This window comes from Salmo salar, chromosome 21 (assembly GCF_965601325.2).
Source record: "Salmo salar chromosome 21, fSalSal1, whole genome shotgun sequence".
NCBI classification, from domain to species: Eukaryota; Metazoa; Chordata; class Actinopteri; order Salmoniformes; family Salmonidae; genus Salmo; species Salmo salar.
In genome coordinates, this window is record NC_138311.1 from 20410297 (window position 1) to 20532192 (window position 121896).

Consider the following 121896-nt stretch of genomic DNA (forward strand, 5'->3'; position numbering starts at 1 on the left):
GTTGTTGTTGACTTAGCTGATTAGCTGTTGTTGTCCATACCCCTGTCTGCACATTATGCCCTGAATATATTCTACCACGCCCAGAAATCTGCTCCTTTTATTATCTGTCCCCAATGCACCAGACATTCAGTTTTGCTAGCCTTTAGCCGCACCCTCATCCTATTCCTCCTCTGTTCCTCGGTGATGTGGAGGCTAACCCAGGCCCTGCGTGTCCCCAGGCACTCTCATTTCTTGACTTCTGTAATCGAAAAAGCCTTGGTTTCATGCATGTTAACATTAGAAGCCTCCTCCCTAAGTTTGTTTTAGTCACTGCTTTAGCACACTCCGCCAACCCCGATGTCCCTGCCGTGTCTGAATCCTGGTTTAGGAAGGCCACCAAAAATTCTGAGATTTCCATACCCAACTACAAAATTTTCCGTCAAGATAGAACTGCCAAAGGGGGAGGAGTTGCAATCTACTGCAGAGATAGCTTGCAAGGTTCTGTCATACTTTCCAGGTCTATGCCCAAACAGTTCGAGCTTCTAATTTTAAAAATGAATCTCTCCAGAAACGTCTGACTGTTGCCGCCTGTTATAGACCCCCCTCAGCTCCCAGCTGTGCCCTGGACACCATATGTGAATTCATTGCCCCCCATCTATCTTCAGAGTTTGTTCTGCTAGGTGACCTAAACTGGGATATGCTTAACACCCCAGCAGTCCTACAATCTAAGCTAGATGCCCTCAATCTCACACAAATTATCAAGGAAACCACCAGGTACAACCCTAAATCCGTAAACATGGGCACCCTCATAGATATTATCCTGACCAACTTGCCCTCCAAATACACCTCTGCTGTTTTCAATCAGGATCTCAGCGATCACTGCCTCATTGCCTGCATCCGCTATTGGTCCGCGGTCAAACGACCACCCCTCATCACTGTCAAACGCTCCCTAAAACACTTCTGCGAGCAGGCCTTTCTAATTGACCTGGCTTGAGTATCCTGGAAGGATATTGACCTCATCCCGTCAGTCAGGATGCCTGGTCGTTCTTTAAAAGTATTTTTCTCACCATCTTAAATAAGCGTGCCCCTTTCAAAAAATGTAGAACTAAGAACAGATATAACCCTTAGTTCACTCCAGACCTGACTGCCCTTGACCAGCACAAAAACATCCTGTGGCGGACTGCAATAGCATCGAATAGTCCCCGCGATATGCAGCTTTTCAGGGAAGTCAGGAACCAATACACACAGTAAGTCAGGAAAGCAAAGGCTAGCTTTTTCAAACAGAAATTTTCATCCTGTTGCTCTAACTCCAAAATGTTTTGGGACACTGTAAAGTCCATGGAGAACAAGAGCACCTCCTCCCAGCTGCCCACTTGACTGAGGCTAGGCGACACGGTCACCACCGATAAATCCATGATAATCAAACATTTCAATAAGCATTTCTCTATGGCTGGCCATGCTTTCCTCCTGGCTACCCCAACCCCGGTAGTATGGTGGTATGAAAGGATACACATTTAGTGTCCTCTTTCAAAGAATGAAGAGACAGATATGGAGAAGGAGAAGTAGTTGTATGGTATACCTATTGTGGGGCCACCTACCCTGTTGGCCTACAAACCAGAGTTGAAACAACCTCCTGTTCAGTTTGAAAAGGTAATCAACCTCTCTCAGCCTTTTTCCTCTATACCAACAGCGTGTCTTGCTTTCATGAAGACGTATTTCTCATTCACAAGTTACGTACATAATATAGTATTGTACAACATTTTTGCATAATTGAGCGGAGTGAATGAGTGATGATGATGGTGAAGATTCCCTTCTCTAGGTCCCAGTGGTGTCCAGCTCTTGATCCTCTGGGGATCAGTCCGAACAGGAAATAGCGCTTGTTCTATGTGACTACTGCCAGCAACCCAGTAAACCCTTCATATGCCGTGAACAATTGGAAAATAATCCTGACCTGGATTTGGTGAGTGTTGCTGAAGATTGTTTTTCTTCAGACTATCAATTGAAAGCAAATCAATGCAGGTAACAATGGGCCAGTCTAAGCCTTTTGGTACTCTTTTCAGAGAGAGACTGGAATGATTGCAGTCTTAGGTTCCTTTATGGCTCCTGGTGTGGATAACATGCTTCTAAGATTGTAGATATGGGTTTGAATTAAGATCTCTTCTACACCCATAGAAGAGCCTTGATTTGATGTTGTGTGTTTGCCATATTTTTCAACTCCAACAAATGCAATAGTTTCTCCTGGAATTGGAGTGGGCCTTAGCTGCCGTGGAAGGTGAACAGGAAGATTGATGTGGGTCCTCACCCACCCTTTATGAGCAAACAGTAGAAGAGAGCTGCAAAGGAGCGGGCAGAGCAGAGGTGAGAGAGAATTTAATTGATGTTATACCCTGTCCAATTGATGTTATACCCTGGTGCCAGCTACTTGAAACCCCTGCAGTCAGCTCCTCTAATGGAATGATGATGCGCCTCAATCACCTCTGACCGTACATGTGCAATTGGACCTTCTTAGACTTTAAAGCTAAATGTGGCCAAAGGAAACGCTTTTCTGTCAAAGTCTGAGTTTTGGAGATAGGAGGGTGGCTTGGGATTTCGATATTCAAAGGGATTTCCACTTAACCTCCCAGTGTCCATCACTCTAACATTTTCTGATGGTGCACTCTGAGGAAAGCCAACCTCTGTTTTAACCATATTTTAACTTCAGGTTGCTGGAATGGGGACTTCAGAGGGTCCAGAATACCAGCAATCAGAACATCTTTTTCTCACGCTGTCACAAAAAAACCCTTGATACATTAAATTGTAATTTCTTTTAATAATCGAACTGATTATTATTAGTATATTGACTTAGTACTCTCCAAGTCAATACTAGGTTATTTTCCTGTGTTTATAAAGGTGGTGGTCTGATCAAAACCATCTCCTACAGACTGTCCAATGAGGTTTGGACCATCCGAGAGAAGACTTACTTCCCTCAGATGGATATCAGAGACTCCTCAGACATCTTCACCTTACAGGAGGAGACAGAAAGGCAGAAGGTACACCAACCCTGTACTGTCATTGACACCAGCTTCTCTCATCACTCTACACCTATTCCATTACTGTTCAGGTCCATGGACTGTACCATTTTATTAATGACTTATTTGTTTATTTTTTTAGAGATCACATTTGCTTCTGAGGTTATATCCAACTGGCAAACACTTCATCACCCTATATCAAGATAGAACTGGTAATGTTTTGTATCCTTTTATTAAAGGCTGAGGCTGTGGATCCGTAGGTAACCGCCCCATTCCTGCCCCCATGGATCCCTTTTCTCCAGAGCTAAAAATTCTAATCACATTCTGCACGTGTTTCTTTACCTCTACTTTACTCACAAATGTTATTTTTCTTGCATGGGCTGTGTGTCAATCCCCCGCATCCGCCAATGGCGGCCTTCCGCATCTGCGGTGGAAGGTGGACGAGCTACAGCGGTGTTTGTCAGAATATGAGACGTCCCGAAAAAAACAGTGATTGAGATTTTGTGTATTGATATTTGAGAGAGAGGGGAGAGAAGGCTGCCTAGATAGATATTTCTCTGGTTGGACAGCCTTATATGCAGCCTTCTCAGGGTCCAGGCGAATCTTTTACATAAGAACATACAAACAAAACATAATTAAAATACGTTAGGATCACTCTGACCTGCACTCCTATAGTCCCAGTTGGTATTCGATAGATTGTGTAGTCACCTTGTTTACCCTATTGGCTTACAGCAAAAACTTGACATTTTTCAAACACAATTTTATTGTTGTCTGCTTGTTTTAGTCAATTACAAACTACATTTAAGAAGAGTACAACATGTCTAAAGATTACTTTTCAGCATTGCCTGCTCCCAAGCATTCCCAAAACGTAATATTGTAGAGCTCCCTAATGCCCCTTTTCGCCACATGAGTAAGTGTATTACTCTAGGTTAGCTGGGGCGGCACTAGTAACCGAAAGGTTGCAAGATCAAATCTCCAAGCTGACAAGGTAAAAATCTGTTGTTCTGCCCCTGAACAAGGCAGTTAACCCACTGTTCCTAAGCTGTCATTGAAAATAAGAATTTGTTTTTAACTGACTTGCCTAGTTAAATAAAGGTTTAAAAAAAGTGCAAGCTACCAATCAGAACATGAATCGAGCCAAGATAAACAAATGGACTATAATGCTAGTGAGTGGAATTACAAACAGACTATACTACATAAGTTAAATGTCTTACCTGTGACTAAATGTTTTCCACACGTGTAGCCTACCACAATTTTCCACTCTCACACGCCAAATAACCTGAAGCCACAGGGCTCTGCATTACGAACCATAGGTTGGGGTTTTTGACCTGGTACATTGAATAACACACCAGCTTTTCGGGATGTTTTGTTATTTCTGTATAACAAAAAATCGACGATGAAGTTAGCTCTTTTACACTGGGGGTCAATGGGAAAGAATGTTTGTTTTCCCCCATTTGTGGGCGTGGTCGAGGGGAATTCCTTATTATTACGTGAATATCGACTCGGAGTATTCCTGTTCATAAGAGTTTGGAATTTTGGAATGTTCAACAATCTTTAGTGAACTGACAGTTGATGCAAGACTCAAAACAACAGTCTGTCAAACCTGGAGGATTTATAAACTGTTTTTCAACTTGGTGTAAGCAAGCAACGCATTTTAATGTCTAATGTATGTTATTCCAGATTCATATTTTGTCAATATGAAGAAATATGTTATTGACATCTTGTTTTAGCACTACCAAAATGTTATATTGAAGACTCTGTTTAGCTAGCTATCTAAGAACTTGCATTAACTTAATTTAGCTAAATTAGCAAGTAGGCCTAGAGAATAAAACATATTTAAAAGCAGGTTGTTACATTGTTTCAGTTGCCTATGGAGTCAATGGGGGCTCAGAGACTGGGGAAGGGATCATGTCAAATGTTTCAACTTCAATGAAATCTCAGCCCCATCAACACCTTCATCTTAAGATGTCTCAAGACATCTTGAGACATAAAGTTGATCTTCTCTTGCTGAACAGGTGAGATTGCTATTCTGGGCTTTCCTTGGCAGTTTTATTAACCTTTTACTGCATTGGGCTAAATCAGGGTCACACAGAGTGATTCTTGTTGGTCTTAAAGAAATCTGCTTTGAAACAAAAGTATACACATCACACACGTGGTTATGGGCTTAAACAAAAGAAGTGACCTGTACCGTGTCGGATAGAGTTTAAATGTATTCCGTTCTGAGTTTGCATCCCAATATTACACTTTATATACATCACAGAAGACTGAAATATATCAAAACTGTTTGACATAGAAACACTGGATTTTGTTGTAAATGTTTTCAATATACTGTATATAATTATTATTTTTCAGAAATATTAATTACCTTCCACCCATGAAGCCAAAGAAGGTGCCTTTGGTCATTGAGTGCAGGAAAGTGCTACATAGAGGATACATCTACAGTACTTGTTATGTCAAATATATCCCAAACATAAATTATAGAGAAATGTCTGGTCCATGGATTGATTGTTTTGTTTTGTTTTATTAATCAGGGATGCCAAAATCACATGCTGCAGAGTAGATAGAATGTATTTGGGTTTACTGATGAAGTAAGTTACGACTGGGCATGTATCTGACATTTTTTAAACATGATAGTTCTTGTGTTTTGAACACAAGACTATTTCTATTTTGTCAGGATACAAGGATGGAAGACCGCATGTCAGAAACTCAACTCAAGGTAAGCTGTCACCTAGCAAATACATGTGAGAACACTCCATTGCAAAATATAACATAACACAGGCAATGTTCACTTCTTCCAATGAGAACAGAGTGCTTAACTGATTCATTCTATTTTCTGACTTGACAAACGATAAAGCTAGGGTCCTATCTGGTGTCAAACATTAAGCCCTTATGGACTTTCTGCTTAAGCCCTTAGGGCTTTCTGCTTAAGGTGAGCTATTTATAATTATAACAAAATTGCAGGATAGATGTGATGTTATTGATGTTACTGTATTTATGATATGATAGCTAATTACTTTTTTCTTTCCAGTTAGAATTTCATAAGGAAGCTATTCATGTTTGTTCTCTAGCATCATGATGAATAGACACAGTGATCTACTTTTGTAATTTGTCTTCAGATTTGACATGAAAACAACAAAGATGGGGTCCTGCCTCACCGCCAACATTGAGCCGTACCCCACAGCAAGACAGAAGGCTACCAAAATATGGGAATCTGCCTCAGGTGGTAGTGTACAGTGTTGTTAATCTCATGGACAAGCTCCATCCCATGTGGTCTGACTGTTTTCTGTTGTGTTTGTGTTTGTCTCTCCCAGCTCACCCATCCAGAAGGCCTTGTGATGCTGGGGCCAGACATCCTGCAGAAACATCTCCAAATGAAAAGCCTGGAGATATAATCTCTGCTGGACTGGATTCAGACCAGCATGGCCTACCAGCATTCGGCCAATCCCCACAACATTAAGCCCCCGTACAGCCTCATTGCCCAGATGCAGAGACTCAGAAGCAGATGGAAAAACAAACCTTGCCCAAAAAGACCAAAGCACCCATGGCCTCTAAATAAATATAGTATTGGTAACAACCCAAAGCCTGTGTTGTTTTTGTATAAATCTCGTTGCTATGGAACCAAGGCAATTAGCATTTTGCTAACTAGAAAGAACTACAGACCTGTGTAGTTGTGTTAAAATGTTACATAGAAAAGGCAGGTCATGCTTCTTGTCAGATGCATTTTGAATATATTTTTTTTAGAAATGGTTGGCCTACTGTAAATGAAATAATGAGCCAACAGTTCACCGAAAAAGATGAGGCAACTCACTCTACACAATCACAAGTAGGCCTAAAAGATGAAGCTGAGGTGCCAACCATCCTTGAACTCACAGTTGAAAACGTGCAGAGGTTGGAGCAGCAGTTTGAAGGCACAGAATGGCTGTACAGCAGCAGTCGCAACTTGGAGGGGTATGTGGAGCAATGCAGCCAAATGGACTGGGAGGCCGGGAGAATCGAGGAGATCTGCAAGCAGGATAATAATGGTAGGTCTACTAGTATTATGTACAGTGCCTTCAGAAAGTATTCCCACCCCTTGACTTTGTCCACATTTTGATTTGTTACAGCCTGAATTTAAAAAGGGTTACATTTAGATGTTTTTGTTATTGGCCTACACAATACCCCATAATGTCAAAGTTAATTTTCAAAATGAAAATCTGAAATGTTTTGAGTTATTAATAAGTATTCAACCCCTTTGTTATGGCAAGGCTAAATAAGTTCAGGAGTAAACATTTGCTTAACAAGTCACAATAAGTTACATGGACTCAATAATAGTGTTTAACATGATTTTTGAATGACTACCTCATTTCTGTACCCCACACATACAATTATCATTAAGATCCCTCCGTCGAGCAGTGAATTTCAAACACAGATTCAACCACAAAGACCAGGAAGGTTTTCCAGTGCCTCGCAAAGAAGCTGCACCTATTGGTAGATGGGTAAAAAAAAAAGCAGACATTGAATATCCCTTTGAGCATGGTGAAGTTATGAATTACACTTTGGATGGTGGATCAATAAACCCAGTCACAACAAAGATACAGGCCTCCTTCCTAACTCAGTTGCTGGAGAGGTAGGAAACCGCTCAGGGATTTCACCATGATGCCAATGGTGACTTTAAAACAGTTACAGAGTTTAATGACTAAGATAGGAGAAAACTGAGAATGGATCAACAAACATTTTAGTACTCCACAGTACTAACCTAATTGACAGAGTGAAAAGAAGAAAGCTTGTACAGAATAAAACTATTCCGAAACACGCATCCTGTTTGCAAGAAGGCGCTAAAGTAATGCTGTAAAAAATGTGGCAAAGCAATTTACTTTTTGTCCTTAATACAAAGTGTTATGTTTGGGGCAAATCCAATACAACACATTCCTGAGTACCACTCTCCATATTTTCAAGCATAGTGGTTGCTGCATCATGTTGCATGGGTATGCTTGTAATCACTAAGGACTGGGCAGTTTTTCAGGATAAAAAATAAACAGAATGGAGCTAAAGCACAGGCTAAATCCTAGAGGAAAACCTGGTTCAGTCTGCTTTCCAACAGACACTGAGGGATGAATTCACCTTTCAGCAGGACAATAACCTAAAACACAATGCCAAATCTACACTGGAATTGCTTACCAAGAAGATAGTGAATGTTCCTGAGTGGCCCAGTTACAGTTTTGACTTAAATCTACTTGAAAATCTATGGCAAGACCTTAAAATGGTTTTCTAGCAATGATCAACAACCAATTTGGCAAGACTCACAGCTGTAATCACTGCCAAAGATGCTTCTCCAAATATAGACTCAGGGGTGTGAATAATTATGTAAATGAGATGTTGCTGGATTTAATTTTCAATAAATTGGCTAATTAAAAAAAAGATATATGTTATTATGGGGTATTGTGTGTAGTAGAAGGTTGAGATGTTGTATTTATTTAATCCATTTTGAATTCAGGCTGTTAAACAACAAAATGTGGAATAAGTCAAGGGATATACATTTTTTCTGAAGGAATAGGTGCAGGTATATAGCCATGAGATAGCTAATAAGCTCAGAATCTTCAATGCAAATAGGCCATGGCAGGTAGATGGCCGTGGTAGACAGACACTTAATTACTCATATGTGCAGTAGCCTCCGGTTAAAATGATAGGCTAAGACATTTCTGAATAGTCTCTTCAGAGGAGCTGGACCTGCGAGACCACATGAGGACAGCTTCTCGGGATCTGTGCCCACGGTACTTACATAATTTATGTTAAAAGGAATCTTGTGACTTAATTTAAGAGTTGGCCTAATATAATTTTTTTTGCTGAATAATTAGAAGAAGTTGAAGGGAAAAAATACAGTGCAAGGAGTTTTCATGTTAGTGATATTATTTTGGTTGAACTGAATGCCCTGAACACCATCTACGGTAGGTTTGACTCTCCTGAATATGTGGAGGTCTATGCATTCGATGGCAGAGTTATATCCAGAATCAGCACGAGGACACAAACAGACTGGGATTGGGTGGACCAGAGGAGACATGAGGAGCGTAGCCAAGGTAAGAGGAAAGTGTAATTTTACTTTACAGTGGAGTAACGTTGTAATTACTAGGGGAGAGATGATTGGTGATTGTTATAGGTCAGACTCCAGAATTAGGATGATCTTCAAAGTGGAGCATGTTGCTTACTTTTAGTCTTCTACTTTATTTTCTCTTGACAAATTCTTCCTTTGCAGTCAACATTCAGTCAGAAGAAGTGACACCAAAACCTGCAGAGGAATCAGGGACCCCCTTGGAATGTGTGGATACAACGCTTGACTCCACAATGCTTGAGGTAGATGGGCAAAACAAGGATGTTTTAAAAGAAGGCACTCACTTTGACCAATGTAGTACATTTCACTTTAAAATAATTTGCAATTGCCTGTCTTGAGAAGTCCCTGAAGTGCTCCAAGAGTGCGCTTTGTGTTGAGGGGAAAAGTCTACACGCTTCATCTAGGGCCATTTTAATTGTTACCAATCTTAGCAGGCATCCACATCAAAGATTAGCATAACTGTAGATACAATATCCTGAAATCTGGAGTTTCTCCGTTTTCAATGATTCATGATGAGCAATGTGGGCACTTCTGTTGCGAGTTTAATAAATTATGAACTGCCTTTGTTGTCTCTCTTTAGAATCTTCCTAAAAACGAGGACCTGGAGATAGATATGTCCCTCGATAATGAAGTATTGGATACACTGAGCAAGAATCCCCAAACTCCCACAGCTTGTAGAGTAGAAACTAAACAGTCACCAACACCTTTTGAGATGGTAATGTTTTATATTATCACTGTTGGATTGTTTTATATAACTTTCTCAATACAGTTTTTTCTAAGTACGTTATGGCTTAGCCTATTCAACTTAACACTGTCGTGACACTGATAACTGCATTACACATATCATAACTTCTTGCAGCAAATTTGCATACATTTTTGGGGGGAAAATAGCGTACCCTTGGTACATAGGCCACTGTCTTGATGGACATGCCTAAAAGGCACAGGTTTAGTGCACTGTACTGGATGTTGTCAGTCGAGCTGAATGCCTGGTCTGCTTCTAGATCAGAAGGTCATCCAGCTCAGACTCATCAGGGGAGATGCTGGAGAGTGAGATGGCCTCTATTCCCTGTGAGTACTGCCTGCAGCCCAAGAAGCCCACTGTGACCAAAGACCAGATAGTCAACAATATGGACCAAGAGGAGGTGAGGCCTTCACCAACAACATAATGCTCTCACACAAATCTTATACAGCCAATGAGGACAAACCTTTTGTGTGAAACTGAAATTCACTGTAATATTTGTCACCATGGAAATAAGATCCATGGCTTGATACTTTTATATCTCTATTAGAGGCAGAGCCACGTCGTAGGTTTACCTATCACTTAGATTGATAAACTAATCACTTCGATAATTACATTATACATCAATCATGTTTTTTATATGACTTTGTGAATTTATTTTATACAGCTTTTATTCAAATGAAAAGGCATTTCAACAAATTGGATCTTCATTTCTGACAGAAGCATCTTTGGATATCTCTTCCTCTGATGGGTTTGACATGTTTTTTGTTGTTGTTGTTTTCTTTATTTAACTAGGCAAGTCAGTTAAGAACAAATTCTTATTTACAATGACGGCCTACCAAAAGGCAAAAGTCCTCCTGCGGGGACAGGGGCTGGGAAAAATAAAAAAAAATATATATATATAGGACAAAACACAAGAGAGAAAACAACAAGAGAGACAACACTACATAAAGGGAGACCTTAGACAACAACATAGCAAGGCAGCAACGCATGACAACACAGCATGATAGCAACACGACATGACAGCAACATGGTAGCAACACAACATGGTAGCAGCACAAAACATGGTATAAACATTATTGGGCACAGACAACAGCACAAAGGGCAAGAAGGTAGAGACAACAATACATCACGCAAAGCAGCCACAACTGTCAGTAAGAGTGTCCATGATGGACTCTTTGAATGAAGAGATTGAGATAAAACTGTCCAGTTTGAGTGATTGTTGCAGCTCGTTCCAGTAACTAGCTGCAGCGAACTGAAAAGACGAGCGACCCAGGGATGTGTGTGCTTTGGGGACCTTTAACAGAATAAGGGAGAAGCATCGGGGATAGTTGCATTAGAAGGGGTGGGAGATGAGGAAATGTTGGAGAGTCAAGGAGGCATGGCTGAGTCAAATAGGAATCCTGACTTAATTAAGTGGTGATTAAAAAACTCTTAAGGATCCGCCCCTTTTTTCAATTTTCGCCTAAAATGACACTCAAATCTAACTGCCTGTAGCTCAGGCCCTGAAGCAAGGATATGCATATTCTTGGTACCATTTGAAAGGAAACACTTCCAAGTTTGTGGAAATGTGAAAGGAATGTAGGAGAATAGGAGAATGCTGATGGAGGACGATAGCACCCAGCAACAGTCAACAAAGCTCTATTTGAAAGTTTAATGCTTAAAACCAGCAAATCAAATTGTTTGGGGACAGACTTGGTGGGGACAACCGATCACTGAAGGTGATCCTTGGTAAAGATTGCCACTCCCCCACCTTTGGAAGATCTGTCTGCTGAAAAAGGTTATAAACAGAAAAGTTAACATCAGTATTCAAAACACTCTTCCTTAACCACGTCTCAGTAATGACCAACACATCTGGATTGAAGCTGTGAACCCACACTTTCAATTGATCTAGTTTAGGTAATAAGCTTCAAGTGTTAACGTGCAGAAAACCCAAACTTTTACGAGAGCAGAAATCGGTGAAGCAGATATCAGAGAATTGGGGCTAGCAACAGTAGATGGGCCAGGGTGTACATGCACATTTCCACATTTCATCAACAGTAATACAATCAAGGCACGGCAGAGGACAGGGAGAGCTCTGCAGTGCTGATTTATGACATCTGAACGTGCATCAGATGGCAACAAGATCATAATGTACAGCAATTTCATCAGGTAACATGAATACAAAGCCGGCTCGGGTGGTTAGAAATGGTATGGGAGGCCAAAAGTCTGAGTAACCAATAGAGAGTCAGAGTCCCGAGTGTGGGAACAAACATAGTCTGTCCCACGGTTGGGTAAAGAAAGTTCGTAGTCAACAAAGTATGCAGGAGTCATTAGGCAAAATAGCAAAATGCACAAGAAAATAATTAAATATATAACGACTTGGGGCTAGCCATTGTAAGATCAGTGTCACTTGCCCCAGCAGTGTGGTGGGGGAGACAACTAGGGCAGACGGTGAACAGATCGCCAGGTGGAATCCATAGCAGCAGTGCAGCAGGCAACGGGAGTAGGTTGGGAGAAGCTTTTATTTCTGGAGGCAGAGTTCTTGTAGAAAATGGGGTGGTCTCTGTGGGTGGTCTCTGAACAGCAGGAGGGGGCTTCAAGGTCTCTGGATTTGGGTGGGGTAGCCTGCCATTTGTTGGGCTCAAAGGCTTCGACACCTCTGCCTTCACACATCAGTGCTAATTGAAGTTGTATCTTCCTGTCAGTTGTTCTGTTGTGAGTTGTCCTGGAAGATGACTACGTTTCTGATGGAGGAGAAGGAGGAGGCTGCATTCGCTGCGATCCAGGGGAGCAGGGAGATTGATGTAAGCCTTTACCCACCCTTCAAGAAGGCTGCGAAGGAACGGGTGGAGCAAAGGTCATAACCAGTCTCTCGTATGATTGATGGGGCACTAAAAAGATCCCAATATAATACACTCTAATTTACTGTAACTTTGATATGATACCCCACAGCACTACTTTAAAACATCACTGAAATCTTAATGGTACTATTCTCAAACATCAGGTTGAAAGAATGGGAGAACCAGAATGGCCTGTTTTCCACTAAACAAAGTAAGTCTACTCACCAGGTCACCACCCCTTTGTTACATGACATGTATTATATCATTCTTTAAGATACTGAAAGTTGTTTGGAATCCACTGATTAAAGTGAAAAACTTTTAATATAGTAGAGACAGACATCTTAGGCTGGTGGACTTTACTGACTCATTGTGTTGATGCTTTTAACATTGCAGGAACTAAAGTTAACTTGCGTAACACCATTTGCTATCGACTTTCAAATGAAGTCTGGACTGCAGAGAAGGAAGACTCATTCGCCGAAATGGAAATCATTGATTCTCCAGACACTCTCACACTTTATGGAGAAGAACAAGGACATAAGGTATACTAACTGAACTTTTAATGACAATTTTCAGCACAGGGGATGTTAACAAATAGATTAGCTCACTCAATATACTTCAGTGAAGGCCAAGGGCTATGCTTGTGCAGTACATTTCAATTCATGATTGCTGTTTGATTTTACAGATAAAGCACACACTAATCAAGCTCTATGAGAGTGGTCAATCATTTGTCACCATATTTCCAGATGGAACAGGACAGGTTTTGTATCCTTTTGGAGAGATTATTCCGAAAATGTATTCAAAATATACAATATATTTATTTTGAGTTATATGTTTTATAACGTTTTTAAAAGTATCATTGATCAGAGAATACGCAGGATGGTCAGATCGTTTACCTTAATGGAGTGAAAGCTATCCATCAGAAAGACTTGCCGTTCTCATATTTGCTGTCCACGGTGCTGATTACACCTATGTGATCCTAGAGGACAAAGATCTGGTACCCAACATCCAGGCCATCTTTACATCCAGGGGTCAGGCCACCTGCTATCATCCAAATGGTCTTATATGGTATGTATAATATAGTATTATGCAAATGAAGAACGAAAATGGTACCCTATAGATTTTCAGCTTCATTGGGGGCTGTGTAGGCCTATATTTGGTAACTTGACATATAGGGTGTTTCTCAAAATGCATGCTACCGTGCTCCGAGCATGCAAATTCGAGCGTGGGAGGGTCGGAGTATGAGTCCAAATCGAAGTATGCGAAATGGCGCACGGACGGCACTTTTGAAATGTGTACTCCGTTTGAACATATTTTGAAGCATGCATCAATGCAAGTTTGAACAGAAAGTACGCACAGAACATGACGCAACCACATAAAAAAAATATGCACAATTTCTTGAAATCAATTGCAGACATTATTAAATAGCTGAAGCGCAAGAAAATACACTCCGACTTCGGAATGAAATGTTGACTATTCACATCTCATGTTGCCTGACTACAATATTTTATCTTCATACGTACGTTAATAAATACACACTGTGTTAATTTTGGAATGTTTACCTGCCTGCAATACCCACTGTAGTAAGTAAGTCAATAGGGCTAACTGGCTAGCTACTACTGTTAGCTAGCCATATAGCCACAAAGAATTGTTTGCTAGCTATGCACCTACGAATAATTAATCTACCTTGCATAACATTAGTTTTAGGTCATTTTGCCTGTTAAACTATCTGGTTAGTGTCATGCCCTGACCTTAGAGAGACGTTTTATTTCCTCTATTTGTTAGGTCGGGGTGTGATGTGGGGTGGGCATTCTATGTTGTATATTTCTTTGTTGTGACTGAGTAGGGTTCCCAATCAGAAGCAGCTGTATATCGTTGTCTCTGATTGGGAATCATACTTAGGCAGCCTTTTCCCATCTGTGTTTTGTGGGTAGTTATTTTCTGTTTAGCATTCTGTGCCTGACGAAACTGTTCGCTTTCGTTTTGGTGTTTTTTTGGTTATTTCTTGTTTGAGTGTTTCTTGGTAATAAATATCATGAACACTTACCACGCTGCGTTTTGGTCCACTTCTTCTTCAACTACAAACGACGACCGTTACAGAACTACCCACCACCAAAGGACCAAGCAGTGTGGTCAGGATGAATGGACCTGGGAAGAAATCCTAGACGGGAAAGGACCCTGGAGGCAGGCCGAGGAGTATCACCGTCCGAAGGAGGAAATAGAAGCAGCGAGAGCAGAACGGCGACGCTACAAGGAACTAGCATGGCAACAACGGAAGCCCGAGAGGCAGCTCCAAAACATGTTTTGGGGGCGGGCACACGGGGAGATTGGTGGAGTCAGGGTTGAGACCTGAGCAAACTCCCCGTTCTTACCGTATTATTTATAATATAATACACACTTAACCAGCATGGCTACCACAGCATTCTGCAGCGATACGCCATCCCACCTGGTTTGCACTTCGTGGGACTATCATTTGTTTTTCAACAGGACAATGACCCAACACACCTTCAGGCTGTGTAAGGGCTATTTGCCCAAGAAGGAGAGTGATGGAGTGCTGCATCAGATGACCTGGCCTCCACAATCACCAGACCTCAACCCAATTGAGATGGTTTGGGATGAGTTGGACCGCAGAGTGAAGGAAAAGCAGCCAAGAAGTGCTCAGCATATGTGGGAACTCCTTCAAGACTGTTGGAAAAGCATTCTAGGTAAAGCTGGTTGAGACAATGCCAAGTGTGTGCAGAGCTGACATCAAGACAAAGGGTGGCTACCTTGAATAATCTCAAATATAAAATATATTTAGATTTTTGTAAAAAAAAAATGGTTACTACATGATTCAATGTGTGTTTTTTCATAGTTTTATGTCTAACACTATTATTCTACAATGTAGAAAATAGTAAAAAATAAAGAAAAACCCTTGAATGAGTATGTGTGTCCAAACATTTGACTGGCACTGTATATGTTCGGGTCAATGGAGGTTGGTTAAGAACTAGGTGTATGGAAAGTTACTGAGTCGGGCAATGGAGGGAGGCAGAAAGTTTACATTTGGTCAAACATGTTATTGTTTATTCTCATGGATCCTATGGAGGGAGGCAAAGTGCAACAGTCTGGTTTCAGTCAGTGATAAGGTAGGACAGCCGTGGAGGAGTGAGGAATTCGGCCCGTGGTCAGGTCAGATGAAGTGAGAAGGAACAGTCCTATTACACACATACTTACATGCCCACAAAGGATCTAGCAGGAGGCGGGGCCATGACTACACTAGTAAGGGGAACCAATTAAGTTCCTGACTAGCAACAAAGATTTATTGGCTGTCTAGATGTGTAAGGAGTTTACTTCTCCTAGTAGGAGGGTGTAAATATATGTGCTTGTGAAAACCTGTCTTTGTCTTCGTAGCTGTTTGACCCAGTGGGTGAATAAACTTGGTTTGAGCTTTTTCCAAGTCCTCCGTTTTAGTTTTTACTCTGTATGTTTAGAACCTAACAACACAGGAAACTGTTGAGCGTGAAAAACCCAACAGTGTTGCAGTTCTTGACTCACTCAAACCGGTGCGCCTAGCATGTACTACCATACCCCGTTCAAAGGCACTTTTACATCTTTTGTCTTGCCCATTCACCCTCTGAATGGCACACATACACAATCCATGCCTCAATTGTCTCATGACTTAAAAATCCTTATTTAACCTGTCTCTTCTCCTTTACACTGATTGAAGTGGATTTAACAAGTGACATCAATAAGGGATAATAGCTTTCACAAGTCAGGTGTTCCAAATGTTTTGTACACTCCCCACAAAATGTTTCAGAGGATTCATTTCAAGGCTATGGCCTACGAGATTCTGGTCCTGCCTTTCAGGCTCTCCCTATCGCCCGCACCTTTTCTATGGTGGTGGAGGCGGCTTTGACACCGGTGCGGTGCCAGGGGATCAGTGTATTGACCTATCTGGATGATTGGCTGGTCGTAGCAGAGTCGAGGGGACAGATGGATTGCCACACTGCCACACTGGTTTCCCATATTCAGTCTCTGGGGTTCATAGTGAATAACAAGAAATGTTGTTTGACTCCGGCTCAGCGCATTCAGTTTCTTGGTCTCGTTCTGGACTCAATTCTAAATCATGCGTTTTTGTTCCAACAGAGGACGGTCACATTACGGCTCTGTCTGGCACAGTTTCAGTTGGGGCACTCTGTGCCTTTTATCTTGTGCCTGCGGTTATTGGGTCTGATGATGCGTTTGTTTCAGTGCTGGGTGATTGCTACTCGTCTGGGTGCATCTCACCACTGCCATCAGTTTCTCAAGGTATCTTCGACGTGCCTAAGAGAGTTGATTCCTTGGAGTGACCCACTACTGCTGTTGCAGGGGGTTCTCATGGGCCAGGTAGTGTCCCGCAGGGGGATCATGACAGATGCATTCTTACTGAGATTGGAAGCGCTGTGTGTGGGCTACTCAGAAAGAGGGATTTGGTCAACAGTGCAAAGGGCTCTGCATATCAATTACCTAGAGCTACTGACTGTTTTGCTAGAGCCAAGGTATTTTCTTCCCGTGTTGGAGGGCCAGCATGTGTTGGTGAGGTGCGATGAAATACATCAACAGGCAGGGTGGGACACGGTCTCTCTCTCTGCTAAACTTGGCCTGTAATTTGCTCGTATGGACCAGCGCGCATTTGCTGTCGCTCAGGGCGACATATCTTCCCGGCTCTCAACGTGGGTGTGGATCTACATTCCAGGGGGGGTCCTAGCTCTACAGAGTGGAGACTGCCCCCCTCAGTGGTTGTCCAGATATGGGACTGGTTCGGCAGGGCTGACATAGATCTGTACACATCGCGAGTAAAACACGCATTGTCGTCTGTTCTTCTCAATGAGGGATCTGGGTGCTCCGTTGGGAACAGAGGCTTTGGCGTATCAGTGGCCTCGGATCCTGCTCTATGCGTTTCCTCCGTGGAGAGGGTCCGTCAGGAGGGTTTGTTGTTGATTCTGGTGGCTCTTCAGTGGCCCAGACAACCCTGGTTTCTGGAGATCATCCGCCTGTTGGGTGGGGACCTGTGGAGGGTTCCGTGTCATTTGGATCTATTGTCCCAGGTGCACGGGAGAGTTTGGCACCCACGACTACAGATATGCGATCTATGGGTTTGGCCACTGAAAAGTTGAAATTGAGGGCTAGTGGTTTACCTTCCAACGGGATTATGACTATACAGTTGTCACGTGCGCCCTCTACAAGAGGGTTGTATACATATAAGTGGCGCACGTTAGAGGGTTGGTGTCTGGTTAAAGGAGTTTCTTCTTTTCAGAGCTCTTTGGTAAAAATGTTTGTTCTTGCAAGAGTTTTTTGAGCTGGGCCTTTCTTTTTCCACATTGAAGGTTTATATGGCAGCTATCTCAGCGTGTCATGTAGGGATTGACAACTCTACCCCGGGGTCTCCTCCTCTGGTGATGCGGTTCCTTAAAAAGGCGTGCATCTGCTCAGACCAGTGCCTAAGCCAATGGCACCAACCTGTGACCTGGCTTTGGTCTTGTGTCAGCCAAGTGCATTTGGGATCTCCATCTTCATCAGTGCACCCTTCCTGTTTGAAGTTCGCGCCAGGCTACTGCAAAGTGATGTTACGTCCTAATGCAGCTTTTGCTCCCAAGGTTATGCTTATGTCTTACAGGTCCTTAGCTTTTGAGCTGTTCCATTTCTCGCTGCCTCTGTTTCCTTCCAGTGAACAACAGAGCTTGCATGGACTGTGAACGGTGTGCGTTTTACGCACGTATATGGATAGGATTGCGTTTGTGACCAGATTCACTAATCCACCTTGCGGCAGGGTGCTTTCTAAGCAGCGTCTTCTCATTGGATTTTGGAGGCTATCTCCCTGAAATATTACAGCAAAGGACAAAGGTTGGCTAGCGGTGTGTGCTCACTCCACTAGGGGTGTCGCGGCTTCTTGGGCACTGTTCAGGGGCATGTTGATTGGTGATGTCTGTGCTACAGCGAGTTTGGGTTCCCCACATACCTTTTTCCCAGTGCGGCTAATAGTGTTCTTATGGCTGGGTCAGGGAGTGGGTGTCAAGCAGTGCCCAGGTTGTGCATATTATCAGGGTTACCACAGTTTCCTGTGGGTTTGAGCCTGGGCAGCACGCGAGTACACAGTTTCCAGGTTACTGCATGTCTCCTGTGGGTTTGAGCCTCGGGCTGCCATGCTTCATCAACTCTGGTCCCTGCTATGCAGCATGTGCGCTATACCAAGTCACGACAGGTATTCTGTTGTTTTGGACTTGGGGTCCCTTGTACGAGTTCTGACATTTCAGGCTCGCAAGGTATTGTTCTTGGAATCATGGGATCTATGGACTTGGGCTGCAGTGGCAGCGTGTCAGTGCGCATAGCCAAGTTGCAGCAGGTCCTGGTTCCCTATATGGGTCTCTGACAGTTCAGGACTCATGAGGATTTGACAGTTCAGGCTTCTCAGGTAAGTGGATTTTGATTAAAGCAGCCCTCCGCACCTCTCTGATTGAGGGGTTGGGTTAAATGCAGAAGACACATTTCAGTTGAAGGCATTCAGTTGTACAAGTGACTAGGTATCCCCCTTTCCCTTTCCCTTCATTAGGGAAAGTGGTAGGGAAGGTAGGGAAAGAAGTAGGTAAGGTGGCTTGTGTAACCCCTTTTTGGAGACGATGGAACCTGTGTGTACATGGGCTGCCATGGGCCTCCAAGTTTGGTACCCTCTGGGCCGGCTTTGGATGTGATTGTATGTCCCCATTGTATGTTATACCAAGTGACCGACTGAAAGTGAACGTACAGTTATGAATATAACTACTGTTCCCTGAAGGAGGGAACGCGGTATAACATATTTTGGCCCCTTGCCGTCAGAGGGTTGATGAAATTCATATGAGCCCGGCATTATAGCCAGGAAGGCAGGGCTTCCGAGGGTGAGCTCCATTGGCCCGTTGGGCGTTTTCTTCAGGTGAATATGGTTGGTCGTTGACTCCCCACAGTATGATATCCCTCGTTCAGTCCTTCAGTGAACAGTAGTTATATTCATAACTGTATGTTTGTGTGTTGTTTTTGCTTGTTTGGCAGGGTGAACCTGACCCAGCTGGGAGGCTCCTGCTGTAGTGACACCGGGGCTATGAGGAGGCGCTGGAGTTGGCTGGACCACGAGCCCCATGTCCACGCCCCTCCCTTCCAGCCCATCTGTCTGACCCTCAGCCCCAACATCAGCCTGCGCATCCAGACCCAGGACTGCATCTACCTCACCTTCACCTCTCGCAAGAGAAGTGTGAGGTTCAACGTGGGGGCCAAACTCAAGGTGAGACACTGACATTGTCAATTACAGACTCAATAAAGACACCAGGTGAGTGGCGTATATTACTCTAATCATGCGAGAAGCACAGGAGAATACCATGCTTTATAACGAGCACTGAAGTTGAACACAGCTTTGTACTAACACCCACTCATATCAGAGCTGATCAGTTTGCGTTTCCCCAGCTGGAGCACTTGAAGAGCCTGATGTTGCCTGGGCCAGACCTGGACCAGAGACACCTCCACATGAAGAGTGCAGAGATCTACAACCTTCTGCAGAGGATCCAGGGCTATATCACCTACCAGCAGGCCCCAAGTCCACAGAAGGTCATGCCCCAATATAGCCTGGTCTCTCAAATGGAGAGACTGAAGACACCTCTGGACAAGCACCACTCAGTCAAGAAGAGAGTTCAGATAGCTACCAAAGCCAAATAATTAATTTTTCATTAAATTATATTGGATACAGCAACTTGTCTAGTCTCAAAAACAAAAAAAATGCACAATGAGACAATAGTGCTTATGTATAGTGTGAACAATGAGACAAGGACAGCAGATATACTAATGTCATCCTTTTTAATCAGATTGTTCATGGATAAATACAGTAGTTACACTATACACACACACTTCTATACAGAGAATGCCAAAGAAAAAGCTGCAGTTAAGTTTACATTAACTTTGTAATTGATTGAATGTGGGAGTAGCATTAGGCAAATATATCCATAATATATTACATTTCTGAGTAAGACCACTGACTTCCCCATTCCTTTACAGTGCAAAACTGCTCTAGACAAAAGGCCCATTAACACCAAGCCATAGAGAAGTTCAAGCATCCCAAATACAAAAGAAAAGGTAAAAAAAGACAAGTTCTCAGGGTATTTTTTTTTTTTTACATGTATGCAACAAGTTGGGAAAAAATAAACATTAACGGAGAGAGCAGGAGGAATAAGTATCATTTGGAAACCACTGACACACAGTAAAACAGAAGGGTTCCTTTATTAAAAACAGACCAAGGGAGCAGTGTTAAAACCTGAGAGCCCTGCAGCACAGGCTGTCACAGACCAGAGATCTCCATGTTCAAAGAGAAAGGTGTAGAGTTGTTACATATCGTGCAGCATGTTCTTTTCATTCCGTCTCTTAATCCATTAACAAATTAAGCATAAACGTGGCGGCTGCTCGTCGCTCATTAGCTACCTGACAAATGAATAAGGTTCTATCTCCTCTATTAGCCTGGTTAGAGTGTCCTTATTCCAGCCGCTCAACATTCACCCTTGTTTCCCCATTTGCTACGCTCACTGAATGTGCCAACTTATCTTGACTCAGAAATGTTTTATTATTATGGTAAGAGAAATACAGTTGATATAGCCAATAACCCTAGTCTGTGTGGATCTCTCCCACATAAAAAAAGTAAGCCCAACACCTTCCAATTTTAGTTGAACAAATTGATTCAAGATCAGTACCAAAAAGAAAATCTTCATTTCACCTGATCCGACCAACTGAGTGATTGAATGCCTAACTAGACCACGACATGCTCGGAAGCTGTTGGTTGTGTCAGTGTTTGGGGTATCTTTGGCCTTGTGTAGGATCTTTGCAGGTTGAGGGCCAAAGACTAACACAGTCCTTCTCCTAGACTTTTGCTCCACAAGCTCCAGGTCTGGCTAGGTCAGGGCTGGATTAACCCTCCTGTCCACCCTTCTGTCCAGACCAGACAGAGCTCTGCTGACCAGGCCTTCAGGTTACTTATTCACAGACAACAGCAGGTTAATCTGAAGAAGAGAGAGAGCATAAACACAGTGAGGACTCACTCCACTAAAAACATCCAGCATGACTTTGAATGTCACTCCAGACAACACTACACACAGCGAAAACCTGAATAAACCAAGGTTGAATAAATACACTTGAAAAAAGATATTGAGATCAAACAGCCATTTCCAGAAAGAGATTGGAATACCTTGCCCTTGGTTATGATTTTGTAAGTGTAGCCAGTACCAGCTTTACCTGTTCCATAGAAGGGCAAGCGATGATCTGAAGGTCCTCGCCACTGTATTCCTCCTGAAGCAAGGCGTGCAGTCTCTGGAACACCTGCTGGATGTTGTTCTGTGGGAGAAAACAGCAGGTTAGTCAGAGAGCTGCTGGAGAGAAATTATCCCCTCGCGGGTCCCCTTTGTATCCCAGTTGCCATGTCAACGGTGTTATTGTGCACTTAGATTCACTTACTGTAGATTAGCACCTAGCTGTGCACAAAGAGCCGTGATAACCACTGAAGAATTATTTATTTCTTAATAAGCAGGAACAAGGCTTAAAAAAAGTAGCTGCAAATTGCTCAGCCTGAGCACCTGCTGAAAATATCCTATTTGTTATGTAGGAGTGTGCTAAAACCCCTATGAGCTCCTGTTACTCTACAGGGTTAGCCTGGCCCAAGATCTGTTGATTTTTACTTGGGCAAGAGAGCAGAAACATATCTGGGACCAGGCTAGTACAGGGTTGGTGAAAGGAGGAGAGTTTAAACTCCACTGTCTAACAGACACCCACCCGGACAGGCTTGAAGAGGATAAACTCTGTGTCTCTGTTGGCCAGGTACAAGGACATGCTCTGTAACGTGCTTGGCAGCTTGCTCTTCATCACCCTGTAGGTAGCCATCACTATGTCGTTGATCTTGGCTAAAAAGGGGAGAGAGAGAGAGCTTGAGTCATTTTTCAGTTCCAAGCCTTCCTTCCACCACATGATTTAGAGGTTTCACTGAAATATGATGATACGGTTTCTTACCTGGCTGTGCCCAAGGTTGTTGGGAGAGGTTGTACGTGGGACCTCCTTGGATTGCCATGGTTTTCAGAGCAGACACCTGAAACAACACAAGACAAGTTCCCATCTTCCTCAGTGAAGGACAACGTGAGTTAGTCTTGACTATAAGTCCTATTCTAGATTGAGGAAGGCATTTGTTGAAAGTGCTATATACAGGTACCTGCCAAAATAAAAAGGAAACACTTGAGTAAATGAGGGACACAAAAGTATAGTAGGTGCTTCCACACAGGTGTGGCTCCTGAATTAATTAAGCAATTAACATTTCATCATGATTAGGGTCATGTATAAAAAAAAAAAAAAAAGCCCAAGTAGCACATTATTTTGGCTACCATGGCCCGAAGAAGAGATCTCAGTGAATTTTAAAGAGGGATCTCAAAAGAGCTCAAGGGGTTTAAAGGGAGTGTGTGTGTGTGTGTGTGTGTGTGTGTGCGTGCGCGTGTGTGTAAGTCACCAGATCTCAACCCAATTGAACAGGTATGGGAGATTCTGGACCAAATTCTGGAATTTCTTAGAGTTCCAGGCACTTTGTAGAATCTATGACAAGGCGCACTGAAGCCGTTCTGGCCCAACACCCTATTAAGACACTTTATGTTGGCATTTCCTTTAATTTGGCAGTTACCTGTAAGTCCAATTCATTATAACCACTTTAATACTGTATGACTTTTAATACTGTATGAGAAAGACCATGGATGATAGGCACTGAGTAGATTCAGAACAGAAGGTCACAATGTTTTAAAATGAAACCCATCACATTTGAAAAGGCCTAGATTCCAGTAGAATAAGATTCACCTTTATCTTTCAGTTTTACTGCACAAAATCATGACCCTCAGTCAGTAGTCAGTGAATAACCAGAAAAAGAAAAGAGATAGTCCAAGGTCATGTTTTTGAAGTCTGAGCCCCAGGCTATCTGTCTGCCTCTCCTCTCGGTCAGACTGAAACGTTACCTTGGTGAGAAACTCCTCCAGATTCCCAACAAAGAGGTGAGTCTGCTGCTGGATGAACTGCTCACAGCTAAACTTCAGATGGCGGTCCACGTCCTTCTTCGAATCTATGTAGTGCTCCTTTATCTCCGGTGATCCCTAAGGTCCAATGGAGAGAGAGAGGGGTTAGTAACTAGTAAGTGGTAGTATAGATGAAAAATGACATATACTGCCAGGTTTTCCTGACATAGAGATAGGACCAGGAGTTATTTTTTCCTGTGTGAAAGTATTCAGATGCCTTGAATTTCTTCACCATTTACTGCTTTACCAAATGGGATTAAAATTGATGTCATTTTTTGTCAACAATTTACACAAAATAACCTGAGGTCAAAGTGGAAGAATATTTATTTTGAATTCTTAAGATAAAAAAATTCATAACTAAAATACAGTCGTTGCATAAGTGTTCAGCCCTTTTCTTTCAGCAAGCCTAAATTATTTTACGAGTAACATTTGGCTCAACAAATCACAAAACATGGACTCACTCTGTGAAATAATAGGGGTTGATTTTTTTTATGACTAACCCTTCTTCTGTCCCCATACATATATCTTTAGGTCTCTCAGTCAAGTATTGAATTTCAAGCATAGATTCAACTACAACGACCAGGGAGCATTTCGAAAGCCTCCTAAAGGAGGTCAGTGGTTGGTAGATCGGTAGCAATAACAAATCATAAGCATGGTGAAGTTAATAATTATGCTGTGGATTATATATTAAACCACCCATTCTTCTGAACTGAGCTGCAGGACAGGAATGAAACTGCTCAAGGATGTTACCATGAGGCTATTGATGATTTAAAACTGCTTCAAAGTTCAATGTCAGTGATGGTAGAAAACTAAACCTGGATCAACAACATTGTAGTGACTCCACAATAATGGCCTCAATGACAGAGTGAAAAGAATACAAATATATAGAATAAAACTATTCCAAAACTAAAGTAAAACTGCAACAAACAAAACAGGAAATTAACACACTTTTTGGCCTAAACGCAAAGCCTTATGTTTGGAGCTATTCCAACACATCACTGTGTAACTGTTTCCTTATTTCAAGCATGGTGGTGGCTGCATCATGGTAAGGGTATGCTTGACATTGGCAAATACTGGGGAGTTTTTCAGGATAAAAAGAAACTGGATGGAGCTAAGCACAGGCAAAATCTTAGAGCAAAACTTGCTTCAGTCTGCTTTACACCAGAGACAGGGAGAGTAAATTACTTTTCAGCAGGGCAATAACCTATAACACAAGGCCAAATCTACACTGGAGTTGCTTACCAAGAAGACTGTTAATGTTCCTGAACGTCCACGTTACAGTTTTGACTTAAATCAGCTTGAAAATCTATGGCAAGACTCCAAAATTGCCATCTAGCCATGATCCAACATTTTGACAGAGCTTGAAGAATTTTGAAAGGAATAATGGGAAAATATTGCACAATCCAGGTGTGCAAAGCTCACAATAAGACTCCGCTGTAATTGATGCCAAAGGTGTTTCTAACATGTATCGCCTCAGGGTGCTGAATACTTATGCAAAGACTATATTTTAGTTATTTAATTTCTAGTAATCTTTTATTTTTTTTCTCTCCACTTTGACATTAGGATATTTTGTATAGATTTTTGAAAAAAAAGGACTAATACATTTTTAATCTCACTTTGTAACACAAAATGTGAAGAAATCCAAGGGGTCTGAACACCATTGCAAGGCACTGTATATGTATTCTATATTCAAACCCAATCAAAAACTTTACCTCTAATAGAAATTCTAGGATAGCGTTGTGGCTGTTGAGTCTGAAGAAACCAGGAACAGATTTTGGATTCATCATTTTGAAGGCAGCATCTGATTTGAGACAAAAAAAGAAGATTCATCTTGCTGAAGAAGGATTAGAGTGCCCTCTAGTGTTACAAGTGAAATACGGACTTGGCTGAGATAAGTGCTAAAACAGGAACACTTCTACCAAAAGCTACAAGTTATACAGTATCTCAAGTTATTACCACTACTATAATAGTCATATGTGCATTTGATGGACACAATGGGCATTCCCCACTGATAATGACAATATAATGACAGGTTTTATGGAGCCAGAACATACATTCGCTGGCCTAATCTTTCCCTCCTCACCTCTGGTTCTCTTCAGGTCCAGAGAGATCTCCTTGATGGCAAAGTCTGTGTGGAAGGGAGCGATCTGTTCCCTCATGATCAGCAGGTGTTTGATCAGAAACAGCTGACCGTCTACCTGCGTCTGGACAAGACGAAGCCATAGCTCTAAATATAACATCTGAATAATCCAAATGTAACCTTGTTCCAAAAACAAAACTAGTATTGAACCATTTATAGAGGAAAAAAATGAATAACAAGCTAATCGTAAAGCTACAGTTGTGTTTCTCAATTACACCATATACAGGCAGAAACATATAATACAACGCATCACATGCACTGCGCCAACCCCCAAAAATAATAATGAAAAAAATTAAATAGGCGCCAACCTTGTTCTTCAGGATGACATCGGACGCTTTGAGCAGGGAGTGGATGCAGGCAGACAATGCCTCTTGCGATAAGCCCTGGAAGACTGCTCTCTGGAGAGCCAAGAAATTCAATGCATCAACACAGGGACAACATGGTGGATGGTAGATTAAAGAGATCAAGAGGAATGGTCAAATAGTATCATGAAATGGACTAGGCTCATGATTCATTCATATGACTATCTCATATATCGAAGAGTAAACATGCAAAATGCCAGACAATCAAAGCACTCACATCTATGCACCTATAGAGCTTGGACAAGCAGACCAGCGTCCGCCTGACTGTGGGGTACCACATGCCATGCAGGTCAGCGGGAGAGATGGATGGCTGCAAGCGGGGCGAGTCTATACTACCTGTATGCAAGGAAAAGAGAGGAGGGCAGAAAGGTACAACAGTAAGACTTATGCTTCTACACCTGCATTGCTTGCTGTTTGGGGTTTTAGGCTGGGTTTCTGTACAGCACTTTGTGACATCAGCTGATGTAAGAAGGGCTTTATAAATACATTTGATTGATGAACAGAATGCACTATTCACAACATATAAAGATAAGATATCCCTTTACACTCATTTGTAAACACTAACTTGCGTTACTGGCTCTCCTGTCATTTGCATCTTCAAGCTGCACGTCTGAAAATGACGACTCCTGGGCCATTAGCTTCATCTGCTCTTCCTTCAGGCTCTGGGCAATTTTCTGTAACCCCATGAGAGAGAAAGAGAGAGATGGATTACAAACTGTCTTTATTTTGTATCGAGGACGGCTGCAGGTAGAACTTGCCCGTAGGCACAGATCTAGGATCAGCACACCTTCCCCAAATCTTAACCTTAACCATTGGGGGGGGGGTTGTAATAGGAATTACTAGGTGAAAATTGAAGAGCAGCCGCAGATAAAGTCAATCAATCTGGTTTATTACAAGTTGCAACAGCACAGAAGCTGAGAAAAATGTAATGTCTAGCTGGCCTCTTAGCGACAAGCCCTTTATATTTTAAATCAGACAGCACCAAGTGTTCTGTAAACACCAACCCCAGAGGCTTGTAGGAAGACAAAACTAAATGCAGTGACTGTCAGTTGCTACAGTATCACACAATACAATAATAATCAAGTGGCCCCTGTCCTTGTACCTCCAGTCTGGCGTCAATTACAATCAACAAAACATTGCACAAACAGAACACTGGAAATCATGTGTATTACAGAAAGGGAACACTTAACTGTTTAACTCTTAAACATTCCATTTACTGAGAGGTTAACAGAAAATGTACAGTGGCTTGCGAAAGTGTTCACCCCCTTGGCATTTTTCCTATTTTGTTGCCTTACCGCCTGGAATTAAAATTAATTTCAATGACGGCCCGTTCCTAGGCCGTCATTTAAAATAAGAATGTGTTCTTAATCTGACTTGCCTAGTTAAATAAAGTTGTAAAAAATGTTTTTAATTCAAATTATTATTTTTTTTTTTAAATACATTAAAAAAAAAAATACAAAAAAAAAAACGGCAAACCGATTACCGATTGTTGGTCGACCTCTAGTCTCTATAAACTTGACACATCTAACCACTGGGATTTTTGCCCATTCTTCAAGGCAAAACTGCTCCAGCTCCTTCAAGTTGGATGGGTTCCACTGGTATACAGCAATCTTTAAGTCATACCACAGATTCTCAATTGGATTGAGGTCTGGGCTTTGACTTGGCCATTCCAAGACATTTAAATGTTTCCCCTTAAACCACTCAAATGATGCTTTAACAGTATGCTTAGGGTCATTGTCCTGCTGGAAGGTGAATCTCCCTTCCCAGTCTCAAATCTCTGGAAGACTGAAACAGGTTTCCCCTCAAGAATTTCCCTGTATTTAGAGTCATCCATCATTCCTTCAATTCTGACCAGTTTCCTAGTTCCTGCCGATAAAAAAACATCCCCACAGCATGATGCTGACACCACCATCACTGTGGGGATGGTATTCTTGGGGTGATGCGAGGTGTTGGGTTTGTGCCAGACATAGCGTTTTCCTTGATGGCCAAAAAGCTCAATTTTAGTCTCATCTCACCAGAGTACCTTCTTCCATATGTTTGGGGATTCTCCCACATGCCTTTTGGCAAACACCAAACGTGTTTGCTTATTTTTTTTTCTTTAAGCAATGGATTTTTTCTGGCCACTCTTCCATAAAGCCCAGCTCTGTGGAGCGTATGGCTTAAAGTGGTCCTATGGACAGATACTCCAATCTCAGCTGTGGCGCTTTGCAGCTCCTTCAGGGTCATCTTTGGTCTCTTTGTTGCCTCTCTGATTAATGCCCTCCTTGCCTGATCTGTGAGTTTCGGTGGGCGGCCCTCTCTTGGCAGGTTTGTTGTGGTGCCATATTCTTTCCATTTTTAATAACGGATTTAATGGTGCTCTGTGGGATGTTCAAAGTCTCTGATAATTTGTTATGACCCAACCCTCATCTGTACTTCTCCACAACTTTGTCCCTGACCTGTTTAGAGAGCTCCTTTGTCTTCATGGTGCATCTTGCTTGGTGGTGCCCCTTGCTTAGTGGTGTTGCAGACTCTGGGGCCTTTCAGAACACGTGTATATATACACTGAGATCATGTGACAGATCATGTGACGCTTAAATAAAGTCCACCTGTGTGCAATCTAACTAATTATGTGACTTCTGAAGGTAATTGGTTACACCAGATCTTATTTAGGGCGTTCATAGCAAAAGGGGTGAATACATATGCACAAACCACTTTTCCGTTTTTTATTTTCACTTCACCAATTTGAATTATTCTGTGTATGTGCATTACATGAAATCCAAATAAAAATCAATTTAAATGACAGGTTGTAAAGTGGATGAATCATTTTGCAAGGCACTGTACCTTACGTTTGTATCTAGGGGTGACTCACTGAAAACAGCCACATCAGACAGACCCACCTCCATCATCTCCAGTTTCTCAGGATAGGCCAGGTCCCCGGGGGCGGGGTTGTATCCGATGATGTCAGTCTGGATGTAGATGTGTGTCCTGTAGACCAGCCTCTCCTGGACATCCTCCAGCATCTGTTTCACCACTGCATCAAAGGCCCCCAACTGACCAGCTACAAACATAGTCAGCGTATCATTTCAAATCCAAAGTGCTGGAGTACAGAGCCAAAACAACTACATTTGTCACTGTTCCAATACTTTGGAGCTAAACGTAACATACAAGTGCATATTTCCTACAAAGAGTTAACTGTACTTAATGGTTAGAGTAACCAGAGTAGGTCCTTTGTATTGTGAATAACAGTACCGTTGTTGTGGACGTGGTCCTCCAGCATCTCATTCTTGAGGATGCCACAGAGCTCTGACAGGGTCTCCAGGTGGATAACGTGGATGATGAGTGGCCGCAGGACGTCGTAAAGCGACAGACACAGCTTCTCCAGCAGCTCGCTAGAGGGGGTAAACCCGACGGCAAGCTCTATTATTCCCATTCACGTCAGACTAGCGAGCACAAGGCTCTAGTGAGTTAACTCACTGCAATGTAAAGGTCATATTTGAGTCGTCCTCTTGAAATAATATGTTGAAAGTGTATTCGTTGCTCCAAACGAAAAACATGAGCTAGTATATGAGAAAGCTAGATAATGATTTGCGTCTCAATTTTAAAGCTGCCATTTCAGTTAATGAATGCCTAAGTCAGCAATTACTACAGTAGAGACATCACCTGCTGTAGCAGATACTATTGAGAATACTGACCAGGAAATAGCCATTCATGTGAGCCTTGCCTTCAAGACAAACACCCTGTACATATACTGAAGTAGAACAGGCAGGGCTCTTTGCATCTCAGTTACAGACAGAGCTTCTTCTGCAGCCCACTGGAAGGTTAGATACATTTACATGACACTGTGTTGAATTGTATGGCTGCCCTCAGCAAATTCAGTTAAAACCTGAAGTCAGCAATACAACAATAGAGGTGTCATGAGCTTCAGCAGATACTATGGTGAATACTAACCAACCAGGAAATAGCCCCGCCTCCTTGACAAACATATGCAGAATGTGTTGTAGGACAAACAGTACATGCTTCTTACTCACTCCTATACCAGCACTAGGGGATGGTGCTACTTACTCTAGTCTGGGTGTGGGTTTGGAGAAGAACTCATTGTAGAGCTGGTGCTCATCCTGACAGACGTGAACCATGAAGGCACAGCCACTACGCACCTGGGAGGAGAACACAGGACAGACAGAATCGGCACTGGCAAACCATGTTGAAGGCTTCTCAGATAATCTCAATAATCAAAAGTGAATGGATTCTAGTAAAAAAACAAAACAAAAAAAAAACAATATGATGTGGTCTTACTAATGCACAGTGGTCCTTGTTGTTTTGACTGGTCAGGTCTGTGATGGTGGATGTGATGCTGGGGCTGAGGAGCTGCTCTCTCTGGTCCAGGTAGCACTGGTGGATCTCCTCTAACAGCTGGTGGTACCTGGGGATGCCAGAACGTGGGAAATAATTATACGTAGATGACAGAAAACATTACATAGGTGAGGTACTCCTGATAATGGCGTTTTAGCATACACGAGCCCCATACTTACTCAGGAATTCTCTCTGACCTCTGCTCTATTTGTTCAATCAGTGTCTGAAAGAACAATCACACAATTATGAATCTCTAGAAAGACAACACATAATTGCATACCAAAAGAAGGGTGGCATAGAATGTTGATGGCAATTCCAAAAGAAAAAATAAGTATTTATACTAACTCTGACTTTGGGTGCAGCTGCTCTGAACTTGACATAGTACAGTGTGAAGGCATTGTCTGCGTTAGCCAGACCCAATGGATCCTGAAAGAAAAGTATATTCTAATCAGACATACAACTCAAGAGCGAAGACAGTTGATTGTGTACCAGTACCAAGTCACAATCGATAATAAAAGTGGCCGAGGAGTTCTTCCTACCCTTTTTGTTAACTGGTTGGTGAGATTCTGCATAGTGTTCACAGTGTGAGTCTTCATGAAGTGCATAGCTTTAGACAGACATTGTTTGAACTTGGCCAGATACACTGGGTAGTCCTTAAAGTTTGGCTGTAGGTGAAAAATAACAGAAATAAGTAAGTCATAACACAATATAGTGACACAGCTCTACAGTAGAATACGGACACTTTCCATTGTGAGTTGAAAATATACTTACATGGGACGAAACATACTCTATACAGTCATCCAATTTTGAAAGCATTGGTATAAATCCTTCACTGTTTACAGACAGTGTGGGTGAGTTTAATTTCTGCAAAGACAGAGCGAGAGAGATGATGACCTTTTGCAATGCTCGGGTTAGGAACAAGACTCACCTTCAGAGACATTTGCTCGAGGATTTCAAATGTCACAGCAAAGGAGGATGGATAAAAGGTTTAATCAGAAAACCAGCATACCGTGTTGAGGTTCTCCAACTCATTGAAATAGGAAAGCTTCTGCTGTATGCTCTCAGCCAGATCCACCAGTTCCGACTGTTAAAGAGAAAAGTATATGTTGGCAGGGAACTATGATTTTGATAACATGCTGACATTTCATGTCCGATGTTGCATTCCATTACAAATGGAAACAGGTCCATACTACTATGATCTGTTGGTACCTTTTGTGCCGCTGACAGTCTCACAGCCTACATGTAAAATGGTTCTCTACCTGTTCTTTAAGGAGCTGTTCACAGGCCTCATGGAGGGTGCCTGTCTTGTTGGACACAAACAGGTACTGCTTCTGCAGTGAGTCCAGGTGCTTAAGGGCAGCATTCACGTCACTCAGAATAGCATCACATTGTTCCTGATAACAATTGAGATGGTCTCTGGTTTTCCTGCAGGAGTAACACACACGGAACATTCCAGTAAATTCCTCAGAGATAGAGATCTAATGCAGTTTAGGATGCACTGTATATAAATCTACTTTTAATTTGAGAGATCAGCAAGTGGAAAGACATGAACATCAAGTTCACCTGTGCTTAGCTCCTTCATCTTGATCCATTTGTGTCTGTAGCTTTGAAAACCAGGAGAAAAACTGCAACGCAAAGAACACTGAAATAGCTAACTACTACACAACAAACTAACACATGCAACAATCATATGATATGAAAAACAGTAGAGAGTAGAGGCATGTAATGTGTGTGTGCCTCAGAGGCTCCACAATTTGTGGAGAAAATATCAGAATTATTAGACTGCTTTTGTAATCACAGCCAGAGTAGTAGGATTGAAGTGTAATGAAAAGCAACACACCTGTTGTGCTGTCTCTATCCTCTCATTCTCCAGATCAAGCATCTGAAAGCCCTTGAGCAGGACATCTTCTGTGGAAGCTGGTACAGTTGTCGTAAATGGGGACCGTAAAGAGCGGGATGTCAGGCTGCACAAGTCCTCAATGGGCAACTGGATAGGGAACACAAATGCGGTTTAGACCAACACATAACACAATCAATACTGTCATAGATCTCAAAATGCTAAACAGTTAGAGCTATCTTTACCAGGTTTGATTGACAGGTTACTATGGTATGAGGTTATGATTCGATGACTAATGGTATGGTATGTTAGTGAGGGTTAGCTATGCCTCCTCACAGAAGTCATCAAACAAGCATATCAACTCTGGCAAGTTGTTAGCAAAGTAGCTCGTTAGCCTAGCTGGCTAGTGGCTACTAACTAAGACTCAACAAACGACGTGGCAGACGGTAGCTAGCTAACTATATATTTGAGCTGGCAGCTAGCTAGGTTGAGTTGTGACACTAACTAATGTTATGCTCCTTAGCAAGTCCCTCCTGACAATCCTACAATGTAATCAACCAATTTGCCTTCTGGAATGCTTCTTTGCACCTGTCAACTAGCTGCTAAATCGGTGGTAGCCTAGTTAGCTAGGTAATTAGCATTAGCAGCTAGCTTGTCAACTCACCTCTGCGGGAATAGGGAGGGTTTCAGCGGCAGCTCGGATGTCCAGAATAGAGTCCGTTTGTTTGTCTGTCAGGGGAGCCATGGCATCTGTCCGCCGGTCCCACTGTGACAGTTTTTCACGCGTTTCTTTATCTGTCAGGTCCAGAAAAGAATGGTCTGTAGACGCCATCATCATTCTCAGCAACATTAAACGTCAGCAACAGACTACTTCCTCTTCCGGAAAAATAGGGGGAGGACTCTGACTATAGCATCCAATGGTATCAGAACAATTTCTTACTCATTGGTGGTTGAAACGCTTAAAACGTTGCACACATAAATAAAGGTGATAAAGGAGTGGGTGTTCTCAGGAGACCTTTAGTGAACAGTGTATTTCCAGTGCAATTGGCAAGTCTGTAATCTGTAACATTGAGTACACTGTGACATTGTTTCACTAAACAGAGAAATTACACAACCCAAAGTGACAGCATGGAAGAACTCACTTGCGGTTGCCCATCAATCCTACCAGTTTTATTATGGTCTTGGTAGACTATCTCAAATCAAATATTATCTGTCACATGCACAGGATACAGCAGGTGTAAACAATACTACCGCTGCACCATCAAGAGTGTCTTGACCGACTGCATTGCGGCCTGGGACGGGAATTTCTCCGTCCATGACCGCAAGGTCCTCCAGAGGGTTTTGAAAAAGGCCCAGTACATCACTGGGACCGTGCTCCGACCCATTCAGGACACCTACTCAAAACTGTGCCTGTGGAAGGACCGCAGCATCATCAAGGACCCCATACACCCCAACCACGAGCTGTTCACTCCCTTACCGTCGGGTAGATGGTATCGGCGCATGAGTTCTGATACCAACAGGCTCAGAGACCATTTCTACACAGCAAATGTTCTAGTGTTAAATCAACACAGACTATAGTCTATATTGGTCCACACTTTTGAATGTTAAATTAACACTGTGCTTAGTGCTGACCCTGTTACCCTTTGTCAGTGTTAGACAATTAACACTTTCATTGTTATGCAATAAAACCCTGTGTAGTATTTTTAACACTATGAAGTGTATATAGTTTACACCAGTGGTGTTATGCAATAAAACCTCATATAGTATTTTTAACCATTACACAAGCATTTTCGCTACACCTGCAATAACATCTGCTAAACAAGTGTATGTGACCCAAAACATTTATTTTGATTTGAAGAGGTGCGTACCTCTTGAAAAGGTCACTCAGTGTTGGGTTAAGGACATTACAATAATAGTTTTCATTGCCACATGCAAGTGCTTATAAAGACTTTACAACTGGCAGGAGACGTACTCACACTTTAAATAAACATAACAATAGCCTACTAAAACTGGTACAACACTTCCACTCACGGGTCACCACTAAGCCATTCCTCATTATAATTACCCAGTGTGCCTTGCCTTTTCAAGTGAATTGTAGAGTTACCACCTGTTACTGTATTTGTTAGAGACATGGCTGTTGAATTCATACTGTACATGTTCAGTCCTGTGGACTTCAAGTGAGTTTATACTTTAGGCAAATGCCATCATTGAAATTAATCTCTTTATGACAATACATTACATACTGTATATCATACGGCCTTGCTTTGATGACCAAGTTTTACCCTAACACAGTGGTGTTAGGAACCTCCTGGTTTACAGGCCACATCAGGACTGCAAATCACATTATTCTGGCTTGCAAAGTGATGTGTAATTCCTATTAGAAACCAGTCAGAGTTAAGATATCCAACAGTTTTTATTCACCCACAACCTGCATTCAGAATGACTGTCAGGGTTAGGAACATTGACAAAGGAGTCTAACTAAACCATTTAAACTGGATCAATCATTTCAGTAACAGGCACAATACATAACTGATTGGATTAGATTAGAAGTTTAGATAAACATTTTATTTATCTTTGTGCTGCAAAAGATTAATTAATTAATCAATGTACATGCAAAAACACAGATATTAAATACAATCCTAAAAAATCTAGCTACAGTAGAGCATGCTGGGCAAAACGATGATGATGGACATGGTTTTGATGGGAATGTTTTACTCTCCAAAGAATAAAATGGACACAATCAACACTGATTATTAACACCAACACTGGGGTTATTTTACACCACTAAGTATTCATTTAATTTTGTTGTTAATTGAACTCCTGAATCAATACTAGAAGTGTTACACTGGAAAATCAACACTAGGTAACACTGGCATATTTGCTGTGTACAAATGACTAACAAAACTTGAGACTTCAAACAGTGAAATGCTTACTTGCAAGCTCTTCCTCAACAATGCAGTAATACTAAGCCAGATAAAAAATACACACGTGAATAAAGAAATATACAGTGCCTTCGGAAAGTATAAAACCCCTTAACTTTTTCCACATCTTGTTACGTTACAGCCTTATTCTAAAATTCATTAAATTCAATGTTTGTCCTCATCAATCTACACACAATGCCCTATAATGACAAAATGAAAACAGATTTGTTTTTAAATGTTAGCAAACAGAAATACCTTATTTATGTAAGTATTCAGACCTTTTGCTATGAGACTCGAAATTGAGTTCAGGTGTATCCTGTTTCCATTGATCATCCTTGAGATGTTTCTACAACTTGATTGGAGTCCACCTGTGGTCAATTCAATTGATTGAACATGATTTGTAAAGGCACACACCTGTCTATATAAGGTCCCACAGCTGACAGTGCATGTCAGAGCAAAAGCCATGAGGTTGAAAGAATTGTCTGTAGAGCTCCGAGACAGAATTGTGTCGAGGCACAGATAAGAGTACCAAAACAAGAGTACCAAAACATTTCTGCAGCACTGAAGGTCCCCAAGAACACAGTGGCCTCCATCATTCTTAAATGGAAGAAGTTTGGAACCACCAAGACACTTCCTAGAGCTGGCCGCCAGGCCAAACTGAGCAATTGGGGTAGAAGGGCCTTCGTCAGGGAGGTGACCAAGAACCCAATGGTCACTCTGGAAGAGCACAAGAGTTCCTCTGTGGAGATGGGAGAACCTTCCAGAAGGTCAACCATCTCTGCAGCACTCCAACAATCAGGCCTTTATGGTACAGTGGTCAGAGGAAGCCACTCCTCTGTAAAAAGCACATGATAACCTGCTTGGAGTTTGCCAAAAGGCACCTAAAGGACTCTCAGACCATGAGAAACAAGATTCGCTGGTTTGATGAAACCAAGATTGAACTCTTTGGCCTGAATGCCATGTCTGGAGGAAACCTGGCAACATCCCTAAGGTGAAGCATGGTGGTGACAGCATTATCCTGTGGGATGTTTTTCAGCGGCAGGGACTGGGAGACTAGTCAGGTTTAAGGCAAAGATGAACGGAGCAAAGTACAGAGAGATCCTTGATGAAAACCTGCTCTAGAGTGCTCAGGACCTCAGACTGGGGCTAAGATTCACCTTCCAACAGGGTAACGATCCTAAGCACACAGCGAAGACAATGCAGGAGTGGCTTCGGGACAAGTCTCTGAATGTCTTGAGTGGCCCAGCCAGAGCCTGGCCTTGAACCCGTTTGAACATCTCTGGAGAGACCTGAAAATAGCTGTGCAGTGACGCTCCCCATCCAACCTGACAGAGCTTGAGCGGATCTGCAGAGAATAATGGGAGAAACTCCCCAAATACAGGTGTGCCAAGCTTGTAGCGTCATACCCAAGAAGACTCAATTCTGTAATCGCTGCCAAAAGTGCTTCAACAAAGTACTGAGTAAAGGGTCTGAATACTTACATAAATGTGATATTTCAAGTTTTTTGTTATTGTGCAAAAACATATGTAAACCTGCTTTTGTTTTGTCATTATGTGGTATTGTGTATAGATTGATAAGGATTTTATTTACTTAATCCATTTTAGAATAAGGCTGTAACGTAACAAAATGTGGAAAAAGGAAATGGGTCTGAATACTCTCCGAATGCACTGTACATGCTACCGGGGTGGCAGAAAACATTACATGCAAAATACACCGGCCACGAGCATGCACCATCGCACGCGTGTTGATTTTGTCCATCCACACCCAACTCGATCAGTACACGCAGGTAAAATTTTTTAAAACCAGCTGTGAACCAACTATATTATAGCTGAAATGTGTTACTTTTGAGCAACCCAACCAAAATCACATGTGAGTCATAGATCTGTCATTTTCATTAAAAGCAAGTCTAAGAAGCAGTTGATCTGTTCTATGTGCACTATGGCTACGCTTACAGTCCTTAAGTTTAGTTTTTGTCTATACCAGCTTTAAACTACTGAATGTACAATATTTTTGGTTGTTGAAAATATTTCACAGTGGTTTAGAGGGTACAATGATTCTCTACATTATACATTGCTTGTTTTGTCACATAAACTGAAATTATTATTAGAATTTATAACTATTAGAATTTGGAAATGGCGGAGCGATTTTTGCATTTGCACCTTTAATTTGGGGGCATGTCGAAACACACATGAAACATTCGTGGACATTAAGGTAGCTTGCTACTGCTAGCCCATTTGTCTTGTGTGGGAAATTATTTATTAACATATGAAATGTCTATGGTCCTTTTTTTGTAGAATTTTGACCCTGAGATATACAGAATCGAAACCTAGTAAGTTATAGTTAGATTTAAGTTATCTTTAATTAATCTCTCCTCTTTTTTCTTTCAAGCAACCACTTGGGATGGGATCTTCCTGATTTCCAATAAGGAGGGGACTTGTCCATCTCAAATTCAGACGCTCATTCATGTGCACAAGCGGTGTGGGAAATGATTGAATTACAAGTATGTGTACATTTATTTTGCAGCCCTTGTGCACTCAAGGTGGCCGGTGAGGTTAATAGTGCACAGGTCAGCGGTTTCTTCACTTGCACCCACAATTGCTAATAACCCATCCGCAACCACCCAACTACACTACATGACCAAAAGTTTGTGGACACCTGCTCATCGAACATCTCATTCCAAAATAACGGGCATTAATATGGAGTTCGTCCCCCCTTTGCTGCTATAACAGCCTCCACTCTTCTGGGAAGTATTTCTAATAGATGTTAGAACATTGCGGCCACAAGAGCATTAGTGAGCTCGGACACTGATGTTGGGCAATTAGGCCTGGCTCGCAGTTGGCTTTCCAATTCATCGATTGAGGTCAGGGCTCTGAGCAGGCCAGTCAAGTTCTTCCAGACTGATCGCGACAAACCATTTCTGTATGGACCTCCCTTTGTGCACAGGGGCATTGTCATGCTAAAACAGTAAAGGGCCTTCCCCAAACTGTTGCCACAAACATGGAAGCACAGAATCGTCTAGAATGTAATTGTTTGCTCCTGAGTGGCGCAGAAGTCTAAGGCACTGCATCTCAGTGCAAGAGGTGTCACTACAGTTCCTGGTTTGATTCCAGGGCGTGATTGGGAGTCCCATAGGGCGGCGCACAATTGGTCCAGGTTTGGCCGGGGTAGGCTGTCATTGTAAATAAGAATTTGTTCTTAACTGACTTGCCTAGTTAAATAAAGGTTCAATAAAAAATAAAATAAAATAAAAATGTATTATTCCTCATCCACCAAACTTTACAGGTAGCACTATGCATTTGGGTAGGTAGCGTTCTCATGGCACCTGCCAAACCCAGATTCGTCCGTTGGACTGCCAGATGGTGAAGCGTGATTCATCACTCCAGAGAACACGTTTCAACTGCTCCAGAGTCCAATGGTGGTGAGATTTACACCACTCCAGCCAATGCTTGGCATTGTGCATGGTGATCTTAGGCTTGTGTGCAGCTGCTTGGCCATGGCAACCCATTTCATGAAGCTCCTGATGAACAGTTATTGTGCTGAAGTTGCTTCCAGAGGCAGTTTGGAACTTGGTAGTGAGTGTTGCAACCGAGGACAGATAATTTTTATGCGCTACGCGCTTCAACCATAGACGGTCCCGTTCTGTGAGCTTGTGTGGCTTACCACTTCTTGGCTGAGCCGTTGTTGCTCCTAGACTTTTCCAAATCACAATAACAGCAAAACAGTTGACATACTATATAAGCTTTTATAAAGCTTAATAAAGATCACACCTTAAGCGGTCCCTAACCGTGCATTGATTCTCTCAAGATGTTGAAAGAATAAAATCATATGTCTCTGCCCCAGTTCCATTTCTTTATTTTACTGCAAGAAATGCTTAATTCTGCACAAGTTCATATTATATTAGGCTATGTGAGATGTTATAGACCACATAGTCAGTGTCCAGATTTCTGTTAGGCTGCTATTCCATTGAAATAATCTGAACAGTATAATTCCCTTGACGTGCAATTTCCCGCCTTGTAGCCTCATGGAGAACCAAGCTGTGTAAATCAATGACACAAAATGTCAAACCCATCAAATGCCTTGCTTGTTAGTGCTCACTAGATTAGTGTCATAGCTGCAAAAGTGCGTGAGGATTGCCAGGAAATCACATATTAAAACCCCATCAAAATATGTTGATGTATGTCGATTTTGTGTATAAAGCACACTTCTGGCAAAGAATTATTATGTTTTTCCTCCAGGTTTTCTTCCATTTTCTGCAGTTACAAACTAGGATGTGGAACAATGCCACATTCTAAACAACTGGGAACTGGGAACTGGAAATCTCTGACTTCAGTGCGTACAAGACAACTAGGAACTCGGAAAAAAACATGCTCCGACTGGTAAAAATCATATTGAACAGTCATTCAGCTCAAAATTCCCATTCAGGAACTTGGGCCCCTTTCTAGATCTCCGACTATCCGTCCTGAAGATTACTGACGTCATGATTTGACCTCGTTTTTTTCCGACAACTCTCTGCAAAATGCGTCCTTCACGGTTTGAAAACAGTGATGAACATCACACGTAGCACCAACAGGTATGTGGAAGGAGGGTTCTTGAAATGTAACATCTCATCAAAATCTTGGAGTTGGGAGCCAGCGGACCATTCAAACCGTTTTTGGAATACAAAATTCTCCATATCTCCAAGGGAGGCGTGACAGCGACATGATTTCGGAGGAATGGCGACACGAGACCTCCAGTCCTGTGGCTGTTGAATATGTACAGCACCTCACAGTCATCTCACATACAGTATGTAACGTAGCAGGCACTTCAATCATCCTCTTTTACTACTTCACCAAATCTTTCCCAAACATTAAAATACTGTTCTGGCCTTCCCTTCTATTTCTGTTCAACTCTCCATTTCGCGTATTTCCTCTTATTGAAACTCTGACATTGTCCTTTTTGCCTCAGTGGATCAAGTTAACTTTTTCTTCCCAAGTTCCCAAAATAATTTGTCAATTGGTGTGTAGGCCTATTTGGTGGGCTAGTTAGGCTCTAAAGCTTAGGCTTAGGCTAGGCACTAACATGCTGTCCACACCGTGAGCGTTGCAAAAATAAATGTACATAAATGTTATTCAATCATTGCACACACACTGCTCGCGAGCGTGTGCGTGGCCAGACGTTAAAATGGAAGTTGGTTATATTTGTGATGCTCAACGCGCAGCAAGTCCTGTCCCTCAAATCTCCTCATTGGTTTTTAGGAGCCTATACCCATGTGGGTGATTGAAAGATTAACTGACCACACTCCAGTCGGTTGTAGTAATGCACCGTAAAGTTGGTTGCCAACCGCCATATCAAGTCCAAAGAAGAAAAAGAAGCCTGTTGGAAGGAGGAGAGATGATGAGAAACAAATTTGGTTTACCATTTTATCTGTGGATTAATTGTCAGAGTAGAGGACCTTGTGCATTTCAGGTAAAATAACAACCTAATGTTTATATCTCAGGACAAATTAGCTCGCAACAGCAAGCTAGCTAGCTAAATTGCCATAAATGTTTAGTGCTTTTTGACCTGTCCCCAAATTAAAATATTTATTTGGTTCAGAGTTTGTTTTGATATTTCAACCTACGTGTCCTGATTGCTTCTGGTGTGGGTGAACAAACCCTGTTCCTACAGCTACCCAGTACTTAATTTGGAAACCAAATGAAATCTGTTCGATAGTAACATCTTTTCACAACGAAACATATTTCATTAAACTTTTGACTGCCCCTGTCTCTGGGCGCTGGAGAAACAAATAAAGGAGGCTAGATCTGAATGTGTTCAATTTAGACTAATGTGTAAAATGCGGTTGGCTATGTATTTTATAATGGCACAATCATTATTTTAATTCAGTTTTTTTGGGGGGCTTGGGATCATATATAGGCCTATGCTTATGCATAAGCTCTAATACGCATGTTAGTGTTTTGAAATAATCATCACTTTAGAAAGCGCTGTCCATTTTGTTGTTAGGCTTTGAAACAACATCATCAATGACCATGTTTTCCACTCAGTTTCAACCTATTGTTGAACTTCTTTCTTCAAATTGATCATTCACAGTGAGGTGAGTTTTCAAAGCACATACTGTTTTGATGATAAGTCTTTGATGTGATTTTCGATTGCATTTGCATTTATGTCAGAGTGGTTAAAGAGACAATAGAGCCATGAGTACCAGGCCATTAGCCTGATGATCGTTGGCGAGTTGGGTAGGCTACTACTAATGCATGCATTATTTGCTCACATTGAGGACAATACAGTGCCACTCACATGGCCCGCTACCAAAATCTGCAGTCTCTCCTTCACGTGGCCAATGTAAGTAAAACATTTAAACGTGTTAACCCTCGCAAGACTGTCGGCCCAGACGGCATCCCTAGCCGTGTCCTCAGAGCATGCACAGATCAGCTGGCTGGTGTGTTTACGGATATATTCAATGAATCCCTATCCCAGTCTGCTGTTCCCACATGCTTCAAGAGGTCCACTATTGTTCCTTTTCCCAGGAAAGCTAAGGTAACTGAGCTAAACGACTATCGCCCCGTAGCACTCACTTCCGTCATCATGTCATGAAGTGCTTTGAGAGACTAGTCAAGAATCATATCCTGACATCCTAGACCCACTCCAATTTGCTTACCACCCCAATTTGCTTACCACCCCAATAGGTCCACAGACGATGCAATCACAATCACACTGCACACTGCCCTAACCCATCTGGACAAGATGAATAGCTATGTAAGAATGTTCATCGATTACAGCTCAGCATTTAACACCATAGCACCCTTCAAACTCATTATTAAGCTCGAGACCGTGGGTCTCGACCCCGCCCTGTGCAACTAAGTCCTGGACTATCTGACGGGCCGCCCCCAGGTGGTGAGGGTAGGTAACAACATCTCCACCCCGCTGATCCTCAACACTGGGGCCCCATAAGGGTGCATTCTCAGCCCTCTCCTGTACTCCCTGTTCACCCATGACTTTGTGGCCATGCACGCCTCCAACTCAATCATCAAGTTTGCAGACGACACTACAGTGGTAGGCTTTATTACCAACAACGACAAGACAGCCTACAGGGAGGAGTTGAGGGCCCTCGGAGTGTGGTGTCAGGAAAATAACCTCACACTCAACGTCAACAAAACAAAGGAGATGATTGTGGACTTCAGGAAACAGCAGAGGGAGCAGCCCCCTATCCACATCGACAGGACAGTAGTGGGGAAGGTGGAAAGTTTTAAGTTCCTCGGCGTACACATCACGGACAAACTGAAATGGTTCACCCACACAGACAGCGTGGTGAAGAAGGCGCAGCAGCGCCTCTTCAACCTCAGGAGGCTGAAGAAATTTGGCATGTCACCGAAAACACTCACAAACTTTTACAGATGCAGAATCGAGAGCATCCTGTCGGGCTGTATCACCGCCTGGTACGGAAACTGCTCCGCCCACAACCGTAAGGCTCTCCAGAGGGTAGTGGGTTCTGCACAACGCATCACCGGGGGCAAACTACCTGCCCTCCAGGACACCTACACCACCCGATGTCACAGGAAGGCCAAAAAGATCATCAAGGAGAACAACCACCCGAGCCACTGCCTGTTCACCCTGCTATCATCCAGAAGGCGAGGTCAGCACAGGTGCATCAAAGCTGGGGCCGAGAGACTGAAAAACAGCTTCTATCTCAAGGCCATCAGACGGTTAAACAGCCATCACTAACATTGAGTGGCTGCTGCCAACATACTGACTCAAATCTTTAGCCACTTTAATCATAAAAAATTGGATGTAATAAATGTATCACTAGTCACTTTAAACAATGCCACTTTATATAATGTTTACATACTCTACATTACTCATCTCATATGTATATACTGTACTCTATACCATCTACTGCATCTTGCCTATGCTGCACGGCCCTCGCTCATCCATATATGTATATGTACATATTCTTATTCATTCCTTTACACTTGTGTGTATAAGGTAGTTGTTGTGAAATTGTTAGATTCCTTGTTAGATATTACTGCACGGTCGGAACTAGAAGCACAAGCATTTCGCTACACTCACATTAACATCTGCTAACCGTGTGTATGTGACCAATACAATTTGATTTGATTTGATTTGTATGGGGAAGTTGGTTATGGCTCTATCACTTTCTAAGTGTCAAAGAAAATGAAACAAAATGAATGAAAGCATAAACAAAACAAAATATAGTTATCCCACCTTAGTCATCTAAGTGGACTGTATTCTATATACTGTATGTCCATGGTCTTGGCAAAATGACCATATGATGGCATTGTCTAATGTCATATCTTGGGCTTTCCTAATTTGCAGTGTGTTGCTTAGGGCACTATCCTAAGTTGATAACTACATGACAAGTCTACAGCTGTAAGGCACTTGTTTTGGGCAGTCTACAGGGATGACCTATGGACTTCTGGGAAGAAAACTGGAGAGTACTGTAGCTGTAGAGTCAAAGGCTTCAAAGTAAATGTTCAACTTTACTAAGGCTGGTATTTTGCTCAAACCCTTAAGTGATCCTGATCCTGCATTTATATTTACACAAGCGCGCATGTCAAGGGAAAAAACAAGTATCCTGGTAGACTACAATTTATTCAGAACAAGTCTGACGTAATCAGGTAATTTTCAGGTCAATGCCTGGAGGTCAGTCAGAATTCGAGGGAGTGAGTCTGTAGTGGCGGTAGGTATGAAGAAGTCTATTTCATAGCTATGTTATCCACGGAGGAGCTAACCTCACAACAAAAGTACTCCCTAAGCACTGAACCAGTCGTAAGAGGTGTGATCATGGTTCATGACTTCTAATAACTTTCCTCCTTAATGGAGGGTTCTATTTATTAGGGGCATGTGTGTTGACCATCAGAAGAGTGTTCTGGAGATTCCCTTCCACGTGTTGCAATCTGATTGACTACTAACTCCTCTGTCGCTATTATCAATAGCAGTTTGACTTGTGAGGTCTCTAATCCTCTTACTGATGGTTGCTGGACTGACTGTGGTATTGGTACTGGTACTCAAGGGGACCAGTTATCCTACCGATTTATTCTGAAATGTTATCCTACAGGAACACATGATTAGAGCATTTTACTAGTTGTCTTGTAGTGGCTACTACACATGGCAAAGAATGATTATTGTTGCCAATTGTTTTGGAGGTGGAAAAGTCCACCGGACTTCCTTTACGACCAGTGTGGTACACCTCAGTAATATCTTAGATATGTTCTAAGATAATCCCTGTCTAGGGGCCTGTCTGCTCCTCACTGTTATCATAGGGGAGTTAACAACTAAATTAGTTTTATGCTCTGGCGGCCTCGTATGGTGTTGGATGTAGTCTCGACCCCCCTACCGGCCTCGATGAGGCTCATCATGGGTCTGGGCTACTATTCTTCCCCTTTGTGTCTCGGGACCTCTCCACCAGCGATTGGTGTTGGTATCCGAGACGCAAACGAAAAGTTCGGACCCTATATACGAGTTGTCAGTGGCCGCGTTGTTATGAGAATGGCTGTAACCTTTCAACCGAACATCCTGGTGTTTGTGCTTCACAACGCTCAGTGGCTGTCGAGGCCTGTCAGTCACCACAGCGTCAAGAGAAGTTCATCTCAACTATCGTATTGCACAACTGCAAGGAGGAGGGAAGTTGCTCATTCCCAGAGGCAGCTGGCTCGAAATCATGAAAATAAGGGTCAATCAGGTTTGCTGATGGAATGTGTCGAAATATCGTAATATCTCCTTGGATCTGATTCTGTACCAAGAGGTTGCAAAACGTCTTTTTCCCAAGGGGTGCTTTCGACAGATACCCGTCGTGGGTGACTGCATTGCAGCTAGCGTTAGGGGAAGACAGTGTGGTCAGTTGAGAAGGCACTGTGACCTGTGACCATACATGGTTGGTTTTCCAATCCATCAGTGGGAGTAACCGAACCATCAAGTCTGCTCCAAGTAGCAGGGGTTCAGATTCGAGACTGGTAACATACACAGGGTGAACGAGCAATACGTCCTGGAAGGGTAGTTTCAGCATGACTCTCAATGTGAGAGGTGAGGTAGATTGAGTGAAACCTCGAAGTGTAGTGTCTCATTATTCCACTTTAAATCAACGTTTAGTTGGCTTCAAAGCCCTTTTGATATCATTGAACAATGTTTTTTTATTTTTTTTATTTCACCTTTATTTAACCAGGTAGGCAAGTTGAGGACAAGTTCTCATTTACAACTGCGACCTGGCCAAGATAAAGCAAAGCAGTTCAACACATACAACAACACAGAGTTATACATGGAGTAAAACAAACATACAGTCAATAATACAGTAGAAAAATAAGTCTATATACAATGTGAGCAAATGAGGTGAGATAAGGGAGGTAAAGGCAATAAATAGGCCATGGTAGCGAAGTAAATACAATATAGCAAGTAAAACACTGGAATGGTAGATTTGCAGTAGATGAATGTGCAAAGTAGAAATACTGCGGTGCAAAGGAGCAAAAATAAATAAATAAATACAGTAGGGGAAAAGGTAGTTGTTTGGGCTATTTATAGATGGACTATGTACAGGTGCAGTAATCTGTGAGCTGCTCTGACAGCTGGTGCTTAAAGCTAGTGAGGGAGATAAGTGTTTCCAGTTTCAGAGATTTTTGTAGTTCGTTCCAGTCATTGGCAGCAGAGAAATGGAAGGAGAGGCGGCCAAAGTAGGAATTGGCTTTGGGGGTGACCAGTGAGATATACCTGCTGGAGCGTGTGCTATGGGTGGGTGCTGCTATGGTGACCAGCGAGCTGAGATAAGGGGGGACTTTACCTTGCAGGGTCTTGTAGATGACCTGGAGCCAGTGGGTTTGGCGATGAGTATGAAGCGAGGGCCAGCCAACGAGAGCGTACAGGTCGCAGTGGTGGGTAGTATATGGGGCTTTGGTGACAAAACGGATGGCACTGTGATAGACTGCATCCATTTTCTGGTCACAACTTGCAGACTTGTTTACGTGCTGCTATGCAATTTTGTTGCCAACCTTACTTTGCTACCTGACAACTTTTTAATTACCGTTTATATTTTCTGTTATTCCCTCACTCAACTTTTTTTCATTCAACTTTTTCACTCCGGACGTTTCTGGACATGGTTCGTCAGGACTTCCAACAGCCGAAGCTAAGTAACATTAACATGATGCCTTCTAATTGCAGTCGCTGTACTCATAATATACAGGAGAACGATCGACTTACGGCGAGGATAGCTGTGCTGCAAGCCCAGCTTCAGACGCAATCGTTAGGCAAGGGTAATTTCAGTGTAGGAAAGGATGAAACAGCGTCTGTGCCACCAGTAAGTACAGATAGTAACGTTAGTATAAATCCCCCTCGCACGGTCCCCGCAGCCGGACAACTTTCTCATGGCTTCTGGAGGGAAATGCTGTAGGAATGCTCAACCGGTGTCGCTCATTCAGCTGACAGAAACTTTCAACCGGTTCTCCCCATTAAGCAGCGAGTCGGAGTCAGAGGCCGAGCCTTCTCTGGTCTCTACTCCTCCCGTTATGGGGTCTGAGACGCCGAAGCCTCCCACCGTTAGCTCTGACAAATTGAAAACCCTAGTCATTGGCGACTCCATTACCCGCAGTATTAGACTTAAAACGAATCATCCAGCGATCATACACTGTTTACCAGGGGGCAGGGCTACCGACGTTAAGGCTAATCTGAAGATGGTGCTGGCTAAAGCTAAAACTGGCGAGTGTAGAGAGTATAGAGATATTGTTATCCACGTCGGCACCAACGATGTTAGGATGAAACAGTCAGAGGTCACTAAGCGCAACATAGCTTCAGAGTGTAAATTAGCTAGAAAGATGTGTCGGCATCGAGTAATTGTCTCTGGCCCCCTCCCAGTTAGGGGGAGTGATGAGCTCTACAGCAGAGTCTCACAACTCAATCGCTGGTTGAAAACTGTTTTCTGCCCCTCCCAAAAGATAGAATTTGTAGATAATTGGCCCTCTTTCTGGGACTCACCCACAAACAGGACCAAGCCTGGCCTGTTGAGGAGTGACGGACTCCATCCTAGCTGGAGGGGTGCTCTCATCTTATCTACGAACATAGACAGGGCTCAATTATAAATTAATTCTCAATTATAGTGGATTTATCGGTGATGACAGAGTTTCCTATCCTCTTGAGAGGTGATAGATATTGTTGCACCCGAATCAATTAGCGCATGACAAGTTAAGCAGTCCTCCAGGATTGTTTCCAGGAAAGGCCGTTAAGAGTCGCGTTTAGTGGACATATTCCCCACAAAGTGGAGTGGTCGTTCACAACGACATGATGTGCCATTTCTGTTCAAGTAGAAAGCAGATCGACTTTTCGGATTTTGAGTGGGCTTGGCTTTAACGAAGCTTTTGACCTTTATCTTTGAAACCTTTGTATCAGTGTCTATAGAAAAAGCCTGTGGGCTTGTTTCTTGATCAAGCGGGCCCTGGATAGGGTCTTGAGTGAGAGCAGGAGAAATTAGATTTTTTAACGTCCTTGCTAAGTATGTTAAGTACTGCGGACCTGGCATCCGGCAGTTCCCTGTCTAGTCGTTGTGACTTATTTTTTTACTTTTTGTCCAATTTTTCTCGCTTCAGTTCTTCACGTAGTGGAACTTTTAGAGAACATTGGTCTACGTTTTGATCGCCCTTTAACCCTTTATTACCCTTGTGCTCTGACACTTTGTGTGGGTTGGGTGCAGGAACGTAGTGTACAGGTCGATTGTAGTGGTAGTAGTTTCGATGGTGACGTACTTTACAGTTATTTGGACAGCGGTGGTTATCGGATTTGTGGTTTCATGGTAGAAACCGTTGTTGTGCGTTATCTCTCAATGCTCCAATACCTGATAATGCACCCTCTAACTGGAGTGAGTGCTCCTGGTGAAACTTCAAAACTGAGTGGTCAGGGCTCTTAGCGTTGCAAACCTTTGATGCCTCAAAAGCTGTGCTTGCAAGCTCTCTGAGTTGTAAGATAGGCAAGCCAATGTGGGCTGCAGGGCCCAAGTAGGTATTGAAGGTGGGGTACATGTTCGACAGAAACATTTGTTTGAATGGTAGCAGCTCTTCCATTCCTGTTTCATTGAGTAGGCCAAAGTAAGCTGAATGAAGTGATAGTTAGCTTGTGTTCGTTCTGAGCTTGTTTACAGTGTTAGCCAGTGAGCTATCGTGTTTGCGAGTCGCAGAACCACTGAATTCTAACTTCGAAGCTGTGGCAAGTTGAGCATAGTCATTTAGCATGTGTTGCTGTTGTAGACAAATGAACCTCGTCATGCGTCTATTCGACGTTCGCTTCCTGTCAGAACCCGTAGCGTTTGGGTAGCCATCCAATGCGTCCTCTATGTCAGCTAGGAACATCTTAGTATTTTTTGGCTGACCTGGAACGGGGTCAAAGGTGGGGAAATTCTTGACGAGTTTGTCAAGGTGTTCCACGTCAAGCGGGCGGAGAGGGTTGGCTTCAACCTGTGGGGAAGTGTGGGCCGAAGGGCCAAGAGGAGAAGCCAAGCTTTGGCTTTGTTGGTGAAGAGGCATCATATTACTCATGGCCAAGAGGAGAAGACTGAGGGATACATGAGGGAGGCAACATCTGAAACCTATCGTCTTCACTCCTTTGAGTACCGGACTCCGGTTGCTTGGTTGGATAGTCATGATTTAGCGTGTGACTGTTCTGGAATTCCACCAGGTTGTACCTAAGGGTGGTATTCTGCTGCATTACAGAGTCCACTAGAGCTCTTAAAGTACTGATCTTGGACACGTGAGTGTCGCACTTGCTCCTTTTGGTCTTAGACTTATCTGTCATCATTTGCAGATAGAGGTCTGGAGTACGGAGTTGGAGATTCAGTGACGAGATTTCCTCCGCTTGCTTCGAAATCAATATTTCCATCTTCATCGCCTGAGTTCTCTCATCATTCATTTGGTCAGTGACTTCAATGAGTTATGCTGATTTGTCATCCAACTTAGTCATTGTGTTCATGAACTGATCGTCTTTGGTCTGCAGAATTTGGAATAGAGCATTGTTATTTTAAGTAACGTTCAACAAAACTGCCTGCATGTTATCAAATTGTGTGCTCCTGTTTGTAGATAACTCAACAGATTTATCTAGTTTGGAGTGGACTACATCGTATTTAGTTTTGGCTAAATCGAGTTGTTCCCGGCGACAACGATTTTGTTGAAGAGTTTGTGCTCATTCATTGTCATAAGTATTTGCAATTACTTTTAATTGTTCAAACGCAGTTCCTCCGCTAGCAGAATATTTTAATTCCCTGCTTTTGTCAATAGTTGCTCGGTTCTCTCCACCTGTCTCCTCATGTTAGCCATATCTTGCACGTGCTTCAGCTGTGCACTGTGGTATTGGACCGATGCCAATCGTTGATGGCGATACGTAAGGGCTAAAGTGGAGAGAACCGTCACAAAGCCTGTGTTCGATGGTTGATTTTGGAGAGCTTTCGGCTGTTTTTTCACTAATAGCATAATTAGGGTTGGTATCGCTGCTGAGGTCAGAGATCAATCCTTTTATGGGTGGAGGTTCACTAATTAGCGGAGGAGTGGTGACCACCCCCTCTGATAGCTTGCACATTATTTGAAAAATCTAGAGGAAAAATGCACTTATTTTTTTTTAAGTTTGGGTTTGGAATTTGTTCGAAGCTGCAAAGACAAGTTTTATCTTTTTACAGATGTTAACGAACCATCAGTACTGTACCAGTAATGTGGGAGTTGGACATGAATGAATTTGCAAAAGCAAATTGAATTAATTAATCAATGATAATGATTAATCATACCTTGATAGGCTATCTGGGAATTAAACTTTAATTAACCTGAGAAGTTGGTTCATCTAGGTTAATATGGGAAGTTTAGAAGTGTCTCATTTGATTGGAAGAAGGTATGTTCAACAATTTAACTTATTAAATTGAATTAGACGATGATATCCAGTCAATGGAGATTGTATAGATTATCATGTGTAAACAGCAGTTCAGATGTTAGGGTACATTCACCACTAGGTTCACTTCTCAGTAAGGCCGAAGCCACATGGGATTCCTGCTAGAGGCGGGACTTCCTTCAGTACTGGGTAGTTTGGACTGAGCTTTGCACAAGCAAATTTGACTGACTATTAATGATAAATCAAACCTGTATAGGCTGTTTGGGAATTAAACTTTAAATTAACCTGAAAACCTTGTTGATCTAGGTTAATGTGGAAAAAGTTTACATTGTCTCATTGTAGAAAAGTAATCAATTTGGATATTATTTAAAAGGTCCACTTGAGAAGGTAAATCTGGCAATTTTACTTCTTAGTTAAATTGAATGAGACATTGATATCCATCTGGATATCATAAGTAACCACTTGGGTATCACCTGAATAATTATTCTTGAAGGAATGTACTGGCAATTCTTCAGAGGTCACTGATAGCACACGTTGAAATCAAACGGAAGTACAAAGGGCGGGACTTCCGTCGCGCAATTCGGAGGAATTTCAACGTGACAGGAAAAACAAAATGGCTGTTTTCCCTTTGTTAGCTTAGCATCTTGTGCAAGCTAATCCTACTTTGTAAACTTTCAGGCATAACATGGATCCCCTTCAGCAAGGGAAAGGTTTTACTTCTAACGTATTATGTTCAAACCCTTTTCGGCGTTATTTTGACGATGTTTTAACCGGAACGCGCGGCAAACAACGAAATGCACCGTGGTCAACTCGCGTGGAAACGCGCGCGAGAGAGAGATAATTATCGCTGGTCAAGCTATATCTACTCAATTTCAATCGGCTGACTCTTTGTCCTCGCTCGAGAAATTAATAATGACCGAGCCTACCCGCTTTTGAAACGTGGGAGGTAGAAATAGCACTACGCTTGGCCAAACAATCTATTTCTCAAATTTCTATAAGTAGCTGGATCTTGTCCTAGTACTAGAAATGTATAGCTAACGCTACCCACTGGCTACGTCAGAGAACAACACAGAGGCAGCCTCCAGAACACACACACACGGCTCACCAACTCCTGTCTACAACTCCAATTATGTGTATAATAAACTGGGTGTGTTGCGTATAATAAACTGGGTGTGTTGTGTAATCTGCTTTTCAATTTAATATAGGCTGAATCAAAATGAAAGCGTCATCCTGTTCACACGGGGCACCATTATGTCGTGTCTTTACTATGGATTAAATGATATGACATCTGAATGTTGTACTGGTCATTTTGTCTCCACCTGTCCACTAAAAGACCAGGCTCACCGGTAAGAGCGAGCACTCTGGTGGGCCATATGAATAACTTCTCCTCTCCCATTACTCGCACCCCTTTTCATGCCATGCTTCTGTGGGGGAACCAGTCGAAATCTCTCCGGGGTACTCATTGACTCTGGGGCCGATGAGAGTTTTTTGTATGCTACCCTGGCATCCGAGCTGGGCATCCCCACTTAGCCCCTCTGTATTCCCATGGACGTTAGAGCGCTGGATGGGCGCTCTATAGGCCGGGTCACTGACAATACCACCCACATCAACCTACGTGTGTCAGGGAACCACAGCGAGACAATCCAGTTTCTGCTCATTAAGTCTCCTCGGGTTCCCGTGGTATTGGGATTCTCCTGACTCCAGCGACACAATCACCTCATTGACTGGTCTGCTGGTGCCATCATGAGCTGGAGCCCGTTCAGCCATGCCCGTTGCATGAAGTCAGTGCAGCCTGCCCTGGGACGTCTTCCTGGGGGCTCGGAAGTTGCCCCGGATCTCTTCGCCATTCCTGCGGAGTACCAGGACCTCCGGGAGGTGTTCAGTAAGGCCCGGGCCACTTCGCTGCTGCCGTACCGACCATATGACTGCAGGTTTGACCTTCTGCCAGGCACCACTCTGCCCTGGGGACGACTGTACTCTCAGTCGGGTCCGGAGACCAAGGCTATGGAGACCTACATTGAGGTCTCCCTAGCTGCAGGGTTCATCCGTCCTTCTGCCTCTTCTTTGTGGAGAGGAAGGACAAAACCCTGTGCCCGTGCATCGACTACCATGGTATCAACCACAATCTTGGTGAAGAACCGCTACCCGCTACGTCTCATCTCCTCGGCTTTCGAGCCGCTCCAGGGGGCCACCATGTTCTACAAGCTGGACCTATGGAACGCCTACCACCCTGTGCGGATACGGGAAGAGGACGAGTGGAAGACTGCCTTTAACATGGCCAGTGGTCACTATGACTATCTGGTTTATGCCATTTGGCCATACCAACGCCACTGCTCTGTTCCAGGCTCTGGTTAACGATGTTCTCTGAGACATGTTGAACCGGTTCGTCTTCGTCTACCTCGATGACATCCTTGTCTTCTCCCGCTCCACCCAAGAACATCTGCTCCATGTCCGACAGGTTCTCCAACGCCTCCTGGAGAACCAGCTTTTTGTAAAAGCAGAGAATAGCGAATTCCATCACTCCAACATCCCCTTTCTAGGTTACATCCTCGCTACAGGGAGTGTACAGATGGATCCTGGGAAGGTGAGAGTGGTGGTAGATTGGCCTCAGCATACGTCCAGAGTAGAGCTGCAACGTTTCCTGGGATTCGACAATTTTTATCGTCGCTTTATCCAGGGTTACAACACCCTAGCTTCCCCCCGTCTACACTCACCTCTCCCAAGGTTCTGTTCACGTGGTCCCCAGCTGCTGACCGGGCATTCCGGAATGTCAAACATCGCTTCACCACAGCTCCCATCTTGGTTCATCCTGACCCATCCCGCCGTGGTGGAAGCAGATGCTTTGGATGTTGGAGTGGGGGCTGTCCTGTCCCAGCAGTCTGCCCTTGGCCGTCAAGTTACATCCCTGTGCCTTCTTCTCCTACCGTCTCAATGCCACGGATGGGAACTATGATGTGGGATATCATGAGCTTCTCGCGATGAAGATGGCATTGGAAGAGTGAAGGCACTGGCTGGAGGGGGCTGAACATCCATTCATTGTGTGAACTGACCACAAGAACCTGGAATATCTCCGCACCGCCAAGTCCCTCAATTTCAAGCAAGCTAGGTGGGCCCTACTATTCACTCGGTACATCTTCTCCCTCTCATACCGGCTGGGATTCATGAATGTCAAGCAGGATGCGCTGTCACGCCGCTATAGCCCCATGGCTACTACCCCAGAACCTGAGACCATCCTTCCCACCTTGTGCCTGGCGATGACACTCAGCTGGGGAATAGGGAAGCAGGTTCGTGAGGCGCACATTTCCAGATGAACCCCACAGATAACCGGATGTTCGTTCCTGATGCGGTCCGCTCCTAGGTCCTGGAGTGGGCCCACTCCTCCAGGCTTGCATGCCACCCGGGCTCCCGTCGGATCCTAGCCTTTGTGCGACAATGCTTTTGGTGGCCTACCATGGTTCCTGACGTCTCCACATTCGTTGCCATTTGCACGGTCTGTGCACAGAACAAGAGTCCTCGGCAAGCTCCGGTTGGTCTCCTCCAACCTCTGCCTGTCCCTCAACGTCCCTGGTCTCACATCTCCCTGGACTTTGTCACGGGTCCCCCCCACCCGTCTGATGGCAACACTGCCATCCTGAGCATAGTGGATCCGTTTTCCAAAGCCGTACCCTGCCCGAGACTTCATTCCTCTCCCCAACCTACCGTTTGCCCAAGAGACAGGCCAGTTCATGGTGCAGCACGTCTTCCGGATCCATGGACTGCCAGTAGACATGGTCTCCCCGACCGGGGTCCTCAGTCCTCATCCCAGTTCTGGAAGGCGTTCTGCATACTCATTGGGTCATCGGCCAGCCTGTCCTCCGGGTTCCACCCTCAGTCCAACGTCCAGTTGGAGCGAGCCAACGAAGACCTAGAGACGACTCTGCGCTGCCTGGTCTCCAACAACCCCACCACCTGGAGCCAGAAACTCGCCCTTTGAGTGTTCCCTGGAGTATCAGCCCCCGCTCTTCCCTGAGCAAGAAGAAGAGGTCGGCATACCTTCGGCCCAGATGTTTGTCCATCACTGTCGACGTACCTGGACAAGAGCCCGGTCGGCCCTTCTCAAGACCACCTCCAGGTATCGACGACAAGCGGATCGTCACCGGACCCCGGCTCCCAGGTATCATCTCAGGCAGAAGGTATGGCTGTCCACCCAGGATCTGCCCCTCCGGGTGGAATCCCGCAAACTCTCCCTCCCGGTTTATCGGCCCTTTTCCCATCTACAAGGTCATTGGCCCCTCTGCTGTTCGTCTTCTGATGCCCCATACCTTCCGCATACATCCCACTTTTCATGTGTCCAGAGTTAACCTGTTATGGCTAGGGGGCAGTATTTTCACGGCCGGATAAAAAACGTACCCGATTTAATCTGATTATTACTCCTGCCCAGAAACTAGAATATGCATATAATTATTAGCTTTGGATAGAAAACACTCCAAAGTTTATAAAACTGTTTGAATTGTGTCTGTGAGTATAACAGAACTCATTTGGCAGGCCAAAACCTGAGAAGATTCTGTACAGAAAGTACCCTGTCTGACCATTTCTTGGCCTTCTTGATTATCTCTATCCAATACAGGGGATCTCTGCTGTTACGTGACACTTCCTACGGCTCCCATGGGCTCTCAGAAGGCGGCAAAAAGCTGAATCGTGGCTTTGCAGGCTCTGGCTGAAAAAAAGTAGCGCGTTTGGATAGTGGCCGGTCAGAGTACTATGAGACTGAGGCTCGTGCACGAGTCGACTCCATGTTTTTATTCTTTCGTCTTTGAACGAAAACCACCACTCCCGGTCGGAATATTATCGCTTTTTTACAAGAAAAATGGCATAAAAATGGATTTTAAACAGCGGTTGACATGCTTCGAAGTACGGTAATGGAATATTTAGAAATGTTTTGTCACGAAATGCGTCGTGCGCGTGACCCTTCGTCACCCTTGGATAGTGTCTTGAACGCACGAACAAAACGCCGCTATTTGGATATAACTATGGATTATTTTGAACCAAACCAACATTTGTTATTGAAGTAGAAGTCCTGGGAGTGCATTCTGACGAAGAACACCAAAGGTAATCAAACTTTTCTAATAGGAAATCGGAGTTTGGTCAGGGCTAAACTTGGTGGGTGTCAAAATAGCTAGCCGTGATGGCTGGGCTATCTACTCAGAATATTGCAAAATGTGCAGAGGTTAAACCCATGTCTCACAGCCCTTTGTCTCCTGTTTCCAGCGTTTGTCCCCCTGCTCCTGTCTGTTCTTGTTCCTGTTTTCTAGTCCTTCCCGGTTATGACTGTTCTGCCTGCCCGGACCCTGAGCCTGCCTGCCATTCTATACATTGCCACACCTCACTGGATTGTTGACCCCTACCTGCCCTGACCCTGAGACTGCCTGCCTTCTGGACCTTTTGCACCCTCTCTGGATTTCTGACCTCTGCCTACGTTTGATCTGTTGTTTGCCTGCCCGTGTACTATAAATAAACTTTTGTTTCTTCTACACTGTCTGCAGCTGGGTCATACCTGAAACCTGATAGTAAAGTACTTAACCTCTTACATCTAGACGTTCCGCTAGCAGAACACCTGCTCCAATATCCAATGATAGGCGTGGCGCGAATGACAAATTCCTCAAAAATACAAAAACTTCAATTTTTCAAACATATGACTATTTCACAGCATTTTAAAGACAAGACTCTCCTTTATCTAACCACACTGTCCGATTTCAAAAAGGCTTTACAGCGAAAGCAAAACATTAGATTATGTCAGCAGAGTACCAAGCCAGAAATAATCAGACACCCATTTTTCAAGCTAGCATATAATGTCACAAAAACCCAGAAGACAGCTAAATGCAGCACTAACCTTTGATGATCTTCATCAGATGACACACCTAGGACATTATGTTATACAATCCATGCATGTTTTGTTCAATCAAGTTCATATTTATATCAAAAAACAGCTTTTTACATTAGCATGTGACGTTCAGAACTAGCATACCCCCCGCAAACTTCCGGAGGAATTTGCTAACAATTTACTAAATTACTCACGATAAACGTTCACAAAAAGCATAACAATTATTTTAAGAATTATAGATACAGAACTCCTCTATGCACTCGATATGTCCGATTTTAAAATAGCTTTTTGGTGAAAGCACATTTTGCAATATTCTAAGTACATAGTCCAGGCATCACGGGCTAGCTATTTAGACACCCGGCAGGTTTAGCCTTCACCAAAATCAGATTTACTATTATAAAAGTTTGATTACCTTTTGTTGTCTTCGTCAGAATGCACTCCCAGGACTGCTACTTCAATAACAAATGTTGGTTTGGTCCAAAATAATCCATCGTTATATCCGAATAGCGGCGTTTTGTTCGTGCGTTCCAGACACTATCTGAAAGGGTAAATAAGGGTCGCACGCATGGCGCAATTCGTGACAAAAAAAATCTAAATATTCCATTACCGTACTTCGAAGCATGTCAACCGCTGTTTAAAATCAATTTTTATGCCATTTTTCTTGTAAAAAAGCGATAATATTCCGACCGGGAATGTCAATTTAGCTAAACAGAGGAAAGTAAACAAAGCTTTCGGTCGACGCGGGCACGAGCCTGAGTCTCACAGTACTGTAACCAGCCACTACCCAAACGCGCTACTTTTTTTCAGCCTGCAAAGCCACGATTCAGCTTTTTACCGCCTTCTGAGACCCTATGGCAGCCGTAGGAAGTGTCACGGGACAGCTAAGATCCTCACTCTTCAATAAACAGAGACAAGAAGAACGACACCTTGTCAGACAGGCCACTTCCTGAATGAAACCTTCTCAGATTTTGGCCTGCCATATGAGTTCTGTTATACTCACAGACACCATTCAAACGTTTTAGAAACTTTAGGGTGTTTTCTATCCATATGTAATAAGTATATGCATATTCTAGTTACTGGGTAGGAGTGGTAACCAGATTAAATCGGGTACGTTTTTTATCCAGCCGTGAAAATACTGCCCCCTAGCCATAACAGGTTAAGAGAGGATAAACACAAAACGGGTGAAAATCATGGCCCACCTTGCCTGGTGAGGGTTCAGTCTCCTCACCTCCCGGATGTACTCCAGATTGCGGTGGTCAGTCCAGATGAGAAAAGGGTGTTTAGCCCCCTCAAGCCAATGTCTCCACACCTTCAAAGCCTTGACGACAGCTAACAGCTCCCGGTCCCCAACATAGTTTCGCACCGCCGGGCTGAGCTTCTTAGAGAAGAAGGCACAGGGGCGGAGCTTAGGTGGCGTACCTGAACGCTGAGAGAGCACAGCTCCTATCCCAGCCTCCGACGCGTCCACCTCCACTATGAATTGCAAAGATGGATCCAGATGAGCCAACACAGGAACCGAGGTAAACAGAGCCTTCAGTTTCCTAAAAGCCCTGTCCGCCCCAGCCGACCACTGCAAGCGCACCGGACCCCCCTTCAGCAGTGAGGTAATGGGAGCAGCCACTTGACCAAAACCCCGGATAAATCTCCAGTAGTAATTGGCAAACCCTAAAAATCGCTGCACCTCCTTCACCGTGGTGGGAGTCGGCCAATTACGCACGGCTGCAATACGGTCAACCTCCATCTCCATTCCTGACGTGGATAGGTGATACCCTAAGAAGGAGACGGACTGTTGAAAGAACAGGCATTTCTCAGCCTTGACATACAGGTCATGCTCCAACAGGCGACCAAGCACTTTGCGCAACAGGGACACATGCTCGGCGCATGTAGCGGAGTATATCAGAATGCCATCGATATACACCACTACCCCCTGCCCGTGCCGTTCCCTGAAAATCTCGTCTACAAACGATTGGAAGACTGATGGAGCATTCTTTAACCCGTACGGCATGACGAGGTACTCATAATGCCCTGAGGTGGTACTAAATGCTGTCTTCCACTCGTCTCCATCACAGATACGCACCAGATTGTACACACTCTGGAGAGCCAGTTTAGTGAAGAAGCGCGCCCCGTGCATTAACTCAATCGCCAGGGCGATCAGGGGTAGCGAGTAACTGTACCCCACCGTGATTTTATTGAGACCTCGATAATCAATGCACGATAATCAATGCACGGGCGCAGACCTCCATCCTTCTTCTTCACAAAAAAGAAACTCGAGGAGATGGGTGAAATGGAGGGCCGAATGTACCCCTGACACAGGGATTCAGAGACATATGTCTCCATAGCCACCATCTCCGCTTGCGACAGGGGAGACACGTGACTCTTGGGAAGTGCAGCGTCTACCATGAGATTTATCGCACAATCCCCCTGTCGATGGGGTGGTAATTGAGTCGCCTTCCTTTTACAGAAGGCGAGAGCCAAATTGGCATATTCGGGGGGAATGCGCACGGTGGAAACCTGGTCTGGACTTTCCACCGTAGTAGCACCAACAGAAACCCCTACACACCTCCCTGAGCACTCTCGCGACCAGCCCGTGAGAGCCCTCTGTGGCCAAGAAAAAGTGGGGTTATGAATAGTTAACCAAGGTAGGCCCAGCACTACGGGATACGCAGGAGTGTCAATAAGGAAAATACACATTTTTTCCTTGTGACCCCCCGCGTCACCATACTCAAAGGAGCTGTGGCCTCCTTGATCAACCCTGACCCTAATGGCCGACTATCTAAGGTGTGCACGGGGAAAGGCACATCCACAGGTACAATAGGGATCCCTAAACTATTAGCAAAAGCTTGATCAATAAAATTCCCAGCCGCGCCTGAATCTACTAGCACCTTATGCTGGGAACGCTGGGAAAAATCAGGAAAAGTAACAGACACAAATATATGTGCAGAGGGCTCTGGATGAGAATGGTGCCTACTCACCTGGGGTGGCACCAGAGCGCCCTGCCTCCTACCTCGATTCCCAGAAAAACCTACCCGGCACCGACCAGCAGTGTGCCCTCTGCGGCCACCGATGGTGCACGAGCAGGAACCCCCTCCGGTCTCCCTGTGCACCCTCTCTCCCGGCTCCCTGGGTATAGGAGAGGGGGTGCGGGAGGATGGAACCACCAGACACCGATCTGGACGTCCGTGAGCAGCCAGCAAGTTGTCCAGCCGGATGGACAGATCCACCAGCTGGTCGAAGGTGAGGGTGGTGTTTCTGCAGGCCAGCTCCCGACGGACGTCCTAACGCAGACTGCAGTGATAATGGTCGATCAGGGCCCCGTGATTCCATCCCGCACCGGCTGCTAGGGTCCTGAACTCCAAAGCAAAATCCTGGACGCTCCTCGTCTCCTGCCTCAGATGGTAGAGGCGCTCACCCGCCGCTCTGCCCTCGGGTGGGTGGTTGAAGACTGCCCGGAAACGGCGGATGAACTCCTCATAACGGTCCAACGCAGCATCTCCTCCGTCACACACAGCGCTGGCCCATTCCAAGGCTCTCCCGGTGAGGCACGAGACGAGGGCGAAACTCTTCTCACGGTCTGATGGAACTGGTTGGACCGTTGCCAGATAAAAGTCTAATTGGAGGAGGAAACCCCAGCAGCCGGCAGTATTTCCGTCATACCCCTAAGGCATGGATATTCGGATTCCACCGGGTTCAGGTTGAGCAGGGGCGTGCAGTATAGACCCCAGTTGGGCTGGTGGAGGCGCTGGAAGAACTCCCTGTCTCTCCCATCGGTCCATCTTCTGGACAACGCGCTCCATGGCGGCGCACAGATGGTGAAGCTTCTTCGCTTGCTCCTGGACGCACTCCTCCACCTCCATGTCCGGGGCGTCCTCTCCTGCTGACTTCAATATGCGGGTCAGTGATTCTGTGATATTCGTGAATGTAGGTGGCAGGGAAGTCAGGCGCAGGAGAAACCAAGTTGGTTAAATATGGAGTATTTAATAAAAACCAAACTCCATAACCAAAGAACAAAATAAACTGGGTAAAGAATACCCGTCACACACCGAAACACAAAATCAACGTAACATAACATACAAACAATCACCGACAAGGACATGAGGGGAAACAGAGGGTTAAATACACAAGTAATTAATGGGATTGGAAACAGGTGTGATGGAAGACAAGACAAAACCAATGGATAATGAAAAACTGAACAATGATGGCTAGAAGACCGGTGACGTCGACCGCCGAGCATCACCTGTGCAAGGAGGGCCATCGACTTCGGCAGAAGTCGTGACATTAGGTAGCAGACAATTAAAAAGCATTATCATTACAATTGAGATGTTTTATTACAAATTCACTACTTGAGAAGTTTGTTGATGTCACTTTATTACATTTTTAACCTAGAATGTTTACCAGTGTGAAAATAATGATGCAGGCGTCAGAAAAAGTCAAATTGCTCAAATACCAAATGTATGTGAACATACAGAGCCAATATGTGAGAAGAAAACAGCAATATATTTACAAAGACTGCACATGGTGCATTTAATTACAATTAACCCCCTGTAGGTCTAAGCCCTTAGATCGCCATATCTACTAAGCTAACATATGTAATTGGTCATAAAATGTATAATTTAGCCATTTGATTTAGAATTTTAGGATGCGTGTGAACAGGCACAATGGTTTCCACTAGCTACCACATACACAAAGTCAAAATTAAAGTATATATCATCAAATAAATCATTTAAAAAACTTTGTGGCTGTGGTAACTAGTGACGACCAGGCACAACTCCAATATAAAATGTTTTTCTCGAAGGGGCCTGCATGTCACGTTTCCTACTTATATCAGTACACACGTAACAACTTAATCATTCTGAAAGTTATATTCAATCAAATAAGCCACATATAGCAAATAAGCACGTTTTTCAAAACCAAATTCGACACACTTTCTTTGACCAGACAAAAAACTCCTGCGCTTGGTGAGCAAAAAATAAATAAAATACCCAGTTATCCCTCTCGCTTCACCTCTTCCTCTCTGGTCTTTAGCAGAAACACACAAGGAGCTATTTAATATTCAAAATTCCATCACCATGTGACATGGTGGTGCGTCAATCGACTCTACAAGTTATTTCTGTATCGAAATTTCACTTAAAATGGCTTCTATCTCAAATGTACATTTTCAACAATAATAAGCTTTTTAACATCATAGTGGTTTTTAACAAAGAGACGATGAAGAATTGTCTCTGTTAATTTGTCGATCATAGTCAAGTTGTCAGTGCACTAAATCACCTAAGATGAACTTTTAATATAACTCTTAACATGTTTATTAGAATTCTATTTGTAGAGAGGATCTTGGTACACCTGCATGAAACAGAACAGGTGTAGACGACTAATCCTGCTATAACTGCTTTATGAAGTAATCAGTGGTACTGCTGCTATGATGCCATGTCAATTTCAACAGGTTACACATAAAACGTTTATCAACATGCTGCTAACGATGGATACATGGAAAGACGGAAACAACCTTCTGTATTTGTAAGAAGGAAATAAACTATTCTCAGAGCTGCATGAAAATAAGTTTGACTGAATTTCAAAACGTTATAGCCATCTTCCTCTCTAAGCACACCCCAAAAACCAACAAGCATACATATAGTAGTGTACATTAATGTGCAAAGCAAGAAATAAAATCCAATAAATGGTTTCCATAAATAATTCAAGAAATTAATTGACTTCTAATAAGAGCATGATTAGAGACATCTGGGACCATGGCTTTATTCTGTTTTATACAGCATTGGTGATGGGACAAAAAGGCAGCCAGATGAGGCTGTAATCAGTCTGTTCTGCTCCCTCTGTGTCTCTGTGTTCTATTAGCTGGACTGTTAATCCCGACAGTCTGTTCCCTCTAGGTGGTCTGGGATGGGCAGCCCTGTGAGGACGGTCAGACACTTGTTCCACACGTTGAACACGGGACAGACTGGCTGAGCGAAGGCGATGTCGAATGTGTACAGGTGCTGTGAGCCGGCGCCATCGTAGAAGGCCAGGGAGCCAGCATCGTAGTCCAGCAACACCCCCACACGACGCAGGTGGGGGGACGGTTCGATGGGCATCTCCTTGCTGTTGTGACGTACTACCCAGGAGTTGTTGCAGCGAGACAGTACCCACGAGGCAGAGTTCTTGCCGATCCACTCATGTTTCGGTGCTGACTTGTAAGCAATGCCCACAGCAAACCTGATAAAGATAGAAAAATGTAATATTGAATGTTGATGTCTCATTTTCTGGTAGTGGTCAAATAGCACCGATAGGAAATGTTAGGCCAAACGTGCTAGAAAGTTTAGATTTTAAGATTGCGTTTACTATAGTGTAACAGAGACCATGATTGGACATCCCAATCTGATTCTCACACACATTTGTCTCCAAATGTTCTAGTCTGATGTACTTCAAACACCACAGGTCCATATCCTTACCATGTGCTCCCTCCTATCAAGGCTTCCCAGTAGTGGCGCCCGCTGTCGATGTACACATTCCCTGTGACGCCGTAGCTGCCCTGGCTGGTGAAGCGGTCCTGAGTGTGGCTCTTCTTGGACAACGTCTCATCTCGCTCCACTGTCAGGTTGTCATGGGAGACCTTCAGCTTCTTGTGAGCAGACTTTGGGTCCAACTTGAATGGTTGACCTGTGAATTGACCATTAATAGATTAACAGTAAACAATGGTAAATATGCTATCTCCATATATCAAATCTCCGAAGATGTTTAATGATGTCAGCATGGTACAGCTATTCGAAACGCAAACATACTGTTGGTCTTGAGTTTCCAAGGCTCACTGCTGCGACTCCCTGCCTGATTGATGGCCTTGACGATGAACATGTACTTGGTGCCACACTGGAGTCCATGCACCGTGTAGTGGTTCTGCTTGATGTTGGGCACAATCATCCAGCTATCAGCCGAGTTACACAAACCTAGGCCACAGACAAAGACAATGGCAGATGAGAGAGAAAAAAAATCAACCACTGGATTGTAACAAACACACAATGTAAAATACATTTGTTGAGATAAGAACACCTCCAATGAATCCTTCTCCAATTGTTGCCATTAAATCAAACAATAACATTTCCAATTCACTGTAGTATGAACAGGCACTGGGGCAGAAGAGGGCCAATTGCTTGATTCAGCATGCTGTAACCCTGTTAGGGTGATCTATTCCAGCAGTCTGTCACTTACATGAGCCACAGGGAAAAATTCAGCCCATAATCTGCCTATATACTCTTGCCTAGAGTCTGTGCCAGAGAGATACAGAGCAGAGATCTCTGATATCTTATTATCCACACAATTAAATGGTTGTTGCCCCCCGCTGACATGACAAATGATTTCTTTGATCAGGATAGTGCAATGAAGACCCCAAAGCTATTTACAGTAAGAGGCTTTCTATGTACGATTGCTCTCAGATAGCCTACCTTTCATGATTTAAAATGTTGTTCCACAACAGACGTACTGTACAGACACACCCAACATACTGTACTGAGGACATCTAGACAAGAATTGTACACTTACTGACAACATTGGCTTGTCCGGTGAAGATGGCATACTGAAGCTCATAGGAGACGACACAGAACTCATCATCAGACGTCCAGTGAACAGTGATGGTGTCGTTCGATGCCGTACATAATTCCGCCCGAATTATTGGGGGATTTGGTGCTGCAAATAGAAAAATATAGTGATTTTTATTCACGTCAGTTCCTGGTATGTGTCATTTAATGACAACAATGATGGACAGTTGACATAACACACAGTAGAGTACAGTACTTTGGGTTGACACAATCGGTGTATTTTCTTATGTCCAACGTGTTATGTGCAGGGGATTGGAGATTTTAGGTAAATACAACCAAGCCCACTCTTGCAAGTGACTTTTACTGTGCGTTTTTTTTTCTTATTTTTTATTTAACCTTTATTTAACTAAGCAAGTCAGTGAAGAATGAATTCTTATTTACAATGACGGCCTAGGACAGTGGGTTAACTGCCTTGTTCAGGGGCAGAACAACAGACTTTGCCAGCTCAGGGATTCGATCCACCAACCTTTCGGTTACTGGCCCAATGCTCTAACCACTAGGATACCTGCCGATTCAGGTGGTAAAGTTACTGCTCCTTGAGCTACAACCCACTGCCTCAATATAAAACAGAGGACAGGACACCCTGTTGAGAATGTCCTAAAAGCCAGAACACTCAAAAGCCATTTCATTTAACTGTAAACAAACCTCAAACTGTATCTTCTAAACTTGAGCATTTCCTTGCCCTCAAGAAGCACTCAACAAAGCACCAGGGGTATTACCCAGTCAAAACCACTGTACACGCCACATAGCTTCTGACATGAGAGGCTACACACACACACACACACACACACACACGAGTTGCTACACACATACACGTGATAACATACACATTATACACATATATTCACAACGATTTGTGTTGTAGATACGTGGTAGTAGAGTAGTGGCATGAGGGCACACACTTAATGTGTTGTGAAATCTGTTCTGAAATGTATTGTAATGTTTTTAAAATGGTATAACTGCCTTAATTTTGCTGGACCCCAGGAAGAGTAGCTACTGCCTTGGAGTAACTAATGGGGATCCATAATAATTACAAATACAGTGTAGCTGTTTTCACTTTGACTGTTAAAGAAATAGACAAACAGGGATTGCACTATTACCATAATCTCCTATTTCAGATAGATTGGAGTTATAGATATGTTCTTAATATCCTTAATATCAAGGATCATGTTCGGAATTGCGTTCACCTGTGAGGTAATCCAAGCTTTCCAGCATTTTCTTTTCCCTTGTGAAGTCCAACGCAAACGTATCAAAGGTGTCATTTAGGTTGATCTCTGGTATCAGGATCTGAGAGGATGCTGTTGCCATGGACACTCTGAAACCCAAAGATACAGGATTCACGTGACATTTCTCTTATTACAACCTGTGACTCTCAGTCAGTTGGGGTTTGGAACATTATCACCACAATCGGTTGACTTGATAGCTCACCTTTCACAGATGCTTTTGGCTGTTTGCAGGAAGCGGGCATGGTCTGTCTCCTTGAGGGTGTGATCAGCCTGAGTGATGAGGGACGACGATCTCTCAATGATCTGCTTGCAGCTGGCGATCTGCTGGGCTAGCTTTCGCAGCCGTATAGCCTGAAAAGAAACAATGGATTATTGAATTCACTGGTGCAGAGGCAGGTACAGTAGACCTGCAGTATCAAGTCTACAAACCTACTTCTCAGGCTACTGCGGCTTCAGAAACTGAAGGACTACCAAAGCTCCAGGTTCAATTGAGTTGACAGTTCTTTCTTTAACGGTCACAATCAAGAGGTAATTCATTTGTACATAAAACATATCACCATTTTCTAAAATTCAAAACATGCTTTTATTTCATCACATCTGCTTAAACCATTATAAGAGACACACTTTGAGGATGGTATGAGGAGAATCTACATCCTCCATAACATCACCATGGTAACAGAGCCATTACATCCTCCCCTCTGGGAGTGTGGCTGCTTGCCCCCTCCGTCCATCGGCAGGGAGCAGAGAGCAGCCTCTGACTCCTGACTGTGACATGAGGCACAGGGCAAGGAAGGAAGCAGTGCTCCTCAGAGGGATCACAGGAAACAGGTGTGATGTGGTTCTGAACATGGCACAGCACGCCAGAGCCATCCCTCCGAGCCCCTCAATCCCTCTCTAATGACACTTATTTTATGTTCTTATCTAACCTTTATTTAACTAGGCAAGTAGTGACACCTCTGGCACTGAGATGCAGTGCCTTAGACCACTGCGCCACTCGGGAGCCCATAATAATGGGGGAAAGGAATGGAAACAACTCAAGTGGAATTGTTTAAGTTTCCTAAATGCTGTGCCAACAATACTCCATTACTGTTAGTAAGCATACTACAGGATACATACTGTATTACACGTACACAACCAAGCTATTATAGTTAGGTCAGTCACACTGACAACACTTTTTCATCAAATCTGAATTCCAGAGTAAATTAAATCATGCATTCTAACAAAGAAGCCGACTCTTGTTTATGTTTGTCTCTCGAGGTAGGCTATATAGTCAGTGAAAGCTGTGCATGTCGAGCAGAGACTTATGGTATGGTAACAACGTACGCTCTCAGAAATAAAGGTTTCGATTCGTTATTAAAGGGGTACAAACACTTGTCACTGTAGTGGTATCCTGTAAGGGTAAGGTACAGTATATCCTGTGTACCTTTAGAATGGGTGCATAATTGAACCCTTGTTGTTTGTACCTTAATCGGCCGAGTGTCTGTGGCTTTTCACTCCTCCCTTGTACTTGATTGATAAATGAAGGTCATTAATTGGTAAGGGTTATCCTATGGGGACAATTGAAGAACCCTTTTGAGGCAGGCGTACGTTGAATGTGTAGTTTTACCCAAACACAGTGGTCTGAATCTCCTGGTTTGCAGTCCCATTATGGTGGCTTGCAAAGTGACATGTAATTTCTATTGGAATCCAGCCAGAGTAAGGGAGTCCAAAAATGTGAACGTTTAATCACCTGCTACCTGCATTTTAAGTGACTGCCAAGGTAGGAAACATTTTATAAAATGTTACTACCTAAACCATCCCAACAGGAACAACTCAGTAACCGGTGCAATAAATCCAACTACTAACAGATTGTATTAGTTTTCTTATGTATGTTATTTATCTTTGTGTAGCATCAGATCAATCAATCAATTTGCATGCAAAAACACACATATTGAAACAAACAGTTCTAAAAACAACCTGCATGCTGGGAAATATGATAATGATGGCCGTTGTTTTTGAGATTGTGTGAGAGTGTACATCCTCAGGCTTAACAGAAAGTTCAACCTTGGCGGCACGAGGAAGATGAAGAGCAAGACTGAGCATCTCCCAAGGGATAAGCAGCCTGACCCATCTGTCCTCCTCAGTAACCATCAAAACATACTAACGCCTAAGAAATTACCTTGCCCTCCTTTATCTTGGTGGCTATCATCTGCCTTCTCTGCTGTATGATGTCGATCAGGAGGTCACATTCTTCAAGGAGCTTGTTCTCTTGTCTTGATGCATTACACTTGGGAAGAGATTAGAACAGGGATGGTCAAAGATATGAATGTGGTAGTTGATGGTCTTTCATTGGAGTGGATTTGGCCTGATACAGGATAACAGATACATTTACAAATATTCATTGTTATAATACGATAATGCTCATATACAGTAACAAAGCCCCTCTGGCTCATATGAGATAGCAGTCCACTTGAGGCAGAAGACCTACCTAGGGTTTCCCAGGTTAGATCTACACAATACAGTCATCACATACAGGATAGCACAGTGCCGCAGGTGAGAATCAGCTGAGCATAGTCATTGCAGCAGTAGTTCTGTGTTCCTAAATACAGCCAGAGCTGCTACATGGCCCACTCTCTCTTTCGTCTCTCTGTGGGCACGTTGTGTCATCTGTGCCATTTTAGTCCTCAATTGGTTCATGCACAAATGTTTTGCTGTGTTCTATCTATCTATTCCCCAAATAACCCTTCACCATGCACATACACACAGACATTCTCGCACGCTTGGCAATATTGCAATGTTTATAGGCTACAGTAAGATTAGCCTATATCCTACTTTATACAGTTAGGTTTACTGGCATATCCACTTTATTGTATACCCAGTGAACATATTCATTTCAGTAGCTGTGTCCGTGAGATAATATTATATTATATTGAGAGCTTGTGACTATAAGGTTCTATCTGCATTTTTGTCAAACTTGAGTAATTGACATACTGTAACCTTATTCTATTGAATGTACTCTACCTATATAGTGCTCTAGATACCCCAATTCATGTTGTTAATTTCAAAAGAATACTAGATAAAAAGCGCTGACACCATTCAAACCAGTGAGGGTTCGGAACTTTAGAGCCAATTATCTCATAATCATCTTTTTGCAGATAGAACCTTGCAGTCCCAAGCTCTCGATATGTCACAGTTTTCTAACATGTTCACCGAATTGCAACGTTTTGCATTTCACAGAATCTGGTGAGCTTGAATGCTAAATGACAATATTGAGGTTTGAGGCTATTTTTTTTTTTTTTTTACCAATCAGAGATATTCCTTTTCCTTTTCTATGCACTTTATGTCAGCAACCACTGTATCTATTCTGGCACGTAATGGGTTAAATTTACAATTCTCACAAGGAAGAAATCATATAATCATATAATCAAATAATCAAACATTAGAAATGACAGAGAAACTGGGAGATGTGCCACATAGCCTAATAGGGAAATAGATAAACATCCTTACCTCCACATGTTGGCAAGTCTGAATCAACTTGCCCATCAGAGTTTCCAACTCATTGTTCCTCTTGATTAGATTGCTGAGGTTAGAGTCCAAGGCTTGCTGTGGGAAAAAAGAATAGAGCAAAACTATGAACAACAGAGTATGTAGCTGAAAATAATATTCCTCTAGCAAATTGTACACAGTTCACAACATTTGGAAAGAAGCGGGGAAGTCAAAATCAAAACCATGTCTGTCCACTGGTGGAAGATGATAAGCTAACAGAGAATCCCTTCATAGGGTCTGGTTTTGTACCATTTGGTGTGTGATCAGTCAGTCAGTAACCTCTGAGCTAGCCCCAACGCCAGAGCTCACATCTTTCTGCCTGCTCACTAAGCTCCCAAAGTTGAGAGGGACAAGAAGAGCATCTGCCAGAGATTTAGGCAACTAAACCATGCATGCATTAATCACCCACCGATGACTCAGATCAAACTCTCTCACAGCTTGTCTATCTACGGCAGAGCTGTATATCTACAGCTCTGCTCTATGGCTAGGTGAATATTTGGGAAGTTCTGTTTGGCTGTTATGCATCCAGAAGATTCTTTATGTTGTATTATTGTCTGGCACAACAATTTAGATTGCAATATATTACTCTTCTCCATGAAGGATTACATTGTCTTGCCACAGGGGTTATGCAGTGAGGCGTAAGGAGGGCACAAGGGCATTGGTTAGATGTCTGAGAGGGTTATTTGTTAACGGTATATAATCCTGGATTAATTTAATACTGTGATTATTGTCCAGGAGAATTGTTATGTGTGTATTTGTCTATAGATAACATCATGAGCCTACTTCACTAAATAAACACAGCAAGAGAATACAAAAATGGAGTTCTATACCATTATGTTGCCCTCTAGATAATAGTCAATTGAAATGAACAACTTGTTGAAATACTAGATATAAAGACTGTCCACCATGTTTTAAAAAAAATCATATTAAGTACAAGCCCAGATGTATGATCTTAATTTGATCAGCCTGTTGCAGGAGAACTTTCCTGCAATGCAGGACATTTTTAATATATTTGAGGTTTGTAATTTCCACTTTGAAATTTCAGATTTGATTTTCCCTTACGAATAATGTATCATCTCCTACAAAAATGTCCATTAATTATACTCCACATAATAATTCACATTTCCTGTTGATGCGGGAACATTTTCCTGTTGTAGTAAACTGGCTCAAATTAAGATCCTACATCTGTACTGTATGATGAAAAGTTTAAACAATTGAGTGAACAGAGAGCATAGAACTTTGGAGCTCTGAAGGTGTCTGTGAAGTCACTGTTTAGCTAATGGTGGGGAAAGCTCTCTCAGGTCGGCATTTTCGCATTGCGATTTCATAAGGCTCTGTGCGTCAGCCGTCAGTGTGTACAGAAATAGCATATTCTTTTTTTTATCTGCTCTCACCAAGATTATTTATTTATATTCAAGCAGAGGTGATGAAACCATTAGAATAGCTCTGTGCTGGGGTGGATGGAAGGTGCAGGGGACCGACCCGGAGAGCCCTGGCTAGATAACAGCTGAGTGAGCTGAAGCAGCCTCTCCAGAACAACAACCCACACACTACAACGCAATGAAAAATGCTCCAATGCAGTTCATAACGTATGAATGGATGTGTTATAATAATTGAATCTACCGAAAAAGGCAATTATATACAGCAGTGTGTTAATGTGTATGTTTGCCTGTATAGTTGTATAATGCACTTGAAATAATTGCCTTGGTGAAGGAAGTTGACATAATGCGAAAAACAAAAGAAGTCATAGAGGGTATAGTAATGAATGATATGCCTCTTGGTGGGTTAACACTCTGTTGCCAGGCCAAAACAACGTTGCTTTATGTAAATAGGGTATTTCCCTCTCTCTCCTGTCTCTCTTCCATAAACGTTTGACAGTTAGGGTGGCATGCCAGTTGGCATTTCAACTCCCAACAGGAGATAAAGCATCCACTTCCTCTCAGAGATGATTTATCCTGTGCCATTAATCTGAGAGGATCTGGATCCCTGCAGAAGCTCCCAGAACAACTCTGAGAGGAGAGACAGCAGGCCCATGCTGGAGACTAGATAACCCACTCTGCCAACTCCATCTCTCTCTGTTACTCATTTTAGGTGGACGTGGCTTCCTTTAGCCTTTTGAGGGTTGATGCACAGTTTTTGATCGTGGCCACTGGCAAGTCATCTACATGGTGAATTTCATTGTTTTGCATGTGAACGCACTCTTTCAAAGAAATGCACTATTTTATAATATATTAATAGAGTTTGAAATAATAAACCAGGCTATTGCCTGCCTTTTTTACAATCGACACAATCAAAACTTTCACTGTCCTTAGATCAGGTGGTAAAATTATGGAAAAGTTGGCAGGACAGTTTCCAAACATCGACAGTGGTCTGACCTGTCAGGTTTTTGTCAGAAAGGAAGAGAGACTGAGCAAGCCAAAGCGAAAGATAGGTGTGGGACCAAAAGCATTCCTCATCCAGAGGAAGCAGCTATTCTTCTCTGATCGCGTCTGGATTACTTTAGGAAAACAGAACTCCATTGAGGGAACTGTATAAACATGTTCTATAGTTGAGGCAAAAAGTTGTACAATTAATCATTATAGTAAGGGAAATTAAAATTAGAATCTTTCAATGAAAATATGAAAAATATGTCAGATGAAAGTGAGGACAAAATGTAAAACTACTGGAAACCCTACAGTACCATAATCAATAATGATCAGTCTCATTATATAAAAGGGAACGTTTATTTTTACCCCTTACCCTCTCTTCCTCACCTCTCTGTCTGCATTCATCATAAGGTAACATACGAGATTTCAGACATGTACAGGTATCTAAATACTACTGTTACGTCTTTGATCCGTGTTCCTCCTACGTTAGTCAGAGAGTGCTACAGTGCATGTGCCCTCTGGGATGTAACCAAATAGGGCAATGATGGGGCTTGGCAGAGGACCATCAGCATACTGTAGTCTAGCTCATCAAGACTTGTGAAAATAAGAAATGGGGCATGCTAAGTGTAATTAATTTTGCAACACATGTAGGTTTCTTTTTGCATTGAGGCCTATGGCTGCATCTCCATGTCCAAAAATATTTTATCCTTTCAAAAACTCTCTGTTAACATTATTTATTTAGATAGGATTATTTTGTACTTTGGCTGTTGTATATTTTATAGGTTTAACTTCAAAAGGTGAAGCGGGGTGACATCACTTTTATGTTAAAGATTAAACTTTTCAAAATCAAGACAATAGCCCCATGTGACAGACACGGAGCACAAAGGACAGTGCTGCAACAACATAAAATTAAGCCAAGACCAGGTCATCCTAGCTCCACTGTATGCTGACTTGGGGAGATAGTATGACAATACCTTGGTACTAAGGTCAGGGGGAATAGAAACAGACAAAAAGTTATCATACACAAGGGTATTAAGGTCTATGATGATAAGTAAGGACCAGTGTGGTTGTGACATTACAATTGCCATGCTCAGAATAACTTCATTCATTTGTTTCTGCCTCAGACATTCTAATCAGATATATTGTAGGATTTGTAGTGAAAAATGTGACCACGAACACTGCTAGCCGTTTTTGTAATTTGATCAGCAACTTACTGTATTAATCAACAGTATAATACTGTATAAACTAAACAAAGTAGATTACTGTAGAATGCACAGTAAAGTACTGTATTTGTTTTACAGCACACTGAAAGACCTTTCTGTAATTTCAACAGTAAAACACTGTAGAATGCACAGTAAAATACCATATTTTAAAAAAAGTATTCATTATGGTGCATTGTGGGAGAATGTGGGCAGGAAAAGAGTCTCTGGCTCATTAACATATTATAAAGCATGCCTTGTAAGAGGCTATATTTTTTGGACCTGTGAGTGAGAATGCTGTACCCCCACAGAATACCGTAATATACTGTATTTTTGGAATTCTACAAATCTTGTTCTGAAACTCTACAGTAGCTTACTGGACAATTGCTGCCAGTAATGTACTGTAATTCAGAATATAGTACCATATTGCATTTTTGGAGCACCAAAAGCCTTTTAAACATTAGTGGATGCATGGTATTGTTGTTTCTCACTCATTAACATATTTTGAGGCGTGTCTTGTAAGAGGCTATGTTTGATGCACCCGCTAGTGAGAGTACTGTACCAATTTATTTGATATGTGGTAGTAGTTCCTTAATACTTAAACTGATATAGGAGACAGACGAGAGTGGCAGAAAGCCCTGAGTGCAGGGCAAAACAGATCAAAAGGACATGAAACACCTAGTATTCATTAATATGCTTTAATATGCAAATGCATACAGCCAACCTGCTTGCTCTAATTCCTTGTAATTACAGTAAAATACTGTAGAAATAATTTTCTTAGTTTATAGTCATTATACTGTGTTTCATTGCTCTGGCATGAATTTACTGTGAATATTTCAGTATTGTATTGGCACTATCCAGTGATGACCTAAGATACAGTATATAATAAGATGTCTTGTTGTAATTACAATTATTTTGAAGACCAATGTATCCTTAACTACAACATTTTCAGTAACAGTTAGATAAACTTTTACTTGCTATGACTGTGACGTGTGTTTTTTTTTTATCAACCTTGGTTTAATGCACTGGATGTAAGTTGCTAAGGACAAGAGCACCCACTAAATGACCAAAATATAAATGTTAAATATTCAAACTTGCAGAGAACACTGGGTAATATGTCGCTGCATGGGCAATTTCAGTAATGTACTGTAAATTAGATTACAGTAACATTTTTGGTAACATGTTTGGATTACCGTAAAATGGATTACAGTAGCGTACTGTACAATTAATTACAGTAACTTACTGGCCAGTTGCAGCCAGTAAGTAACTGTACATTTTACAGGAAATGTTTTACAGTGTAGTAGATAGAGCATCTTACATCTGGCAAGTAATATTGAACATACATGGGTTATAGTTAACCACAAGTCTGCCACTGCCTACTCTTAGTAATACCAGTAAAATACAGTGCAACAGTGAAGTAGGGGATAGTTATTTTCCTAGTAATGTAAATCTTGTAATGTTTTTATAGTGTTCTCTCTTGTGTTTATGTAACAGTATGATGGCACAAAAAGTGAAACTATGTTCCATAGTACATATCTATATACTGTATGTATAGATATGTCACTACTCATTACATAAACTATGCAGATCTCGCATAGAGGCCATGAAGCCATCCACAAGAAAATGTGGACTATATTCTAAAGGTCAGGTTTACCGAGCATTTGCACATGTGCAAAATATGCTCCTGATATTTTCAGAGGGGAATAAAAGAGCCCCGGAAATGATCTAGATTTGACCTTAATATAATTTCTACTGTATATTGCATCATATTTGATACTCTAGTCTGTAGTTTTTATTCCCCATTGAAAATAGCAGCTATAAACTCTTAGTAGACCTGTCCCTGAATGTAGAGTTGGAGTAATGCTTTAGATACCGTAGATATCACCTGGTATGCTTCCTCCTGTTCACTCCTCTCACTGAGATAGCAGTCTGGAGTTCTCTGCACAATGACAGCATGATCAAACAAAGGAGAAACTGGTTAAGGCTGATGCTCTGACCTCAATCGCTATACTGCAATCTAAGATTACCGCATCTCAGTTTCACTGGGAGTCTGGGACCAAGCTTGACATTCGCCATTGGCATTCTCTTTGTTTTTGGTGAAAGGACAAGCAAAAATAGTTTGTGTGTATCATGTAATGCAAAAACCCCTTTTTATGATTCATGCTCAAGTGGTGTTATATATTTATATATGTGTGAAAAGTCCTGTGGTCTTTCAAAGCCATGCAGTGGAAGCCATGTGATCCCTAGAAACCTTTTTGCTAGACTTGACACCTACTCAGTTGCTACACTATTACACTGACTTCTTATTTACTAAAGGCATTAACTAAACACTGCCTTATGCAAATATTTAAAAAGAAAATGTATATGCCATCAATAGCCTGTGATAAAATGACAATAGATAGATTATGTCTACTGTACTGTACAAATAAAAGACGGTAAAAAATGTTAACTACAAAAAAAAAGGAGTTTTAGTGTCCACTTGATGAATTGCAAATACTAAAACAACAACTTTACTGAGAAGATATTTCAATACTTTACATGTTGATCAATATAGAATGTAAAAGGTTGAGGTCTGCTAACATCACAGCCCTGCTTGCTGCATCTCTTGATAGAACTTGTCAAATGTGAGGGTCAATTTCCATGTGAAAGGCTAACTATTACACACAGCTGCATGGTTCTGCCTTGTAATAAAGCATTAATTGCTCCCATGAGGTTTCTGGAGCCATGATCGTGTCCCATGGCGTGTGCTGGCAAAATACTAACCCACAAAGCCCAGATCTCAGTGCTTTGACAGGGGCTCATTCAAGTCTAAAGTGGAAGGAATGCGTGGCCACCTTTTTGTGTGTTCCAGCTAACAAAGTCTCTCTCATGACGCCTTATTAATATGGAACCATGGAGGGAAAGTGGTTAGCTCTACTTAACCTGAAACCCTGGAAGCAATATTTTTTATTGGTTGGAATTACGTGGCAAATGTTACATTTAAGCCTGTCGAAGAAAGAGTGTCTTGGTGTGTGATCACTCCTTGTTCCCAAAGCTCTTGCTCTTTGAAATATGAACAGAAATCACATTAGTTTAATGCTGTTGTATTATTGGGGAATCCGACTGAATGGGGATTTCCATTAGCCATTTCTGTAATACTTTCTTTTAAGGTTTCATACGTCAAGAGCCCAGACATCTGTAGATATATAATACATATCATATAATAGTGAAGTTGCCTGATTGTATATTGTGCTCTTGTACTGCACTGTTACCATCAGCAATGACTCCTGATTCACCCATTAGTCTTAGTCTGGGGAAACAGATCTAGTATGATAAAAGAAAAGAGGATATCATTGGGGGAACGACTATTTAGTGAAATATTGGAAAATATGTATAATGTTAATGACTCAAGTTTAATGTGAATCTCAAATATAATTTTCTAATTCCATCATCACGATGTCTCTATGACATGTTGAACAATGCGTTTTTTCTCAAACTGCAGTAGGTCACAGATTTGTATGATACGGCCACAAATAAAATATTACATTCTGGAAACAACACACTGTATAACAATCACATCGTTTTAGTGTTTTTGAAAAGCTGGTGATATAAAATAGTAAGTCATGATAAAATGAGCTGATCTCTGAAAAAAATGTGTGGTGAATCTCCACAAAACAAAAAGTGAATGGTCAAATATTGAATTTGATCAATATTTGTGTCACGCAATTCAGGCACAATCTTGTTTATCTAGTATACTTACAAATTCAAACTTGATTTTCATCAAAATATGATTTTAAATCTCACAATGTGTACACGATGAGCTCTTCACAGTCAATCATTAACTCCCCAGATACTCCCAAGACATTCCTGAAGCTGTGCACAGTATTGTACAGTAGCATCTCTTACCTTCAGTTTCTCGTAGCGGTCGCTGAGTGCTGCTACTTGGTGGTCCCGATGCCGACCGACCAGTTTGCACAAGGCACAGATCAACTGTTCATCTGTGACACAGTACATGTTCACCTTCTCGTCCTCGTGCTCCAGGCACATGAGTCCCCTGAGGTGGCAGTCCGGCATGGGCTCGATCAGACGGTGGCCAGTGAAGGGCTTCTTATTGGGGTGGGTGGCCTTCAGGCACTCGTCGCAGTAGGACACCTCGCAGGTGACACAGGTCTTGACGGCATCTTGGGGAGGGTCCTGCTCACAGAACTGACACTGCACCCTCTCACTGGGGGAGGTCATGGCCTTGCTGTCTAGGGCGGCCCGCTCGCGGCGAGTCTCACTGGGGGAGTTGGGCCCGCTCACGGAAGCCTTCTGAAAGCGGTCAATGATGTTCTGCAGAGTGACGTTACGCTTCAGTCCTTCTAGGCCCCTCTGGCTGAGAGTGATGACATAGCGACAGGTTGGGCACTGGAAGGCGCTGATGGACTGCACAGGCTCGTTGGGGGTGCAGTGGGAGACTAGGATGCGGTGGGCACAGTTGAAACACAGGCTGTGAGCACAGGGCAAGAGCAGCGGGTCCTCGAAGAGCTCCAGACAGATTGGGCAGGTCAGCTCCGACTCCAGTGTTTCCATCTTCACGCACAACAAAGCGGTGTCGTCAGCAAAATCCAGGGAAGCTGATCAGCTATCTGTAGGGATGACATGTTGTACATCATTAGAGAATGGAAGAGAGAGAGAGAGAGAGAGAGAGAGAGAGAGAGAGAGAGAGAGAGAGAGAGAGAGAGAGAGAGAGAGAGAGAAAGAGAGAGAGAAAGAGAGAGAGAGAGAGAGAGAGAGAGAGAGAGAAAGAAAGAAAGAAAGCGATAAAGAGAGAGCGAAAGAGAGCGAGAGAGAGAGAGAGAGAGAGAGAGAGAGAGAGAGAGAGAGAGAGAGAGAGAGAGAAAGAAGAGAAAGAAAGAAAGAAAGCGATAAAGAGAGAATGAAAGAGAGCAAGAGAGAGAGAGAGAGAGTGAGAAAGAGAGAGAGCGAAAGAGAGAGAGAGAGAGAGAAAGAAAGAAAGAAAGCGATAAAGAGAGAGCGAAAGAGAGCGAGAGAGAGAGAGAGAGTGAGAAAGAGAGAGAGAGCGAAAGAGAGAGAGAGAGAGAGAGAGAAAGAAAGAAAGCAATAAAGAGAGAGCAAAAGACAGCGAGAGAGAGAAGTGAAGGGTTCGAAAAGGGTTGAGCTATAGGGGGTTGCCAACCTTTCCAGAATATATATTAATGAGTGGTCTTCCACATTCCTCATTTAAAAAAAGTGGAGATTACTTGATGTACTAGAGGAATAAATAGCAGGTACTGGATAACACATCTGTGGTATCTTTATCAGGGGTATTGAATGAAATGAGGAAATGAGAAATGAAGACTCTTCTAATTGAGTTTTGGCGTGTTCTAAACCCTTCAGACAAATATAAATGATTAAAGCTCCATAGAAATGAAAGTGATGTTCGTAAAAAAGTTAAGCAATCCATGTTGATCTTAATTTCCCCTGAACTAATTCATACATATTTTATAGGGAGGCACATCTGTCCTTCTTCCCTGTGATGCAACAACCAAATAACTGAGGACTGTAATTGGGAAAAACAAACAAACAAACAGTGAATATTTTATGTAAGCGTTTTGAACTGTTTTGATGATATAACTCCAGAAACACGAAAATGACTCAAGTAGACATACAGTGCATACAAGAATAGCCTGGCCCGTGTATATGGAAAGGCTTGGTCTGGCTAGCTAGCCCAGGACAGTGCAGGACAGTGAGGCCAGACAGCTCAGTGAAGCAGAAGTCCCTGACCCTGCCTGTTCACAGCTGGAGCTCCACACTGTGACTGGACTGATCGACACAGAGCCTTTGTTACAGGCCAGTCAGACACCCCAGCTGCGAGTAGACACTCTGTGACCACTACGTCTCCCTGTGTAAACTCTCTACCTCCACTAATTACGTGTGAAAGAAGGCAAAAGCACATTATCAGGCCAGCCGGGCACAAGTGGTCTTTGAAGTTGTGAGGACACAGCAATTACCCCAGGCCCCAGAGCTACGGGCCCGGGTTTGTTCCCCCTCCTATTCTAGTCAAATCCGCAGAGGCACTCAGCTAACCTACTGTATGAGACAAGAGACAATTGTCTGTTGCACTTGTCTCCCATGTCTGTGATGCAGACAATATGAATGCATCTGTGGGGCTTTGTTGTGCTACTATTGTTGGTTTGTGCAGACATGGAGTTTAATGCAGGTGTCTGAATGTGTTTTTTTTTTGAGTAACAAAGTTCTCTCTGTTATCCAAGTTGATGAGACAAGCTTGCTGGCTAAATGAGTAGGGGGGTGGAGTTTGTGTATCCAATGTTCAAAAGTGATGCTCAGAGAGTAGAAGTATAACAATAGTTTGTTAGCGGTAAGGAAACATTTTTCAGAAACAGTTAGAAATATTATGATGGTTTATGGTTTCCTCCATTAAAAATGTAGTACAATCTTAGCATCTTGACCTTGAACATCCAAGACACTTCAAATCATCTATTTTAAATGTCATTTTAAAGAATCTATTTTTCATGCACAGTGCATACGACGCCAAGTTGAGATATTTTGCACACTGAAGTAAATGAATCTGGTGAAAAGTGAATTACAAAATCTCAACAATACTTGCTGATACACAACGGTATATTGGTGCTCATGTCTACTGTAGTGTAAGAATAGTTGTTGTAGAAGTAGAGTGGCTACTAAATCCACAGATGATCACCGTCCTGCCATGTTTGTCTCTTGTAATGTGTTTGACAAGTATTCCACAAGTCAAACACAACTCCTATGACACATCGGTCAGAATATATATATTTTTTGTATTTCCTCTAACCAAATTACAATACAACAGTAACATACAAATATCCTGAAATGTGTGACCGAACATGCCCTGTAAATTATTTCGTCTCCATTCAATGAAGCCAAATAATAGTTCATAAATATGCAAAAAGATCTAAGAGCTTTGCATGAACAATACAAATACTGTACACAAATGAAAGCGTCTCAGCCTTGATGTCATCATACAAACAGCCACAAAAGCCCTAGAGTTACACAAAAACCCTGTAAAAGTATACTGTGGCAGAGAGCCAGAACAAAGTGCTTCACAGCAACTGCACCTTACGCACTCCCCTGAAAGCTTTCCCATTCATAAGCAGTTTACTTTACCCACCGATGGATCTTTTCCCGCTTTGCACTGCAGAGACATTTCAGTTGAAGGGGAACTTCTGACCCAAATCATGAAAGTATATTAAACAACAACAAAAGAAACCCCCCGAAACGAGGCGGTGGCAGTGTGCAGTAACAGAAGAGAGGCCAGCATCCAGATGGAACAAGTCTTCATAAGGCAGTAATCCTGCGGCAGCGGAGCAGGGCTGTCATTAACCAGGAACCAGGAGACGGAGAGCAAGAGGTAGCAAGTAGCAAGCACAACAGGAAGAGCTGCCCCACAATTCCAGGAAAGCCAGCTCCACCTACAGTAGGAGAGCCGGCCAGCACTCAATTACTCACTGGAAGTATTGGAGAGAGAGAGAGAGAGAGAGAGAGAGAGAGAGAGAGAGAGAGAGAGAGAGAGAGAGAGAGAGAGAGAGAGAGAGAGAGAGAGAGAGGCTGGATATAAGCAGGGACAGAGCTCCATAGGACCCTGGTTGGTCTAGTCAGTATAGCTTTGGCCCTCACACAGGACAGACAGGTCAGTGTCCTCTGTGCTCTGAGCACTGCCCACTGAGCTGTGATCCAGAGAGGACAGCGTCAGGATCCGTTTCCCTCCGTGACCGTCTCCTCTGCCTCTCCAGCAGCACAATGCTGCCCTGTGTGGCAGAACTTTTCTTGGCTCTGTCACCAGGGATTAAAAAAGAGAAAGCCTGACAACACACATGCACACATATGTAGGATTTTAATATGAGCCAGTTTGCTACAGCAGGAAAAAAAATCTGCAGCAACAGGAAATGTGAATTATTATGTGAATTATAATGAATAGACATTTTTGTAGGCGTTGATATACTTCCATTAGGACAAATCAAGTCTAAGTGGAAATTACAAACTTTAGAAGCCATTTTAAAACTCGAAATACATTACAAGTTAGCATTTCTTGCTGTGCAGGAATATTTTCAGCAATGAAAGACTGGTCAAATTAAGATCCTACATCTGTACACAGGCACGCAGGAATGTGCACACACAGGGGATGGGTTGGGATGGGAGCCTTGCTGGCAGCAGGATTCATCTGAAACACAGGGAGGGCAGGCAGGGATCTCTGATTCCCTGTGCTCCCAAACAACAAGTTGACCTAGACTGCACAGATTACATCTGTTGTCTGCCTCTATACAGACCATCAGTGTCTCTCACTGAGTTGAGGCAGTAAGCCTACAAAGCTTCAGTGCAATCTGTGGACATGTGTCTCTTCATGATAAGACCTGTATTCATTTGTTCCAGTGCCTTCTAAAGCGGGATGGATCACTTTTAGGTAAGGGTTTGTGTTCACCAAGGCATGTCTACCATCTACTATTTGCTCTTCATGTCCCTACCTCCCTCCGGTACATTTGAATTCTCCTATCATTCAAAATGACAATTGAGACAGAATCACCTGTCTGACAGACAGGTCCACACTGTAGACATTATAGACATGCATTGGTGAACACAAAGCGGTGGGTATGAAAGTGAGAGACACATGGTGTTGGAGATGGCATTGGGAATGTGAATGGCATTCCCCTGACTGACTTCATGTGAAGCCTCCAGCTGGGCAGGAATGCCTGCTGCAATGTACGGTAATGTCAGTGACTCAGTGTCCGTGAGTCTCAGTGGGGGAGAGTGGGGTTCATCAAAACACACTCAGGACACAGAGGTTCCTAATGAAAAACCCACGCCCACAGTTCACTTCCACACCCATAGTAGCCTTACACATGCCTGCTATTTCTAATTTTTTTAAATTCTACACAAAGTACTCAAAGAACATTGCCACAAATATGCAACACATTCATGCAGAATACAAAATGAATGAATGGCATTGTTAGAACACTGTCTATAGGAAATACAACTTTACTATTAGTCAGTATTCAAGTCATACACAAAGATCATGTTGCATGAACCTTTTTCCCATTGACAAAGCATTTATTGGAGATGAATGATCAATTGCCTTGAAGCCAGTCGCCTGTCTGCCCACTGCCAGCTTTAGAAAAAGGCCCATATGAAATGTGACCTTTACGATGTGGCTGGGACGGGCTTTACAGCCAACCGGAGTTGGCACCTACAGTCATTGGTTGGCACTGAACCCACCATCGATAGCCAGTAGGACTGTGCATCAGCGTGGCCTGAGAGAGGGAGAAACACCACCCAAAAAGCCAACTAACACCGCCTAATGTGTAGCCACATCTAGACACCACCACCCTAAAGAGCCCCACAAAGCTCTCGTCATAAAGGTTGTAAATCCCCAACATTTAATGCCAGCAGGGTCAGATTAAGTGCAGGAAAACTGATAAATCGCTTACTCACAGAGTTAACTGTAAACTGCTTATTCCCAGGGCCCAGACATGCAGGGTGGTATCTCTGCTGAACTGAAAGAGCAGCGGAACAATAAACAGGGACAGGCATCACTGCACGTGGTCACTGACAGTTTTCCAGTGTGGGATAGGTGCTTGAATCTTGTATCAAGCATTAGTACTAAGCAATATGGCACTTCAGGGAAACTCTGAATTTGGATATTAGGCCTAATAACTAAATTGAAATGTTATTTAAACTAGAGTCATCCTTGGACAAATATTACCTTTTGGGCTCCCGCGTAGCGCAGCTGTCTAAGACATTGCATCTCAGTGCTTGAGGCATCACTACAGACAACCTGGTTCGAATCCAGGCTGTATCACATCCGGCCGTGATTGGGAGTCCTATAGGGCGGCGCACAATTGGCCCAGCATTGGCCGGGTTTGGCCGGGGTAGGCCGTCATTGTAAATAACAATTTGTTCTTAACTGACTTGCCTAGTTAAAAAAAGGTTACATTTAAAAAGAAAAACAAGATATGTGCTCTCATTCTCATTTTTGTGGCAGATTGTTTTCTCTCCAATTCAAGCACCTTTTTAATTGGCTATGCCAGACTCTTTTATCATCTCTAATGATGGCCGCAATCCATATATTTATTATTAGAGAGAGAGAGAGAGAACTTGCTCTAATCCCCTTTTTTCCTGGGGCAGATACCTAACATCATTATCTGTAATCCTGTCTTCACAGCGTATCTGTGACCAATGTGCGGCCTGGTGCTGCACCCAAAAGCAGCCGGTTCAATGGAGTGGCCTAACAGCCCACTCTGTCTGCCTAATGTGATTTACAGCTGTGGCGAGAGGCAGATGATTAGACAAAACCTCTAATCTCCCAAATCTGCACCCGTACACATCACTGTGATTTTCAGCAGGGGCCTCATCCTGACCCACATTCACCAAAAACATGGGAATTTACTGCTTTCATAAATTAGAAAACAAACCAGGAAGCACAGTGGTGTGCTGTGCTATCTAAGTGGATGATAGAAATCAACATTTGTTTTACTTCAAGGGCCCTCCACCTGTCAAATAGGATTATGTTGAAAAGGCAAACCAGCTTTATTCAGGGGTTTGCACTATACTGAGTTTCTACTATTGTGGCGAAGCTAATGCACAACCAATTGACTATGGATTTGTACTGCATGTATGGAATTCTAATGAGAGCATGTGACCTGTTGTAAATTTCGACAATCATTTCAGTATATTTAACATTTTGATTTATTAGGATTCTCATTAGCCCGACGCCAATGGCGACAGCTAGTCTTACTGGGATCCGACACATAACGGAAAATATATTACAGACAAAAGACTAGAATTTACATACATTTAAAAACATTAACATGTAGTGTGTGTGCATCTATCAGTTACATATACATGTCATTACATACACACAACAAGTAGGTCACATGGGAGAGAGGCGTTGTGACGTGAGGTGTCGCTTTATTTGTTTTTTAAACCAGGTTTGCTGTTCACTTTCTCTATATGAGATGGGAGTTCCATGCACTCATGGCTCCGTATGATACTGTACGTTTCTTTGAATTTGTTCTGGACCTGGGAACTGTGAAAAGACCCCTGGTGGCATGTCTGGTGGGATAAGTGTGTGTCTCAGTGCTGTGTGTAAGTTGACTATGCAAACAATTTTGTATTTCCAACATATTAATGTTTCTTATAACAACAAGATGTAATGCAGTCAGTCTTTCCTCAACTCTTAGCCAAGAGAAACTGGCATGCATAGTATTAATATTATCCCTTTGATGATAATAAAATGCAAGACGTGCCGCTCTGTTCTGGGCCAGCTGCAGCTTAACTAGGTCTTTCTTTGCAGCACTTGACCATATGACTGGACAGTAATCAAGATAAGATACAACTAGAGCCTGCAGGACTTTCTATATTGATTTGGACAGTACAGTAGGTGTTTCATTTGTTAAGTTGATGTCCTGTTGAGGGATATTGATTACAAATGTGTGCCAATAAACAATAGCCTAGAGTAAGGGGTGTACATGTGAACAGACAATAATACAGTTATGAAATGCAACCATCTAAAAAAAAATACACTGCAAAGGAGTTTTTATGCAGCTGAGAGTCCAATGCTGATTTGAGCAAAGATAAGAAACTGGAAACGGAGGCCACTAGTTGGATTGATACATTGCCAGTTAGCCTTTAGCCAGCGAAGCAGTCAAAGAGCTTTAGAACAGAGGGTCTGTTAACTAGGCCAGCTGCTGGCACGGCCAGTCTTTCTGTAGGTCATCCTGGTCAGTAATCAGAACAGCCAAACTCTCCCATTTCCTCCCTGCTGCTTGGCAGGTGGCATCAGCAGGAAAATGTTGTTTTCTTTCCATAACCACATGAACTTTCACTGAATCCCCCTAAGACTGTTGCTTTCCCAGCAAAGCCCTAGACCAGCATAGATGTCATGATAACAGAATTGGTCGCAGTTGGATTACATTCATCTCAAATTCCAGTCGTTTTAATTAAAACATGATCAATCAAAACATATTTTGTCCCTTGATCCCCCAAATACTGTACAAATAACTCAGTGGGTTAAATTGAGGGTTTAGGAATATCTGAAGAAGATTATGCGTCATTGCAATTACTCAAAAATGTACGGGTTAACTTCAAGAGATATATTTTCATTCTTATGAAATGTACTGTTTACATTGCTGCATTGTGATTTCAGATCACCACATAGAAATTGATGGACAACTCAACCCACTGAAAAACAGGTTAAAGGGGGACATCTTGTGGCCGACATAAAAACTGCCTGACACTGACGATCCCTGACATAATTGAATATCAGGTTATGCTGATGATAAGTTACGAACTATGCATACACAGACTTCTGAAATACTTTCTATAGCAGCGTCAAACAAAACGTTGCTGTTGCAGACTCCCAAACAAACACACTATCCCGACTCTACCGTTGCTTCTTTTCTTCTTTTTCAACACCTAGATTCCAAAGACTGAATCTCAACAAATGATTCACTGACGGACACATTCCCTGATACCTCTAGCGGCCAGCCCACAAGGTTTCCATGGTGATACATTATTTACCACACAAGTGATCAAAGAGCGACTGCAGAGAAAGTCAAACATTCTTCAGCTCTGCTGGGAAACGATGAGTTACTAATTAATAAGGAAAACCCCAGGCTCCAACAGCAAAGTCTACATTTTACACTTAGAAAATAAGACGTTCATAAGGATGACTTGCCCACAGATAAGCTCTGTTGTAAAACTACAGGCAAGCTTCTGTCACAATATTACACATCATGCTTGAGAGTTAAAGAGGTAACCCAGATCGCGAAACACTGCTATCTTTCACTTGTGTTTATCTTATCTTAACTGAGGTCTATAACATTTGGTGGGGTATCAGGAGATGTGTTTTGTTTTCATCAGGACATATTTTCAATCCCCTGGCCGCACTAGTAGAGCCCTCAAGACTGTGTAACAAACTCAAAGTCTTTATTGGCAATACACTGTTGAAAAATAGCAGCTTCACTTAACAAAAACAGCTTTAATTGGCGTTTGTGAGAAAATAACATTCTAAACTGGTCATATTCTACAAGCTGAACAATAAAGGCTGGCACTTCAACTGCATTCTGCAAACAGCCTGCTTGATTTAAATAAAGATGGATTACTTCTTGCACCTGTCTCATAAATGATGTTTTCATGATGATCAACGTGTAAACCTTGGCATGGTGTCAGCACTGAAATTGGCATACTGGCTTTTCTAATCACAAAATGAGGTGACATCCAAAGAATGCTGATCACAGACAACCCATTGCACATAACCACACCATTAATGGTGTTGTTGTATTCTTTCCTTTCACATTCACATGGCCTCTCCACCGCTGTGTTATTCTACACTCTGTAACGTCACTTTGATAATTCATCTGTCGTCAAACATAATGGCATTTCTGAGTGCAATGCAGCAGTGACATCAGCTTTTGAACTGTACCCTGCCTCGAGTCTCAGAAACTTGTTCTGTCGACACACTGATATCAAGCACTTACTGCACACGCACACGCACACGCACACGCACACACACACACACACACACACACACACACACACACACACACACACACACACACACACACACACACACACACACACATACAGAGAGAGAGAGAAACCACTTGCTTGAAGGAAAATAAGCAACCCCAAAGATTAAGTAAGCAGTAACCTCTTTTTTACCTGCCACATGGCTAAAGTCCCATCATCCACAAACAGGGGGAAAAGAAGAGGTCTCACAGTTGACAAGTCTGTTAATACTGTAATAGGCCCTGGAGCAATCTGGACAAACTAGCTCACCCCTACGCTTAAGCGATTACCTCCAGTACCAGTCTGTTGGCTCTGATTTAAGTTTCTGGTCCTCTAACCCTGTCCTCTCAGCCTATTGAGAAGAGGCAGGAGGGTTGAAGCTGTCCTCCTTTTCTCTCTGTTCTACTGAGTACAGTATCTGGCCCCTGTGGGCTACAAACTGTTGCCCTAACCAATCACACAGAGGGGGAGGGACCTCTGAGAGGGGGGTGTCTGTTCAGGGATTGTGAGCTGAGAAGCGTTGCCATCTAATGCTCTGTTATGAAAGTATATCCAAATGGCAAATATGGTATTACTGTCCTAGAGCATGTTTATAATCCAATAACCAGAACTCATAATTTATGTGGGTTAAGTGACTTGCCGTTGATGTATAAAACCACAACAGGTATAACAACGTTATTAATCTAGTATATCACAATGATGTTTTTTTATGCGCCACAACATACCAATGTTGATCTAATTGATGAAAAACACAACTGTAACAATATGAGGTGGTGGGTCTCATCCCAGTCCCCGGCAAACTCAACATAGACCAGAGTCATATAGCCAAGCAAAACAGTCAATGATGTCACCATGCATGCACTGTAGAATTATGCATTTCATAATACAGTACACCTACAGTAATGTAAGTACAGTATCAAAGCAAGTAATGAGAAATGACACAGTACAATACGTTAAAAGTGAAAAAGTGTATTATACTGTAAAAAAAATTATACTGTAATCGGAATTCATTAATGAATGGATGAATGAATTACAATTATTGAGGGGAGAGGGTTTGTATTTCACAGTATTTTACTGTAATTACAGGGGATTGGTGCAAGCAGGTTGGCTGCTAGGTAAAGTGTTTACACATTACAGCATACTGTATTGATGAATATTTGTTGTTTGATATCACTTGCACTTCTAGAAGCTTTAACAAAGGCTTCTGAACTGGTAACGACGATTGGGCAAAATGCTCAACAATTTAAGGTTTGAAAGTCATGAACAGTCAAAAATCATGTTTTTTATGACATTGGATCAAAGTAAGATGACCAAAGTATGAAAAATGACTGTTGCTGTTACATTGATAAGTTTGAACATAACGTTACTGGCTCCCTCCCCCATGTCAAACACTTGGATTCAAGAGGCGAGGTTTATTAAGGCAATAGGGTCACCCTGACACTCATTTTAATACACCAATAGTAACATGATATTCTCCTACCTAATTTCAATAAGTACCACCTTGTCAGCAAATGTATTTAAAAGTGTACATTATTCATCTATGGCAAAGATACTTATATGTTTCCCCTTTCATCTGTGTCTGGTGTTAGCTAGCTACTGGCTAGCTAGGTCATCATACGCTCCAGAGAGTTTTTTACTGTTGATAATACCCCAAATAACCATATAATTTACATTGTTACGTTACAGATTGTATTATACTTCCACAGAATTAGACCACTGACCTAACAGGTCAGCAACGCCCGCAGTGGAAAAAAACTAAAGACTTCCATAGTGATATTGGCTATATTGTTTACCATTCTCTTCTTTATGAAAACTGTGTTTATTGTCACAACAGCATCTTTTCAGCATTCTCATTGGAAACATGATCATAATGCTGACCTGACAAAAAAGCAGAACACTGGGATGTTTTATCTTGACTTCTATCAAACTTGACAAGCACCGTGTAAGTTTCTCGCACCGAGCACACGCTCCATCTTGCCCGGTAAACAATTTTACTGGACATTGAAACATGGAAGTAGAGGAATGTGTTTGTGGTTGAAACAGTTGACTGAGACAGTGTTGATAGTCTCAGTTTGTTGGCACCAGTTGCACCACTCTGTGGTCATGTGGAGAGAAAAAAACTTCCTCTCCTAACGTCTGCAGCCACCAGGCAAGTTTGGCAGCCGCCTGTTGATGCCATCACATCGTATAACATCTGATCAATGCGAAACCTTGGCTTCCATCACACCTCCATAGCTAAAGGCTAAGGTATATACCGTAGCTCAGCTCACATGTTCCACTACCAGGAATTACCTTTAATCAATGACCTCATTGGATCACTATGACTATTGATATCTCATAATAAACCCTGTGTTAGCTTACCGTGCTAAGGCTCCAGCACAGCATGCTGGCTACAGAACTCAGGCAGTAATCGATTTAGATTGGTAATTACCCAGTGCCGGACCCCTGCCATGAGAACGCTCATGTTTCCTTTTTCACTTCATACCGCTGAAAAAGACATCCAGTTCTTCTTGGGTTGAGCAAAGATTGAGCAATGAATAACAATATCTCAGTAACCAAGTACACTAGAGCAACTGGGCTTACCGTGATGAAATACTGTGGTTTAAAATGTGGTACAAAACCACAGTAGTGTGCACAGTCTATTTTGACAACTAATCAAAACAGATGTGTGTGTGAGTGGCCAGTGCACACTGCATAACGTCTGTCATGGAAATCTGCTCCAGTATGACGTTGATGGACTACAGTAAATACAATTGCTACCATTGTTCCTTCTTCATCCTAATCAACATTGGCATATCAGTCGCCTCAGAGGGCTGCCACAAAACAACATTGTACAGTTGCCCTATCTTAATTTGAGCCAGTTTGCTACAACAGGACAGTATTACTGCAGCAACAGAAAATGTGAATTGTTATGTGGATTTCTAATTATTGCTCATTTTTTGTAGGGGTTGAGCCATTCTTTGTTAGGTCAAATCAAGTCTCACATTTTTTTTTAATGACAAACTTTAAGCCTTTTTAAATCATGAATACACTAGAAGGTTGGAAAATTCTCAGCAACAAAATAGTGATCAAATTAAGATCCTACATCTGTAGGACACATATCCAGCCCTGTGTATTCACTGTATTATATTGGACACTGGCCAATAGCTGTGTACAAATACTGCCACTATCAATCAATAGTGACCTCTACCTACCTGATGGATTTAATCAATTTGGATTTAATAAATTTTTGTATTAAAAGGTTTCTTAAATATTTTTTCTAATATGCAAATGAGGTGCTATCAATTAAATATCCAAATGTATGTTTAATGTATTTTTGGCACATTATTCAGAAGAAAATGTTATCTACAATAAAAATTGTACAACACATAAACCATTCATTTTGTAACAGTCTGGAGAACATACTGCATCTAAGAATAACCACACAAAAGTTGATGAACGTAGATGCTTCTGGAGCTGAGAAATATGTGTTGGTGTGTCGGAAGAATCTAACTTTTTGGAAATGGCAGTTAAAGACAAGTACACTACATTTAGACTACTAAACGCCAAACGCCTATTTAGACCCAATCACGATGTCTTCAAAGAAAGTTACTACATATATTCCAGTTTGTAATGTTCCCTATGAAATTGACTTTTAAGTTGTGTTGGATTCAATGTTTTAATTGTGTGGGATTCAATGTAGTGAGCTTTGATATTATGGATATTTAAATATATATACAGTGCTTTCGGAATGTATTGAGACCCCTTGACTTTTTCCACATTTTGTACGCTACAGCCTTATTCTAAAATTGAATTAAAAATAGTTTCAGGAAACTAAGCTTATGTCGCGGCTCATTACTTCACAGGAGACCTGTTTGAACGTAAACTTATTTTTTTTAATCAAAATTTGTTTTTTGGCAGAAATGCCTTCTCGAACATGTGAATTTGCCATCTGTAAAGACGAATAAAATTGTTTAATTACGAGCCTAGTTGGTTTAGCCAAAGAAAAGACAGCAACCTTCCATCTAGCCATGATTGAATGAGATAATGAGTGGGCTGGACATGCCAAGAGATGAGTTTGGATTGCTCTGCCATGTGGCACGCTTCTGTCTATTTGAGCTGGTCAGTATGTCTAGGTAATCTTGTCTAACGCTTCTTTTTTTTAAAAATGTATCGCGTATTAAAACTGCATATGTGTTGCTCCCCACTTTCTGGAGGACCGAGTTTTGAAATCAGTGGACTTCGAATATGATAGCTATAGGAGATGGAGAAAACACCTTTCTCTGGATTACATCTTCAAACTAAGGGCAACCATTGCATCTGACAGGAGACGCGTTGATCCATGAATGATGTATACAGGTAAGATACTCTAGCTAGCTACATTTTCAGATATTACACATTTCTAATTTTGAGAGAAAGGGCCATTTGCTTGGCTAGCTATAGCCTAATGTTAGCTAACTAACATTGAACGTAGTTGGTTAGCTACCTGTAGATTTATGCAGGGTAGTAATGTCATGAGTTGGGATTATGGTTAATTGTTTGCCTAGCTAGTTAACGTATGTTGGCTTGCTCACTAGCTAACTGTCACGGTTGTCGTCGGTGAAGGAGGACCAAAACGCAGCAGGTAAGTGCAGGCTCATCTTGACGTTTATTTATTTTCAAAATGAATACCAAAATAACAAAACACTAGAACGAACGAACAACAACAAACAGTCTGGCAAAGCATAAGGCTCAACACAGAACAATCTCCCACAAAATACAAGACAAACACACCCAACTAATATAGGACTTCCAATCAAAGGCAACACCAAACAGCTGCCTTCAATTGGAAGTCCAACCCCAATTAACTCAACATAGAACCAGACACACTAGACTAAACATAGAAATACCTAAACATAAACCAAAACCCGGAAATACTAAATCAAACACCCTTTTAACAAACACACCACCCCGAACCACATAAAACGAATACCCTCTGCCACGTCCTGACCAAACTACAATACTAATTAACCCTTATACTGGCCAGGACGTGACACTAACGTTAGATGTATGACTTTACTATTCATATATCAGAGCCATTTGCTTAGCTAGCTATAGCCTAATGTTAGCTAGCTAACATTGAACCTGGTTGGTTTATTTACCTGCAGATTCCTGCAGGGTAGTAACGTCATGAGTTGGGATTATGGTTCATTGTTTACCTAGCTAGCTACATGTTTTACCAAAAGACTCCATTATCCAAGTAACCATTTTGGTGCGTTCGTAAATTCAGTCTGGCCATATACTCCGATATCATAGCACTCTCATCTGTTTGTGCCAGAGCGCAGAATAACTGCTGAATTTACGAACGCTCAACACCCATTCAACATGGCCGGTGTCAGTAAACGTCGGCAAGAAAGAGTAATTCAATTGTTGCCAGCAGCACAGTTAGTCACCAACGCTCTGGATAACATGAAAACAGCCTAACCAGCTCTGCTAGGGTGAGAAAAACGGTCAGAGTGGGATGTTCTCTCATTATGTGTCTGGAAGTAGCTAGCAAGCTAGCCAATGTCAGCCAGTTAGCTTGGGTGCTTGACTGCCGTTGTGAGGTTCAGAGCGCTCTGAACTCTCAGTCTGACAGCACAGTTGCAGTCACCAACGCTCTAGATTACATAACAGCCTAACCAGCTCTGCTCGGGCGAGTAATGTTCAGTGAGCTGTTCTGTTATTTCTGTCTGGAAGTAGCTAGCAAGTTAGTTTGGATGTTTGACTTTTGTTGTTAGTACAGATCGCTTGGATCAACCCTTAAAGAGATGGGTAGGGATAAAGCTTAAGAGGGTGTGAACGATGCTGAATGGGTGTAGACAAAGAAGGGCTCTCCAGTAGTAGTACCAAAATATTTAAAGGCCATTTTCTCAAAAGTTTATCAACTTTCAAAGCAAAGTTACTTTCCCATTGTTTCTCAACTATAGTGTATGATATACCATTTGTAGCTCTGAGTCTCTACTTTTATCCAATGTAAAAAACATGAACGATTTGAGCCGGTCGGTCACAAATATTTTTTTCCACCTCATCAATCTGCACACAATACCCGTAATAACAAAGCAAAAACAGGTTTTGCTAATTTCTTAAAAATAAAAACTGAAAAATCACATTTACATAAGTATTCAGACCCTTTACTGAGTACTTTGTTGAAGCACCTTTGGCAGCGATTACAACCTTGAGTCTTCTTGGGTATGATGCTACAAGCTTGGCACACCTGTATTTGGGGAGTTTTCCCATTCTTCTCTGCAGATGCTCTCAAGCTCTGTCAGGTTGGATGGGGAGTGTCGTTGCACAGGTAGTTTCAGGTCTCTCCAGAGATGTTTGATTAGGTTCAAGTGCGGGCTCTGGCTGGGCCACTCAAGGACATTCAGAGACTTGTCCCGAAGCCACTCCTATGTTGTCTTGGTTGTGTGCTTCTGGTCTTTGTCCTGTTCGAAGGTGAACCTTCGCCGAAATCTGAGGTCCTGAGTGCTCTGGAGCAGGTTTTCATCAATGATCTCTCTGTACTTTGCTCCATTCATCTTTCCCTCGATCCTGACTGGTCTCCCATTCCCTGAAGCTGAAAAACATCCCCACAACATGATGCTGCCACCACCATGCTTCACCGTAGGGATAGTGCCAGGTTTCCTCCAGACGTGACACTTGGTATTCAGGCCAAAGAATTCAATCTTGGTTTCATCAGATCAGATAATCTTGTTTCTCATGGTCTGAGAGTCCTTTAGGTGCCTTTTGGCAAACTCCAAGCGGGCTGTCAAGTGCCTTTTACTGAGTAGTGGCTTCCTTCTGGCCACTCTAATACATGTCATTGTGGGGTATTGTGTGTAGATTGATGAGGACATTTTTGTATTTAATACTTTTTTGAATAAGGCTGTAACGTAACAAAATGTGGAAAAAGTCAAGGGGTCTGAATACTTTTCTAAAATATATACACAACATACAACAATGTCAAAGCTATTACTGAGTTACAGATCATATAAGGAAATCTACATAAATTAATTCTGCCCTAATCTATGGATTTCACAGCCACTGGGGAGCCAGGCCCAGCCAATCAGAATATTAGTTTTTTTCAGGCTCCAGTGATGGGATCAGCCAATGTGGACATACAAATTGCGGGCCGAACGTTCCCTCACCCCGTCTGGGTTGCCGGGGTCAGAGAAAAGTGGCTGTTGATTTTGGACTTCCTACGCAGGGCAAGCTGACAGCTGGATCTTCGAGCTGAGGTGATAATCTTCTATGGCAGTCCTGCCATACATCTTCGGTGTTCCCCTGGTCTAACTACTGCTGCTGTGGTGCAACAGGTCGAGAGCCAACCCCCCAGTCCAATACATCATGCCCAAGACACAACCATTCCCACTAAAGCTCTCACTGAGACACTCCAGACCCCAGTACTATCGAAGCCTTGCCCTTTGGAAGAAGACATCTCACCCCCACTAGCAGGCACGCAACCTGTGCAACCCCCAAGTGTACAGCACCCTGTGGACGTGATTACACCAACCTACCCCATGCCCAGCCTGACTCAACCCTATTCCCAACACTCATCCAAGCAGTGACCCCCAGGGGAGGCACTGTGTGGACTACAACCAGGTAAATGACATAACTGTCAAGGACTCCTTCCAGCTGTCTCGCGTGGTTGAGTCCCTTGAGTTGGTGGTGGGGTCCACATGGTTCTCTTCTTTGGACCTTCGAAGCGGCTACTGGCAGGTGGCCATGGCTCCAGAGGACAAGGCAAAGACTGCTTTCACCACAGGAAAGGGGCTATGGCTATTCAAGACCATGCCGTTCGGACTATGCAACTCCCCAGCAATGTTTGAATGACTGATGGAGAAAGTACTGGCTGGCATGCCACCTGAATGTTGTCTAGTGTACTTAGAGGATGTGCTGGCACATGGGCTGGACTTTGATGCTGCCTTAGAGGTGCTGAGAGAGGTCTTAGAGAGGATCTGTGCTGTAGCCTCAAGCTGCACCCTGAAAAGTGTTGCTAAGGGAGGTCACGTTCCTCAGCCACAGAGTGAGAAGTGAGGGCCTCAAAACAATGGAGGACAAAATCGCTGCAGTACAGGACTGGCCTACCCCCAGAGATATTCACTAAGTACCGGCATTCTTGGGCCTAGCCCAATACTACAGGGGATTTGTGGAAGGCTTTTTAATAGTGGCTGCTTCTCTGAACTGGCTCCTGAAGAAAGGGAATGACTTCCAGTGGAACCAAGAGCAGCAGGTTGCCTTTGAAGCCCTGAAAAAGGCCCTTTGTGAAGCCCCCATATTCGTTGCCCCAGACTCACAGAGACACTTCACCCTGGCCACCGATGCCAGCGGAAGGGGCTGGGAGCAGTCCTGTCACAGGTCACCCCGGAGGATGAACGGGTAGTGGCATACTATAGACATACAGTACCTTCAACAAGGCGGAGAGGAACTACACCGTCACTCACCGAGAACTCTTGGCAGTAGTGGACTTTACTCATCACTTCCGCCAGCACCTCTGTGGCCTGCCCTTGGTTATACAAACAGACCATGCAGCTTTGAAGTGGCTTCTCTCCTTTAAAGAACCTGAGGGCCAAGTCACCCGCTGGATAGAGCAGCTGCAGGCTTTCCAGTACACCATTGTTCACTGTGCTGGGGAGAACCACTATAATGCTGATGCACTGTCCAGGCGGCCATGTGGTCCTGAGTGCAAGCATTGTGAGCGCACAGATGCTTGTGAAGTGCTGGCACTGTTGCCAGCAGACACTGATAGGTGGATAGAACAACAGCAGGCTGATCCCGACCAACAGATGGTGTTTGGCTGGGTGCAAAGATCTTGCCCCCCTGCGATGAGGTGGTGGAGCAGTCACCCATAGTGAGGGAACTGTGGTCATAGTGGCCTGGGTTAGAAATAAGAGATGGATCACTGAAAAGAAGCAGGTTGGAACCAGCCACAGGTGAGGCTCGTTCGCAGTTGGTATTCCCCGAGGTCCTGAGAGAAGAAGTGCTCGAGCTACACCATGGACGCCCTGGTGTAGGACATTTTGGTGTTACCAAGAGACTGAAGCGAACCCACCAATCCCTCTACTGGGGACAATGTAGACAGGATGTGGAGGATAGTGCCCTCACCATAGTGCCCTCAAAGCTCATCACTAATCTAAGGACCCTAGGACTAAACACCTCCCTCTGCAATTGGATCTTGGACTTCCCAACGGGCCGCCCCCAGGTGGTAAGGGTAGGAAACAACACATCCGACACACTGATCCTCAACACCGGGCCCATCACGGGTGCGTGCTCAGTCCCCTCCTGTACTCTCTGTTCACTCATGACTGCATGGCCAGGCACGACTCCAACACCATCATCAAGTTTGCCGATGACACATCAGCAGTAGGCCTGATCACTGACAACGATGAGACAGCCTGGGAGGAGGTCAGAGACCTGGTCGTGTGGTGCCAGGACAACAACCTCTCCTTCAACGTGATCAAGACAAAGGAGATGATTGTGGACTACAGGAAAAGGAGAACCGAGCCCGCCCCCATTCTCATCGACGTGGCTGTAGTGGAACAGGTTGAGTGCTTCAAGTTCCTTGGTGTCCACATCACCAACAAATCATAGTCCAAACACACTAAGACAGTCGTGAAGAGAGCATGACAAAGCCTATTCCCCCTCAGGAGACTGAAAAGATTTGGTATGGGTCCTCAGATCCTCAAAAGGTTCTACAGCTGCACCATCGAGAGCATCCTGACTGGTTGCATCACTGCCTGGTATGGCAACTGCTCGGCCTCTGACCACAAGGCACTACAGAGTGTAGTGCGTACGGCCCAGTACATCACTGGGGCCAAGTATCCTGCCATCCAGCGCCTCTATATCAGGAAGGCCCTAAAAATGGTCAAAGACTCCAGCCACCTAGTCATAGACTGTTCTCTCTGCTACAGAACAGGAAAGCGATACCATGTCGAGGTCCAAAAGGTTTCTTAACAGCTTCTACCCCAAGCCATAAGACTCCCGAACAGCTAATCAAGGGCTACTCAGACCGCTCTTTTACACTGCTTCTTCTCTCTGTTTATAATCTATGCATAGCCACTTTAACTCTGCCTACATGTACATATTACCTCAATTACCTCAACTAACCGGTGCCGCCTCACATTGACTCTGTACCGGTACCCCCTGTATATAGACTGTCTTGTTATTTTACTGCTGCTGTTCAATTATAATTTTTTTTCTCATTTCTATTTTTTACTTAACACAAATGTTTTTTTTCTTAAAGCATTGTTGGTTAAGGGATTGCAAGTAAGCATTTCACTGTAAGGTAAGCTGTTGTACTCGGCGCATGTGACAAATATATTTTGATTTTGATTTTGATTACACAAGGCAGCTGCAAGACCGCATGGATGTTGCCCACAGATTTGCCCGAGAGCAAGCCAAGGCAGCTGGTGTGCGGCAAAAGAGAGGGTACGATGTGCATGTGATGGGGCAACATTTTACATAAGGAGACCTGGTGTGGGTGTATGGCCCTAAGAGAGTGAAGACAGGAGCCCCAAGATGGACAGCAACTGGGTGGGTCCCTGCTACATGGTTGGCAGGGTTGGAGAGGTCATATACCGAGTGAGGCTAGCATGGCTACACAGTTGTCACCCACCGAGACAGAATGACGGCTTATCAGGGCCGGAACCAGCCCTACTTTGCCTGTAGCTCACCACATCCCAGAGACCGCAGCTCACCATCCCACAGAGACTGCGGCTCACCCTCCAGAGTCACTCATTCAACCCCCCAGTCACCAGAGGGCCGGACGGCCTCACCTGTGGTTACCCGGCAACATCAGAGCCACTTCCTAGGTGAAGTGGTGACCCCGATGGGGGCACTGGTGCCTCCATCAAGGGCAAACACTACATTTCCTGCTTCCACTCTCGCACCCAGAGCTGGGCACCCTTCTCCGCCTACCCCCATTGCTCCAATGCGGAGGCTACAGCATTCAGATACTTTATCGTTGGGGACGAGGGCTTGAGGGAGGGAGCAATGTAGCGACCCTCAAGGGTTAGGGTGGGCAGACCCTGCCCCAACCTGTCAGCACCAGTCACATTCAATGTTTATGGGTTTGTCATGGTAATAGAAAAGGGCTGCTCATAGGTTTTGTGGGGATATAACCAGTGTCTGTCTTGTGTTTATCTCTCTGGGGAGATACCTCCTGCTGGACTGTGATTTATCTAGTTCAGGCTAGGTTTGTTGTTTTGTGCAACTCCCCGTTACCCTGTGCAGCGTAACATTAAAATGCCATTTGGCTTTAACTGTATTTCCCTATCAGTACGTTTGTTATTTAACCTGTTGGGGCTCGGGGGCAGTATTGAGACATTTTGAAAAAAATATGTGCCCATTTTTAACTGCCTCCTACACCAACTCAGAAGCTAGGATATGCATATTATTAACACATTCGGATAGAAAACACTCGGAATTTTCTAAAACAGTTTGAATGGTGTCTGTAAGTATAACAAAACTCATATTGCAGGCAAAAACCTGTGAAAAATAGATCAACATTTTTTTTGTGACTGTACTATTTAGTGTCATTGTTTTATAGATACCATAGTGAGAAAGGATTCATTTCGCAACACCTACGGCTTCCACTAGATGTCAACGAACTTTATAAAGTTGTTTGAAGCGTCTATGATAAACAGAGAGCAAATTAGAATCCAAGGAAGTTGACATGTCATCACTTCATTTTTTTGCGCCTGCGCATAAATCTGAGAAACGTGAGTTTTGTCTTCATTGTTTATCTAGACATAGGATAGGTTGTGTGAAAATATTACTGATGTTTAACGTTAAAAATGGACCAAAAGATTAATGCTAAACAACATTTGACATGTTTGAACGAACATAAATAGATTATTTACTAGGTTTTTTTTAGCTTTTCGGCGTGAATTACACTCCCCCCACCACGTTTTGTGGGAGCATAATGAACGCTAAGTACTTGGTGTTATTTGGACATAAATTATGAACTTTGTCAAAAGAAACCACATTTGTTCCGGACCTGGGATGCCTTCCGGACCTGGGATGCCTGCCTTCTGATGGAGATAATCAAAGGTAAGGGGATATTTACAATGTTATTATCGATTTTAGATGATGCTAACTGTATAGCATAGCCTGTTGTTCTTAGCATAGCACCCCGTTTATTGCAAAATGTGATTTCCCAGTAAAGTTATTTTGAGATCTGGCCATTCGGTAGCAATTACGAGATGATAATATATTATTCTTTGAATGACAATATTATAATTTACCAATGTTTTCGAATAGTAATTTTGTTATGTTCACCGGAAGCATTTCAGAGAAGAAAAAAATCTGAATTTCACGCTACTGTAAAATGCTGTTTTTGGATATAAATATGAACTTGATGGAACAAAAAATGCATGTATTGTATAACATAATGTCCTAGGAGTGTCATCTGATGGAGATTGACAAAAGTTAGTGCATAATTCTAGCTGGTTTCTGCTTTTCGTGACGCCTGACCTTGAATTGAAAATGGATGTTTGTACTTTTGTGGCTATGTACTGTCCTAACATAATCTAACTTTATGCTTTTGCCGTAAAGCCTCTTTGAAAATCGAACAATGTGGTTAGATTAAGGAGATGTTTATCATTTAAATTGTGTAAAATAGTTGATTGTTTGAGAAATTGAAATTATTAGATTTTTGATGTTTTGAATTTCCAGCCTTGTTAGCAATCCCGGCTCGGTGTTCATTGCTAACCTGTAGCCCCAACAGGTTTTAAGCTAACAAAGTTATAAGATCGGGAAACCCGCAAACGCCACAGTATTTTGATATTTTTACTACATAAAAAAACAAAATGCTAGTATTGCCTTTTTCACTGGTGCTACCTATATTTTAATGACAATTCAACCGTTCCAGAATGTAATTTGATTATTTAATTTGCATATATATTCAAAGACAGAAAAGGTTAATGATAAAATTAAGAAATGTTTTTGATTAGTAATAATTTACTTTAAAGAAAATGCATTTTTCTATAATAACACGAGTGACTGTAACACCAGTGACCAGAAACACCAGTAACGAATCTTCAGACTATTCTTTTAAAACCAGCAGGAACAGTAACACCAGTGATGGTAACACCAGTGACAAATCTGCAGAAAATATAGAATATCTAAGATGGTGGCCACAGTATCCAAACCACATTTCTTAAATTCTAAATAAATCACTTAATCATTTGATTTCATCAATTATTTTAATTAAATGTTCCCTTACCCTTACTTTAAACAGTGTAACACATCTTAAGGCTTCACCTGAAATTACCAAATGAATCATCAAATTGCTAAGATATGAAGAGAGAGTGCAGACTCACCATGTGCTTTTGAAAACAGCCCTACATCCAATGAACCTTTGACCAGGGAAGAAGTTATTTTTTGTGTGTGTGTTTTTTTTATAATGGGCTATCACCAGTGACATTAAATTGAGGGACAACTATTCCCTGTAAATTATTTATAAAATTTAGTTGATATTTAAGCATTTTAAGTAATACACAAAACAAATATAATACTTCCCTTGGTATTCTTAGATTTAAAGTGGGAGAATTTTTTTTTTTTTTACTAACTATGTTTTATGATATATACAGTACCAGTCAAAAGTTTGGCAAGCTTGTACAAAGCTGTCATAAAGGCAAAGGGTGGCTACTTTGAATAATCTCAAATATAAAATATATTTTGATTTGTTTAACACTTTTTTGGGTTACTACATGATTCCATATGTGTTATTTCATAGTTTTGATGTCTTCACTATTATTCTACAATGTAGAAAATAGTAAAATAAAGAAAAACCCTTGAATGAGTAGGTGTGTCCAAACTTTGACTGGTACTGTATATATATAAAAGTTTGCAATATATGTTTTATTAACAATGACCCATGTATGTTCATTTAAAGTGGTTCAAATTCATAACATTTTGATCATTCATAAACTAAATAAATTATATTTTCAATTTTATTTTGCATAATAAAGGAGCCAAATGCACAAACTAAACTATTCTCTTCATATTAACACAGAGAGAGAGAGATGTCACCCTACAAAGGATAAACCGTCCTCATCACCACACCTACTTTGATGCTTGAATGTGATGTCTTTGTTAATAAAAACACAAAACCAGCTCTCCTGTATGTACACACTATCGATAAGATCAGCTGAGGCTTGCGGCCAGCTGACCACGAATTAGAGGGCAGGTCAGAAACTCCCATCATGGAAACAAACAAAGAATCATGTGATTATCCCTTACCAGTCACTTCTCCACACACAGCCTGGGTGACAGATGAACATAGCACTGGCTTAGACGCCTTGAAGAGCGGGAAAGAGTTGAGAACACCACTTTCCTTCCTTCAGGAGCCTCTCTCTCTGACATGGTTGGTCTCTTCTGGTCTCGCCTTTGCCACTATCTGTGAAATTCTCATCACGCACGCACACACACACAGCCCCTCTCTCTTCTCTAATCCTCCTCATAAAGAGTGCAATCCAAATAACTCCAGCAGACTGCAGAGACTTCTCAGGCTTTTCCTCTTTGTGTTGTGTTGTTGGCTGGAATCATTAACTTGGTCCCTGGAGACTTTGGGATGTAAATAATCCCCCCCCCCCCCCTCCATAGGGAGGATGTCAATCAAAACTGGTGGTGGAGACTGAGGGGGCTGGCTGCCAAGGAGACATCCTTGATTTAAGCAATGATTTAGGCCCGACTAGGTGTGGTATATGGCCAATATACCATGACCAAGGGAGGTGGAGGTGGCACAGCTGAGCTGGCCTGTACATTGATATTGGAGCGGTCTAATGCACTGCATCTCAGTGCGACGCCCTGGTTCGAATCCAGGCTGTATCACATCCGGCCGTGAATGGGAGTCCCACAGGGTGGCGCACAATTGGTCCAGTGTCGGCCCGGGGTAGGCCGTCATTATAAATCGTAATTTGTTGGCGAGCCTAGTTAAATAAAGGTGGCGAGCTTAGTTCAATAAAGGTTAAATAAAATAAAAAATAAATATTGATTTGCAATAACAGACTTGATACATGTAATATATGTGTACTTAGCTATTTAGATGCGTTATTGTTCACCGTACAATTTCGTTGTTCATATGCTACAGTTACATATCTACAGGCATTTAGCTTGCGAGTACAGTATGAGCATTTTCTTCAAGACATAAGATCCTTTTTAAATGCATGAGTAGGGATGGCATTGAGGAGAGTTGGCGGGGAAGTGTAGGGCTTTGGTTGCCATGGTGGTGTGCAACAGCTCGACAGTACATCTTGGCTCTTGTGCCAAACAGCACTCTAATCCTTTCATGGCAAGTCCTCCAGCTCAGCTCTCACTCTCACTCTCCCAGATCAAAGCCTGCTTGTCTCCTACTGAGGCCCATGGCTGCCTGTCACTCTCCTCCTGCTCTCCTCTCCTCACCCGCAAGCTTTCCTCTTCTTACTGTGATGACTGGTCAAATGTTTTGAAAAGGCAAAGCAATTTGTTTACAAAGGCTCTCTTCGCACAAGGCAACTGGACTTGTGAAGGGTCTTTCTGTTCTTAAGCTGACGACTTGACATTGAGAGGCTTGAGGAGTGTTACTGATGGAAGGTTTGCACAAAGGATTCATAACAGAGGTGTTCAAGTTGGCGTTTAGTAAACCTGGGTTGCCTGCACCTCTTTTCACATTTTAGCTTGACAGGAGCTTCCAGTTCAAATTTGTGAAATGTAGTGTTAAATATTACATTAAAACAGCATTATAACATGTATACATTGCCCTCATCTAAAAAGAGCGGACAAAGGATATGCAAACAACTCATGACTGTAAGACATATGCTGTACACACGCAAAGCCGTGTTTGATTATTCTCACTTCGCTTGACAGAAGTACATCCCACCCCTCATTACAATACCACATGTGCCAACTCTAAAAGACACCAACCCTGTACCCATCTGACACACAATTGACAATATATTTATACACTATAGAAATAACTCTTATACTATAGCTTCTGTATAGTTGCTTCTGTATAGTTTCCAGGTAAAGCTCCAGAGTCTACGGGATTGGTCCATAATAGCATTTTCCACTCAACTTTTTAGAAATTCCATTATGATTGATGCAGCAGTGTTGTTTCCACAGCAGTTAGGTTATTTGGGGACAAAACATTTTTTACTGGTAACATCTGGTTTAGCAGCAGAAGGTCAAGTCCAATATCACACCCATTTGGAGCTGAAATAAAGATTGAGTGGAAACTGTTTTATTTTGTTACATTTTGAACCACTCCAAAAGGACATGTCTGGACTGTGGTTAAGCAACTGTCTCCACCTCACCCACATGAAATCCAACCTGATCCTAAATCCAGGCTGACGCACAAAGCTACATTTATGATTTTCTGAGAGAAAAACAAAAGAAACAAAAGCATGATGGTTTTGAACTATTAACACTTTTTAATAAACTTCCCTCAACAACATAATAATACCATAAACAATCAACTTCTGTTACGTGAATTGGTCATCTACATCTGACAGTGTTATACTTGACTGAAGTATATAGCGTCCAAACTGAGACTCCGATGTATTAGGTTAAACATTAGGGTACACTCTTAAAAATAAAGCTGCAAGTTGGAACCAAGTAAGTTTCTTGAGAGCAATACCACAGGGGAACTTTTTTGGAGTCTCGGAAGAATCATAAATGGGATGGTTCTTAAAAGAAACATACAAAAATTCCCAAACCAGAAATGTTCCAGCCCTCCAGGACAGGAATTGAATAGCCCTGCTTTAAGGTTTTAACCCTTATTTACATATTTCCCAGGGTGCCTTTAGAGTGAATTGTAGAGTCACCAGTACCACCCATGACTGTGTTTGCTAGTTACAGAGATATGATTGTTGCATTTATTCATTAGCATAGCTATGGCCTTCATGTATAATTTTGTCATAAAAATTTAATTATTTAAGACAAGGCCTTCAGTTGATGGCCTTCTTTTACTCTATACAGTGGCCTGTAACTCATAGATTACTGCCCACATCAGGCCTGCAAATCACATTATGCTGGTTTGCAAAGTGAAGTGTAATTCCTATTGGAATCCAGCCTGAGTGTGGATATTAAATATTTTCAGAAGAAAAATCACCTGCAACCTGCATTCAGAATGACTGCCAGGATTGGGAAGATTAAGATATTAGACTACTGTACCTTAATACCAACACTGGGGTTATTCTACACCACGAAGTGTTAATTTACTCATTACAGTGCTAATTGAACACACGGACAAACAAACACTAGTTAACACTGGCCAATTTGCTGTGTGCTATGAAAGGGACACATCTGCAGGCTTCCATTCATTTGAAGAACCAGATACCACGTCAAGAACCCCACACTTAACTCAAAGGTGCTTAATCGGGCAAGAGTTCTCAAAGGAACCTTAAGAACTGAGGAAGAACCATTTTAAGAACCCTCATTTTTTTTCAATATAGCAACAAATACAGCTTCATCAAATCCTGAATTCTTTGAATATTCATCAGTGAATGAAAAGTTATAAACCTCTTACGTAATTTACACTCAAAAATATTCACTTAGAAGTAATTGTCTTGTATATATGAGCATTTACCATTTGCTCTGATGACTACCATAATATAGAACAATTCTTCCAAACAGATTAATATTCATCCATGCTAAATAAATCCATTAGTAGCCCAGGGCTATTTCCTTGGTGGTGCTTGGAACGTCAAACATAAGAAATTGTGGCTTAGAAAAACCTTCTTGAAGTAGAAGATAAGGGATGGAGCAGAGAAAGCACTGAGTCCTGATGGATCCAAGAGTCTAAAGCACATGGGTGTGTCAGATATGGGATGTGTCATATGGACTGGATTCACACAGATCCATCCAGTAGTTCATCATTTACTTGGTTTGGTCTGGTTGTTGAACCACTTAACTAGTCCACATGATTCCAACTAAACAGATAGATTCATATTGAAGATTTCTGAACATAATACACTTCTAAAATGCAAGAGTTCAGGTACAGGCCATATTCTCAGAACAAGCCATATTATTCCCTATTTTCAAAAAAATGGCTTAACAAGGTCCGTAAATATGCTTCATTAATCAATATGCTGTTATGTCCTTCAAATCTTATGTCCTTTAAAAACCTCAACCTAGAAATACAAATCTTAAGGATTCATACAACACAATTACAAATGAACTTCTACTGCACATGTCCAGATCATGGATCACCATGTCAAGAAGCTATGCCTATATATGACATGTTCAAGCTCAGAATAAATAACTAGAATCATTAATTACAACAACTTTCCACAACATTCAGCCCTTGCAGTACAAGCACTACTCACATGCAATGGTCCAGGGTGGTCCTGTCCAACGGAGAGGAGAGATGTAACACCCACTGAATGGTTAAACACTCTACTGCATGTCACTGGCACATGGATGAAACTCTGCCTCCAAACAAAACACAGCCACCTAGTTAGTGTGGTGCCTCTCCCTCCCTCTGCCCCTGACCCAGCCGTAGCCGTATGCTCACGAAAGCGTGTAACGGGCTGCAGTAGCGTCACTTCCACTGGGTTATTTCATGGACGCGGCATCCATTAAGGGCTGGGACTGTGCTCTTGGCCCTGACACTCCCCTGTCGCTCCCCTCTCTCCCCTCTCCACCCCATAAGACAAAAGGCAAGCAAACAAAGACGGGGGAGCAGGGGGGAACCTTGGGGATCAGGCTGCACACAGATGGGGTCAGTCTCCAAGGCTCTGCTGATTCGCTGCATCACAACCATACATCATCACAAAAGATACATGAAGAATACACTGCTCAATAAAAGCTCCTCATGAGATCATGGTGAAAAAAATGTGCAATTGCAAGGCCATACAATGGGAGAAGATATAGGGGAAAGGAGGACTTCTTCATTGATTTGTCCATGTGTTGATGTGTTAGGAAATCAGATGTGAGAAAACGCAGATGTAATCGAAGTGAAAGCATGCGTTAGGGATAGGCAAAAATGTTCACAGACTTATTATAAGGTCATATAGAATATTTATCTACACACTAAAACATCTAATAATAATAGTATCAGATAGGGGTTCTTCGGCTTGTAAATATCAACTTCATAAAAAACATGATTTTATAGATTTAGAGGAACACTTTTTTGAAGGTTCTATAAAGAACCATGCTCATAAAGTTCTAAATGGAACCTGCACTGTTCTATAAAGAACCCTTTCCCAAGGTTCTATAAAGACCCATTAAAAAAGGTTTTATATAGCACCAAAAAACTTTCTGCTATGGTTACATCCATTTTAGTGGCTTTTAGAAGCCTTTTTTTATGGTTCTTTATAGAACCTTTCTCAATCTGAAAGGTTCTTTGTAGATCCTTTTGAAGAACCATACAGACTTTTTTATTCTGGTCAGCCATTATATTCCAGAGGTGTTATTACTGTGTTCATTGACAAGTTTAATCAAGTGAGCTATCTTTAAACAGCTTGGTGTCCTTCGGGAAAGAATTGAGAACCACTGAACAAATTGGTCATCTTTCACAAGACACCATCACTGGCCAACGTCATCTATAATATGTAGTGGCATAACACAACACATTAGATAAACTGGGATGACACTCTCACTCATGGTTGCACAAAACGCCACCGCTACTTACAATTGAATTATCACTAAAAGAGCAAACAATCATTTTGTGAACTGTAAATAAGAGCTTAAATGGTTCTTAGTGTCATTATGGTTGCACATAGAACCATCACCCTTTCCAAAGTCCTCGATTTTTTGTGTAGATTAATTTAAGTCATTTAGAAGATACTCATATACAGAGCAACTTACAGTAGTGAGTGCATACATTTTTCATACTGGTCCCCCATGGGAATCAAACCCACAACACTGGTGGTGTAAGCACCATGCTCTACCAACTGAGCCACATGGGACTGTGTACTCAACCACCCAAGTATGTTCAACCACCCAAGATACACAACGTTAACTTGAGGGATGAATCCAGCATGAACTGCACTGCACTGAACACAATCTGCATCATTCTGAGAGAACATTATCACTCCTGTTTAATTCTACCTTACTCTACTGTCCCCACGGACAGTTCTATGTGCACACGGTAACCATGGCAAAGGTTCAAGATTTTAATTACTCTGCTGGCCTATCAGTAAGATGATCTCCCCCAAGGGCTCACTACTGAAACACACATGGTTGATGGATCAAATAAATAAACATATTAATGCATTTACCTCTGCAGCAGTGTCCTACTACAATAAATGATGAACCCTCCTCTCTAATCTATCAACAATACAAACAAAAGAATAGCAATGAAGATAACATCTAGTATCCTCTTTACCTTTGCTTCGGGTTTTTCATTTGAGTAGCTGTGGTTGAGTTTCAACCGAGTGGAACTGGAAAGCCATGTGTGTGCCACAGCACAAGATGCCCTTAATGTAAACAACCTTTGGACTGCATTCTGATTAGCTTGGATAACATATAGTTGGCTGTGAGGGTCTATAAGAGGCATTGACCTGGAAGTTATGCTTTTCCTTTGAGTATAGGGCGGCTATACTACAGCTTGATTGTCTCCATGGCTACGACCCTGCCTGCCAGCACTGTGGCATCAGATTCCATGCAGCTTTACTCTGCTCTCTCTCACACAAGCTCTAGCCATTCAACAGCAGCCATGATCTGAGTTGACACAGTGAGGTTGTGCTTTTTAAGAACATAGATGTGAAAATACTTGGTGTGCTGTTTATTAACAGTGAAAAGCAAATTCTACAGTATTAAATCAACACTGAAAGTGTGGACTTGTATAGACACTGGAACAGTGTTAAATTAACACATTGCCTTTCGAGTGAATTGTAGTTACCACCCATGACTGCATTTGTTAGTTACAGAGACATGGTTGTTGTATTCATCCATTTAAAATTAAAGTACATTTATTTAAAGGTCATGAACAGTCAAAATCATGTTTTTCATGGAGTAGGGTGATATTTGGATGAAACCAGATCAACGTAAGATCATAAAGTTGGGATGTCAGCAAATATAATTAAAAGTGTACATTATTCATCTATGGCAAAGATACTTATATGTTTCCCCTTTCATCTGTGTCTGGTGTTAGCTAGTTACAGACTAGCTAGGTCTTCATCCAGCATGGAACAAAAGGGGGGAAGGGTCATTCAAAACACTATCAGTGCTGCTGTGAACTGCATCACATAAGACAAAACAAACGGGAGATGTATATATAAAATGATAATACAACATTCATGCAATTTAAATGTCTGAGTAGCTTTGTGGATTACCAAATTAGCTTGAGGTAATTTTACTGCAATACTGCTGTCTGCAACCATGCTGCTTGACCTTTATTTAACAAGGCAAGTCAGTTAAGAACAAATTCTTATTTACAATGACAGCCTACCAAAAGGCAAAAGGCCTCCTACGGGGATGGGGGTTGGGATTAATGATACAAAATGTTATAAAAATATAGAACGAAACACACATCACGACAAGAGAGACACCACAGCACTACATAAAGAGACACCTAAGACAACTAAATAGCTTGGCAGCAATGCATGAAAACACAACATGGTAGCAACACAACATGACAACAACATGGTAGCAACACAACATCGCAGCAGCACAAAATGGTAGCAGCACAAAACATGGTACAAACATTATTGGGCACAGACAACAGCACAAAAGGCAAGAAGGTAGAGACAACAAAACATCACGCGAAGCAGCCACAACTGTCTGGAAGTGTCCATGATTGAGTCTTTGAATGAAGAGATGGAGATGAAACGGTCCAGTTTGAGTGTTTGTTGCAGCTCGTTCCAGTCGCAAGCTGCAGCGAATTGAAAAGAGGAGCGACCCAGGGATGTGTGTGCTTTGGAGACCTTTAAAAGAATGTGACTGGCAGAACAGGTGTTGTACGTGGAGGATGAGGGCTGCAGTAGATATCTCAGATAGGGGGGAGAGAGGCCTAGGAGGGTTTTACAAATAAGCATCAACCAGTGGATCTTGCGATGGGTATACAGGGATGACCAGTTTACAGAAAAGTATAGAGTGCAGTGATGTGTCCTATAAGGAGCATTGGTGGCAAATCTGATGGCCGAATGGTAAAGAACATCTAGCCGCTCGATAGCACCCTCACCTGCCGATCTATAAATTACGTCTCCGTAGTCTAGCATGGGTAGGATGGTCATCTGAATCAGGGTTAGTTTGGCAGCTGCGGTGAAAGAGGAATGATTACAATAAAGGGAACCAAGTGTAGATTTAGCTTTAGCCTGCAGCTTTGATATGTGCTGAGAGAAGGACAGTGTACCCTCTAGCCATACTCCCAAGTACTTGTATGAGGTGACTACCTCAAGCTCTAAGCTCTCGGAGGTAGTAATCACACCTGTGGGGAGAGGGGCATTCTTCTTACCAAACCACATGACATTTGTTTTGGAGGTGTTCAGAACAAGGTTAAGGGCAGAGAAAGCTTGTGTGTAGAGCGTTTAACACAACATCCGGGGAGGAGCCAGCTGAGTATAAGACGGTATCATCCGCATAGAAATGGATGAGAGAGCTTCCTACTGCTTGAACTATGTTGTTGATGTAAATTGAGAAGAGCGTGGGACCTAGGATCAAGCCTTGGGGTATTCCCTTGTTGATAGGCAGTGTCTGAGACAGCAGATGTTCTGACTTTATACACTGCACTCTTTGAGAGAGGTCGTTAGCAAACCAGGCCTAATACCCCCCAGAGACACCAGTACTCCTTAGCAGGCCCACAAGAATGGAATGGTCTACCGTTTCAAAAGCTTTGGCAAAGTCAATAAAAACATCAGGACAACATTGCGGAAACCCGATTGCGAACCCGAGCTAATACTATAGACGTCAAGAAGGCCAGTCAGTTGATTATTGAGAAGTTTTTTCAACACTTTTGATAAACAGGGCATATAGAAATTGGCCTACAACAGTTAGGATCAGCTTGATCTCTCCCTTTTAATAAAGGATGCACCGTGGCTGACTTCCAAGCAATGGGAACCTCCCCAGAGAGGAGAGACAGGTTAAAAAGGTCAGAGATAGGCTTGGCGATCATAGGGGCAGCAACCTTAAAGAAGAAAGGGTGTTTTTTGGGGGTCAAGTTTAAGGAGCTACTTTAGCACCTCGGACTCAGTGACTGCCTGTAGGGAGAAACTTTGTAGCAGGCAGGGGAAAAAGAGGGAGGAGCATTGGGGATAGTCGCACAAGAAGGGGTGGGAGATGAGGAAATGTTGGACGGGCATGGAGGCATGGCAGAGTCAAATAGTAATCCTGACTTAATGAGCTGGTGATTAAAGAGCTCAGCCACGTTCTCCTTGTCAGTAACAACCACAACATCAACATTAAGGGACATTGGCAGCTGTGAGGAGGAGGGTTTATTCTCCAGGTCTTTAACCATTTTTCAGAACTTCTTGGGGTTAGACCCACAGAGAGAAAACTGCTCCTTAAATTAACTAACTTTGGCCTTCCGGATAGCCTGAGTGCACTTATTTCTAATTTGTCTGAACAAGAGCCAGTCAGCCTGAGTATGCGTGTGCCGAGCAATTTGCCAAATGGAATTCTTGAGGTGGAGTAACTCTGCCAGGTCACGGTCGAACCAGGAGCTGAACCTGTTTTTAATTCTAATTTTCTTTATGGGCGCATATTTGTTAACGATACCACTGAAAATATCAAAAAAGAAGGTTAAAGCGTCTTCGACGGTGTATAATCAAGCTGATTATACACCAATTTACAGAAGCCATGTCAATTCAGGCCATGACAAATCAGGACAGGTTGTTTCACTGAGCAGCCATTACAAACACATGCTGTAAAACAGTGATCACTAAGGTCATTACAGAAAACACCAGACTGATACCTATCAGGATTATTTGTAAGGATAACATCAAGGAGAGTAGCCTTTTCTGAGAAAGATTTAAGGAGTCCCATTGCTTTAGGACTTGGTCAGTTGGTTTAAGCATGTCACTGTTTAGGTCCCCTAGCAGGAAAAATTCAGACTTAGTGAAAAGGGCCAGGAGAGAGCTTAGGGCATATTGGGTACAGGCCGGTGCTGATGGTGGCCAATAACACCCGGCAACAGTCAACAAAGAGTTATTTGAAAGTTGAATGTGTAAAACCAGCAAATTGAATTGTTTGGTGACAGACTTGGTAGAGACAATAGAGCACTGAAGGTAATCCTTGGTAAAGATTGCCACTCTACCACCTTTGGAAGATCTGTCTTGCCGAAAAAAGGTTATAACCAGAAAGGTTAACATCAGTGTTCAAAACACTCTTTCTTAACCACGTCTCAGTAATGACCAACACATCTGGATTGGAGCTGTGAACCCACACTTTCAATTGATCAAATGTAGGTAATAAGCTTCTAGTGTTAATATGCAGAAAACCAAGGCTTTGAAGAGAGCAGAAATCAGTGAAGCAGATATCAGAGCACAAATAAGAATTGGGGCTAGTAGATGGGCCAGGGTGTACATGCACAATCCAAGATATAAGCAGCAGTAATACAATCAGGGCACGGCAGAGTACAGGGAGAGCTCTGCAGTGTTGATTTAGAACATTTGAATGTGCATAAGATGGCAACAAGATCATAATGTACAGCAATTTATTCAGGTAACATGAATACAAAGCTGGCGAGATGTGGTTAGAATAGGATGGGGGGCCAAGAGTCTGTGTAACCAATAGAGAGTCAGAGTCCCGAGTGTGAGAACAAACAGTCAGTACCACGGTTGAATAAACAAGCAAGTTCATAGTCAACAAAGCACGCAGGAGTCATGAGGCAAAGAGCATAAAGCACAAGAGAAAAATACAACGACTTGGGGCTAGTCATTGTAAGTTCAAAGTCACTTACCCCAACATTGCGTGTGTGCTGGAGGAGAGCGAAAGCTCAGGAGAGAGGAGGGAGTCTGGTGGGGGAACCTGTACCAGACAGGGGGAGACAGGCCAGGGCAGATGGTGAACAGATCACCAGGTGGAACCCAAGCAGCAGTGCAGCAGGCAACGGGAGTAGGTGTTACACCCACTTGGGAGAAACTTTCTTCGGGAGGCAGATTCCTTGTAGAAAATCCCAGCTAGCTGGCTAACGTAGCTAACGTAGCTAACATGTCTCTGTCCACCGTCTTTTCCAAATGGAACATTTTTGAGATTCTGAGGAGGATATCTCTGCACAGATGGAGGGGGCTATGAAACTATCTTGCCATTGTCATGCTCAAGCGTTTTCACGCCTCTCACTTCACACTTCAGTGCTAATTTCTGTCTGTTTATTTTCTAGCGGCTTGGTAGCTTAGTGGCCTTATTTATTAAGCTTTATATATCAAAATTACCTAGAGATTATTGTGTTTTAATTTTGGGCTTCAGAAGTAAGTTCAGACTGAACATTACTCACTCAGTTTTGTGTTGGATGGTATTTCCAGGTTCCAATGTGTTTCTTCTGCAGGTTTTGGTTTGTTCTAAGTTTTTTTTATTGATGATCCTTGGTGGTAATAGTTTAATCAGATAATTTGGCCCAAAATCAAGGTTTTAGGTATGGAATTGTGATTTGGAATGAAGGTTTTGATGTTGATGGTAGTATCCTGTGTAAGTCCTTGCAAAAGATATAAGTTTATCTACATTTATCCAACTCTAAATTCTATCAAAGTAAGGCGAGCTCATTAATATATCTCCCCACCCACTCAGCCTGTCTTTTCAAACTTCCTGGTAGTTAGCCATGAGAGACAAAGTACTAAAATGTTGAGCAATTCTATCCGAAACAAGTATTATATGTGATATTTAATCACTCAAAGGTTATTTTACATGGGAATCAGAATGACTGTTCGGGACCTTTAACACAATATAATACGTATTTCATAAGGCCTGAGTTTGAGGTCCTACACTCTAAACATAAGAACTCTGTAAGTGCTGAATTAACACTCATTGGTGTAAAATAACACCAGTGTTGATAAAATAACCAGATTTTAACCAAAACCACTCCCATCATTATCATATTTCCCAGCATGCTCTATTGCAGGATGATTTTAAGAATTGTTTTTTCAATATCTATGTTCTTGCATGTACATTGATTGATTAATTCATCTTATGTTTCTCAAATATAAATGAAATACATTTTCTAAACTAATCCAATATGTTACTAGGTACTGAAATGGTTGTTCCAATTTAGACGCTTTAGGTTGTCTAATATTGCAGTCTTCCCAACCCTGGCAGTCATTCTGAATGCAGGTTGTGGTTGATTAAAAATGCTCAAGGTTGGATATTGGCACTCTGGCTGAATTTCAATAGGAATTACACATCACTTTGCAAGCCAGCATAATGTGGCAGGTTGTGTGAAAAACCCAACAAGCATAGGTTTATTAAACCATCAATTTAGTTTTCATTCTGGGTTGACCAAGCAGATGGAATAATGTAATCTATAGGTTATATTCAAGGGGTGTGGCTTATTAGGGGTGGGGCTTTAACATAGTTAATGTCATTCCTGGTGATCATGTTAACTTTGTTCAGAACAAAGTCATATTTTAATTGAACACAATTGCACATTACATTTTTATACACAAATATAAATGCCTTTATTTTCATATTAGTGCTACATAGTGGTTACTATCACATTGGGCTTTGGATATGCTTTCAAAGGTCATTCAGTGTCAAAATCGTTTTTTTTGTGAAATTGGATGATATTTGAAGGAAACCAGATTAAAGTATGATGACCAAAATATGAAAAGTTACTGTTGCTTCTGCATAGATAAAGTTTGATCATAAAGTTACTGGTTCCCTCCCCCATGTCAAAAACTTGGATTCATTATTAAGGGGACAACGTGATGTCACCTTTACTCTAATTTGAATTTGCCAAAGGTAACATGATATTCTTTAACCTAATTTCTTAAGTACCACCTTGTAACCAACATCAGAGAAGGCATGTTTGCGGAGGGGTGTGGTTTATATAGCTAGATAGCTACTCTACGGTTGCCAAAATTTTACTGTAGGGTGTCAGCAAATACAGTGCATTCGGAAAGTATTCAGACCCCTTGACTTTTTCCACATTTCGTTTTTTTCCCCACATCAAGCTACACACAAAACCCCATAATGACGAAGCAAAAACAGGTTTTTATAAATGTTTGCAAATGTATAAAAAACAACAACTGAATTTACATAAGTATTCAGACCCTTTTCTCAGTACTTTGTTGAAGCACCTTTGGCAGAGATTACAGTCTTGAGTCTTGGGTATGACGCTACACGCTTGGCACACCTGTATTTGGTGAGTTTCTCCGATTCTTCTCTGCAGATCCTCTCAACCTCTGTCAGGTTGGATGGGGAGCATTGCTGCACAGCTATTTTCAAGTTTCTCAAGAGATGTTCAATCGGGTTCAAGTCCGGGCTCTGGCTGGGCCACTTAAGGACATTCAGGGACTTGTCCTGAAGTAAATCCTAAGTTATATTGGCTGTGTGCTTAGGGTCGTTATCCTGTTGGAAGGTGAACCATTGCCCCAGTCTGAGGTCCTGAGTGCTCTCTGGAGCAGGTTTTCATCAAGGATCTCTCTGTACTTTGCTCCTATCATCAGTCCCTCGATCCTGACAAGTATCCCAGTCCCTGAAAAACATCCCCACAGCATGATGCTGCCACCACCATGCTTCACCGTAGGGATGTTGTCAGGTGTCCTCCAGACGTGACGCTTGGCATTCAGGCCAAAAAGTTCAATCTTGGTTTCATCAGACCAGAGAATCTTGTTTCTCATGGTCTGAGAGTCCTTTAGGTGCCTTTTGGCAAACTGCAAGTGGGCTGTCATGTGCATTTCACTGAGGAGTGGCTTCCGTCTGGCTACTCTACTATAAAGACCTGATTGGTGGAGTGCTGCAGAGATGGTTGTCCTTCTGGAAGGTTCTCCCATCTCCACAGAGGAACTCTAGAGCTTTGTCAGAGTGACCGTCGGGTTCTTGGTCACCTCCCTGACCAAGGCACTTCTCCCCCGATTGCTCAGTTTGGCCGTGTGGCCAGCTCTAGGAAGAGTCTTGGTGGTTCCAAACTTCTTCCATTTAACAATTATGGAGGCCACTGTGTTCTTGGGGACCTTCAATGCTGCAGAAATGTTTAATACTCTTCCCCAGATATGTGCCTTGACACAATCCTGTCTTGGAGCTCTACAGACAACTCCTTTGACCTCATGGCTTGGTTTTTGCTATAACATGCACAGTTAACTGTGAGACCTTATATAGACAGGTATGTGCCTTTCCAAATCATGTCCAATCAATTGAATTTACCACAGGTGGACTCCAATCAGGTAGTAGAAACATCTCAAGGATGATCAATGGAAACAGGATGCACCTGAGCTCAATTTCAAGTCTCATAGCAAAGGGTCTGAATACTTATGTAAATAAGGTATTTCTGTTTTTTACGTTTAATAAATGTGCAAACATTTTTAAAACCCTGTTTTCGCTTAGTCATTATGGGGTATTGTGTGGAAAAGTCAAGGGGTCTGGCTACATTCCGAATGCACTCTATGATTAAAGGTTTACCCTATTCATCCATATGGCAAAGGTACTTACATATTTCCCCTTTCATCTGTGTCTGTTACTGGCTAGCTAGGTCTTCAGCCAGCATGGAACAAAAGTGGGGCAAGGGTCATTAACAACTCCGACACAGTTGTCAAGTCAACACATCCTAACAGTGCTGTGATTTTGTTGGTAAGTTTTTATAAGGATCCAAGATGGCGTAGCAGTAGGACGTGTGTGTTTGTCTTTGTCTTATCCCGTGTAAATAGCCGGTCTTTTTCGTATATATCTTAATCTCACTATCTATCTACGAATTAAATATACTTTCCTGCAACTCGCCTCACCCAATGCGGTACAGATCTGCTATTTTTATTACTTATAACTGGATCTTCCATCAGGAGCTAACCATCTAACTAGCTACTAGACTTTGTTAGCCTCGGCTAGCGGTCTCCACCTTTTTCTTGGTCACCAGCCAGCCTTAGCTCGGACAACACCTGCCAGTCTGCACAGCGCGATATCAACCCAGAGCATATCGGACTGCTTCTCTTTACCACATCACTGGATTCCTGCCGTTCTGGATCATTACACCGGATCATCGCAGCTAGCTAGCTGCAAACGAGTGGCTACTGTTAGCTAACGCCTCTGTCCCGAAGCAAGCTCCAGCTAGCCTTGAGCTAGCCGCGAGCTAGGCCCATATACCTGCTAATTCTAGGGTTACAATACCTCCTTTGCCAGTTGGCCTGGACCCTTTATTGTCAACACGGAGCCCTGCCAATCCTTCACGACTGGACTACCAATGTGATCGCCCGATATGGTCTCAACAGGCTATTCTGTTATGATGTCGCCGAAGAACCATCTACTAGCCACGGCCCGCTAGCTTTTCTGAATGCTGTGTCCCCTAATCGCCTTGCATAGTAGTGACTACTGAACGGCACCCTGACTCACCTATTGCTGCTCTTTTGACCCTATTATCACTCGGCTACACAGCTGATGCCTCATGGACTGTTTCAATAACACTATACCTCATTTTGTTTACCTGTCAGCCCCAGCCTCAAACTCAGGTCCTGTATGTACCTAACTGACCCGCTCTGCACATTCATCGCCATTTACCCATTGTTGTCTTAGCTTTCCTGATCAACACATGTGATTGCTTTATGCCTCTCTCTAATGGGGCAGCAGCATAGCCTAGTGGTTAGCGCATTGGACTAGTAACCAAAAGGTTGCAAGATCGAATCCCCGAGCTGACAAGGTACAAATCTGTCGTCCTGCCCCTGAACAAGGCAGTTAACCCACTGTTCCTAGGCCGTCATTGAAAATAAAAATTTGTTCTTGCTATCCAGGTCTGTGCTCAAAAAGTTTGAGCTTCTACTTTAAAAAATCCCCCTTTTAAGAAATACGTCTTTCACTGTTGCCAATTGTTATAGACCCCCCTCAGCCCCCAGCTATGTCTTGGACACCATATGGGAATTAATTGCCCCCCATTTGTACTTTTAGGTGACCTAAACTGGCATATGCTTACACCCCGGCCGTCCTACACTCTGAACTAGACTCAATCTCACACAAATTATCAAGGAACCTACTAGGTACCCTAAATCTGTAAACACGGGCTCCCTCATAGATATCATCCTGACCAACCTGCCCTCTAAATACACCTCTGCTGTCTTCAACCAGGATCTCAGCGATTGCTGCCTCATTGCCTGCGTCCGTAATGTGTCTGCGGTCAAACGACCACCCCTCATCAATGTCAAATGCTCCCTAAAACACTTAAGCGAGCAGGCCTTTCTAATCGACTTGGCCCAGGTATTCTGGTGGGATATTGACCTCATTCCGTCAGTAGAGGATGCCTGGTTATTCTTTAAAAGTGCTTTCCTCACCATCTTAAATAAGCATGCCCCATTCAAAAAAAATTGAACTAAGAACAGATATTACCCTTGGTTCACTGCAGACTTGACTGCCCCTTCGATAGCACAAAAACATCCTGTGGCGTACTGCATTAGCATTGAATAGCCCCCGCGATATGCAACTTTTCAGGGAAGTCAGGAACCAATATGCACAGGCAGTTAGGAAAGCAAAGGCTAGCTTTTTCCCCACTGCACTAAGGCTAGGAAACACTTTCACCACCGATAAATCTACGATAATCGAGAATTTTAAGAAGCATTTTTCTACAGCTGGCCATGCTTTCCACCTGGCTACCCCTACCCCGGTCAACAGCTCTGCAATCCCACAGCAAGTTGCCCAAGCCTCCTCCATTTCTCCTTCACCCAAATCAAGATAGCTGATGTTCTGAAAGAGCTGCAAAATCTGGACCCCTACAAATCAGCCGGGCTAGACAATCTGGACCCTCTCTTTCTAAAATTAACCCACGGCAATTGTTGTAACCCCTATTACTAGCCTGTTCAACCTCTCTTTCATATCGTCTGATATACCTAAAGATTGGAAAGCTGCCGCGGTCATCTGACCTGGTCATGGGTGCACCTCAGCCACGCACAAGGTCCTAAACGATATCATAACAGCCATCAATAAAAGACAATACTGTGCAGCCGTCTTCATCGACCTGGCCAAGGCTTTCGACTCTGTCAATCACCGCATTCTTATCGGTGAACTCAACAGCCTTGGTTTCTCAAATGACTGCCTCGCCTGGTTCACCATCTACTTCTCAGATAGAGTTCAGTGTGTCAAATCAGAGGACCTGTTGTCTGGACCTCTGGCAGTCTCTATGGGGGTGCCACAGGGTTCAATTCTCGGGCCAACTCTTTTCTCTGTATACATCAATGATGTCGCTCTTGCTGCTGGTGATTCTCTGATCCACCTCTACGCAGACAACACCATTATGTATACTTCTGGCCCTTCTTTGGACACTGTTAAAAAACCTCCAGACAAGCTTCAATGCCATACAACACTCCTTCTGTGGCCTCCAACTGCTCTTAAATGCAAGTAAAACTAAATGCATGCTCTTCAACCAATCGCTGCCCGCACCCACCCGCCCGTCTATCATCACTACTGGACGGTTCTGACTTAGAATATGTGGATTACTACAAATACCTAGGTGTCTGGTTAGACTGTAAAGTCTCCTTCCAGACTCACATTAAGCATCTCCAATCCAAAATTAAATCTAGAATCGGCTTCCTATTTTACAAAATAGCCTTCAACACTCTACTCGGGAAATTGGATGTAGTGCCATCCGTTTTGTCACCAAAGCCCCATATACTACCCACCACTGCGACCTGTAGGCTCTCGTTGGCTGGCCCTCGCTTCATATTCATCGCCAAACCCATTGGCTCCAGGTCATCTATAAATCTTTGCTAGGTAAAGCCCCGCCTTATCTCAGCTCACTTGTCACCATAGCAGCACCCACCCGTAGCACGCGCTCCAGAAGGTATATTTCACTGGTCACCCCCAATGCCAACTCCCCCTTTGGCCGCCTTTCCTTTCAGTTCTCTGCTGAAAGAACTGATCATTGTACCTGTACACAGTCATTCTGTAAATAGCCTACCCAACTACCTCATCCCCATATTGTTATTTATTTTTTGCTCCTTTGCACCCCAGTATCTCTACTTGCACATTCATCTTCTGCACATCTATCACTCCAGTGTTTAATTGCTAAATTGTAATTATTTCGCCACTATGGCCTATTTATTGCCTTACCTCCCTAATCTTACTACATTTGCACACACTGTATATAGATTTTTCTATTGTGTTATTGACTGTACGTTTGTTTATCCCATGTGTAACTCTGTGTTGTTTTTGTCTCACTGCTTTGCTTTATCTTGGCCAGGTCGCAGTTGTAAATCAGAACTTGTTCTCAACTGGCCTACCTGGTTAAATAAAGGTGAAATGTTATATTTATTTACTTTTAATTGCAAAACTGCTCACTGCATCCAAGTTGCTTGACGTAGGCGTTTCAATGAGCTGTCAGTCGAGGTGAGGTCATCAATATAAGCTCCCCGCCCACTCAGCCTGTATTTTCCAACTTCCTGGTAGCTAACCATGCTAACCGTACTTTTCAGAATGACTGTCCAGGACCTTTAACAATTTCAAAAGTGTTATTTTAACACCAGTTGAGTGATGTTATGTTCACTGAAGGTAGTATACATTTCACACTTTCCGAGTTAAATGTACAAAATAGATTTTACTTTGCAGTCTATGACTAGCTACCATGGCTCACTCTCAAACTTGGACACCCTAAGCACAAAGTCTGCAGATAAAGTGTGCCTCAAATGTCCAGCACAAATAAATCATTTTCAGAGAAACGCCGGGATGAGTTGCAATAATTTTTTGCCGGAGAAACACAATACAATACTGAATGCCTGTTGTTTTCCCAGTTAAATAGGGAGATAGAGGCAGTACCTTATGGGGAAATAAGGTTATGTGTTGTGTTTAGTTCCACAGCACATTCTAATAGCTAAAGCTTGTTGGCTTTTCTTTTTTCCTGAAAAATGTATCCTTCTTTTGTAAGTCTGTGGCAACAGCCTGCCACATTCTTTTCTGCTTGGAGAGCCCGGTAATTGCTTCCAGCAGCTTCTGATGGATTTTCTTAGACACTGTTAGACTATTAGAGTTATGTCTTTATTAAGCAAAATATTAACTTAAAGCTGTTTATCGCAACTCAGATGAAAAGGTGAGAAATGTCTAGGTAATTCTCAGATGTCTCAGACACAGTTACACAGCTAAAAACTGGCTGACTAAACTTAGTCATCAGCACATTCATGATACCTGCTTAAATCATCAGTTAACTTCAATACAGACCCTATTGTACTGTGCCTTGTATCCTCCCAGAAACATACAGTTTTACTAACACACTGAACAAAGTGGAGACTGGCTAGGGGGGAGTGTGAACATCTGCTGTTCCATGCTACTGTGTCCTATCCTGGGAGAGCCTCGGATAGGATGAGCGCTGCAGGAGCCCTCAGCAGGAGAACCAGCTCTTAGAATCTGGGTCTGAGCTTTGGGACTTCTGGCTGGGTGCATTCCATCCTCACTACACTACAGGCTCTGTCAAAACACCATCAGCTCTGGTTTGGTCTGGTCCCTCAGTGGGAATAATTACATGATGCATTGTTAGAGGCAGAACGGGTTATCATAGACAAGCAATATAGTGGATAGACGTTAGCTATCACTTCTTGGCATATCATTTTTACACTATAGGTTATAGTTTCTGTAGAGGGCTCTGGCTAGATGGGGTTGAGTAGTCCTCAACAAGAGTTAACTGAAAAACGTGTAAGCTTCATTGCTTTGGCTGGCTAGAAGCATGCAGAGTATCCTCCTTTCATTCCTTCTCCATATATATCTCACTTGCTCTAAAGTCTTTGCAGGACACATTCCCCAAACTTGGCTCCAACAATAAATTTTTCTCCCATTTCAAAATGGATTAAACAGTCGCCTTTTCCACTGAGCTCAGATTGTCTTCTCTGGGAACTGGAGCTTGTGCTCCAGACTCCAACAGCAGAGGAGTATCCAACCACACATTGTGGTGACTGACTCACAGACTTAGCATCACTCTTTCCACAGTCAATGCTACAGTACAGTACAACCCTTGGGCTCACATCAACACGTGCTCTGTCACAACCAATGGCTGGGAATAATATAGGAATGGACAAAGCCATTGATCACATGACACCATTGATTCCTATGTGAAGACTCAATAGCGCATTTGAAGCCAAGGAAGTCAGGTTAAGATGCGCATGCATTTTTAGTTACTCCAGGTAGGGATGTTGCAGGCTAGCTCAGTGTTGCCCCCAAACCCCCCCCCCATTGAGTATCTCAAGTTGAAGGCCGCCCGGGTACTACAGGCTGCCATTAGCTACTAAATTATCCTCATAACTTCTTCTGTTTGCAATTTTAAAATAATTGGTTAAATAATCGAGGACATACATCTGGTGTAATAGAATACATTATTGGTACAACGATTGTCTAAAAAAATGCTTTATTTACACAAAGATTGACCATGAAGTTTGACATTTTCTCATTCATTTTCTCATTCCCTAATGGGGATCCTGTTTTTTTGCAAATTATGCCTGCAGTACCGCGGTCTGCCTTGAACTTCATGGCTTCAATTAGAGTGGGCAGTCATTCTCCCCTGATCACAACACCCAGGCCTAGTGAATTCACACTCAATAATGGCCCTGGCTCTCTTGACCTGGGATGGATACATTGTGTTCATTTATCATTAAGAAGGATAGTAGTGAGGCAAAAGTGGGGTTTAAGAGGTGATACACCAACAGAAACTACAATTCACATTGCTAAACATAAATAAAAAATCACAAGAAATCCATTGCACTCAGGATTATTAGAAGGTATTGATGAGAAATTACTCATCTGGCCAGTTCTTAAAAAATTTAAAAATTAAAAAATTTAAAAGAGCTGGTTACGGAATTCAGTCCTCAAGGCAAAGAAAACACAAAATATTAATGTTGAGAGAAAGTACTACTGTTTCAGTCTATTTAAGACAAAGTTTACAAAGAAAGTGTTTGAAGTGTTTGAACACTACCAGATGCTTCTAGGCTGCACATGAGGGAAACTACAGAAAACCAAAATGAATATACCACATTCCCACTTTTACCATTTTTGGCTCAATTAAATGTACTGTATCCTTTCCTAAAATAACATGGTACTGCTGTCGTTTCCACCAAAAAGCTTTAGGTTAAGATATATGACATAACGTTTATTTGAAATTATAAGATTTATGGTGTAAAATTACAAGGAACAGAACCCTCTGACCTCCTGATGTACAGTAGCCGCATGACAGTTGACTGGTTCCCTGAAATTAAGTATATGTACATTTTTCTGTTTAATAAGCCAAAGTCAGAACAGTTTCCTCTTTGTGGTACCTGGTAACTCACTGGACTTGTCAGCAGGTATGATTCATGTCCACACCAGTCTCAACCTGTTCTTTTACAGCAATTCCTGCTCCTCCTTACTTGGAACACACACTCTCTCTCTCACACACACACACACACACACACACACACACACACACACACACACACACACACACACACACACACACACACACACACACACACACACACACACACACACACACACACACACACACACACACACACACACACACACACACACCCTGGGACTTCAACACCTGACCAGTAGCTCAGTAACAGGAATTCACTTACAGCACATTCCTATTCTGTTGTCTCTCAGACTGGCAGAAAGAGTCAAGCAATATTAGGCCCCCGAGTCTCATCAATATCCATTTAAGAGAGATTGATCAAATCTTTATATAGGCCTTTTTTTTATAGTCCTTCTGATTCAATACTGAGAATGTATTATCCTAATCACTTTGTAATCCCTAATCACATTCTCTGCCTTTGCGCAAGAAATTGTACACCGTGTGCAGGGGAGACAACAATGTTGAGTCAGCAATGGTTAGCTTAACAATTTGGTTGTTAAGGGACGCAACTGAAAGTCATGGAGAACGTTATACTTTACAAAAACTCAGTGCTGAATACAATTCATAGTCTCATCACTATTCCAATGTTGCCATTTGTCCTTAGACCTCTACAGCATGTATCTTACCTGGCTCCCCATGGCTGCCATGTGTGTCTCTCCCAGGTGAATAATGGCAGAACAGCAGAATGTGGCCAGGCAGAATGTCTCCGTGAGGCAGCAGTCAGCCAGGATTCCTCTGGTAAAAACATACAGGAGACAGGAGGTTGGAAGGTGTTCTGTCTCGCTGCTGTACACTCCCCTTCATCAGGGTGTGTACACACACATACCATGTTGACACACACTCTGCTTCTCATCTGCCTCACAGGTTTACACAGGAGCACAGAAAGCTGGGCTGGGTTGAGTCCTTCCACCCCAGGGGAGCTGCCATTACAGTAATGCCTTTACAGTTCTATCCACACACAGTGTACAAATATTTCCATTTTAATTCATCCTATTTATGCTCACTGTACGTCATCATCTGACCTACCCATATGGTGGGGGAACTTATCTGTTCTGCACCTAATATGCACAAACTTTGTAAATTATTGATTATCGTTTGGTAGTTAGCTGCAAAAAACAACACCAAATGAATTAAATAGAATTAGGAGGAATAGTCAGGGAG

General features: G+C 42.6%; 4 protein-coding genes and 1 long non-coding RNA gene across 9 annotated transcripts; 3 read left to right on the forward strand and 2 right to left on the reverse strand.

Moving 5' to 3' along the window:
• Window positions 1-4824: 4824 nt before the first annotated feature.
• Window positions 4825-6444, forward strand: LOC145862591 (uncharacterized). The gene is made up of 5 exons (XM_082967293.1): window positions 4825-5002; window positions 5340-5575; window positions 5662-5703; window positions 6104-6207; window positions 6299-6444. The coding sequence occupies exons 2-5, from the start codon at window positions 5553-5555 to the stop codon at window positions 6442-6444; spliced, it is 315 nt and encodes a 104-aa protein (XP_082823419.1). The 5' UTR covers window positions 4825-5002; window positions 5340-5552.
• A 483-nt stretch (window positions 6445-6927) lies between these two features.
• Window positions 6928-9305, forward strand: LOC145862560 (uncharacterized). The gene is made up of 4 exons (XR_014382010.1): window positions 6928-7009; window positions 8674-8737; window positions 8916-9040; window positions 9217-9305. It is a non-coding gene; the product is annotated as an uncharacterized LOC145862560 (long non-coding RNA).
• A 3490-nt stretch (window positions 9306-12795) lies between these two features.
• Window positions 12796-20339, forward strand: LOC106581874 (uncharacterized). Its single transcript, XM_082967027.1, has 5 exons — window positions 12796-12844; window positions 13027-13172; window positions 13316-13698; window positions 19672-19900; window positions 20080-20339. Exons 4-5 carry the CDS (start codon window positions 19721-19723, stop codon window positions 20326-20328), a joined length of 429 nt encoding a protein of 142 aa, XP_082823153.1. The 5' UTR covers window positions 12796-12844; window positions 13027-13172; window positions 13316-13698; window positions 19672-19720; the 3' UTR covers window positions 20329-20339.
• A 110-nt stretch (window positions 20340-20449) lies between these two features.
• Window positions 20450-33244, reverse strand: cog3 (component of oligomeric golgi complex 3). Its single transcript, XM_014164362.3, has 23 exons — window positions 33029-33244; window positions 32368-32514; window positions 32091-32152; window positions 31787-31952; window positions 31537-31611; window positions 31299-31391; window positions 31067-31192; window positions 30873-30953; window positions 30707-30750; window positions 30471-30597; window positions 30240-30331; window positions 29427-29566; window positions 29075-29235; window positions 26761-26869; window positions 26413-26531; window positions 26142-26231; window positions 25777-25897; window positions 25406-25494; window positions 23637-23771; window positions 22657-22732; window positions 22423-22550; window positions 21889-21987; window positions 20450-21656 (listed from the first exon to the last, which is right to left on the reverse strand). The coding sequence occupies exons 1-23, from the start codon at window positions 33212-33214 to the stop codon at window positions 21627-21629; spliced, it is 2496 nt and encodes an 831-aa protein (XP_014019837.3). The 5' UTR covers window positions 33215-33244; the 3' UTR covers window positions 20450-21626.
• A 27042-nt stretch (window positions 33245-60286) lies between these two features.
• Window positions 60287-121514, reverse strand: LOC106581913 (E3 ubiquitin-protein ligase Midline-1). Of its 5 annotated transcripts, none has more exons than XM_082967030.1 (10): window positions 121362-121514; window positions 75762-76483; window positions 68273-68368; window positions 66945-67052; window positions 64989-65137; window positions 64748-64875; window positions 63505-63648; window positions 62751-62912; window positions 62421-62628; window positions 60287-62184 (listed from the first exon to the last, which is right to left on the reverse strand). In XM_082967030.1, exons 2-10 carry the CDS (start codon window positions 76425-76427, stop codon window positions 61836-61838), a joined length of 2010 nt encoding a protein of 669 aa, XP_082823156.1. In that variant the 5' UTR covers window positions 76428-76483; window positions 121362-121514; the 3' UTR covers window positions 60287-61835. The 5 variants fall into 5 exon arrangements, with proteins under 5 accessions (XP_082823156.1, XP_082823157.1, XP_082823158.1 ...); XM_082967031.1 differs by lacking the exon at window positions 121362-121514 and adding an exon at window positions 103688-103980; XM_082967032.1 differs by lacking the exon at window positions 121362-121514 and adding an exon at window positions 87829-87910.
• Between the last annotated feature and the right edge of the window lie 382 nt (window positions 121515-121896).

Coding starts and splice junctions, on each gene's coding strand:
- LOC145862591 (XM_082967293.1), top strand. CDS start 5,553: ATGTATTTGGGTTTACTGATGAA. Junction 5,576..5,661: donor TATTTGGGTTTACTGATGAA/GTAAGTTACGAC, acceptor CTATTTTGTCAG/GATACAAGGATGGAAGACCG. Junction 6,208..6,298: donor AATATGGGAATCTGCCTCAG/GTGGTAGTGTAC, acceptor TGTCTCTCCCAG/CTCACCCATCCAGAAGGCCT.
- cog3 (XM_014164362.3), bottom strand. CDS start 33,214: ATGTTGCTGAGAATGATGATGGCGTCTACAGACCATTCTTTTCTGGAC. Junction 30,954..31,066: donor CCAACCAGTTAACAAAAAGG/GTAGGAAGAACT, acceptor CTTTTCTTTCAG/GATCCATTGGGTCTGGCTAA. Junction 21,657..21,888: donor CTTGCCCTTCTATGGAACAG/GTAAAGCTGGTA, acceptor TCTCTTCTTCAG/ATTAACCTGCTGTTGTCTGT.
- LOC106581874 (XM_082967027.1), top strand. CDS start 19,721: ATGAGGAGGCGCTGGAGTTGGCTGGACCACGAGCCCCATGTCCACGCC. Junction 19,901..20,079: donor ACGTGGGGGCCAAACTCAAG/GTGAGACACTGA, acceptor GCGTTTCCCCAG/CTGGAGCACTTGAAGAGCCT.
- LOC106581913 (XM_082967030.1), bottom strand. CDS start 76,427: ATGGAAACACTGGAGTCGGAGCTGACCTGCCCAATCTGTCTGGAGCTC. Junction 68,369..75,761: donor ACCGCTACGAGAAACTGAAG/GTAAGAGATGCT, acceptor TTTTTCCCACAG/CAAGCCTTGGACTCTAACCT. Junction 62,629..62,750: donor TTGGAAACTCAAGACCAACA/GTATGTTTGCGT, acceptor GTCAATTCACAG/GTCAACCATTCAAGTTGGAC.